Consider the following 144,179-nt stretch of genomic DNA (forward strand, 5'->3'; position numbering starts at 1 on the left):
AGATTCTAAGCAACCTTTCAATTGGTATTCTTTTTTTTTCTTTTAGTTTTTGTTACTTATTTGCCTTTTTCTTCTGACTCTTACCAGCTTTAAAATGGGGAGTATGGCACAAACTTAAAATCAAATGAAATGAATGTAGCATTTTGTAGACATATTGTACTTTGAAAAAAAATGTAGGCAATTCTCTGGGTGGTATTGCCTTCAGGGTGCATGTCCACAATTATTTTATTCAGTGCCAACTAAAAGTACTGTTTGGTATGGTCTTTTATTGGATGTTGATGGTAGAATTCTCAGCTGTAAGTATTGTTTATAGATTCTTGGCAAGCCGAGGTATGTTTCCTATTGCCATTTTGTTGGAATATTACTGTGCTGCAATACGGTTTATTTCATTTGTGCTGGCTGCCTCTATCCAGGGTCTTGTTTTTTTCTCTACTTGTTCTGTGTTACAGGGTGTTCAACATAACAATAAAAATGTGTATTCTACTAAACGCTGCATATTATTAAGATAAATAACAATAGATTATGTTGACTAAAATTATATAGCAATTATAGGGAGCTCTATTCAAATGTGTTTCAGAGCAGTGTAGTTAATATCTGACTAAATACAATTTAAACATCTGGCATCAGGACTGCTGTAGTAGCCACTATAAAAGTAATAAGAAAGGGAGAGACTGAGATCTTTTCTGGATCATGTTTACTAAATCCCCATATGTTATACCATATGCAGAAAGGCTTTAGGGAAATGTATCCCTGGATTATGGCCTGTAAAATGTACAATTGAAAGCCTGGACTCACGCATATAAAAACTGCAGGCATTCATATTCTAGGCATACTGTATTCTAAAGAAAATAATGCCCCTTGTTTTGCATGACAGACAAGAAAGTTATTTTATAGCTTTGGCATTGTAGAACATGAGAGGCAGATGATTTTATAGATCACCCACTTCCTGTTGCTATGTGCTGCGCTCTGAATATCTTGTCACAGATAAAGTGCCATTGTTTTGCTTCTGTTGTCCAAAGACTCTGTGCTGCTTATGTTCTTACAGATGAATTTTCTGGCAAACAGTTTGCAGATTGTTCTGTTGTGTGCTATAGTGTTTATTACCTGAAGGAAAATGCAGTTTATTGTGAACCGTGTAAGGAATCAGGCCAATTCAGCATTTGCAGCTTTTCTTACAATATATATTGTTTACTGATATTATTATTTATTATTGCTTGCAACACATTTCCAGAGCCAACGTATTCTACAGAGCTGCTTAATTATACTGCAGAGATGTAGTGATTTTGCTATTAAATTCTTACAATATATATTGTTTAATGATATTATTTATTATTACTAGCAACACATTCCCAGAGCCAACATATTCCACAGACACAACAGAAGAGGTGATATATATTTATATATATTTACTAACATACACTCTACTAACATACACTCAACACACATTCAGAGTATACATTGGCATAAAACACTGCTTGAGAAATATTGATAGTTTTATAGATGATAGCTGTGTATGAAGCTCAGGGTAATTTCCCTAGCTGTTAAAGATCTGTATAATTACATAATATTGTAATACTATGTTTGCACACCTTCAAAATTAACTTTTCATTTATTAAATGTTTTGAGCCAAGTCATGTTTTCTATATTTTGCATCACTTCTTGCACTTAGTGGTACTCTTTGCATTCCTAGAATAAAACATAAAAGGTTCATTCAGAATTGCCCACTCTGAGCCTGAAAAAGGCCCTAACTGCATGGGATATTGTGAAAATGGTAACAGTTAGGGGCACATTTACAAAGCTCGAGTGAAGGATTCGAATTAAAAAAAACTTCGAATTTCGAAGTGTTTTTTTGGCTACTTCGACCATCGAATGGGCTACTTCGACCTTCGACTATTACTTCGACTTCGAATCGAACGATTCAAACTAAAAATCGTTCGACTATTCGACCATTCGATAATCGAAGTACTGTCTCTTTAAGAAAAACTTCGACCCCCTACTTCGGCAGCTAAAAGCTACCGAAGTCAATGTTAGCCTATGGGGAAGGTCCCCATAGGCTTGCCAGCGTTTTTTTGATCGAAGGATATTCCTTCGATCGTTGGATTAAAATCCTTCGAATCGTTCGATTCGAAGGATTTAATCGTTCGATCGAACGAATAATCCTTCGATCGTTCGATCGTAGGATTAGCGCTAAATCGTTCGACTTCGATATTCGAAGTCGAACGATTTTAGTTCCTAGTCGAATATCGAGGGTTAATTAACCCTCGATATTCGACCCTTAGTAAATCTGCCCCTTAGTGTCTGTGTTAGGCAGTGCTTTAAATGAAGTGGGGGGAGGCACATAAGTGTAAGACCTGATCAAGTATTAGCCTGTTATATTAGCGTTATCTGTGGGAAAAATCTCAGAAATTATTTAAGAGTGTTAGAGACTGATGCTTGGCATTAGAAATAACACCAGAAAGCCTCCAGAGTTGTTCACCAAACTAAGATCAAGTCACATTTTTTTCCATTCAAATATATGTTTTGACTATTATCAGGTTTACTAGTAGCACCAGAATTTGAATAGCCATACCAGAGAGTAGCTACCGGCATGTAAAATAATTTCACAAATTGTCTAATGGGTGAAATGTGATGTCAGTGTCCATTATAAAGCCTAATAATGAAACATTGATACGGTACATATACATTTATTTTTGGTGAAAGAATTGAGAATATAAAATGAAAATAACTGCTATTAATTGGCTATAATTAATTTAAAATATACTGAGTTATTGTTTGTAAGCAGTCTATTAATACAATGTATTCATATTATACATAGATAAACTAATCATTAGTGTTGTCTTCTAAATTGACACACAAAAAAATCAGCAAAATTTCCTATATCCTGAAATCATTTCTCAACGTAAATATAAGGCTAGTGCTATTATACATGCTCATTCTTCTGTAACACAAATGGTACAAAAGGCATACAAGACCCCATACAGTTATGGTAAGGCTGTGAGGGAACTATGCTTCAGCAAACAACCTAGTAGTTAGGAGAACTGTTCTCCATGGAGAATATTAGAACAGATTATCCATGAGCGGCCCTGCATTGTGGATCTTTAGTTGTTTTACCTTAACTGGTGCATCATGAAGTTGTCTGGTCCCCCTATCATGAACCTTTTCCCACAGACCTTTTTAAACCTCCCATCCCAAAAAAAACCTGTGTAGAGCTCAAATAACAAACCAAGCATTTACCTCCTTTCAGCTCCAGAAATGAACATTTTCCTTGCCTTTAGAAAGACCTAAAAAGAACAAGGTCATCAGACCACTGTAAACAGTTAATAAACAATTTTCTTCATTATAAATTCAAAGCATCGGCTGGTATATTATCACACATACTGACACACTTCTGAGATTTAATAAATGTGTGAATCTGCAGTGCTGGAAACCTTAAGAGACCATCACAAAGCTTGTTAATGCAATCACTTATAATTATTTACATATAAAAGAGATGTTCAAGTAAGAGGGGTTACAAACATATCACAGATCACAGAGGATGATTCATATTTTGTAGGAGCCCTGGAGGTATCATACTGTTTAGCCTGCATTATTTAGCTAACTCTTTTTAAATAAATTGTTTTCTGTAAACTTGACTGACAGTTAAGACCTTAGAAGCTTTAAGCATAAAAAGAAAAAAAAAAAAAGAATGCTGCACACAAACTATATCTGTGTAAATATTTACATTTAAAATAAAGGGAGAAGGAAACTCTTAAATCACTGGAAGAGACCAAAGGTTCGTTTTTTGAATAATTTTTTTGGGTGACGGGTCCCTTTTAAGCTCTTTGTAAGTTTGTATGTTTAATTTTTGTATTGTATAGCATTGTGGAATATGTTGGCAATTTGTATGTGTTAGTACGTGTCTATAGTAATAATGATACTGTACGTGAAACCTAAAGTGCCTGTTAGTGTGCTCAATTTTATTGTACGTGTAAAATCTTAATAACCCAGTAATAATATGTTCTAATTTGTAAATGAACAATAAAATCCTGTTCAAAACCAGAGTAGCTTTTAATCCTCAAATAAATTTGTATTGTTTGAACAAACATACTAGTGTATACTAATATACTGCTATATTAAATACTGAATAGCAGCTAGAAGCTGTTGTTTTAAAACACACTTAAAGGAGAACTAAACCCTAACAATTAATATGGCTAAAAATGCCATATTTTATATAATGAACTTATTGCACCAGCCTAAAGTTTCAGCTTCTCAATAGCAGCAATGATCCAGGACTTCAAACTTGTCACAGGGGTCACCATCTTGGAATGTGTCTGTGACACTCACATGCTCAGTGGGCTCTGAGCAGCTGTTGAGACGCTAAGCTTATGGGTTGTACTAATTATCAAGCAGACTCAAGGCTAAATATTACATTCTATTGCTAGTTGCACTGGTTTCTGTGTTGCCATGTAGTTATTATTATCTGAATTAATTACTAATCAGCCTGATATTGTGACATTTATATTCTGTGTGTACTGTATATTTTGAGTTGATCCCTAAGTTCAGTAAGTGACAGCAGCACAGAGCATGTGCAGTGAATCAGCAGAAAAGACGATATGGAGCTACTGGGGCATCTGGAGGGATAGATCTTCCCTGCTAAAGGACTGTGGTTGCCTTGGACTGGTACAGAAGCCTAAAACATAATTTACATTTACCTAACACACCAAATTGCAAATTGTGTTTTCTGGAGAAAATTTGTCAAAAACGACAATTCACAGCAAATCCAATTTACTAAAAGGCAAATAAGACAATTCACTAGAATAAAAGCTCAGCGCTTGAGAACTATCGTGTCGTTTCGCAAGGTGAATTTTCATTCAGGAAAATGATCATTAATCCACAAAGTATAAACTTTTCAATACGTTACCTTATTTGCCAGAGCTGAAAAATGCTTTTTCAACTCTGAATGGCTGCACCCTTAGCAGCCATTCAGAGCTGAAAAGGCACAGGATACACAGCAGATAACAGATAAGCTCTGTAGTATACAATAGAATTCTTAAGAATGTATCTGTTATCTTCTGTCTGTGTGGCCTATACTTGAATGGCTGCCCCCATGGGTACACAGCAGCTTGTTTATATAAACTTTAGTTGTTTTTCTGAAGCAAACACACCAGTTTTGTGCAGTGGACTAGAACATTATATTGTCTTTCCTTTACAACACTTTAAGTTGCTATTGTCCATTTAAGAAATCACTATTACTATCTTTAGAAGAAGTAGTTTCATTTTGTCTCAAACAGAAACCTCTCTCACCCTTCATACTACAATACATCCCTGAGAAATTGTTTTAGCATGTACAGTTATACCTCAGCTGCAAAAAAGATGCCGGTGACCATCTTTAAATTCTGCGTTTCTCATTTCTCAGATGAGGGTAGATACTGAACGTAGAAGACTTACTACATGTTTACTGACCTTTAAGAGGCTGGCTTTCCTTGGAAGCAAAAAATCCCAGCAAGCCCCAACCTTTATAATGCCACTTGAAACAAAAAATGTGTGAGAGGACCACCTCTACTGAGCGATAAGTTCTAGAAAGCACTGTACGAGGCTGACTCAACTCTAAGCTCTAGAAAGCACTGTACCGGGCTGACTCAACTCATAAACCATAAATTGTATTTTTCTCAGCCTTTAAAAAAACCATACAGTACATTCATAACAATGCCTCCAACAGGAGAGATTTACCTAGACTGTCCCACAAATAATCCATGTGTAGCCAAGTCACAGAATCGTGTAACAGTCCTTGATATTGTTGTTACTCTAGTTTACAGAAATCTAGTGTACTAATCAGGGATGTAACGCTAAAGAAAACAGACCCTGTTGCTGCAGGGGGAACCAGGAGTTGTAGGGGCCCCATGAGGCCCTAATTTATATACAAATTCAATAAATATTGGTAGAACATTTTGGGGTCCTGAAAAATTATTTGCTATGGGGCCCAGTACTATCTAGTTATGTCATTGGTGCTGATTGTTCCTTCACAGTCTAAAGCAAAGCCGGAACTATGGGTAGGCAAAAGAAGCACGTGACTAGGGCGCAATGAATTGGGGGCGCAAAGCACTTACCTATCTTTTGCCTACCCATGATCCAGACCCTTGTTCCTCCACCAGCACTTATCTCCAGCATGCCCCTAACCCTCCTCCCACCCCCCAGGAGCATTGTTACATTGTGCACGTGTATTCATGCATGCGCTGAGGAGGAGACAAAGTGGCTGGCTGGGTTACCTTGGACCTTGGCCTGGGCCTAGCTTGAAGGGCATAAATGGGAGGAATGATGGTCTCTTAGTCTCCCTTAAAAAGTGATTTAAAAAAAAATACAAAATGTTGCTGTGGATTTATCCAGGAGCAATTACACTGTAATTCTGATAAAAAGGATTGAACTGGGGAGAAGAGCATGATGAATTGTGCATATATTTTTTACTGTTAACACTTTCCCCTAGCAGTAATCGAGTCCCCTCCTCATATATGCAATATTATATACTGAAAGTATTCTTTGTCCAAATTACCAGTATATAATGCAATGATGCATTTCCCATCCATGGTATTGTTGATACTTAAACACTTTAAAGTCATCTTTTTAAAGGCAAATTCCAGCCAAAATTCATAATAATTAAAAATGTGCAATTAAGTCAGTCAATTATAAATGTAATTGCTACTGCAAGAAGTATTTATCTGTATCTTTATATTTTCTGCATTATTGGTTCTAACTCTTCAGACAAGGTAGTAAAATTCCGCTGATTAACAAGCCCATAATGAATTGTTTAAGGCATTGTGAGCATTGCAATCTTGGCTGGAGGAGATCTGCCTTTTGCTAAATTGTCAACTAGAAGGACTTGTTGTGGAACAGGAGACAACTTGAGGTGAAAAGATAAATAATATTTGACACAAGCGCCATGGATTCTGAACTCACAAAGAGTCAAAGGACAGAGTTTGTATGTGCATAAAAAGGTTTACCATTGCGAGAGCATACAGATATCTCTTCACAGCACAGAAAAACAAAGAAATACTCAAATAACCAATGAGATGGTTCTTTCTTAAGCTCCAGAACAGAATATATCCAAGGCAGGGGGGCTCCCGGGGGAATCTGAATACACAGATTTTTTCATTCTGAGACTAGAGGACTAGTCAGAAAATAATCAACAAAATTGGGAACACCACAGGCCTGTGGGATTACATTTATGTACTAATTACCACGCTACAAGATAGATGCTTAGGCAGAGCTGATTTGTTGTTTGGGGAGGCTAAATTTGGCCATACACAGGCTAACTTTCAGCTAATCAGATATAGGGGATTTGCACTGATATAATAATCAACCACCAAGCTACCTCCCGCATTTCCCACTGACTTCAGTGGGGACTGTGCAGAAGTGCAAGTGGGAGTAGGGTTGCCACCTCGCTGGTATTTTACCTGACTGACCAGTAAAAATGATGGTTGATTCCAATGTTATTAATAGGCAAAAAAGATAAATATATAGGAAGGCTGGTATTTTTTTTCCAGAGAAGGTGGCAACCCTAGGTGGAAGTGTTTTTGAATTGGAATCTATATCCTTCCTAGTGTATCCAATTCTAGACAATCTTAAAATATTTTGGGTACTTTTTTGCCCCTCTGCAGATAACAACAACATATCCATGGTATGGTATTATGGTGGAAGAAGCTGCAAATCCATAAGCATATAAATCGCAAGGGATGTGTGAGGTCTAATGTCAACCCTCCAGCTGATCCAATGCCCCAGCAGTGGTACCAAACCCACAGAGCAGAGTTTTTTGTGCTTTCCTCCCCGTTTTTTTTTTTTAAATCTTATGTCAGGTTTGGGGAGGCTGCCTGCCATGGTGCTTTCAGACACGTTAAAAAAAAAATAATGATTTTTAGATTCACCCATCCTGACTATATTAATTAACCCATTCCCCTTTGTTTATACAGATATTTCTTTATTTCTTTAAGGGTTTTAATTTTAGCAATGAAGTAAGACTCCCTATTTGCATCATGTTCACGCTTTAATCTTAATATTCAACTGCAAATTCCCGAGGAGAGCGAATCCTTTGTGAAATAAAAATGTTTTCTTCGTGTGACCGCCAATATGAATATTTAAGGTAGAGCTGCACATGAATACAATTCCGTTAATTCCCCACACTTTAGCCCGACCTTGAATCAATATACAATTTCTCTTCAGTTCTTTGTGTTTTGAAAAAGACCCGCAGCCGTTCGTACGTTCTTATTTCATATTTCCATTTCACCCCCAGCTCCCCTCTTGCCCTGGGTAAATAGAGCGGTGCGTCAGAGAGGAAAATGGAAGCAATATACAACTACGGCTGCTGCTAGGTCTGAAAGAATCATTCTTAACACATCCAACAACCTGTCTCTAATAAACTGCATTTGGATTCTTAGAGGCGTCTCCGCTCAAACCATCTCTATTCCACCCAGTCTCCCCCTGCCACGAGGGGGTGTTTGGTATAGACCAAGAACTGTGCAGCAGATTCCTTCTACTGCCTGTGTCTGTATCTGGGCATTTTTTTCTGCTGCAAGTGCAGGGGCTCAGCCGGTCTCTGTGCCTCAGAAGGATTGCGTTGGGCTGCTCTATACCCGACATTTCAGTCTAATGTGATTGCACATGAGACAAGTGCAGAAGCAGCGCCCGGGAGATCTTGCTGTGCTGCCTGTGCTCGAGATCTGGGATCTTATCTGCGTATAGATGCAGGAACACAAAGGATGCTGTGATCAGACGTGAATTGTGCTCTGTTCCCAGAGCAGGAAGGATTATAGAATGAATGGAAAGCAACGCTCAGAGCAGGGAATGAAGCATGTCTTCTTTCAACAATGAGGTACAGAAATCTTTAGGGGGAAACCAGGGATTTTCACATGGGATTCACATTACATGTCTGGTAGACACTGTTACAGTGTAACTTCCATGCCATATGTACCCAAAAGTAACAGTGGGACTTCAATGCCATATGTACCTAAAACTATTACAGGTTTATAGACTGTACTCATATTTCACACAATGCATAAACACATTTTTAATCAAACCTCACATAATTCAGAGATTTAGACCTGCAACCCCTCAGATGTTGTTGAACCTCAACTCCAGAAGCTCCAGCCAGGTTGTCACTGTTATATGTAGGCGCGGGGCTGCAGTTTGGACATCCCTCATGTAAATACATCTAGTATTCTTATCTGACCTGGAAACAAGTAAATCCTAAGTGTGCCTTGAACACATACTGTATTTGTGCTACAATAACATATCTCTAATTATAAATTTGTAGTTCCATCTGTCTATGAGTTCCACTATCCCTGTCGTTGTATGTTTCTCACAGTTTTTGTTGGTCAGAAGCAGTAGTGGTGGGGATGGCCCAAAATAAGTTTTGCCTCATCCACAAAGTGCTGTAGTTTTATTTTTACCTGGATTGACACCAAACCACAGTTTCTTAACTAGCCACAAACTGCATACTAGCCCTATTAATAAGTAGTCTCTTTGCAGTAATCTGTACATAACATTTAATTTGCTTTGGGATGTGACAGTTCTGGATTTCCAAAGGCTTCTTATATGATTTTCCTATGCCCATTTGCATAGTGTATAGAGTGTTTTATGGTTAATCTTCAAGCACAGACCCTTAATGTTATTATTGCACCCAAGCATCATTAGTGTAAATGCTATGGGTACATAAATATTACTTGTTAGCTATGGGATGGCAGTATTATTATACCTAATATGTACAGAGTACAAGTCATGTATCATCTAAATCAAAACAAGTAGGAATATAATTGCCTAAAACTATAGGGGTCATTTACATTAACCAGGACTTAAGTGCTAGAGAAGGGCACGCCCCTTTGTGCTCTAGAAAGCACTTTCATCCCACTGTAAGCTGCACTCTGCTCTTTGACCTGGATTTTAATTAAATCTGGAGCAGATTGCGGCATCAGGTAATGCAGTTAATCCCTGTCCTTAAGGATAGGACCCCATTGTGGGCTGCAGTTTCCTGACTTACACAATTAAGGGGACAAGTAAGAGACATCAGAAGGGGCATCTACGTGTCTCCCCCTGCCCAAACCTTCACCAATACCATGCTGACAAACACAGTCCGCAGGTCTTTGTACTCCATTTTTGCAATACAGGAAAGGAGAACTCAGTGTGCAAAAGAATGGCTGAGTGTATTTTTCTTTTTTCCCTATTAATAACTTTGGGATCAACCATCAGTTTTATAGACAGGCCGGTAAAATACTGGCCAGTTGCAACCCTAGAGTGTGGACTTTTTTTAACGTTACACATTGCATTCTTTATTGAAAATTACTCCTAATATGTTGGCTGATACAAAACCTTTTTGTGAATGATCAAAATATTTCACTGCTTTGCTTTTTTTGCAAAATGGGCCTCATAAGCATAAGAGAAGGTATGAACCTCCACAAGTGGCCTATAAACAAATTAAAGTCCACGGAAGCTATTGCATGTAACAATTGCTTTATAGCTCATTGTTGTTATACAAACTGGACTGAATATTTTATAGATATTGAAGCTACGATTTCTGAGGAGGGTACCCTAAAATATAAATACACGTGCCTAAGGCTGTGGCAGGCCTCTAGAACAGAGTAGATTGCTGGGAGATGATCACAAATATATCATAAATGTGTTTCTACTTGTTTCTGTTGTTTAACTCGTTTTTTAATGGTGAACACATGGGTTCATTGAATAATTGTGTGGCTGACAAACTTAGTGCAAAACGCACCACTTTGCCTTCTATTGTTACCAAATGGCAAGTTTTATGTGACTGATTTTATTTATCAGTATAGAAATGTTTAAGCGTCCTCCAAAAGATAAACCCATATTCGCATATTAAAAACAGTTGCAAAAACTGAAAAAAATAGGTTGCCTTCATTTGCCCAGTGCTATCAATTCATGTGGCTTTATTGTTTAGATGCAGTTTAGCCTTAAATTAAACTGAATCCCTACTTTGCAGTTCAACATTTGGTCTTGCCCCCTACTTTAATGTATAAGAAAACATGACCAGAACAGTAATTCTTATAGAGTTCCAGGAATATTAAAGACAGAAAATGAAAATGCTGGAGCACTGTACTTCTAGGAACAGAGATTGTTGTGCATAACATATGGCAAATCAACTCTTTTTTTCTCATCTGTAGCCAATACTAATGTGTTAAACATGAAGTGTCTGCGTGATTTTGCAGGGTTGGTGCACAGGGCCCAGTGTGAGGTACACCACTGCTGGTTTGCTCTGTAATGAGAAAGAAAGCTGAATAGCTGATGATGTAGAGTTATATAACAGCCTGGCATATTCCATACAGAGCACTGTAATCACACATACTGGACAATGATTGTCCTGGCATGTGGGCTATAAACAGTAATACAGAGAGAATGAGACTCAGCAATCGTATGTTGAAAGATTAAAAAGATCTATGCATGGAGAGCAGTGTGTAATACTGATTACCGAATACTGATAAAGTTGTGATACTCCTAAACATGTCAACCAACTGTTCATTGCCAAAGGATAATGCAATGCAGTACATATTTCAGGTCTGTTCAGTTTAATACATAGGGTTAAAGTGAATGAAACAATATGTGAATTACACCTAATATATTTCTCATTATTCCCATAAATAGATTGTTTCAGTCTCCTCCGGTCCTAAACACAAGCAAGGATGAAATGTCTGTAATTTCTATGCAGTTATATACTGTATAATATGTAAAGATATTAAAGCAGTACAGTAAAGAGCAAAACAAGTGAATATTCTGGTCAAAGCTGACCCTCACCGAAGTATAACCACAATCACAAGCAAGAGCCCATCAGATTGCTTAAGTATCAGTGAAAAATGCTGTTAGACACACATTCATTTTCTTGATTGTCTTGCTTGATACTTCATCAAGTCTAAAATGCATGTTAATCAACTTATTCATTCATTCAATCAGTAATAATTGTTAGAGAATTAAAAAATCACTTGGCAGACCAATGTGACATGGGGGAAATGGTGGTCAGGGAAGCAACAGTTGCATCAGTAAAATTATATCTGCATTCAGGGGCTGAGTGACTGTTCTTTTTTATTGAGGATTAAAAAGGTTGCTGTGTATATTGTGTCACCAATACCTCTTCCCTTCCTGATATTTGTATTGTGATGCTAAAATCTACCAGCTAATACAACCATGTGTTTTGTTGAGAAGTAATCTGGTGGAATGCACTGAACTGTTCTTTTATCTATGTTCTATTCAACAAAAAAGCATATGAACAACAAATTGCATATGTTACAAGACATTCTGCTGCAACCGCAAATATACTAGATTGTATTAGTCTCTGAGTTTGATTCAGCTCTCAATACATTTAAGTCCATAATAAGACCAAAACCACCTATCTCAGTTTTTCCAACAGATATCTCCTAAATGGTCAATTAACATACACTGTTAATAAATGAGGGAGTCATATGAGAGCACACAGAGGGCACGGCAGATAATATCATAAAGTATTTGAGGAAGTCAATGATTGCTGCTGCATAAAATCAGATAATCTTTTTAGAGATTATTACAAAGGGACAGCTAAATCTTACCCCTAAATTAAGTTAATAAGGGGTGTCTATCCTTTTCCTGCATTGCCAGACACTTTAAGGAGAAGGAGGTACACAATCTAGTGAGATTAATGAGCTAGCGCTCAGAAAATAATTAACTTCTCTCCCAACAATTAAGACACATGATCACAGTGTAGTTCCCACTGTATATACATTTGCAAGGTTTCTGAAAGAGGTAGCCAAAATGACTGCAACATTTACTTAATCAGCAGGAATATCATTTATTGCAAAGTGTGCTGCAGGATACAATGTCTGTAAGCTTAGGGAAAGCATTTTTGCATTTCTCATTATTATTCCCAATGATAATGCTTTCTGTACATCCCATGTGTTCTTGAGTAGTATAATTAAAATGGCAAAAATCATCAGCTAGTACCATTGTTTGGGATGGATATTTTGTACCTCCTAGAAGAAACCATAATGAAGTATAAGTAATAAAATGAAAAGCTGCAGCATTGCTAAGATTCAGTGGTTGTTTCTCCTCTTTACTCCTCCCTGCAAATATATAAACACTCTGCTTTGAAATAGGCAAATAGTTTCTCTTTATAAAAAAATGGGCCATCTTGCATTTAGGAATTAATGTAAAGATATATTACCTCTAATTCATTGTTCATGTACATAACATTTGTATTTGAGTAATAGATGAGTAATTTCAGTAATAGAGAACCATATATATAGGGCAACTGCTTTGTGGTTGCCCGTAGTGGTGGGGAATATTTGCATGTTGTTTTAGTGGTCTCAGAATAAAGCATGAAGGAGGGGGTTGGGGCTGTTATGTGGCATGATAGATAATAATGCTGACTGTCTCTCTCAGCACGTTTGACATTAACCTCTAAAATAAGAGCATAGCGAGGAATAGTGCAGAAAGCAGTGGAAGGAGGTCAGGGAATGGACTGGGGCCAATTGGAGACAGAATACTGTTTAATTGATGCTTCCCATGTCAACTAAAGTGATAAAGCAGCAATAGATGTCTTCATTTTTGATCGTGATGATAAAGCTAGAATGTGAGCCTTTCAATGAACACCTTCACTATTTACAAGTGTTGCTGCTAAGTGATTCTGAAACAAATACAGATCTGATTCTTTACACACTACTAAGCACTTAAAGGAGCAGTACAATTCAAAGCATGTTGCTAATTTTTTTCGTTTGCTATGAAATGGTATGGTACATCTACTATATATTAATGACAGTTTAGTTAATTTCAAGGAATCTTACATAAGAATTAATTAATTTTGTCAATTTTTTACAGCATGGATTATTCTTACTGCATCTATGGGTTTTACAGTAGTAAATTATTACAAAATAATTCTCAAAAAATATATACTGTGTATTAGGAGTAATGAAATGAGAAATGATTCAATTTCTGCATCTCACTTGAAAAAGGACCCAAAATCTAGTGCTTTATTGATATTCCTCTATACCTATTCTATTAACCAGAGACGTGCAAGATTTATGTGTCCTGTAAATGTTTCTGTCAAACCTTCCTTTATTTCTAGGTGGCACTGGGCATGATAATAACCCTTATGCCCTTGTAGTGCGCAGTCAAGATCAACTCAAAATACCTGAAATCACATAACACTTCCCATAGCAAACTATGGGAAATTCTCTGTCGAAAAGCTAGAAGTGACAGGTGACCTTGGTGTTTGCTTTGAAACACCACAGAATTTTTGGAGGTCGCCAAAAACACAAATTGGTGTCATGGTCAAAGAGGTTCTTGCTTGCAATGGGAAACAGTGACAATTTCATTCTCACTGCTCTCCACAACAGATCAAAGACTTAAATCTGAATGTAGACCTTTTTTGAGGGCATAAACTAGGATTTGAGCACATATTGTAAATTGTTCTTGTTTTGTGTATGTTCTCTGTGGTCGGCAGAAAACAATTGATTATGAAATAAAAACCTTTAATAGATTTGTTGCTGTTGCTTTTGGAGTTGATACTTGATAATGTGGTACTAATACTCTTATTGACTGCTGGGCAGAAAAAGAAAGTTGATTTGCATTGCTATTCATATATATGCACAGTCAACCAAAAAGCATGAACCATTAATCATGCAGTGAATTTTAAGGAAATACTTTAAAACATTATTGTAAGAAGGCAAAAAGTATGTTCAAAGTGTACAGTGAATCAAAGGGATACAAAACAAATCGTAAGGGGTTTATGTCAGCTCACTTATGCTAAAATATTAAAGAGTTGTACTATCCATGTCCTGGCTAGAAAGGCAATCTCTCCATGTTCAGTGATAAGAAAATAAGTACATCTGAGATGAGAAACATCTTGTGGTTGTGCAGTGCTGGGGTTGGTGGCCCAATCCTCCATAAATTCATCTCTGGGACATTGGAATTTCTGTGTATGGGGTGGTGATATTAAAAAAAAATCCAAGCTACTTTTCTTAAAAACAAATGAATGATAAATGGTGGCATTATGACAAAACAGAAGCTTTATCTCTGTGTAACACCTCTAATAATGTTCCTACTCCATGTATCATCAGCACTTAGTTTTAATCACTCTTCTACTAGTTAAGTACTAGCATTACTGTGAAAGCATAGATGGATAACAATTCGCCGGGTTCAAAATGGGCGCCGGTGTTAATGTCAATGGGTGTCCGTTTATCGCCGCCGGCATCTAAATTGCCAAAAAACCTTTGATGCCGTTGTCTCGATTTCAAATTTTTGCCAGTGAACTTTCTCGCCAAATTCGTGAATTTATTAGCTGGCGGCAAAACGGGCAAATTCGCTGCGAATTCGCACCTGGCATATAAATTTGCCCATCACTAACTAATAATAAAAAGCAGAACTATTCCCTTTGTAGTTCTCCTCTCTGCTGTTTTCAGTTCCCCCCACATACAGTAAGAAAAGAACAATAACCGCATAAAGGTGTTCTGTAGTTTTTTACCTTAGCCTGTATTAGCATTAGAGTAGAGTAAGTATGAGTAATGTAATATTTCTTGACTTTTTTATTATAAGTAAGTACTGCTTGTTCAGATTGTTATGTTTTTGCTATGAAAAAGCATGAGCAGTGTTTTCGCATGTTGCTATACGGCAGTGTCCAACTTCTGTGGTACCGAGGGCCAAAATTGTACTGCCTATGTGGTGGAGGGTTTATAATGGAAGTCAGTGTTGGTCACTTCCCCTTTTAAACCACACCCACGGTAAACCACACCCATATTACCACAAGAACTTTTAAGATCATATTCACATTAACGGTGGTAGCACACCAAAAAACCAAATGGTTGGTGATCACTGCAGGGAAATCACTCATATGTGAAAAATTTAAGTTATGTTAAAAACATACCCTTAAATCTGTATAATTCATCCTCCCCTGTGGATAATACAGCAATCCCCAACACATGATTAAACACCTTAGGGGCCCTTAACAACAATTTCCAAATGCTAACAAACCTAAAGAACAAACCCCTTACAGGCTTATATTCCACAGGTAGCGTAGGGCAAGCAGAAAATGGCACACACAAGCAGCACTGGGCAAGCAGAGAATGGCACACACAAGCAGCACTGGGTAAGCAGAGAATGGCACACACAGGCAGCACTGGGCAAGCAGAGAATGGCACACACAAGCAGCACTGGGTAAGCAGAGAATGGCACACACAAGCAGCACTGGGCAAGCAGAGAATGGCACACACAAGCAGCACTGGGCAAGCAGAGAATGGCACACACAATCAGCACTGGGCAAGCAGAGAATGGCACACAAAATCAGCACTGGGCAAGCAGAGAATGGCATACACAAGCAGTACTGGGCAAGAAGAGAATGGCCCACACAAGCAGCACTGGGCAAGCAGAGAATGGCACACACAAGCAGCACTGAGCAAGCAGAGAATGGCACAGACAAGCAGCACTGGGCAAGCAGAGAATGGCACACACAGAGAGAGAAGGCAGAACAGAGCAGGAGACAGGGAAACCTATCATTCTAATATGTACTACATCGCAGTGACACAGTGCTGGTGTCCATTAGCATTTTGAATAAGGTGTGAACAGGTGAAAAATGTGGGCAATTTCAGTCTGGATCTCAGGTGTGAACAGTACAGGGTTTTAGGATATAAACAATAGAGGTGTCAGAAGTGTGAACAATACAGGTTGATCACAGGTGTGAACAATACAGGCGATTAGAGTATGAATTTGAGGTTTAAACAATGCAGGGGACAGATAAATCTCTGTAGTAATACCTTTTAAAGTTTACATATGGTAAACAGACACAGCATATGGGGGGCCACAGAAGGGTCCAATTTCCAAAAACCCACCAGCACACCCTGACCTCTCAAAACACAGTTGGTCCGATGCTCAGTTGAAAGGGATCAGCAGCCCTTGATTAACACTGTTAGAAAAGAAAAGTCTGGCACTTAGGACTCCATGCAAATGGGCCATGCCCTGCATGTTTAATGAAACATAACGTTTCACTGGCGTGCCCCTTCGTCAGACAGCCACAGAAGGGGCCTGCGGGCCGCCAGTTGGTCAGCCCTGCTTTAACGTATTTGTAGACTTTAACAGCAAACCAATTTGAGAATCCTCAGTCTTATAACTTCTTGCATTTACATTCAAACAAACAATTATTTACCCATTGCTTTCAACAGGGCTTGGCTGTGATGCCAGAAAAGGGGTGGGGCCTGCTCAAGTATATTAAAAGGCATGCGCAGAGGCAGAAGTAGGGCAGAAGAAGGCTGTGGGCAGGGAGAATCGTGGCTAAAGTTCAGCCCAAACCCACCCGAGGACGTACTGGAAAGTCTGCCCGTGCCAGCCTATTCAGCTGGCATCAGGCTGTCCTGCACATCACTACCTGTTTTTAGATCTCAATTTTTTTGTTGAAAAAACTCCAGCCCTTTGACCTTTGATAAATTGATCACCAATCAAAAGCATGTAAAAAGGATTAAATCGTAACATATTTTTACCAATAAATACATTTAATGTTTTAATGATAATTTATACAGTATGTTACCATTCTTAGGTTAGGTTTGGGTTAGGTGACATCTTGCATTGCTTTGTGTATTTTGTGTGTTCAGATGGCTGATTATAAAGTATCAATCATATTGCTGCTTTCCACCTGATATAGTATTAGTAATAGGAACCTTTCTGTGGCACTTGGTTTCCAATTATATGCATGTACAGGAAGATGCAACCAATTTAAGTATATATACTGAGGGTTTTGGACTTATGATTATTTTAGTTTGTCTCAACAACCAAAAATGCAGCTCCTGTTATACAATTAAATACTGTATTGTGGGCCTAAGACTCAGATTGGAAATACGTGAATAGTTGAAATTAATGGGAATGGGAAATCAATTTACAAAATCTTTGCCTCTTGTTCAGAATGTTTTTTTCCAATCGTTTTACCAAACAGTTACACACAAACAAAAAAGGTAACCCTGTGATAAGCATACTTTCTTGTTGGTGATTAGGCTGTCATATCTGCCTAAAAGAGCACCTTTTTGATTAAAAAAAACAGATTGTTGTGTAAGTCTATGTTTAAAGGAACAGTAACACCATACAATGAAAATGTTTTAAAGAAATGACAATATACAGTATTGTACTGTTACCTGGCACAGGTAAAAGTGGTGCATTTGCTTCAGAATCGCTATTATAGTTTATATAAACTGCTGTGTAGTCATGGGGGCAGCCATTCAAGCACAGAATACACAGTAGATAACAGATACTTTCTGAAGAATCCCAATGTATACTACAGAAATTATCTGGTATCTGCTGTGTATCCTGTGTCTTTTCTCCTTTTTCATCTTTTGAATGACTGGCTACATAGCAGTTTGTTTATATAAGCTATTGTAGTGTTACTAAAGCAAGCCCACTGGTTGTACCAGTGCAGCGTAATCAGTACATCACATTTTCATTACCTTAACACACTTTCATTTTTGGTGTTCCTGTTCTTTCAAAAGCTTGAATGAACATGAGACTGGAAAAGTAATTGTTTTCCTTTAAAACTCACAGGTTTGCCCTTCACGAGCTTAAACACTTTAGTCTGCTCTTTTAAGATCTATGAATCACTGAAAGAACTATGTAGCCAAATATTGCAGACAGAACACCAATAATCTATACTGCTTGTTGATGATTTTCTGTTTTACATCTCAACAGCACAATTTTTTTTTTTGCATTTGTCTGCAGCATGAATCATCTAAACCAGCGGTTTCTCAACAACCAGTTTATAAATCTTTGTTTATACTCAACAGTCTAATGAGTATCTGCACTCCAAGGCAGTTTTTCATATATAGCTGGGGTGCACAGTTATAATATATGTATATCCACGAATATCAGACAACCGGCATACTTAGTTGAGCCTCCTTTTGCACATTTAAGAGCCTCTAGACGCCTCCTATAGCCTTTGATGATTATCTGGATTATGGATGGTGGTATTTTTGACCATTCGTTCATATATAATCTCTCCAGTTCATTTAAATTTGATGGCTGCTGAGCATGGACAGCCTGCTTCAAATCATCACATAGAGTTTCGATAATATTCAAGTTGGGGGACTGCGACGGCCATTCCAGAATATTGTACTTCTCCCTCTCCATAAATGCCTATGCTATATTAAAGTGTCTTCCTACTGGAGTGTGTGTATTCTTTTCCGCCTGGTTGTACGATCCTATGGAACGCTTATGTTCACCTATCCATGTTTTAACATTGCGGGATGTTTGGCCTACATAGACCATGCCACAAGGGCATTTCACGGCGTTAACAACCCAGTCAGTATAACATGTGAAGCATTGTTTTACTGGTATCTTGTAACCACTATGTGGATGTGTCATGTAATCCCCTTTAATGATAGAGTTGCAACTGACACAATTTAAGCAAGGGAAGGTGCCATTTTTAGGGCTACTCAGGAATCTGGTGGTGATTTTCTTTTTTTCAACATCTGCCCTCACCAAGTAATTGGAAATGTTTTTACCTCTTTTATACAAGAAGAGTGGCTTGTCACAAAATAATTTGTCAAATGTATTGTCTTGTCCGATAATGGACCAATGTTTTCTGATTATCTTTTCAATTTGTTTACAGCAAGACCCATATTCTGTCAGAAAGGGTATTCTTTTGTCACATTTATTACATTTCTTTTTACTAAGTATTGTTACCCTGCGTACAGACAGAACCTCATCTCTTAATTCATACAGCGTATCTTTTTTATAGCCCCTAGCTACAAATTTATCAATTCATTTGTTTGAGGCTTCCAGATATTTTATATCATCTGAGGCTATTCTTCTAACGGGCGCATGGAAACTATCTGGGCATAGTATAGTATTCCTTTTGGATGGTTTACTGTATAGATTGTCCTTAACCTCAAGTCAAGTTGTCTCTCATCTGAATGCAAGAGAAATGCCAGGGAAATATTTGAGACTTGCCTATCTTAAATAGTTAAAATTGTTTCTTTGCTCATCTTAAATTGTTACAAATGTATCGAAGCACAGTGACTCGGTGTTCTATGCTCTCTGCCAAAAAGCCTCTTATTTTTTTTAAGTTTCAGAAACTATGTATCTTTTTCTGGTGTCAGTGTAGGCGATTAAAGAAAAACTCTGAACATTTCAGTAAGAAATGTGGGCTGAGCTGTCAAAATCAGGACTGTCCTACAGAAAACGGGACAGTTGGAAGGTATGGTTTTTTGGCGCATGCGCAGTTAGAGCCGGTGTAACGTAGGTTCTGCCAAACTCAGAAGACTCATTCGCAGCTTACCCTTCTGCCTATAACAGCCATTTGGCTTCAGGACTAGCCGTCAGCTACTCGGATGCCGCCAGGTCTTAAAGCGAGAGGCCCAAGGAAAGTGTTGTGAGCAAGCAAGGATGGGGTAATGGAACAGGCAACAAGGAACCTAGTCCAGGGCCATATTTATATATAGGCCCCCGAGGTCCTGTGCTTAGGGTGGCATGGGGTGCCTATTTTTTTAAAAAAAAAACCCTCCCCCCCCTCCACAATGGATTTCCATGTCCGTGGTTAGGGGGTCCAAGGAAGACTGCGGAACTGAAGTGCTCTGACATCACTTCCACTGAATGCATTTCGTGACGTCAGCGTGCAATGCGTAAGGCCTCTTCGGACCTAAATACAGCCCTGACATAGTTGAAAGCCAGGGCAGGTTGGTAACAGCCAGACAAAGCGGTACAGATTCAGGAGACAAAGGAGTAGTCAGGGTAACAGGCCAGGTCAAACACACCAAAATCGTGGTACAAAACAGGATCCAAGAGAGTAGTTGAAAACAAGGTAGGACAGGCAGCAAACTAGACATAATCAGGAACAGGCAGGGTCAGTAACAGAACAGTAGTACAGAAGAATCACACCCAATAACTATAAAATTTACCTAACATTGGGCAATAAGTAAAATATTCAAATCTCGCAGAAAACTCAATGATGATTTTCTTAGAACGCACATTAGTGCGCAGGAAGGAGGATGTGGCGAGCGTCCCCACCATGGGTGCGACTGTCGTCCCCGATGCACCCCCACTAGCCCACCAGAGTAAGTCCTTACATTATCCCCCCCTCTAGAGGGGGCCACCGGACCCCTAGGTTTGTCAGGAAACTTTGCATGAAACTGCTATTTGAGATGGTCCGCATGAACATTAGAGGCTTGAACCCAAGACCTCTCCTCAGGATTGTAGCCCTTCCAATGTACTAAGTACTGCAGCTTACCCCTAGAAATACGTGAATCTACCAATTTTTGGACCAAATACTCCAACTGCCCTTCAACAGACACTGGAGGAGGCAGAGAAGACTGTCATAAAGCTCTAGCTGGTTTTAACAATGAAACATGAAAAGAATTAGAGACTCCTGCACCTGCAGGAGAGGAGGAAGGCCTTATAAACCCTTTCTCCAGGTTCACCTGAATATACTGCTCGATGGCCTGGGCTCATGGAAGTGAAATAGGATATGTTCTGCCCTTTGGAGGAGAGGAACCTGGTAACAAATCAATAGCACAGTCATAGGGCATGTGCGGTGGTAGGGTCTTGGCCGCCTTTTTAGTAGGGATGCACCGAATCCACTATTTTGGATTCGGCCGAACCCCCGAATCCTTTGTGAAAGATTCAACCGAATACCGAATCCGAACCCTAATGGAAATTAGGGGTCGGAAGGGGAAAACATTTTTTACTTCCTTGTTTTCTGACAAATATTAGAGCAATTTCTCTCCCGCCCCTAATTTGCATATGCAAATTAGGATTCGGATTTGGTTCGGCTGGGCAGAAGGATTCGGCTGAATCCGAATCCTGCTGAAAAAGGCAGAATCCTGGCCGAATCCCGAACCGAATCCTGGATTCGGTGCATCCCTACTTTTTAGTTAAGACATCCACAAAGGAGGCATAACAAGGGGGTAAGCCTTCTAGAGAAGTTGCAGCCAGAGTATGAAAAGATTTTAGACAGGAAAACTTACATGCTGTGCTCCACTGTAGTATCTTACTCACGAGCCAATCAACCTGGGGATTGTGTTGTTGCAACCAGGGAAGACCCAAAATTATAAGCATCTACAGGCACACAATGACATAGAAGGAATTACTTTCTACATGATTATCTATGGTCATAGTGATATATTCAGACATAGAGGTTACCAGGAACTCCCTAGGGATGGAACTAGGGCTTTAATGAGTATACCAAGTTTACATGCAAATCCAACATCCAAACAATTCCCGCCTGCCCCAGAATCCAAGAAAGCAGGGCTCTGTATGCAACCCTTATCCCAATTTAAGAAGCCCGGGATCAAAACTTGAGAAGAAGAGACACGTTGGGAAGTTGAAATGGCATGACCCAAACAGGACTCCCCAGACCTGTTTAGGTTCTGCCATTTCCCGGCCTCTTGGGACAGGTTGTGAAAGTGCCATTTGTCACCAAAATATAAACATAACCAATTAGCCCGCCTACAACCCTTCTCTTCAGGAGACAGAAGGGTAGTATCCAATTGCATGGGCTCCTCAGATGGCATAAGGGCAGAAAGAAGGGGTTTAGGTGCCATATCAGGAGAATTACTAGAAGGAGCGACCAATGCCAAATCCTCTTGGCGTCTCTCCCTATGCCTCCTATCTGGACGGCAAGGTGCATGAAGGAGTCTAGGGAGGATTACTTTCTTAGAACGCACATCGGCCCACAGGAAGGAAGACACGGCAGGAGTCTCCACTAGCCCACCAGGGTAAGTCCTTACAGCCGGAAAGCTCTATAAATTAATGAAAAGATAAAAGAGTATACGGAAGATACCGGAGCTGTCGAACATAGCGCCCCTGAGCTCCACTGCGCTATTCTGCATATATGGGTCAGTGTTTCTGGTAGGGACACTTATACTAATAGAACACCATGCGGGGAGGAAGCAGGGAGAGGGGGCCAGTGGAGGGTGGTGAAAGGGAGATTTTAGCTGTAGAGGGTTTACTTCTCCTTTAAGTACTAAAAGCCATCCTTTGGCTTGTATTATTCTGTGTTCATACACAAACCAAGGGCAAACATACATACTAGATTAATTTATCCATTGAATGAACAGTACCCTGTCTAGTACTAGTAGTTCATTTTGTGTGATCTCTGAGGGAGCACACAGACCACAACAACATGGTGAATCAAGGTGAAATATGTAAAAGGGCAATGCTTCTTGATCTGTATATGTGCCAATTTAGTAAGACTCTTTATTAGACACTTTATATCATTTGGTTGAATACTGAAGATACAGTTTTCCTTTAATAAAACCAAGATTTTATTGATGCCAAAAAAGATGCAACTGTATGTATCCTAATGAACATAATTCAAAACAGGGTTGGTTAATTTTGAAATAAATTCATGAATAAAGGTGAAAAAACATGCTGTTTATCTAAGGTACGTGGGTAATTTTTTTGCATAGCATATTATACCTATTATCAGCTAAAACAGTACTAAAAAATTTACCCAAAAATAGAGGTTAATAGAAATTCTCTGTTCGTTTGTATCTCTTTTTCCTTAGATCCATAGTTTTTTTACCATTTATTGTTATTAGTAATTATTTTTTTATAGTCAGCAGTGTAGACTTTGTTCTGGCAGAAAGAAATTGATAGCCATTTGGTATAATAATTCTCTTGTTAATTCAAGATATTGACTTTTTACAGCTAAGGCAGACAAATGTGTATGATGCAGTCAGGAGAGCATGAAATGTACATGCATTATTTTGTGAGAGGGAACCAGATATTTATGCCTCTTACAATACAAGAAAACAATATGAGAAATAACTTGGGGATTCCTAATGAGATTGGACTAGAATAAATAGTTGTGTACATGAAGTTAGGTAGTAAGGGTTACCTAGTTTTGCAAGAATCGAATATAGAGGAGATTAAGTAAATGTAAATATTCTTTTATTTTAAAGAAGAGGACATTGTTGCTGTTTTATTATTTCACCTTCTAGGGCTTTTAAACATGATATATATATATATATATATATATATATATATATATATATATATATATATATATATATATATATATATATATATATATATATATATATATATATATATAATTTATTCATTTTAACTAATGTTTAATTTTATTGTTCTGTGAACAGTCTGACCTGCAAAGATGCCCATGTTGTGCTTTACTGTGTGTTCTTATTAAATAGAAACATTCTACATACTAGAGCATAACATGAAGATATGCTGTGATTATACAGATGCAAGATACACTTAATGGGTGTAAGTGAATGCCAACTGTGTTGAACTGTATAAATATAACCCCTTCACTGCCAGATAAGAGTTCAGATACGGTAAATATTACAGACATTCTGGAAAAAGGCCTCAAAGTAATTTGAAACATGTTCTAAGAAATTGTGAATTAATGAGGAATAGATACAAATATTAAAAATGTAGTATAGGTATGGAACATGTTATCCAAAAATGCTTCTAGATAAATGATCGCCTTACCTTATATCAATTAAAAGATCATTTAAACATTAAATAAACCCAATAACATTGTTTTGCCTCTAATAAAGATCAAAGATTAATAAAGATTAATAAAGTTCTGTTTTATTAGTACAGAGAAAACAGAAATCATTTTTTAAAATTAGAATTATTTGTGACGGTATTCCTGTAATACAGAGCTGTTTTTATTAGCCCAGCATAACATTATAGTTTTGAACAATCACATTTTCCATTTGAGGTAGCAAGTGATCAGAAAGCCATGAATGGCAAAGCCAAAGGATGGCATTTACATGTACATCCTCCAATATTTCTCCTCAGCTACTGCTCTGATATCGCACTAAGGCTTATGATCATCACCTTCCATTTTAACAGAGCAACCTCATTCTGCCCGCAGTCTCTGACTTTCATACTTTCTTCTCCAGCCTGCATGCCATTAACTGCGCAGTACATATTTTCTGCAATTACTTTCCCTTACCAGTTAGCCACTTATGTTTCTTGACTTAAACAATCCGTCCATCTTATACACTTCCATTATTTTCCTCCATGAAGTTAAATAATACTAGCTTCACAAACCCCCCAGTACTGCAACACTATGAAAAAAATCCTCTTAGTGAAATTTACAGTATCTTTGAGAAATAGTCCTGTTTTTACATTTCAGATGGACCCAATCCAGAGATATCTGAATTTTAAAGGGGGGGGGGGCTGTTTCAAATGATTATACCAGTTAACCTGTTTCATAAGGTCTACCGTTTTCTAAACATGGTTACTTTGCGCATTGGTAGTCTCTACTGAGTACTTTAGGAGAGAAGTTGGAAATTTGTCAAAGTATTCATAAGTGTAAGGAATGAGTAGTGGATACGTAAAGTTTGCTATCAAACTGCTTTATTCACTACATTAAAGGAAAACTATACCCCCAAAATGAATACTTCAGAAACAGATCAAATTAAGTGGCATATTAAATAATCTTATCAAATTCAAATTTTCAATTTTTTTTATGGTCAAAACTGTCATATTCAACTATGGTATTATCCAAACTTGATTAGAGTTTTTTAAAAAAATTCTAATTCGATTTTCAAAATTTATCATACTCTGGCCCTAAAACCTGCCGAATTACTGTATAAGTCAGTGGGAGAGGTGCAACTTGGAGTTGTTTGTAGCATTCCTGACATTTCAGTTTTTTTCAGAGAAAAAATTTGAATCAAGTTTGGTAAAATTTGATTCGAGTTTTCAAATCGGTAAAATTTGTCCGAGTTTAAGATATTTGACTATTTTCTTAACCCCCCAGTTGAATTTCAAATATATTCGAATTTAAGGGAGTTTAAAAAACTCTCATGAATTTGACCGTTGATAAATGTGAGTCTCAATGTACAATGTTATCAAAAGTCTGTTTCAAACACACTAAATGGATATTCTTGCAAGTTTCTATTTGTGATTTTTCACCAGAATTTTTGTTTTAATTTTCTTAGTTTCAAAAATGTCATTCTTTGTGATTAATCTGTCAACTAATATATAGATTGATTATTTGACATTTAATTCCATTTAAAATACTGTAAGTATGCATTACTTTTTGTGATATTTGGGTAATTCATTTTTAAATATGCTACAATACATCTACAGATTTGTCAATGGCTGTTAAGAAAATCCAAATTGGGACTTTGCAAACAAACTGGTTTACATGCAAATATATTTATATGTATTGTTGCTTCACCAAACAAATGAAATATATTTATTTACAATTTTTTAACGAGACCTTTCAATGATGCATGCTTTCCTACATGTGGAGACCCAATTGTATGTGTGTGGTTTTTAAACCATGAAAAAAACATGTATTTAAAAAAAAAATACCTATCTTATTTATTAAAGGGCAAGACTACCCCAAAATAAAAATTTGCCTAATAAAAGAAAACCTTATTTCTAAGCAACTTTCCAAACTTCACACGATAGTCAGTGAGTGTATGGCGGGAGATGAGCCAAGCGATGTCGGCAGAAAACTTGGATATTGTTCAGCTCTACGTTCAGGACTGGAAAAATTTGAAAATTTTGATTGGGCGCCTTTGAAGACACCCGAACGCCGGCCACTAGTAGTGCTGAATAGTCAGATACAGGTAGAATTCTATTGTTTCTGCTTGTATATCTGACGATCCAGCTGTATCATGTTTGTATTGAAAACTAACGGTCTGTCCTGCGACCACTGTCGCATCTACAGCCACCTTTAGTTCCCCATTAAAGGCAGGTCTGTTGTTTAGAATTATGTTTTCTTTTATTAGGGAAATTTTTATTTTGCGGTTGACTTGTCTTTAAAGGATCCTAAAATAAAAAGCATGAACAAATAAAAACAGAAAACATATCCGAATAATAATCCAAAAACCTAAAAATCCTTGTTTTTCTAACAGTTTTCATGCAATTACAAGTGGAAAAAACCCCCAAAACCTCTAAAAACTCAAAGCAGAAACATTTTACAATTGATAAAGAACAAGTCCCATTGACTTCTACAAGTAGTTTTTACAAACATTTTCATTAAAAAATACAATTTGGCAAAACAAAAAAAATTCAAACATTAGTAAATTGGCCCCTTAGTATATACAGTTAGGTTCATAAATATTTGGACAGAGACAACTTTTTTCTAATTTTGGTTCTGTACATTACCACAATGAATTTTAAATGAAACAACTCAGACGCAGTTGCTCTTTAATTCAGTGGGTTGAACAAAAAGATTGCATAAAAATGTGAGGGGCTCAAAAGCAATTGGACAATTTATTCAAAGGCTATTTCATGCACAGGTGTGGGCAATTCCTTTATTATGTCATTATCAATGAAGCAGATAAAAGCCCTGGAGTTGAATTGAGGGGGGTACTTGTATGTGAAAGATTTTGATATGCTGTCAAAGGAGCTCTCCATGCAGGTGAAACAAGCTGCAGAAAACCCCATCTGAGAAATTGCTACAATATTAGGAGTGGCAAAATCTAAAGTTTGATACATCCTGAGAAAGAAAGAAAGCACTCAGCAACGCAAAAAGACCTGGACGTCCATGGAAGACAGTGGTGGATGATAGCAGAATCATTTCCACGGTGAAGAGAAACAACACTCTCCAGAAGGTAGGTGTATCGATATCCAAGTCTACCATAAAGAGAAGACTGCATGAAAGTAAATACAGAGGTTGCACTGCAAGGTACAAGCCACTCAAAAGCATCTAGAATAGAAAGGCTAGATGGGACTTTCCTAAAAAGCATCTAAAAAAGCCAGCACAGTTCTGGAAAACATTCTTTGGACAGATGAAACCAAGAACAACCTCTACCAGAATGGCAAGAAAAAAGTATGGAGAAGGCGTGGAACAGCTCATGATCCAAAGTATACCACATCATCTATAAAACATGGCGGGGGCAGTGTGATGGCTTGGACGTGCATGGCTGCCAGTGGCAGTGTGACACTAGTGTTTATGTTTATTGATGATGTGACACAGGACAGAGGCAGCCAAATAAAGCTAAATTGAGCATGCATTTCACTTGTTGACTAAACTTCGGACAGAAAGGCCCACAAACAAACAGCAACTGAAAGCCGCTGCAGTAAAGGCCTGGCAGAGCATTAAAAAGAAGGAAACCCAGAATCTGGTGATTTCCATGAGTTCAAGACTTCAGACTGTCATTGCCAGCAAAGTATTAGAAATTAACATTTTATTTTCAGTTTTTTAATTTGTCCAATTACTTTTGAGCCCCTGAAATTAAGTGATTGTGTTTAAAAAAAAGTCTTCAGTTCTTCGCATTTTTATGCAATCTTTTGTTCAACCCACTGAATTAAAGCGGAAAGTCTGCAGTTCAACTGCATCTGAGTTGTTTCATTTAAAATTCATTGTGGTAATGTACAGAACCAAAATTAGAAAAAAAAGTTGTCTCTGTCCAAATATTTATTGGCCTAACTGTGTGATTAATCCGTCCGTTTTTTTTTGCCGCCGGCGAATTTTTTCGGTTTTGCCTGCGGCAAATTGGAGCGGGAATTCACCGCAAATTCACGCCTGGCGAATAAATTCGTCCATCACTAATAGTAAACCATATGCTTCACTTGGAGCTACAGAACTACAGAGCATGCTTCACTCTTTGTAATGGAAAGAGACGGTTCTGTGCAATTGCTTAGTGAGCTCTCCTGACTTCTCAAGGGACAGTATAACCCTAAAAACACTTTGCTAAAAAATTAGCACAATAAATATAACTTGTGTTGAACATACATTCTGACTACTCATTACTAATTTTTATTTTTTTTAAAAAAGCCTTCTGGAGAAGGCTGGTCTATTTTCACTGACTTTACCCATACTCTTCCTTTATTAACAGAGCAATTTGAGTTGTATACAAACAAACCACCTCTCCTTGTCTAAGCAATAGCCTTTGAGCAGCTTATTATCAGAGGCTATTCAGTGGACCCTTAATTAGTTGTATCAGATCCTCCATTCTCTGCACTTTCCTCTGACACAGCAGGAAGGAGATTCCAGTCCCAAAGAGCTTTCGACCAGTTGTTTCTGCAATTTTTGATTAAAGATTACTTTAATCTCATATGTAAAACAATAATTGAATAAACAGAAACATATGGGTAACATGTGAAATTTTGGTTACCCATATTTAGATTACATGGAGTCGGTTTCATTGACATGAGCATAATGCAAAAATGCTAAATAAAAGGAAACTTTTGAAGCTTGTGAAGCTTTTTTTTGTTACACTAGTCAAAGAAGAGATTATAAAATGTTTACACATTCTCATTTAAACTGGATATTCAAAAAAATCTGACATTACTTCCATACAGTTTATTGATTTTTTTTTAATGGATGTTGGATGCTTATCAACCCCCAGTGTTTTAATGAGCACTGCCCTGATGGCATTTATCTTCACATTACAGTGCACAGTATCTCCCTGCTAATTAGATCTACTGTAGGTTACTTTGTTAATGAGTTTTTAATGTGTAATATCTTGACATCCACGCCTGGATGTTCATTTATGTGATGGAACTTTTTTGGCAACTTTGAGCATAAAGCTTACAATGGAAATTAAGTACAAATCAACTGCACAAGAATCCAAAGAGATTTTTTATGTATGAAATGGAGCTTCCGTGTCATTGGTAACATTTTTATCTACAGTTGCTATAATAGAACTAATAGTACCTTAAACATAGAGCCACTCTCCACTATATGCCCTTGTCAGGGGACTCTGTCATATTAATATTTCATACTAGGTTATAAATGCACATGTCAAAAGAGACTCCTGGAATTATTGAATTCAATGGCCTACATTGCCAGGGCTGAGAACAATGGTCATACATTATTTTTTGGATATTTTTCAATTTTGAATCTGTGTGGATCCTTAACATTAAATTAGATTAAATGACTCTGGAGAGAATAATTGGCTAATGTGGCTCTTTCTCTTCAGGTTCCTTAATGGTTTACCAGAATAAATAGTGTTTTTGTTTCTGGACATTTTCTTTTTCAACAGAAACAAAACATAATTGCTGTTTATTCTTGGGTATTCGAAAGAGTGACTTTTATTCTTGTTTTTTTTTCATGCTAGTTTGCACATAACAAAAGTTTCAGCTGTGAGGAGTATGTTTTACAGAACCCTAGTTACTCTTATGTTAGCATATTGCAGCAGTTCTCTGGTTGCTTCTTATTTGGTGCGTAAGGAGTTCCAGTGGAATGGAGTCCTGTTTAACACTGCATTGACCAGACAGTAAGTACAAGGCTCCCTTGCATGCTTCAAGTAGCAGTGTCTGTGCTATATAAATAAAGGACAGCAAAAAGATATTTGTGCCTCTAGTACGCGTGTGCGCCCTTGTGCGATGGGGTGGAGGTGCAGGTTGTGCTGGGATGGGGATAGAGGGGGCTCTAGAGGCTGGAGTGAACAGATGCCTAATAAAACAGCCAGAATCCAACTTCCTGCTTTTCAGCTCTATAACTCTGAATTAGTCAGCTATTTGAAGGGGGGCCACATGGTACATTTCTGTTCAGTGAGTTTACAATTGATCCTCAGCATTCAGCTCAGATTCAAAAGCAACAAATATGACCCATGTGACCCCCCCCTCAAGTCTCTGATTGGTTACTGCCTGGTAACCACGGTAACCAGTCAGTGTAAACCAAGAGAGCTGAAAAGCAGGAAGTAGTGTTCTGACTGACTTGTTATACATCAAATCACTCCAGCCTTTATACATTACATTTTTGGCTAACTAACTATATTAGAAACATTTTTTGAATTTGCACAGCCTATCTAATTACCCAGTTTTTATTTTTACACTGAAAAATTCCTTTAAATCTGATTTGGTTATTTTCAGTGCTTATTAGGAGTCTGACTCCAACTCCAGATACCCAAAATTGCTTCCAACTCTGTGTCATTGATGCATTTTCTCTGCCAATGGAGAAAAAACACTGATGCTGCCTACTATTGTCAATGTGACCTGCCTGTCACTGAACATAGTGGACAAATTTTATCCTTAAAGCACTCGTGTCTAAGTGGAATATGCCCAATGTATAAAGTAATCGGCAGATTGCATTCATAAAAAGTAAAACCCATAGAGCAGAGCAAACCCGTAGTGTGATTGTGTAAAATAATTGTAATAAAATCAAGGTAAAATTGTACTGACAAATATGTCAGACAATAAAATCATCTCAGAATTCTACCATCTCTGGTTCTGTATTGCTTTTAAGGCTGCAGGTCCTTGTATGGTCTTTATGACTGGTCCATTAAGAAGATGATATAAACCAACTTGTTTCATCAGTTACAGTGACAGGTTCACATAATTGTGCAAATGCAGCTCTCATGTCTGCATTTCAGGGATCTGTGTTTTTCGAAGCTTGAACGTCTTTAAATTATGTGAGATCTTTGTTAATGGTTTTCCTAACACACTTGAGAGTTGCTTGCATTCTCTTAAAAAACAAAGATTAGATCGGTGTTTTAGAGGTTGTGGGTATACACAGAAGTGCATTATAAAATAAAGGACCAACAATACCATCTTAATATTCAATCACTTTGAACTATTTGGGTGGGTGACATTCATCTTGCACCTGATGCATGTTTCTGTGGGTTTACTGAAAAATCCTTTTAGTATGACATGTATGAGAAGATGTGGTTTCAGATTTTTATATGTATATACAGTATGTATAAGTTTATTTAAATAATGTCACACGGCCCTGCCTAGTAGAGCTTACAATCTAGGTTGAAAAGATAAATTACATGGGCTTTTTTGATAGTTGTCTTTTAAAACCATATACCGTTCATACATTAATAACAGCAGAATTATATTTACTTAATAATTGCATCCCATTGTTTCCTAGAAGTCATCTTGTTGGTTATGCTGCTTAAAGGGATGTTGAGAGTTCTAAACAAATAAAGTACATACACACACAATCAAAGGATAGGGTGAGTTTTTAAAAGTGGATGTTGTTAGCAGCAATTTAAAGTAGATTAGGGGTGCTTTCCAAAATATCTGATCAAATTAAAATAAAAAAGGTTGTGACTTTACGGGAGAAGGAACTGCCAACCGTTATAGAATCAAATATTAACACATGATACAGATATAGAAGGCAATCATTTTAGGTTTTTTTTCATGAAATTATTTTCTTTTTCTCTGTAATAATAAAACAGTATGTTGTACTTGATTTTAACTAAGCTGCATAAATTTATATTTGCAGCATGTTTAAATGATCTTATTAGGAAACTTAGTCCCAAGCATTCTGGGTAATAAATCCTATACCTGTATTAAATTTTAAATCATATCGCATTTTATCTTCCATCATGCCATTCTATTCAAATAGATAAAAACAACATTTTCATTGAAACATATGTTGTGGTTTGCTATGCCTCGATGTGTCACAGGGGGCACGTGATGTCAAAACAAACGTTGTTAAATCCATACTATGAGTTGTCTCTAAATACAATGCTGAAATACTGTATCAATAAGGGAAAATAAAGACCATTACTATAATTTAGATATTTTCATTTTGAGCAATATTGTTAATGTAAAAAATAGCTCAAAAACTATTTTAGACCAGCAAAAATACATTTTCATTGATTTTATAGTTATTTCTTACACCATTTATGTATGCAAATGTACCCTTTGGCCCCTGTATAACAATGGCAAGACAATAAAACATAAGGTAATGCTTTAAATGAAGCATTAAAGCTATTCCCCTGGGGTGATTTTCCTAATGCTAAGCTATTGATGTTGCTTTCAAGCTGATTTATACTGTCTGAGACATGTAAGTCACGTAGAAGTCATGCATTCTGGGTCACTGTTTTGTCCTGAAACTGTCTATAAAGCATTCAATATGAAAAGAAGCATAATTTTTAGTTTGACCTGAAACAAGATGTGTTGTGTCCTAAATCTAAACCAGCCTTCCTCTTATTTTAGTAAATGTCTCTAAGCCAGACAAATGTACAACAAATAATGGAGCATGTATATTTGAAAGTTAATATTCTAACACAATATTTTAAAGAATCATGAAATATATAAAGAAAAATACAAACATTTAGATGCTATGTTAGTCCTTGAAAATGCAAGTTGCTTGTAAAGCTGAAGATATTATATTTTAATAAAGCAACACAAAATAATGCACCTTCTTTGACACAAGCGCAGTTTAGTGAGTAATAGGCAAGTGAACCAATATATTTTGGATAGCTCAGTCACACTTTTTATTTAATAGTGCAGAACAAGATTATAAACAGCCTCACTCAGTCAAGCTATTATATGAGACAAAAGCAGATTACCTACAATTATGCATTTTTTTTACTATCTTATTCCATCTGCCCATTAGGACATTGAGTTGATAAATTAAATGTGTTATTCTGAGACCGAAATTTTATAGAAAGAACTCCATGCTCTAGGCTTCACACCTTGATATCATGCAACAGACAGTTAAAAGAGAACATTGACAGCTGCTGTGACCATACGTTATGTCAGGATATTCTTGGCCAAAAGTACAGAATTACAGTATGCCCAACAACTCAACAGCCAAAAGAACAGCTTGTCGGTGCTAGTGAAATATAGACTATAACAACCAGCACAGTAGATTCAGCTATAGGGTAGTACGGTAGCATGGTGCTTAGCACTGCTGCCTTTCAGCAATCCAAAAAACATACACAAAGATTAATAGATAACATAGACTGTAGAGTTACTAAATAACTGTAGTAGAGCATCCAGTCTTTCATCTTGTCTCTAAGATATTTACAATGTTTTAATGTTGAGTGTAGCACAACAAAAGACTACAAAGTATGCCATGAAAAGAGAGAATATATTTGGAAAGAGGTAAAAGTGAAATTAAAGGGATACTGTCATGGGAAAAAACATTTTTTTCAAAATGAATTAGTTAATAGTGCTGCTCCAGCAGAATTCTGCACTGAAATCCATTTCTCAAAAGAGCAAACAGATTTTTTTATATTCAATTTTGAAATCTGACATGGGGCTAGACATATTGTCAATTTCCCAGCTGCCCCAAGTCATGTGACTTGTGCTCTGATAAACTTCAATCACTCTTTACTGCTGTACTGCAAGTTGGAGTGATATCACCCCCTCCCTTTTCCCCCCAGTAGCCAAACAAAAGAACATTGGCAAGGTAACCAGATAGCAGCTCCCTAACAAAAGATAACAGCTGCCTGGTAGATCTAAGAACAACACTCAATAGTAAAAACCCATGTTCCACTGAGACACATTCAGTTACATTGAGAAGGAAAAACAGCAGCCTGCCAGAAAGCATGTCTCTCCTAAAGTGCAGGCACAAGTCACATGACCAGGGGCAGCTGGGAAATTGACAAAATGTCTAGCCCCATGTCAGCTTTCAAAATTGAATATAAAAAAATCTGTTTGCTCTTTTGAGAAATGGATTTCAGTGCAGAATTCTACTGGAGCAGCGCTATTAACTGATTCATTTTTTCCATGACAGTATCCCTTTAAGTGAAGTTGCATTAATAGCCACAAACATTTCAATTGGCCTTCATTAAATTATTTGCTTTTATCTTGCTTTCCAATTGGAGTCACTGACCCAGGCAGCCAAAAGACTGCTACTCATGGAAGCTACAGTTTTAATGTTATTGCTACTTTTTATTAATTCCTTTTATGTATATTCCAGTCTCTCATTCAAATCTCTGCCAGGTTGCAACGGTTAATTGAACCCTAGCAACAAGATAACAGGCCTGCTGAATATAAAGCTAAATAAAAAAAAAAACACATAAAAGGCAAATTGTTTGAATATATTAAAGTTTATTTAATGGTGAGCTACTACTTTAATGCTGCCTTGGTGAATAAATGTATTGATTTCTGTCAAAAACATCTCTGGGTAAATCCAAATTTTTGAACACTAGTGTACATGGGACAGGAGAAAATGGCTTCTCCCCACCTATTCACTTATTTCCATCCTTATGGGTGTGTGGAACTGGTTTTAGTTTTATACATTGCTTTATTAATACAGAGATACTGTATAAGGGGTATTAAACAAATGCAGGTGCAATGTGCAAAGTTAAATTTCAAGCACAAACCACTATGTTTTCTTACCCATAATGGTGCATTTTCTCTTGTAATTACAGTGGTTTAACTAGGGTGCAGGCCCAGACACCCCCCAGACTCATGAATGGCCACACACGTAAACACCTTTAAAGATCAATGGCAGCCCCCAGTAGTTATAGCTCTGTATCTGAGTTGTGGCCACCACAACTGCACCTAATGCATCACAAGTGCAATTCGTATTTTGATGCAAATCAGAAGCAAGTTCAATCTAGAATTTTCATTGCAGCGTTGCATCCTTGTGTGCAATAAGGTGTTTTCCTCTGATTCAATGGCCTAATGACACTTTGCACTGCCTACCCCAGAATTATTCAGTGTCTAGGTGGTAATAGCTCCAGGGTTTACAAACATCAATAGACGCAGTTTCACGCCATTTACCCGGCAGGATAGGAGCATTGGCAACCACAGGAGTAATTTACAAAGGAACCAAAAAGTGTGGATGCTCTAAAATGGACTAAATGGAGAGTGGCTAATGATATAATTAGTTAAGGTACTTGTGTCCAAACATACGTCTTCACCTTCACATAGTTGTCAATACATCCACTCAGAATTATGTGAATTATGTGAGAAGAGCTGCATTGTGGATAAAAAGCATGGTGATTTGCATCTGAAATTGCATTTTGCACACTGCAAGTGTGGAAGTGCAAAAGCAGGTCAATATGTGCTCTATTTAGTCTATTTTAGAGCTCCCACACTTATTACCCTATGGTCTCTGAGAGTGAAACCAAACCATCAAACCTTTACATTGAAGGATTAATGGTATTTGTATCTGTAAACAACTTCATATAAAATTGGATTTAAAGAAGACAGCGTTTTAGCATTAGCTTTTAAGGTTAACTTGCTGCTTTCATAAATAATACATGTTCCAAAGGAATGGTTAAAAATGTTGTTGAATAAAGATAATACAGAGACAAAAACACATATTGATTTCACTTCAGAGACAAGAACTGTAAGGAACAAAAGCAAATGGCTAGTTGGGGTGCTACAATAAAATTTGGCAACATATTTGTGCATATGTCTATTTTTATTGATACATAAAGAAATATTTCTGTGTAATTAATATTTGTGAACATGTAATATCTTCAAAAATGTCCTGAATATAAAAGTCACATAAAATGCTAGAGGAAACCATGTATACTTCCCTTTTAGCATGTGATCATTTTATCCTTTTAAGCTACCAGGAGGCTGGACTTCAATTTAGTGGTAATGTCAATGTATGATACATATTTGAAGTATATTTACTGAAGTACATTTGTTGCAGTGTAATTTATCTGTAAAGTGTGAAGAAGCTTCTTAAAGAGTTTGTTCACCTTCCAAACACTTTTTACAGTTGAGAAATAAATACTTTTTTTCAGTTGCTTTCCATCTTTTATTTTTGAACTTTTTTTTCCCAAAGTTTAAAGGCGAATGTTCCTGTCTCTGGTGTTTCAGTCTGCCAGCTCAGTAATCCAGGTTATCTGAACTGCTACAATTTGCTACATGTATCAATTTAAAACAGTTATAGAGTTGGTGACCCCCTGCCCAGAGCTGCTTTAGAAAGTCATTGGTGAGCTTATTTTTATCAAAAAATTAATTTGTGAGGTTTTTTCTAATGCGAATAAACTCACAATTTAGGAAAACTTGAATGTCAGCCTTACTGATGAAAAAATCTAATAAAATCATGAAAAAAATGTTTTTTTGTTTATAGGCTTAAAAAATCAAATCTTTAAAATCTTAATTTTAAAAAGGTAAAGCTTGAAAACTCAATTTAAAAAATGGCTTGAATTTAACCTAGGACAACTACCATGGACTATTACATAAACTTGCCAGCTTTTAGATGCTGATTTTTACATCAGTTTAATAAATACCAGACATTTGAGTTGTTGAAAATATAATTCAAACTTTTTATGCAAAGTGAGGCAACTTTGGGCGACTATAGAAAACGCATCGCCGTGTGTGCATTAGCGCAGGCGACTTTTCATTGTAGCCTATGGGGAAAAACCCTGAGGCAGTTCGGGGAGATAGTCGATCAAAAGACGAGGCGATCCACATACAAGCACCCTCCCCCCCTCAAATCAACTCCAGGGCTATTATCTACTACATTGATAATGACATAACAAAGGAATTGCCCACACCTGCCCATGAAATAGCTTTGAATCAATGGTCCAATTACTTTTGAGTCCCTGAAATGATGTGATTGTGTTAAAAAAGGCTTTAGTTCCTCACATTTTTATGCAATCTTTTTGTTCAATGTAAAATGAGGGATATGGGGAGCACTACTTACACTCTTCAGGTGTTGTTGGATACGGTGGTGCTATTCTTTAGATGCATGGCCATGTCAACACTTAGCAATATATTCGCAGGAAAGGCAAGCACTACACCTCTTCTTGCTGTGCAATAAATCCTTTATTTTAAGCCAATTTTGCCATTTCAAGTGCCGAACAACGTTTCGGGGGGTTTGCACCTCCCTTCGTCAGGTTACATAAGTGAGCCAAATTAGTCCTTAAATTCACCTCAACACCCAACCCCTATGACATCATTCATGTGGGTGTGTCCAATCCAATTATTGTCCATTTAAAGTCCACATATATTTGTATATACATTGCATAGAGTTATAGTTCAGTCACATACTGCTCACATGGTGAAAAATTTTATAAAAAGCTACACATTACCAACTGGGTAAATTATCATTACTCGTACATGTATATATTCCTAGCTGGTTATCTGTGAATAAAGTTAAAAGTATTAGATCATTGTTTCAAAATCAAATGCATTGTTACTCTTTGCATATTACAGAAAGCAACTTAAATGTCACTGTTCATTAAGACCACATGGATACACTGTTTACAACCTCAAAATCCAATAATTCTCTCTTTGCAACAGTAATTTTTGTTTTTTATTATGATTCGCTGCCTCCACTGTTTCCAAAACTTGCCACCTAATCTGGCTGACAGTATGTCTCTGTTCATAGAAATGTTTTGTTAATATTGTCTCCTTTTTGTATCTTTTTCCTTCTACTATTTCTCTTTTTTGTTCTTGTTCCGGTTTGTAATTTGTAATTGTACTCTTGTGTTCATTGAGTCTAATTTTAATTTTCGTTGATGTTTGCCCCACTAATTCAAGGCCACAAGGGCATTTGAGGCAATACACAACATTTTCTGTTTAGTGAGTTTTAGTGAGTCACACACACACACACACACAAATAAATCAAGAACTGTATATTAACATCACCGGGGAATGCAATAAACAGAGTCTTGAAAGCCTCATTTGTGAGAAATATGTGTACATTGGTTGTGTGTATAAAAGGTCAGTTCTGGATAATGTAACAGAGTTAATGTAAGCTCTTGCAGTGACAATTTTAATATGTATATATTTTTCTAGCGATAATAAGAACTGTAAAAGTTTCTCAACTTATCTGTATAGAATGTAACTTGATCATCAACCCAAAACATTTTCTGACATACAGTTATTCGTTGGCAATGTGAGAACCAAGCCATACACTTAAAACCTCACAGAAATAGAGTTTCAGATTTGCCCAAATAGCTTAATGTTTACTACATGTGATTTGCAATTGTTAACTGTATTTTCCTTGTATCTTCCAGTTTAATTGCCCAACAGTAGGGATGTAGCGAACTGCCGATTTGGTGTTCGCGAACGCCGTTCGCGAACACCGGCAAAAAATGCGAACGTTCGCGAACTTCGAACACCGCTAAAATCGTTCGATTCGAACGATCGAAGGATTTTAATCGTTCGATCGAAGGATTTTCATTCGAATCGAACGATCGAAGCCATTCGATCGAATGCTTTTCATTGGATCGAATGCTTACAATCGTTCGAACGAATGGAAATCGTTCGATTTTTAGCGGTCGAAGGAATTCGAATGGTCGAACGATCGAACCCGAACTCAAACTGCGAACGTTCCCGAACGTTCCCAAACGTTTGCGAACATTCGGCGGACGCGAACGGTCGAAGTTCGCGCGAACTAGTTCGCGGGCGAACAGTTCGCTACATCCCTACCCAACAGTAACAGTATAATGATATACTGATATTGTATCTTTAGTTCACTGCCAAATTGTCCTGTACATCTATATGCTACCCTTCAAAGAGGAGCAGTGAGTCCCTCTTTTGTACTACCTCCACGCTCACCTTTTCAGAATCGGAGGGGGTCCAAGGGGGTCCACATCACTAATACAGAGAGATCAGTTGCATTCTCTGCACTAGAAGAGCTGAATTTCCAGTTTGATAAAATTACCTGGAGCAGATTTTTAACGCCCTTGTAACTTGTAGGGCACTGCCATCTGAGGTGAGTTTCTCAACTCACCTAATTGCAGCAGCACTCCTGCCTTCGGATCATCAGTCCTGTTGTCTAACACTATTAACTTCATATACATAGGATTTAACACAAACTCCCTTACCTTATAGTTTCAATGAAGCTATCATATCCTCTTTAAAGTTTGATCACAGATTCATGGTTACAATATATACAGTCTGCTGATTGTAGCTAATTTAATGTGGTAAATGTGCACCTGAATATGTTTTGCACATGTGCCTAAAATGAGACTAAAGAAAGTTTGGAGCTGCCGAGGAACTTCTTGATGTGTGTTTGTTATTCAGTTTTACACTCATTTTATTCGGTCTTACCTTTTTGTTTTATGCTTGTTGTTGGTCCTGCTTGGTCTGCTTACATTTGCCTGAGATGATGCGAGGAGGATCTAAATATTAGTATTTGCATTGTATCGCCTATTAAGAACAAATCATTTTGGCCCTACCAATCCTCATATTAATAGTATTAACATCATATCAACATTAATCATTTTATTTTTTTCAGCATGGACTGTGTGCATAATCATACATATACATGTTTATGGACTTTTCAATTAGTGCCCCTGTCATTGTTCTGATCTCATTGAAAGCATTGTTCTATCAGACATGGAGAATGTATAGTACAATAGAGAAGTCAATAAGCTCACTAAACGTCCTCCTATGTCAACAGATCCACAACCACCTCTTGGTGTTTTTGTAAGTGTAGTGTTTAGGTACTGGTTTCTTTAGCCACTATGTATTGTCTAAGATTGATTCAAAGAGACCGGTGCTGATAGGTTTAATAATGGAAAAAGGAAAAGTTGTGAGAGCACTCCATGGCTTAATAAAAATTTACTAAAGTACATTGGAAGTGCTACTGATCTGGCCAAATTAACTACAGACATAGAAAAAAAGAAGTTTAATAATGGGAGACTACATTTGTGTTTAGATTTTTATATCATTAATAATTTTGCAATGAGCAACTGTCAATTTTTAAAACCAGGGCAAATTATTGTTTATGTTTATTATCCCCCTTTTTGTACAGCTCAGCTGAATATTCTGGCACATTTTTACAAATCACAAGCCAGAGTAAAAACCTCTGTAGGAGAAGTGATGCAGCTGTTTAGTGCTTGCAAATGTGTGCATATAATAAAAGAAAATATTCATAGGCATGGTGGAAAGATACAGGAAGAACACCTTTCAGACAAATACAATTCATTTGTGCATAAGAAACAATATATTTTGATGTCCACATCTGATTGGTAGATAATAAAGGTTTTGAAAATAAGATTTTCTGTTGTATGAGACAACTGAATATGGTGGGTGAGTAATAAAGGCTGTACTCTATAGTACATGCAGAAGGTTCTGGGCAGTAGCATTTCGTTGTCATGCTGTGCAATTTGTTATTATTACAGAACCTTGCAGTGGTTTTAGTTTCTTGGTATCAGGCCATCAGTGCAGTGTATCTGAATTCCATGACTTAAACCTGACTTTGTAGCATTAGTTGAAGACGTTGGTATTTAGCTCCAAGGTGATCCTAGCAGGACAACAGAATGGTGAAATAAGCAGCCCCAGAATGCTTTTTGAGATGTCTTTATTTTTAATGATTTTACCACGTTATTTGCTCTTGAGGAAAATGTTTTTATAAATAACATAGATAGAATGTAATATATAATATAACTATATAGTTGTAATAGAAGGATACACAGTGCTGCACATCCTGCCCCTTTCAGCTTACAATCAAAGTGATACAATTCATCAGCACAGAGAGACTAAGAGGAGCATTAAGCAATATAGTTTGAGATAACACCACATGAACAGAGTATTTATATGTACAAGAAACAATTTTTATGATTTTATGCTGTGTAAGAAGGGATGCTTTCATCAGTAGCATAAAAGCATCACTACTGCCATCTAGTGTTTAATGTTTTTTTTTTTTTTCCCCACAGGTTTCCCTCTCTCCAACACTTCATAAGGTCCTGGGAAGTGAGGGGCTTTGGCCCTGAAACTCTTTGACCTCCCTCTCCCTTCCGGGCAACTCCTGGGATCCCCAGCCTGCTGCAATGGGTGGGTTATAATCACTGGTAAGAGGTGATTGTGTGAGCTGTTCTGTGTCTCCTGCACCTCTTTGTCTGTATACTGATCTCTCTCCTGTCTGCTTTGCTGTTCTCTGTGCTATCGGGGTGCCCTCCTCAGGTAATGAGGAGCACTGGGGTCAGCCCACCCTGGAGATGCTGAAAAGAAGGGACATTCTGGCTATTGTGCTGATCGTTCTGCCCTGGACTTTACTCATCACAGTGTGGCACCACAGCACTCTGTCCCCGCTGCTCACTGCACACAAGGGTGAGGAGATTCTGCTTCCCCTACTCCCATCTGCATTCACAATCACATCATGCCACTGCCATTTATTTTATACCCCATCAGTCTGTGGTTCAATCCTATATCACTGACCACAACTTCAACCTTACTCATACTCACCAGCTTGCCCCGTATTTTATTTATGTTATTCAACCTACATATAGTAAGTGGACTAGGAGTATTGATGCATATTGTCAATAAGATAGAAGGAATAGGATATATCTTGTTTTATACATAAGGAAATTCAACAAGCATAACTTGTAAACTCAATATATAAACTAAAGAATAAGGCTAAGGATGTCAAAAAAGGGAAAAGAAACAATTGTATATTATTGTCCTTGAAATAAATAAAATGAAAAAATACAGGAAAAGTCCTTTGTTAGCTATGACTCGATAACCACTTACATTATCCATTCATCTTTTTGTTTTGCTTACAAGTCACTGTGCTGCATATTAACATACTATTGCTTCCAAGCCCATTTAAGTTTTTCTGTTTTGGAACCATTATAACTACAATTATGCCGAATAATCATAAACAACTTATTCACTGATTTGCCCTTCTGAACATTAAAGTTTGGCATTTCTTTCTCCATGCTCAGCCTAATATTTTCCCCTTATCTCTATTTCTGCAAAATATTGTAGCCACCAGCCTCTTCTTTATTGCAGGGTTTTGGCTTTAGAGTCTGTTCAATTCAAGCAATACTTCTATTCACTAGCAAACACGTACACATACTAAAAAGGGCAAGGGGCGGGTTTATCAGTGGAAGGATAATGATTGTTAGGTACCCCCATGTGATTTAACAGAAAAATAATACTTTGTACTTGTCATTTTTCCCAAATTGTATTAAATCGTAGTGAAGTGTCAGGAATTAGACTGATTGAATGCTGTTCATGTAAAAATACCAAAGAAGCCAAAGGAAGTCAATAGAAGGCTAACTTAAATAGTTTAATTAAAAAACAATTACATTTTTAGTTTATATAGACAATTAAATGCGGCTGTTGCAGTGGGAACTGTACAGTATATTATTTCATTGATTAAAGACATGGGTCAGTTTAACAATTCATGCAGAAGAATCCACTGCGAATGAATCCTGCAGTGATTGGTAGAGGAATTGCATGACTCTCTGGCATGTTAATGGAATAGTATTATATGGCTGATAGTGTCACAAATGTAGTTTGCTCAGCTGCAAACTCTTTGTTCTGGGTGAAACTGAAAAAACACTTTTGAGTAAATTACAGCAAATATAATTAGACAGTTAGCGTAGCTTTTTATAACAGTTTGATACGAGTAATTATAAAAATAGCCATTAGAAAATAAAATCATCCTAGTACATATTAGCAGTGTAGAATGAACAGTGAAATGTTCATCTGTCTCTGTGCCTTTTCATAAAAAGTAACTTCCATGGTTATAAGAATGGTATTTCTCACATTAGGTATGACTCTGACTCTGCTTTATTCATTACAGAAGACGGGAGTGAGAGTCGGAGGGATGTGAGCCAAGGCTCTGATTCCAGGGAATATTGTTCCTCTGATCAGGATATTGTGGAGGTTGTGAGGACAGAATATGTGTATACACGGCCCCCACCATGGATGGGGAACCTGCCTATTATCCATGTCATTACCCCAACATACAGCAGACCAGTGCAGAAAGCCGAGCTGACACGCCTATCAAACACCTTACTGCATGTACCCAACCTGCACTGGATCCTGGTGGAGGATTCCCAAAGACGCACTCCTCTAGTCACCAGATTACTTCAGGATTCTGGCCTCAACTATACACATCTCAATGTAGAGACACCACGTAATTACAAACTAAGAGGTGATACACGTGACCCACGTATACCTCGTGGGACAATGCAAAGGAATCTAGCCCTGCGCTGGCTCAGGGAGACCTTTAATAGAAACAACAGCTTACCCGGGGTTGTTTATTTTGCTGATGATGATAACACATACAGCCTTGACTTGTTTGAGGAGGTGAGTATGGAGGTATAATTCTAACCTTTAACTACCCTAGCGATCAGTACTAATATCACTAGACAAGTCCTTGCAAATAAAATTTACCTGCTTCTATTTTTCACCTGGACTAGTGTACCAGATGAAAGGTTTTCATTAGATATTTTGTATCAAAAAATATACTGCCCAGTAACTTTAACATCATTGCCTGATACAAACCAAATTCAGGATGATACCAGCTGAGGTGAAACTTGTTTGCTGTATTCGTCTTTCATTACATGCTTTATTTATGTCTTCAAGGTTTCTCCAAGGCTGCACCCCACCTGTGGAATTCAGTTTGGCTTTCTTGTAGTTATTTAACACTCCTTCAAAACATCTTCTCATAAAACTGTATTGCCTACCCCCAAAGCCATTCTAAATTGTACTTTTCTTTATTCCAGCTCTTCTACCATTTTCTTCTTTCTGTTATTTAATATTAATATTTTGAGCTTTTTGTAACTGCTTGATACTTCATAAACAGTTGTTTGCTGAACTATGCTGTACATTGTTGAAAGTTTGAGGTGTCTTTATGGAGCATATACATACCATTTATAAATGGTTGCCATGTTTTAAACAAGAGTACAATGCTGTCCAACTGGTGGCCCACGACCCCCCCCCCCGTATGGCCTTTCAACATTACATCAAGCTAGATGTTTGATGCTGTTGTTTGGTTTATTTATTATATAATGTATAGAGCAGTTCCTTGCAAAAAGGTGTACAGCATCATATAGTTTAATCACTCTCTGGACCATGTTAGAATACCACACCGACACGCTTGTGTGGTTCCCACATGAAAGTGTCTTCCTGCTGTGTCTGCTAAACTTGTATGCTCTTTAAAGGGTATCAGTACTGAGATTAAGGTGATATCTTTATTGGCTAACCAACATGATAATCACAGCAAGCTTTCAGAATATTTCTGTTCCTTCTTCAAAGCTGTTTACCTTTGCTTCATATCAAAAGTTCTACCCTATAACGTGTTTCCAATATTCATCTGAAAATGCTCTCTGGCTGTTGGGAGTCAACAATCCCTGCAACTAAAAACAAACCATTTGTGAATTTTATCCTAATTCTTAATTTTTGATTATCTTCCTTTTCAGATCCTCTACAATTCATCTTCCATTTTAACTTCCAAACTGCTGTTTGTTTGCTAGGGTCATCATGTAGCAAAAAGAGTAACCACCTTGGAATTTGACAGTTTAAGCAGAAACAATTAGCTGTAAAGCAGTGTTCTTCATGTTATTTTATGATTCAAATGTAGCACAACAACATCATTCGCCTATAAAATATACATGAAGCTCCATATATGGCAAATATTGAGTACAATATCATCATAATTCATCCTCTTTCATTGATCCCATATATCCTCAAGTTTTAGAAATAGTTTTCAAGGAAAAAATATAAAACTTTTGATGACGCACATGGCACATGTTGCTCATGTGACATGCCTTTAACTGTAATCTCGCCAAAATGACACACTGTGTATAATTGTTTTAATTATTGAGAAGGCATTTTGGCTGCTTTTTTGAATGAGGGAATTTTACAGATGTCATACTGACATACAGCAAGCCAACATAAATATGGGGCCTTATGTTAACAATATAATGGATTAAAACATTTATTAGTGGTTCAAATCCTTAGGTTCTGAGAACTACTGGGAAGCCTATTGGTGATGCCCATACTGAATTGGACTATAAACACAAAAACGCTAAAATAAAATTAAAACAAAATTCTATAGCTTTAGGTCTATCATAATTTTATAAATTACATACATTAATAACAATAGCTGGCCAGCCTACTCACTGTATATAAAACAGTCATCAGTATTTACATTAGCGATTTATATTCATTAATAACAGTAGAATAATTTTACAGAGAGGGCCCTACTCGGAACAGCTTACACCCTAAAGGGTTAGGGAACATTTGAAACATAAGGGATATGAAAAGAATTTGAGGTTTATGATATGTTAAACAGAGAGTATTTGGAAGGAAGAGGGGTGAAATAGCTCATGGCAAAGAGCTCTATAAACAGGCAGAACCCTGAAAGAAGAATTGCTGTCTGGATTGAGACCAAGCTATGAGAAGAGAAAAGAGGAGATAGTCAGAAGCAGAGCAAGGTTGCATGAAAGAGTTTATTTTGAGATCAGAACTGAGCTATAGGGAGGGTCTTCTGGGTTAAGGGCTTTCTATGTGAATATTAGTCTTTTGAATTGGATTCAAGAGCCGATTGGGAGCCGATAATGGGATATGCATAGCGTAGTAGCTGGTTGATGAGATGAATGAGTCTAGAACCAGCTTTTAGAACAGACTGGATTTGTAAAAGGTGATATGTTGGAAAACCTGCAAGAATAAGTTGCAGTAGTCAAGGGGGAAATAATAAGAGACTGAATAAGTATTTTAGTTGTATCTGAGCAGAGGTAAGGGCAATGTTTCATAGATGAATATGACAAGATTCCTAGGCATATACCTCTGTCTATGTGGTTTATTGAATGGTAATGTTATTGACTGTGTGTGAAATCTGAGGTACGGGGGAATATATTGGAGGAAATATGATGAATTATTTTTTAAAGAGATTCTGTTTTAGGTGACTTGAAGGAGGAAGGAGAAAGGTCAGGAATAGACAGATACAGTTGGGTTTCATCAGCATAAATGGGGTTCTAAAGTCCAAATTACCTTGCCTTAATGAATAAATTTGCCTAGAGACGTTTTACAGAGTGGGAACAGCAGAGGGCCTTAGACAGAGCCTTGTGGAACATCAACAGAGGTATAGAAATTGGTAGTGTTATAAAAAGAAAAGATAAGATACAGAAAGATAAGATTTCAAGCAATAAAAATCAGTCCAGTCACAAATACCTGCTGTCTAGAGGAGTGGTTGGGTGAAGGCTGCAAAGAGATCAAGAAGAATGAGTAGGGAATAGTGACCTTTAGACTGCCAGGAGAGGATGAGAAGCCAGATCACAGGGGGTCTAGAATGGATTTGTGAGTAAGATGCTGGACTAGGCAGCTGTAAACAAGAATCACCAACAATCCAACAAGTATGGAAACTGAACTGGATCTTCTGAGGTACCAAGTTCAGCTAGTAAGCCAAGCAGTAGTCAAATGCTGGGTCAAATGCATTATGATTTCTGTATGTGTGGTTGGAGAGAGATGGTTGTAATAGAATAGTTGAAAATGTTATCTGAAAGGAAAGTAATTGATGGTCTGATATTGGAAAAGGGTAGTTAGTGAGGTTGGAATGTTGGCAAGAATGGCAGCATTTAATACCAAGAGCATGACCCTCATTGGTGAGTCAGTTTACAGAGAGAGGCCAAATGAAGTTGTTCTATGCAGTCCTTTTAATTTTTCAATAAATGTATATACATTTCCATCTCATGATCTAAACCCTATATTTCTTTTGGAAACTGTTTTATTTACCTTTGAAAAGGAGTTTATTTTCAAACAGGCTAGGAAGAGTAATACTCTTGAGCAGGCATTTTCAGAATATCTTGTTTTTTGTGTTACTACCAGTGTACATCATTTGGAAATTATTGCTCGTTAAAGCACTATTTTGGTTCACTGGATACTTCGAGATTTGTCATCTGGAATGGTTAACCCATTCTTCACAAAGGCACTTCAGAGGGGTGATCATTGTCAGCAGAATAGCCCATAGAAGTGGGTTTCTGCCAGTATTGATGGTAATTATCTGCTTATACTGGCTGCTAGATATCTCATGCAATATGGACCATTAACAAATTTCTCTCCTTCCACATTGTAAATGACACTGCAACACAGCATGGGAACTGTTGACCTGCTAACATTGATAAACCTGTTGGGATGTACAGTTACATTGATTGAATTGAAGAGCTAACTGGCCAAAAGAATATTGTCTTAATTCTAATCAAATGTTTTGTCTCTAGATGAGAAATACACGGAAGGTATCAGTGTGGCCTGTGGCTTTTGTAGGAGGTCTGCGATATGAATCTCCAAAAGTTAATGCTGCTGGAAAAGTTTTTGGATGGAAGACTGTGTTTGACCCACATAGACCATTCGCCATAGACATGGCTGGCTTTGCTATTAATCTTCGGCTCATCCTTCAGCGGCCACAAGCTTATTTTAAATTACGCGGGGTTAAAGGAGGTTATCAAGAAAGCAGCCTGTTGAGAGAGCTGGTGACTCTAAATGACCTGGAACCCAAAGCTGACAATTGCACTAAGGTATGAATAACCAGACGATCATCGGAACCCAATCCAAAAATGGATATACAGAAATCTGTTTGGGGTGTTGCAGAGGGAAGAATGAGTCTTCATCCATTATCTCTGTTGAGTAGGAGCTAATATTGACTATGAGCTGCAGTGAATGCTCTTTTCAGCCCAGTCTACTTTCAGAGTAACATGACCTGTATTGTAAAGTCTTTGGGGAATTTTTACAAAAGTGAAAATTATTTGCTAAAAAACACTAGGGGAATAACACCATAAAGGAATGAGGCATGAAGGAAATGACAATAATGAGATGCTAAAGCAGTTGCTGTATCTTTGTAAAGGTTGTTTGCCTCAGGACCTGGCAAAATTTCTTATGGCAGCAAAGATATTGGTGCTTCTGATAAATTGATATATTTTCAAAGTTAGTACACTAACATTTGTTGTATTTACATTTTAACAAGCTGTAAAGTGGTGAAGCCATTTTTAATCTTGGGGCAAAGTTTATTAAATCTGACATTAGGAAATATGTTCCTGAGTAAAGGCACATTTCAGCATTAATGGGGAACATTCTGTACTGCCTCACTTTGTTTAATGGCATTAGCTAAAAGAGTTTAATTATTCAATTTAATTTTTTGGTAGTTAATCTTTAAACTAAGCTACTTTCAAATACATTTTCATTTTCAGTGCAGTTTTGGTCTCCAATGCTCAAAAAGGATATTTCTGAAACAGAGAAAGTCCAAAGAAGAGCAACTAAGCTGGTTAAAGGGGTTGTTCGCCTTCCAAACAGTTTTTTCTGTTTAATTGTGTTCAGATTATTATTATTAACATGTATTTCTATAGTGCCAACATATTTTGCAGCAAGTTGTTCACCAGAAATTTTTGATATTTTTCCAATAATATGTTTAAAGTTGAAAGTTCCTGCCTTTGGTTTTTCAGTCTGGCAGTTCAGCAATCCATGTGCAGAGTCTGAACTGTTACAAATTGCTGCAGTAGTTGATATATTTCTCAGCAGCATCTGTGGAATATTAGCAACTATTGTATCTATCAGCTGCCTTTAATGAAACTCAAGGATTTAGTTCAACAGGTCCAAAGATAAGCAATATATCCACTAAATGCATACATTTACAACACTTTTTCAGAGTGAGGGACTCCCCCCCTCCTAGAGTTGCTTAAAAAGACATAAGAATACTAGAAAAACAGTAAAGAGAAAAAGGAAAGTAAATGAAAAACAGATAAACAATCTGAAAACAACTGAACTGAAAAAAAGTGTTGAAAGGTGAACAGCTCCTTTAAGTGAATGTAAAGTCTCACTTATGAGAAAAGGTTGGCCAAGTTTAAATTATTTACATTGCGGAAGAGGTGGTTAAGGGAGGATATAATTATTGTTTGTGTGGGGGGGGGTTCTTACAGTGAGTGAAAGCTATACAGTTGTGGAAATATACTGGCAGATTTATTAGAAAGGTTTTATCCAAGGACTGATCCAGTTGGCATCTTGGAGTCAGAAAGAAATCCCTCTGTGAGAATACATGTGGTCTAGTGGGGTGGTAGGGACACCTGCCTCCTCCTCTTCTGTACCGTGTGTCTGACGTCATCATGCTTGGTTCAAAATTCTACTATTTAAAGGCAACCTAATTCCATTTGCCAACGTAAGTCTATTTTCTGATAGTTCCTGGGAGTGATTCAAGCCTGATTATCTTTTCTTTGATCCTTGCCTGTCCCTGACCTCTGCTAGTTCGCTGCTTGTACCAACCTTGTCTTGTTACTGACCATTCTATCGGATCCTGACTTTGTACTGTGTTACTGATTGGCTTTGTCCCTGATCTGTGTCCTCGACTACATGCCTGGCTCATGTTTCCGTACTGCACTCTCCGATTGGTATTGACCTCAGCATGTCCCTCGACTACGCTTACTGTTCCTCATTCCTCCTGTCATGTTACGATTCCCTTGTCTGCCTAGAACTCTTGCCTTGGTTCTCTCACTCTAAGACCTGGTGGCATCCAAGTAGCAGAGGGCTCCTCCAGAAGCAAAAGGTGGTGGTTATAGTCAGACGGGTGAGCCACAATCAGAACCTTGACATCTGTTCTGGTGTTTTAGGATACCATACATTACATCCCCCTCCCCCAAGGCAAATTGAAGATGCTTCAGATGGAGTTTTCATTTTCCTCTGTATCAACTAGTAGTTGACATGTTTCATTTAGACAAAAATGAATATTTTTCAAAACTAAATTACTATGTATGTATATTGTTATTTGTAAATGCTATTGAAAACAGTTTCTGTTTGCCTGCTTATATTCTTTAAATGGTGACCCTGGCCCACCAGCACATCCTGGCCTCAAAAGCTAGTCCGGTGCACGGTAAGAGGGATCGGCACCCTCCTAATTCACCAGGAAAAAGAAAAAATTACTGTCAATTTAACTAGAATTTTTGTCTATAAGCCAAAGTCCATCTGCTCCGATAGACAATATTGTCAGGCTTCTCTTTAGGTGCTGGTCAAGTGCAAGAACTTAAATTACTCACTGCTCAGTCAGGAGAGAATTCCATTATGCCATCTGCCCAAAAGATTTTATCGCCAGGTTCCACTTTTACACACTAAAGAGGCATTATTTAAAGCCCACTGGGATGCACCGGAGGTGCTGGTCTAGTTTAAAGATAAGCCCATCTCCAGAGACTCTTCAAATAATGTATTCTATGTTAGTACCTCCTCACTTCCCCTACCAAAGAAATACTTGGATTTCTACCATCTTGACCATCTCAGCGTAATATAGTTGTAAGTAATTGGTGCTACTATGCACACAAAATATTCGGGCCTTGGGACAAGAATTTGATTAATTCTCCTACAGTACCAGAAGACAGAACCCCCATAATTCACACTCCATTATGGGAATAAGTCATTTAATTTCCCACAGTACAGCGCAAATGTCCAATTCTTTTACTATTCTGTTTTGTTTTAAATGATTTTAATTTTTTTTCCAAGTTAAACAAGCAGAAACTTTGACAAAAGATGAAGGCTGAACAGTGAAGCTCATTCAGTTATAAAACAGTAGATGGAGCCATCTTGATTGTTCAAGAGATTAAGACACATGGGTTACACCAATCATACAACCAAACTACTTAACTACCTAACCTTAAAGTAACTGTCACGGCCGGCACCCAATACCAAAACAGGTGCTAAGTACCCTGGTCTCGGCTCGGCTTCACCAGTAGTGTGACCACTGTTGGGCTTCGGGAGGAGCCCTCAGCTTACTTGGGTGCCACCTGGACTTAACGAGGGGTACAAAGCTAGATGTTCTGGCTAGCAGAGGGGCACGGCAGGTAGAGAGTCTTTTGGGCCGAAGGTCACGGTACAAATGGAGCAGGCAAGAGAATCGTCAGACAAGCAGAGTCGAGGCAGGCGGATATCAGAATCGTCAGGCAGGCAAGGGTCAAACCGGGTTGTCAATCAAGGGGTTAAGCAGGAAGAGTTGTCGTAGGCAGGCAAGGGTCAGGATACAGATTTCAGAATAGTCAGGATACAGGCAAGGTCAAACACGGATAATCAGACAGACGAGATTCAGATCAGATGCACAAGGCTCAGGAAACCACTAGAAACAAGTTCTATCACGGGCCCTGGCTGGGAGTATGAATGGGCCTTAAATACTTTCGAATTTCGCGCCAAAACGTGCGCCAATGCGCGCTGGCGTAATCACGCCAGCGCGCCTGTACCTTTAAGAGGCGCGCCGCACGCGCCCTAGGAGACCAAGATGGCGCCGGCGCTGGAGACAGGAGAAGGAGTGCGGCGGCGTGGCGGCCGTCCACGCCGCCGCACCACTAGACCACCAGGTAATTTTATTACAGTAACACTCAGCGAATATTACAAAATTCTAAAATAGTACACTTGTAATAAAAGTAATAGAAATAAAGAATACAAAGACATTTTCATTGAACCTTTATGGATTATCTTAATATTGTAGCAAGTCCAAAGTATGTGATTTGGAGCTAGTGTCAATTTGATCCCAGAATATTGACCACATTTCAGTAAATGATCTTTTAAGGTGTGGTTGTGCTGATTTTATCCTTATTGCTTCTTGCCAACAAAGTTGGTTTAGAAGAGATAGAATATCAGTCTTTGAAGGAGTGGACTCGGACAGCCAATTTAAGAACAATAGTTTTTTTGTAGCAGCTGTAAACAGCAAAATTAGGTTTGACAATAAATCCTTCTGGGAATTAGGCTGCCTCTTCAGACCTGGTCTTAGAAAGTCTAGATGTAATAGTGCAGATTTTGGGCATAATTTAATTTTAAGCTTTAGTTTTAGAGACAAAAACTTTTCCAAGGATAACCATACCTTGTTCACTTTTGGACAGTCCCATAAGTAGTGAACTAAGTTCTATTCTGTTTTGTACAGATTTGTTCTTTACCTACGTATTCCCCCTTCCTTGCATATTTATTACTCACTATGTATTGCAGTATATTTTTTAACTTCTGTGTAAACATACCAGTGGGATTTGTTTTAGTCAATATCAAAGCACAACAATATATTTATATAATGCTTGTTGATTTTCTCTTAATAAATGTCAACATGCTTAGTAATCCATATACTGCATTCAATACGCTCAAAGCTGATGTGACATTCATACATTCCTAATTAGTTCACAGATTGATTTCACACACATATTGAAGACTACACAGATCCTAATTACAGATGTACAGTATTTTTTTAACATATAGTATTGAGAAGGACTCTTGTTCATTCTTTAGAGTGATTAAACTGACACACACAAGTAAAATGAACATGGGAGATTTATTGATACTTAGCACTGTAGCTGAGTGACTCCTCCATAAAATGGCTCAGTAGCAATTCCAACATAACCAGGCACTCTGAAGTCCAGGACGAAGTCAAAGAGCCTCTCCTCAAACAAAGCTTTATATATGTTTTCCCCACTCAGAATACAAGAAGAGTAAAGTACTTATCAGCTGATATGGTAAAATACATCATTATTGAGTAAATATTATCAGTTAACATACTATATGTAGTCAAAATCAAGCATTAAATAGTGTCACATTCCTTGAATTGCTAAAAGCTCTAAGTGCCATCTTTAAGATGTTGCTCTGTTCTCTCAATCTTCTGCTCTGTGAATCACTAATTTTCCTTAGTCTTAATCAGAAAGTAGGCACCCTGGTAAATATGTGTACACTCAACAAAGGCAAATCTACACATTCAAAACAAGTTCTCCATAAGCTAACCACTCCTAAGCAGGGGCACTTACTTTTAAGAGGTGATTTTAATACAGTTTTAAAATTCTTGAAAAATAACATTTAGGGGCAGTGTGAATTTAGAACTCATCAGAGAAAAACTCACTCACTTTCTATTCATTCCTATGAGATTTTTAAAAGCATATTTATCAAATGGTGAACTCCATTGATAAATATGATTCTAAAAATCCCATAGGAATGAATAGAAAGTGAGTGAGTTTTTCTGTGGTGAGTTCTAATCTCACATTTTGATAATTCTGCCCCTTAAAGAGGGTTTCAATAGTACTGATGTGCCAGTACAGTAAACTCTATTGAAACCTTCAGCCCTAAAGAAGTATGAGAGAGCAGCGCATCAATATGTGCCAGTATGTGTCTATTTCTAACACCTTCAGAACACAGGCAGCAGTATAGACCAAGTGGCAGATCATTTCATTAATGACTAATGTGCCCAAATATTACGGCTACTCGATTCCTTGTTTAAATGAGTTACATGATGTGGGTCAAAGAATGTCAGGCTGAATGGTCAGCCCCCACACATTTTCACCTCACCAAATCTGGCTCTCGTTATAAAAAGTTTGGACACCCCTGTGCTAGACTGAAACACCAAAGACAGTTACATTGAACTTTAGAGAGTCAAGACTCAAGAGTGAGTTTATTGTCATTTCATCCATTTACGTTTGTACAGTACACAGTGAAACAAAACAACATTCCTCTAGGACCATGGTGCTACACAACACAATATACAGTAGATGTACCGGACAACAGACAAAAAGTGCAAGTGCAAAAATATGAAACTTCTGCAAGACAGGTCAGCACAGTGCAGGGACAGGACAAGACAGTGCACACTCAGCAGATGTAATATGTTAAGTAAATAATGCTAAACGTCAGACATGATGGGTGTATCATTGTGATATGATAGTGATAGTGATATGATAGTAGCAAGAACATGATAAAGAACATGACAAAGTGCAGATGCGCTCATAGAGAACATCTGTATCCAATGGCTATTCATCCATACAATGGCGTACAGTGGGTATATAGTAAGGTCAGATGGAGTGTGTGTGTGTGAGAGAGATCTGTCCGGTCCCTGAGTATTCAGGAGCCTTATGGCTTGGGGGAAGAAACTGTTACACAGTCTGGTAGTGAGGGCCCTAATGCTTCGGTACTTTTTTCCAGATGGCAGAAGTGTGAACAGTGAGGGTGAGGGGTGTGTTGGATCCGCCACTATGCTGGTGGCTTCACGGATGCAGCGAGTGGTGTATATGTCCGTGATGGAAGGAAGAGAGACAGCAATGATCTTCTCTGCTGTCTTCACTATCCTCTGTAGGGTCTTGCGCTCCATGACACATTAGAGCCGTTGATGTACAGTGGCAGGTGGTCACTCCTAATCTTCCTAAAGTCAACAACCATCTCCTTTGTTTTGTCTACATTGAGAGACAGGTTGTTGGCTCTGCACCAGTCTGTTAACCACTGCACCTTCTCTCTGTATGGTGACTCGTCATTATTGCTGATGAGAATTGAAAAAAGTCTTTGTTTATAGTTAGCAATCTGAAAACAACTCAAGTGACAAAAGTGTTTGGAAGGTGAACAACCCCTTTAAACAGGAAATAACACGTCAAAAAACCCATACCACACCAAAGGTTGCTACACATAATTGCAGTATATGACACTTGGGAGCATATGTATCAAGGGTCGAATTTGAATTGAAACCGAAATGAAGTCTACATTTTTGTTGGTTGAATAGGTTCGTTTTCGACCGAATAGGTCTGTATTCGAATCATACAAATCGAAGGAATGACACATTCGATCAAATTCGATTTGTAGTTTTTCCCAAAAAAACTTCTATTTTTAAAAGTCCACCAATTGACTCCAAATAGATTCTAGGAGGTCCCCCATAGGCTAAAACAGCAATTCGGCAGGTTTAAGATGGCGTATGAAATGGCGTAGGAAATAAGCTACAGCAAATAGGCATATAAATTGTTTTCAGCTATTATGTCAGACTGATGTGCTTACTAACCAGATTTGCTTTGCGGTCCCCAGCCACTACTCTGGCTCCTGTCACCTTGTACAATGTTTTGTATCGTTTTTTGTTTCGTTATGATCGAGTATGATAGGACCTTCTGTGTGTTATTTTAAACTGAGCTGGTATTTCAATATATTGAAATACATTTGTATTTAAAGACACAAATGTTGTCTACAAAGAATGCAGTCAGACCATTGTGTCATCTGGTGCAAACATTTTATTCCTATTTTAACCAAATTCCTCTTAATGTCACTTTGTACGTTTCCCCAAATGTTACCATAGTAAGAGCTAAAAGCACCTGCAAACATTTTGCACTGCAATATAGCTCTCTGCAATTTGCACAAATACTGTGCTCCCAGCTTCTACAGTTTCTAGCTTCTTTAAGAGCTCTGATTTGTTATACAAAATAAACAAAATACCGTGCAATCCCCTTGCTTGAAGTCTTCCTAACATCAGAAACCTGCGTGAATTTGTAAGCACAGGGACACAGACTGTTATAAATACTTTATAGCAAGAAAAAATTACCACAATACAAGGGCAGAAAGTGATCATTGGCTCTTTTAACTCGATGTATAATGTAATGGTTTTCGGGTGAGGTGGAGAAGGATGGCTACCCAAATGTGTGAACACCATAAATGCTTTCATAAATACTGGTGGCCAGTCAAATATGGGCAAAAGGCTAAAAAAATTTATTATTATTATTATTATTAGCATGTATTTTTAGAGCAATGGTACATGCTAGGATCTGATTATTTTACCTTATGATCTTTGAAATGTATTGTTTGGGACCAGTAAATGATTAATATTTGGGGTATTTTTAGATTCTGGTGTGGCACACTCGGACGGAGAAGCCAGTGCTTGTAAATGAAGGGAAAAAAGGTTTCACGGACCCCAATGTGGAGATCTGAGAAAAGTCAAGAGCAGGTAGGAGAACGAAGGGGCTTTATATCTAATCTAATAACTGCACTGTTGAAATTTGTTACATATTAGTACTACCGTATATACTCGAGTATAAGCCGAGTTTTTCAGCATCCAAAATGTGCTGAAAAAGTCTACCTTGGCTTATACTCGAGTCAGTGGGCAGTAGCTGAGATTGCAGTCACTTTTAATCATTCCTATACCAACAGTTCGCTTGGGGAGAGACTGCAATATCACACAGCGCCCTCTGTTGGTTATATGAAAGAATAACAGTGCGCCCTCTGTTGGTTATATGAAAGAATAACAGTGACTGCAATATCACACAGCGCCCTCTGTTGGTTATATGAAGGAACAGTGATGGCAATATCACACAGCACCCTCGGCACATTGTAGTTGGACAATGGGACAATGCATACAGTAATGGCAATTCTCTGTCACCATCAACTTTGCAAAGAAGTCCGGTTGATCGCTGGGGGGGGTCGCTTTGGCGGAATGTGCGCTGCTGGGAGACAGGGCTGTAGTTGTGTCTAGGCTTTTACTCGAGTCAATACGTTTTCCCAATTTTCGTAGGTAAAATTAGGTACCTCGGCTTATACTCGAGTATATATGGTAACTTAATTAAGACAAAGCATTTGCATAATTTCTATTGCAGTCCATGCTACACTGTATAACACACTATATAAAAGCATGCATATTTATAAAGCTTTGTAATAAATGTATGTAAATGTTTACCCAAGTGTGAATTTCTGACACACTATGACAGGTGTTAGTTTGGAAAAAAGCCACATAAGACTGCATTCAATGCTCCAGAAACTCTTTAGTGCCTGATTTTGTCATTGCTGAATTCTATGAGTTAAAGTCTATGAGTAAAGTTTAAGGCCATGTAAATAACTGTGTAATTTTCAGCAATAGGATAAAAAATACACATCTTAATAAATGCAATCATTAGCTCTTTATATAAGATTGTTTTCAAGACATTTGATTACAGTCACATGAATGCAACTAGAGAAATTTTAATGTAAAAAGGAAATGTTGTAACTGGGTTCCTGTTAATAAATAAAGATACTGTTATGGTTATTATGCAGTGTAAAACGAAATTCACCACAAAAAAGGTGTAAAGAGCTGTGTAAAATAAATGGCTAATTTATCAAGGTGTGTGTAATTTTACACCATACGAACACCAGATTTGACACCGTTATTTTACATTGATTCTGGGGGAAGTCACATAAAAAAAAAAAATTAAAAAAAAGTTTTTACACCTTGTTTTACACCGCGAGGTGTGGCGATTATTATTTTTACTCAGTTTGAATGCAGTTTTTTACACTGCGAGGTGTGGCTCCATTATATTACTGCGCCATTTTTTACACAGCATAATAAACATGCCCCATAGGGGGAAATTCACTAAAGGGCGAAGTGTCTAACGGTAGTGAAAATTCGCCATTTCTGGCTTCGCCAATTTACTAACTGGCGCAGGCATAACTTCACTAGCGAAGGAGATAGACTCTAGCGATACTTTGCACTCTTACGCCAGGCAAAGTTTTGCTCTGGCGAAAGAGCGTTACTTGCAGATTCACTAAGATGCACCTTTTACTCAACGTTACCTGTTCCGCAAACTTGCCTTCGGCAGCTCAGACCAGGCGAAGTGCAATAGAATGTATAGGGCTTCTTCAATTTCTAGTTGAAAAATTTTCTAAGTCCCAAAAAACGCTGGCGTCTTACTTTTTCAGGATGATAGGCTGCAAAAAAACGTAAAATTTTTTTTGGGTACCCGGGCTCACCCATACATTTCCTAACATATGGCACATAAACTATACACTGGACTCATGTTATTTTATTAACCTTTATTAAAGTTTCCCGGGCTTGTGTAGTGTAATGTATTTGCTGCAACATATACGTCCATTCAACTTTAACTTCCCGCCATATGCAAATTCGCCAATGTTAGCACAACTTTGTTTTGGTTGACGCAGTAACGCTAGCGCAACTTCGCCAGAGTACAGCGCCCTGGAGGCAACTTCAGATTTTAGTGAATTAGCGTTGTCCTGGCGAATCTATGCCTGGCAAAGTGTTTGGATGTGAGCGAAGCCGGCGCTGGCGAATTTCCGCAGGTTAGTGAATTTGCCACTTAGGGGCAAATTCAGTAAGATGCGAAGTTGCGCCAGGCGCAACTTCGCCGCACTTCGCCAGGCGTAGTTTCGCCAGGGCTCCGCAAATTCACTAAAATCCGAAGTTGCGCACAGGGGTAGCGTAAGGTTGCGAAGTTGCGCTAGCGTTGATTCGCTATATAAAGCAAAGTTACACTAGCGAAGGCTAATTTGCATACGGCGCGAAATTCAAATTTCAATGGAGGAACACGTATCTGCACTACAAATGCCTAGAAAACCTTCAAATCATCAAATAAAAATTTTATTTTGCCCTACACATGTGCCCACTGTCTAGGTAAGTTGCCATGAGTCAGGAAATGTAGGGGGAGGAAGGGGAGCCCCAAAAAATTTTCGATCTTTTTCAGCCTATCAGCCATCATGTAGAAAACACGCCAGCGTTTTTTTGGGACTTAGAAAAAAAATTGACTTTTTTTAAACAATCCCTATCTACTCTATTGCGCTTCGCCAGGTCTGAGGTGGCGAAGAAGTCTAGCGTAAAAGGTAGCGTTCAGTACACTGCGCAAGTTAGTGAATTTGCGTAGTTTCATCGCTAGCGAAGATTCGCCTGGCGTAAGGTTGCGAAGTAACACTAGCGAAACTACGCCAGCGTTCGTTAGTGAATTTGCGCGTTCGGCGCTTCGCGGCTTAGTGAATTTGCCCCTTAAGTGTTTAGTAAGACAAATTAGTGGCAATTTAAAGCAAGTCTGTCAGAAGTGTGGCTATGCCTAGCTCCATGCGCTAGTTAAAATCTGGCATGAATACAGTGCTACCGCATTACAGCAGTGATGTATTTATTACAGAGTACATATATGTCCAATTTGGGGTGCAGAGACTTGCAGCAATTCTTCTATATTCAGGGGGAGGCACAAGGGGAAAAAAATATGGTTTATTGTGCCCCATTATACAAATAGTACATGACCTCTGTTATGGTGTTTGGAACTGGGTCAGGGTGCCCAGGGTATTGTTAGATGCTATTTTTTAGGGGCAGACTCCATTACATGGGCACTGAAAAATGTCATACTTTGGAAAATGTTCTGGTAGGTGAAGATACATTTATGGTTAATTTAAAATAATTTTATATACAGGAAGTGTGTATGTACCTATATTATTACTTTGAGTTTATCAATATAACTGGTAAGCATATTCTGTCATGGGCTAACTCTTTAAAAGGGAACTATCGCAAAAATGAAACTGTAATATAAGCTTCAGCATACTGAAATAAGAAACTTTCTAAATACAGTAAATTAAAAAGTTTGTACTGTTTCTGAAATAATCAAGTTTATCTTCACTATTCCTCTCTCAGCATCTGTTTCTCTTAATTCTGACAGTTAGACCCAATATTCGTATAGGGGGCTCCTTTTGCCTAGAAGATGTATTAGAGTGCACTCTATAAAAATCACCAGACATCTTGTCTCTCTACATGCAGGATTCGTGCAAAAGTCAGTTGTTTGATTAGATTTTGTTTGTACTGGAATCAGTTATTTAAATGAGCTCTAATTCATCTACTAGGAAAGGAAGCCCCCCTATAAGATAAATTAGATCTAACTGTCAATGACTGTCTGACACCCAACTGCTGCATGAAGAGAGAATGAAATGAAAAAAGTGCTGCCAGAGGGATAGTAATCATAAACGATGCAGAATATTTAATTGATGATATTTACAGAATTTCTTATTTCAGTATGATGAAGCTTATATAATATTTTCATTTTCGCAATAGTTCCCTTTTAAGTGCCATACATAGCAGTGAATCCACTATTCTGTGATTGAACTGAATCCCAAAAAATTCATGAAGGATTTGTTTGAACCCTAATTTCCATATGCATAGAATGCAGGTAAAACACAAAAGCACTGGATGGAGATGTCCATTCATACTACAGCAATGTCTTTTCTATTATTTTCTTACATTTGAACACTAGATGTCGCCATTGCAACATATATTTTTTATTGCTTCTCTAGGGGTAACATTCTTACTTTTCAGATAATGGATCTTTCTGTAATTTGGATCTTTATACCTAAGTCTACTAGAGAAACAGATAAACATTAAATAAACCAAATAGACTGGTTTTACTTCCAACAAGGATTAGTTATATCTTATTTTGGATCATGTACACGGTATTGAATTATTTGGATGAAATGGAATCTATGGGAGACAGCTTTTCCATAAGTTGGAGCTTTCCAGATAACCAATCCCATTCCTGTATATGAAACAAACCATTTACAGTTGATCCTTACAGTGTCTATACTATACAATCTGCATACCAAGACATTTCATTAATTCAGATTTAAATGACAATAGCAATGATGTATAATGTCATAATATCATGCCATAAAACACTGGTTTGTTAGTCACCCTTACAGTATGAGAATAAGGTTTCTGACTTTTATTATGCATAAGAATAAGCAAAAAAGCAAACAATTATGTGCCAAACATTAGGCTGTAACAGCAACAGAAAAGACATTAAACAGTTATGCTGGAAACTTCCTAGACCTTGGTACATTCTGGTGGTTATTAAAAATTTCAAGTAAAATGTAAATTCTTCTGGGGCAATGCTTACACTTATGGAATCCCTAATGTAGAAGCCCATTAAGAACTCTCATTTGAAGCAATGTAGGTGGTTCTTCACAGTCAGGACAGTGAGGTTGTAGAATGCACTGCCGGGTGATGTTGTGATGGCTGATTCAGTTAATGCCTTTAAGAGTGGCTTGGATGATTTTTTGGACAGACATAATATCAAAGGCTATTGTGATACTAAGCTCTATTGTTAGTATAGGTATGGGTATATAGAATTTAATTAAAAGTAGGGATGGGTGTGTGTATGGATGGTTGGTTTTTATTTGGAGGGGTTGAACTTGATTTTCTATTCTCTGTAATAACAAGCACACTTAAGGTATTTTAACCAAAATTATGAAAATATTCCTTATCTGGAAAATCACAAATCACAAGCAATCTGAATAATAGATCCCATACCTGTTTCTGTGTACATATGTAACTATGTGTACAGAAACTGGTATGGGAGCTAAGCATTTTGGATAATATACCCCATACCTGTTTCTGTGTATTTAGTACCTTTTTTTTAGAAATGAAACATTTATGCCTGATTTTCACTCTTTTTCTTTCTGGTATATTCTTTTTGTAGGGACTGCTTGCAGGCATGGTACTTTCCATTCTTTGGGCCTATTCTCAGCCTGGTGGATCAAGAGAGTGCTTTTGGAAGCATTCCGCCCCACCTCCCCCTGCCCCGCAGCTTGCAAGGGACTCCATGTGTATGTAATTTTATCCAAGAAGCACAGCACATGTGATGGAGGGAATGATGAAGATGGCAAGGAATGAAGAGCCCTGTTTTATAGTACCACAGCTTAATCCATGGTGTTCTTCAATGCTACTCAAATGATATATAAATAGAGTAAAACACAGGGAAGCCAGAGGTCTAGTGATCTATCTTCCACCTGCAGGAAGGTGTAAGTGAATGCCCCCACTGTAGTGTACACACTTTTGCAGACCTTCAGTACAACAATAGGATCTAATGCAGAAAGTGGATTATAAGGCTCTGCTTCACATGTTCCACTGCAGAGAGCCTGGTAGTATATAGGATGCATCAAAACTGCACAATGCCATGTATCGCTGTAGTTTGCATGCTCACTGAAAATAAAGAGCAGAGGACTTTCTAGTAATTATTGCCACACAGGTTTAGATTTTTGTTATTTTGACTGATATTTTAAATGTCTTTTTACAAAAAATGGATATATGGAAAAGCCTTTTGGTCTATATAAACAACCAAACTTGGTAACATAAATAAGCACTCTGTCTAGGCATATTCTATTTCAATTAGTAAAGTAGCAAAGTCATGTTTGTACCTGATACAAATAACTAAGCACAGTTCAGATGTTAACTTATATACATATACCCAACAATGAAGGTACTGTACAATAAACATAGAAATATCTGCTCCAAATCAGTTTGGGCTTTTCTGCAAACCTGGGATATATATAGGGTGGCCTTTTAAAAATACCCTATTTAAAAATCAATTGACTCTATAGGCCAGAATTTCCAGTTCAATCTTTCATAAATCAGCCCCTTAACTTTGTGATAATGTTGCTGCTAATCTTGCCAGCTGTACAGTATATTTGCAATTTAAGGACCCTCAACAAGCTTCTAAGCCACAAGACAATACTTAAAAAAACCTCGTAAGATTTAGCCTTCTTCATTAAATACACAAATGTTATCAGTTACTTTCCAGTAATCTCCTTAATCACAACATAAAAGCTTGACCCAACATGCACCAAAATGTTGCACTAAACCGAGCCTTATTAGGAAGTACAACATTGTGTGTGTATGTCAAAGATTAACACAGAAATAAAATGAGATTGTCTTTATGGCATAAGCCCATTATAGCTAGCAATTTATTAATAATTGAAATAAATCGTAAACATATTATGTAATATGTACAGTATATGAGCAGAAACATTGAAAATATGGTGAGTAAAATAAACCTGCATGAAAAACACTAAACAATAGATAAGCATTAGTTACTTAACAAATTTAAAAAAAGACTGGTAGCAATAATATGAGAAACAATTTATCACTATACACAAATAATTTCCATGGTAAATCTTGTGCATATTGAGTAAATTAGTGTTTCCTGAATCCAAATGCAAACCTTGAATGTGATACAGTTTCAAAGCTCTGAAAACCCTAAATGTGATATTTTAAAAGCTCTGCAGACAAAATGTCTTCTTTTTTAATATGATGCAAATTTTTGTACATTGCTCTGTAGAAGTATAAAAGCCTTATTAATAGAATGGGTGGATTTTCCCTTACATTTGCAAGTAGTACAAGTGCATATAACATTCCTTCTGTCTGTATCTGCCAAATCACAACAATGCGCATTGTAAGAAGAATTGAATCCTATAGAGAATGCCTATTTTCCAGGCAGTAGCAACATTAGTTTATATTGTATGTAAGAGATACAGTCCATCCAGATGTTAACAATACAACCTTTCACAAAATTCATGATAACAACCACAAGCAATCATTTTTAAAGGAACAGTAAAACCAAATCTTAATTATATAAAGTTAAACAATAGTAGTGTTTCTGTAGCAAACACAGCAGTTTTACCAGTGCAGAGCAGCACTGCATTATATTTTAATTAAATTTTTTTGATGTTACTGTTCCTTTAAACTGGTAAAGTGTCACCGTAAGTTATTGACCAGACTTGATTCTCCAGCAATATTTCAGTAACTTAATATAATAATCCCACCAAGGAGGCATTTGTGCCTACCTCTCTCTAAATCCCCTGAATTAGGTCCTTGGCATAACTATCACGTGTGCATGCATGGCCCCTACTCCAATATTGATCGGCAGAGAAAGAATATTCTATGCCTTTAAATAGATGACAAACAACTACTTGCAAACAGGAAATATTTTACTTTCAACTAGGCAAGGGTTAGAAAGAAAGCAATATCACAGTGCCTCGCAGTATAGAAGTTAAAAATTAAAACGCTTGATTAAAATCAAACAGGAAGGGGTCGATTCACAAAGGGTCGAATATCGAGGGTTAATTAACCCTCGATATTCGACTGGGAATTAAAATCCTTCGACTTCGAATATCGAAGTCGAAGGATTTTAGCGCAAATAGTGATTATTCCTTCGATCGAACGATAAAATCCTTCAAATCGAAACGATTCGAAGGATTTTAATCCAACGATCGAAGGAATATCCTTCGATCAAAAAAACTTAGGAAAGCCTATGGGGACCTTCCCCATAGGCTAACATTGAGTTCGGTAGCTTTTAGATGGCGAACTAGGGGGTCGAAGTTTTTTCTTAAAGAGACAGTACTTCGACTATCGAATGGTCGAATAGTCAAACGATTTTTAGTTCGAATCCTTCGATTCGAAGTCGTAGTCGAAGGTCGAAGTAGCCCATTCGATGGTTGAAGTAGCCCAAAAAACACTTCGAAATTCGAAGTTTTTTTACTTCGAATCCTTCACTCGAAGTTAGTGAATCGGCCCTGAATACTTCAAAATGAAATATATTATAACAGTCCATAGAAAGGAAGCTTTGTTGTTAAGCAATACATCCAAGAATATACATATTTTTGTGTAAAAATTACACAAAAAAGGATGTGGTGAAAGATTGCACTGGTTACAAGAATTCCATCTGACAGATGTTGTGTTAAAGGATAATGAAAGCCTAAAAATAAATAAGAAAAGCTGAATTTTATATACTGAACTGTGCCAGCTGAGAGGTTCAGCGGCCCTCAAACTGTAATGATACATACCTTCAAAGCTGTCCACAAAAGCGCACCATTTATGCCTTTGTTAATCTGTTATGTACAAAAATTACTATGCTCAGTGTGCTGTGCTGTTTTGTTATCAGAGCATGGGGGCCCTCTCCCCTTCATAGGGCTAATGAAGCACTCTCTGGCTGCTGAACACTTAGGGGCAGATGTATTAAGGGTCGAATATCGAGGGTTAATTAACCCTCGATATTCGACTGGCGAATTAAAATCCTTCTACTTCGAATATTGAAGTCGAAGGATTTTGCGAAATTCGTTTGATCGAACAATCGAAGGAATAATCGTTCGATCGAAGGATTTTAATCCATCGATCGAAGGATTTTAATCCATTTTTTCCAAGAAAAAACTTGGAAAGCCTATGGGCTAACATTGACTTCGGTAGCTTTTAGGTGCTTTTTTTCTTAAAGAGACAGTACTTTCGACAATCGATTAGTCGAATAGTCAAACGATTTTTAGTTTGAATCGTTCGATTCGAAGGTCGTAGTCGAAGGTCGAAGTAGCCAATTCAATGGTCGAAGTAGCCAAAAAAAACATTCGAAAATCTAACTATTTTTCCTCTATTCCTTCACTCGAACTTAGTGGATGGGCCCCTTAAAAAACAGAAATAGACATATAATGATGTGCTGTACACAGTGCATCAGAAGAACAAAAAAACCGAAGACAGATGCTTTAGCCACCATTTCATGACATACTATGGTCCTAAGTATTGCACAACAGTGGGGCGCCATTTTGTGATCACTGCAGAAATGGCATTGTAAGGTCCCTTCAGACCCCGTGGGGTTGGCGGGTTAATTTAAACTAATGTTGCTCTCGGCAGCTGTTGTGAATTAGACCCTAAGCTCAGCCAACAGATAGCACCCCAGAGCATGTGCTAAATATCAGCAGAAAAGAAGATGAAGAGATACTGGGGCACAAATCTTCACTGCTAAAGGGCTTTGACCACCATGGGCTAAATTGCTAAAAACATAAGAGGAGTCATTTACTACAGGGAAGGCATTGTGTGAAGTGCAAAATATGGCCACGATGAGCACCTTTTTGCACTTTGCACACTGCTTCCCTTATACAGAGCATTTCTGCAGGTATCTGAATTCTGTTTTGGTCCTCCTTACTCATGTCATTTAGACATGCAAGTTAGGGAGTGGCAGGTAAGGAGGACACAAGCTGCAATGGGGCCCTATGCTTCAACCTGCCATAGGACAAGGCTGTGAACCTCACCTCAGCATTTCTGCCAAGGGAAAAGTAAATGACCACTATTGTGTAGTATTTGTCACCTATGTATTTGTATAGCTGCAGGTCTCCTTTAAAGCGTATATTTACAGCAGCTAGCCTCTTAAAGGAGAACTAAAGCTTATCTAAAGAAGTAGGCTATAAACATTGTACATTATGTTTTAGGCTTCTGTACCAGCCCAAGGCAATCACAGCCCTTTAGCAGGGAATATCTATGCCTCCAAAGATGCCCCAGTAGCTCCCCATCTTCTGCTGATTCACAGCACATGCTTTGTGCTGCTCTCACTTACTGAGCTTAAGATATAATTTACTGTACAGTATATACAGAATAGGCAGGTAACAATATAAGGGTGATTAGTACTTGATACAGATAATTGCAACGTCAGCTCAGAAACCATTGCAATTAGCATCAGAATTTAATAACAGCCTTGTAGCATCAGCTTATATTACAGACAAACCTAATTTTTTGCTTGTAAATTGCCAATGACCCCTAAGCGTAGCTTCTTAACAGCTGCTCAGAGCCCACTGAGCATGCGAGTGTCACTTTCCAAGATGGTGACCCCCTGTGACAACTTTGAAGTCCTGGATCATTGTTGCTATTGAGAAACTGAACAGTTAGGCTGGTTCAATATGTTCAGTATGTGAAACATGGCATTATTTACCATATTCATTTTTAGGGTTTAGTTCTCCTTAAACTACTTTATTTGGTATACATACCATTCAAACTGCAAGTGTGGAAAAGGTATTTAGACTTTGGACTCATAGTCCCTGAAGTATTACGAAAGAGGATTTTATATAGAATATTTTAGGATCTGTTTACTTTCAGTTGGCATGTAAACATTGTGCTTCCTGGCAAAGTGATGGGTACAAAAAACATTTTGATATATACAGTATATATGTATTGCATACTGTATATATATATATATATATATATATATATATATATATATATATATATATATATATATATATATATATATATAAAATAAAGGATCCGCACTCTCCTTTTCTGTTCCAAAATATAACAATTTTTATTTTTCACATCACAATCCTAAAAAAATAAAAATTGTTATATTTTGGAACAGAAAAGGAGAGTGCGGATCCTTTATTCTCTATACCTCAAACATTGATCGAGCACCTCCAACTAACTAGCGTCAGAGGTGCGGGCACTCCAGGAAAAGTATATATATCTATATATATATATATATATATATATACAGTATATGTATATATATATATATATATATATATATTTACACAGACTTCAGCAGAGTTTTTTTCCAAGCAGAGGGTACCTGTAAGGTAATGGGTGGTGCAACACAATGCTGAGTTCCTGCCAGTAGGTTATTTTGCAACAAACAAATAAATAAAATATAATAAAATAAACAAAGAGAATATAATAATACAAAGAATGAGCAATACCGTGGAGTACAAGGTTCAAATTGATAATAAAACAGGGGGCCCAGCCCACAATACATTACCTTCCATGCGCTACTTCTGCAGACACAACAAGCTGCTGTTTTTAACAATTACAGTATGTTGTCTTCTGAAACAATATTTGTTTTAGTTTTTTTTCTTTCTTTTTGCATATTTAAAATTGAAAAAAAATAAATGTTTGTGAAAAAAAGTGTCTATAAAACAACCTGGTTGAGTAAGTGTCATTTTTATAAAAACATTTACAATTTTGCCATTTTATTTTAAAGCATCACAGTTGTGGCTTTACAGTCTGTAGAACCATATGCCAAGAAAGGTTAACTACAGTTTGAATTATTGATCTCGCTGTAGGAAATGAATACAGATTCCTGCAAGAAAAATGGTTGCACCACAATCAGAGTTGGATGTACAGGATAACACATTCTTGAAAGCCCCTTGGTTTCCACTGTTAACCAGTCCAATGATAAAACTACAAGATCACTTTCATATTAGTCATTTTATTATGAAGTATATAAAGCACAGACATAATACATATGGTTATACAATAGGAGTAAGGCACATATAAATACAAATACATTCTAATAGAACAGGTACACAGGGCTCTTCATCTACAGAGAAAGGGAGACAACAGATGTGCAGAATGGAATCTATTACCCTACATTTTTGAAAATTAAACATGAAGGGACAGTTTAAATTAAAATGATTTATTAATACGATGTAGGCAGTTATATTCTAAGACAAATGTATTATTATATGTAATGTATGGGATCCGTTATCCAGAAACCCATTTTCGAAGGCCATCTCCCATAGACTCCATTTTAAAAATGATTTACTTTTTATCGTTAATATTTAAAAACTCCCTTCTGCTTGGTCCCAGCTAAGAAATAATTAATCCTTATTCGAGGCAAACAACCCTTTTGGGTTTAATTAATGTTTAAATCCTTTTTTTAGTAACCTTAAGGTATGGAGATCACAATTACAGAGAAACTCCATATACAAAAACCCCCAGTTCCGGAGCATTCTGGACAACATACCTGTATTTTGGTTACTAGAGTTCCATTTAGCAGGCAGAGGTTTGAATGAAAGGCTAACAATAACAGTGAGATTAAAGTATCACAGTACAATACATTTTGGTTGCCAAGTTAGTGACCTCAATGAGCTTTTTAAATTTCAAGGTGGAAAGAAGCAAAAAGTTATAGTCAAAAATAGTAATAGTTAAAACAAACTATGATAAATAAATATCAAGACCTTTTGAAAAGTTATTTAGAAAAAGCCAATCTATGACTTTGCAAGTCACAATTGTAATTTAGAGATACTCCGTAGATGGAACCGCTTGATTTCGTTAGGGACTGAGCTTGAGGAGTGAAAGTAGATGCAGAATCAAAGATAACTAATTTAGCAGGTTTGATGGGTTGATGACTCAAGGCACTATACTGTTAATATTTGCAAATGGTATTAAAGATTACTGGAATAGTCTGCATGATTGGGAATTTAGTAGTGCCATTCTGGTTTTAATAACTTTGCATAAAATATTCCATGTGGAGATGGTCGAGACCTGAATTAACTGAGCTTTGTTGATATGGAAAAGCAATGAATATATTTACACATTGCACACAGATGAAACACTCATCTATACAATTAAAATTAAATATATCTAAGTAACTTCATTTTTACAAGTAATAAATTAAAGGTGTCTTTACCTAGCCCTGAGTAAATTCACTGTCACTGCCCTCAGCAGTGCTTGTTTTAAAAAATAACTTTGGTGTTAAACACACATTAGGCAGTTCTTGGAATAATGTTTCAAGCATCCATTCAAGTTTTTTTAAAGAAATTTGTAAGGCTAATGTAGGAAGACTGATCACTTGGAAGACATAAAGATGGTCACATTCCATAAACCTGACTACTAAAACCAAGAGCACCCAATCCAGATGCCTGTCCAGTGCTAAATCCAGAAAACTGGTGATGGAGAAGAGAGAGCAACATTCAGACATACAGAACATTTCACTTAATTATTTTGTTGTCTGTTTAAAATAGTTCACCTAACTTTGGTTGCCGTGAAATCCTGAGTTGGGTGGTGAAATATCACACAGGTATTTATAAATTGATCAAAAACATAAAAATAATTTATATTGCCACAATGTAATGGTGGTTCCCCACTTCTTGAGAAAAATCCAAACAAAAATGAGTTCTTTGCCATAATTTTGTTTTTGTTTTGAGCGTCAGCTTGAAGTGCTCCATAATAAAAAGTAATCTCAGGCATTCTGAATAGGAAGCCTCAGTACTGCAAGCTGATGTTGGATGATTTTAGGCAGGAATGACAATAGCCGTTATTCCACATATTGCATTTTTCCAAGTATTGGTGTATCCACAGTGAACAATGTCTGCCCAGCCTCATATTCCTCAAATAATGTAATCTGCAAAGAAATAAAAGATATTCAATTGGAAGCAGAACGCTTTAGGCATGTACAGATATGTGCCTTCCCTCTAAATGATTTTTGGAACATCTAAACCAGAATTCAGCATGTAGACTTATGCAATACAAAGTTATTGGGAGTAGGTACATGTCAAACTCTGGTGCTTGCGTTTCCTGCAGGCTAAACATTGCTGGGTTCATATATCAACACTAGGCATAATTGCACCTCAATATAAAGTAAATTTTACAAAATGGGATATCTATGGCCAGTCAAAAAGGACCATCATTTATGGGAAACAGCCCCCAGTACCAATGGCGAGTAGAGCAACAAAATAAAAAGTATCCTGTAACAAAATCCTTCCATTAAAACGTCTTTATTTCAAAATTCATATTAAATTCATATTAAAAGAGTATATAGACCCCAAGGTGTTTTGCCATGTTTGCACCTCAAACAATAACCCTTGGCAACCAATCAAATGTTTGTTTTCATTCTTATTTGTGCAGCTATGCAGCAGGCGGTAAAAAAGATATTGATTGATTTCTATGCATTAGTCCCCAAGTGCAAACTTGCACAGTGTTGCTAAATGAGCCCAGCTTTGAAGTGGTTGATACATAATATTCATTATTCACCCCAAATAATTAGGGGCAGATTTACTAAGGTTCAAATGTGAATTCGAATTTTCAAACTGTTTTTTGGTCAAAACTCACAATTTCTAATTTAAAACCACCAACTCGAATTTGAATTCAAAAGTGAGATTTATTACACATTGACCATGGAAGCAGTTCTAATTCCATACTTTGTCACCTAAAACCTGCCGAATTCATGAAGAAGTCAATGACAGAGGTCCGTTGAACCACTTGAAGATGTTAGCCTACCTGACATTCGAGTTTTTTTGGAGGAAAACTCGATTTGAATTCTATTCAAATTCTATTTGGATTTTCGGCTTGTTCCTATTCGATTGAATATTAGACGTTTTTTATTAACCTCCCATTCGAGTTGTGAGTACATTCAAATTTAAAAAAAAATTCACATAACTTCGAAATTCGACCTTCAGAATAACTCGTTACACTTCAGTAAATTGTGCTTAGTGGGAAACAACTTACTTCATTGACCCCTGGCCATAACCAGGGTCCAGGAATAAAAAGAGTCTCTTGAGGTCCAATATCCCAGTAACGTCCCAAGTTTTTGCTATTTACAAACACAACTCCCTTTTTCCAGCCCTATAAAAAGAACATAACACATTATTTCTTACTAAAGGGCAATGCGTACCATAACATTTGAACCTAGAATGATGCTACCAACTTCAGAGATGTGACCATGAGATGAAGTACAATGAAATGTATTCCCTCAAAAAACATGGCAGCATAGGCATGCACATTTTGTCATGCTCTTCATCTGCACAATCCTGATATATATGATATGAGCTACAGAACTACATGGTATTCTTAAGGTTCTAGACACTCAAGATAGGGTGGATCTCCATTAAGAAATGCTATTGCCAGGCTGGAGTTGAACCAGCTTGGTTGAAACATGATGGTGCAGGCCTGACTCACCAGTCCCGCCAATCCCATGCCCTTAGATCTGATGTTCAACCTATTAAACTGCCATATATATATATATATATATATATATATATATATATATATATATATATATATATATATTTATATACATTCCCCTCAATCACAGCACTCACGTTTAGAAGTATCTTGTTGGCCTGGGTGCATGTATCCAATGTTGTTTGTAATCCTCCAAAGTAGAAACCGCACTCACAGGGCTTACAAAAATATAAAATATTTTATTGTGGAAAACTAACGTTTCGGCTGCGTTCCAGCGGCTGGAACGCAGCCGAAACGTTAGTTTTCCACAATAAAATATTTTATATTTTTGTAAGCCCTGTGAGTGCGGTTTCTACTTTGGAGGATTATATATATATATATATATATATATATATATATATATATATATATATATATATATATATATATATATATATATATATATATATATATATATATATATATATATATATATATATATATATATATATATATAGAAAAAATAAAAAATTGACACAGCACTCCAAGTTTTGTATGCAAAAAAAGATATATATTGTAGAAAAACATACCAAAGCCCATATCTTTTTTTGCATACAAAACTTGGAGTGCTGTGTCAGTTTTTATTTTTTCTATGATATTGGCTACTTTGGCAGTGCCTTTTTGACTACTTGCACCCAGAAACCAAGAGGGTTGTGCGGCAATATCTCTTTTTATATAGTATATATATATATATATATATATATATATATATATATATATATATATATATATATATATATATATATATACACACTTGAAAAAAGACTGGTCCACACAGGGACCTTCCTCATGGCCATGCCGTCGCCATGAGGAAGGTCCCTGTGTGGACCGAAACGTCACGTCGGCTATTCATGCACGAAATGAATACACTTTGATTTTGATACACAAAGATCCCGGTGTTGCTGGTCTTTTTTCAAAATAATAAAAAAAAGTTTATCTGCTATACAAACAAATAAAAATGGGGCAAATTTACTTACCTTCGAGCCGCACTTCGCCAGGCGAGTTTTCGCCAGGGCGCCGCTAATGCACAAAAATCCGAAGTTGCGCTCAGGGAGGCGAAAGTTAGCAAAGTTGCGCAACCGTTAATTCGTCAAGCAAAGTTACGCTAGCGATGCATAATTTGCATACGGCTCCAAGTTAAAGTATAATGGACGTATATGTAGCAGCAAATACATTACACTACACAAGCCTGGAAAATAGTTATTTTGCCCTATACATGTGCCCACTGTATAGTTTAGGTGCCATATGTTAGGAAATGTAGGGGGGGGAAGGGGGGTACCCTCAAAAAAAGTTACAATCTTTTTCAGCCTAACACCTGTAGAAAAGTAAAAGACGCCAGCGTTTTTTGGGAACTTTTTTTGAAGCAAGCCCTATCTACTGTATTGCACTTCGCCTGGTCTGAGGTGGCGAAGGCAAGTCTGGCGCAAGAGGTAACGTTCAATAAAATGCGCAAGTTAGTGAATTAGCGTAGTTACGTCCCTTCGCAATAGCGCAACTTTGTCTGGCCTAAGGGTGCGAAGTAGCACTACAGTAGGTCTACTTTGCTAGTGAATTTACACCAGCACCTGTTAGTAAATTGGCGAAGTAACGAAATGACGTCACGCTGGCGAATTTTCGCTAGCGTTAGCCACTTCCCCCTTTAGTAAATTTGCACCATGTCTTAGACAAAACTGCAAAATTTTGAAGAACTTTGATCCCTAAAACTGGTCACAACTTTATAGAAGTCAGTTGAGGATGAATCTGAAGCATTTAAAGGAAAACTTTACCCCGATATAAAGTTAACAAACTAGTATATATTTTAATGTAAATATTGCCTTTTTACATCTCTTGCCTTGAACCACCATTTTGTGATGGTCTGTGTGCTACTTCAAAGATCACCTGACCAGATAATAATGCAACTCTAACTTTAACAGGAAGAAGTGTGGAAGCAAAAGACAGAACTCATGTGGTTCATGTGACCTAACATGTATGGTTTGTTTGGTTGCACCGTGAATCCTATGATCCCAGGGGGCGGACCTTATTTTTTAAAAGTTAGTAATTATCCAATAGCACATACTAAAAAAAATTATTATTAAAGTTTATTTGAGTGAAGCAGGGTTTTACACATGAGCTGCTTTATGAAATATATTTTTATAGAGACCTACATTGTTTGGGGGGTATAGTTTTCCTTTAAGGAAGCTGAAAGACAATGCAATAAACATTATTTCTCTGTCTTACCTTCATCCTAAGAAAGGTGTCCGTTGGTGAACCGACAACATTTAATGCCCCTTGGTAGAATGTAGGTCCAGTTTTGCAGTCCGATAGGTCAGACCAGTGGACTTCGTTAATACTGGAAATGAAAAACAAATACCTTCATAAAATAGTCTAACAAAGGAGAAATTAATGTGAGCATTAGCCATTCAAAAAACATAATTCATTTTAAAAATGTTTGTGATGCAGGGGAACAGTGGATCTGGCTGATACCTTAGGCATAAGAATAGCATACTGCAACTACTGCCTGTACTCTGACAGGCTGTCATGTATAAAGCCAGACAATATATCTCAAGCAACCAAGGTACTCCCAAAAACAAAGCAAATGGGGAAAAACAGAATAAAAAAAGTGCAGCATTTTGGTTAATCAAATATTCACTTATGCAACTAGTGAGCTAATGTTATATACGTTATTGATATAAAAAATACAAACATACCAAAAACACATGGAGGCACATTTATCAAGGGTCAAATTTGAATTCATGTGAGTTTTTTACAACTCCCATAAACTCAAAATTGGTCCAATCAAAATGTATTAATACAATTTAATTTTCTCAGCTTGGACAAATTAAATTGATCCAAAAACTTGAATCTAATTTGATTCAAATAAGAAAAACTTGAATAGTATAATAATAAAAAAGGATTTATAAAAACTTAATCGAGTTTTTTTCTCCGATAAAACTAGAATGTCAGGAAGGCTGCATACATCACCAAATTGATCCCTGGACTGCTCCCATTGACTTATGCAGCAATTTAGCAGGTTTAACTTCGACCCTTAATAAATCTGCCCCATGAAGTCATGTCATCTTTCCAAATGCTCCAAAATGAAGTCAAGCTATTTTATTCACAGATGTTTTAAAGAAATCTAATTATTAACAAATTTAGGCTTTGCAGTAACGGCATAATAGGCCAACTTAGATGCAAAGCATCTCCTGTTGCTTATAAGACATCGCATGTGCAATAACATTTTTTATTTTAATGGCACCAAATAAAAACACAAGTTTAAAAAATACAATGCACTTATCACTAAAAGAGTATCCGCGATGTGTGTAAAAAATGCTCTCTATGGCATTCATGAAGCTTCAGCTTTACCCTAACCTTAGCCTGCATGTGGCTCTTTATATCACTGCTGATGTGTTTCACCTATTCTTGGCTTATTCCCAAGATCACTGATTTCTCTAGCTCGCCATCATAATTGAAATTTAACATGTTATTGTCTGTAACATTCACTGCAAAGACTTTCTAGAATAGGTTACATGTACATGAATTTTTATTTTTTTTGTACTTTATTGTATACAGTATTAATCTTTGGGTTTCATGAATGATAGGTTTGAGTGCATTGCAGAGCATGTTAGAAAAGTATCTATTATGTACCCTTGCCTATTGCTTATATAAATCTCTTACTCAAAATAGGCAAAAAGTAAGTTCAACACAAGCACTATTCAATGAGCTCATGTTGAAAAGAGGTGTATACTATCCCTTTAATACCACCTGTTATGTACCCTTGCCTTTTGTTTATACAACAATTTGAACTCCACCTCAGTGCTTGCACATAACTTTATGAATGTCAGATACAACAAAGACTTTAAACTTTATCATGTTTATTTGAACACTAAATTCACGTTTTGTTTAGGGCATTACACAACAGTGAATTCATTTTACAATTGGATACTTCTAAAATGTTAGCAATATAGTTGTATATTTGAGCACTGGTAAGTCAAAGACAGAGAATGGTTATTATTTTAAACATTACCATAGCTTTGAATGTTAAATTATGAAGGCCTTCATTTACAGATCTGGAGCTGTTAGACCACATGCTTATATATATATATATAGCATGTGAATAGTAATTCAAATTCAAATTTTCAAATATTTTTTGTGACAAAACTCACAAATTTGAATTTAAAAGCACTAACTCGAATGGAGTTCATGTACAAGTCAATGGCACCATTTGACAATTTGTCAATGGCACCAGGATGACCATTTTGTACATTGATTTTGTCATTCAAAGAAAACTTTTTTTTTTTTTTATATATACCTCTTAAAAAATGTGACTCATGGACATTTGACTATGTTAATTGCTGACACTTGTGTTTTCTTTCAGAGGAAAAATAACCCCCCATAAAGTAACAAAAAAGTACTGCACTCAACAGGCTCAGTTAGAGTAAGTGATTTTAATAAACAAACAAGAGTATTTCCAATGTTTCTATCGCATCATCGTGATCTTCCTGACGACGCTGCAATTTCTTTTGTTTGCATTTTGAAATTACTTACTCTAACTGAGCCTGTTGAGTGCGTTACTTTTTTGTTACTTGCACCCAGGCATGCTGTGCTGTTGTTTGATGAGTGATCCTCAATGTTCTATAAGTGTTAAAGGACGGTTTACAATTTTGTGGAATGCAATTATCTCACCTGCTGATGAAAGTTGAATTCATCTCCAAACTGTAAGTCTTAAAATTCCTTAAAGGTTTGTTTCTCAGATATACGTCGCCAACAAGACCTTTAGGGAGAGAAAAGCAAACAATCATCATAAAAAGCACATCTCCCAGAGTTGTTTTTATATATTTGTTCCATAAATACTTTTCTGCTTGTGTTTCCCCTTATATCTTTATTATTTTTCGTACAGATCCACATGCCAAGATCCAGTCAGCTCTTGTTTTGCTTCTCTGAATAGCCATGAAGGCGCATAAAGGGGATGTATGCACCTAGAACTGCCTTTGCTAAAAAAAAGCATATAAACAGAACTCTTTAAAAATACCTCTTTAAAAATAAAAACATAAAGAATAGACAGTATTGTAATACATCTAGATACAAGAGTTTGTAAAAGACCACCTATGCTAAGTTTAAGGGGTATCAATCATGTTTACACTTACCCCCTAGCAAAAAGGGGCAAACGTATATACAGATGTAAGAGAATTCACTTTCTCAGTACAGGATGCCGACCGGATTCTATTCACTGAATCACCTTCTGACATAACAGTAGACAATACACCTCTTGACATTTATCACAATTTATTGAACCTTAAAAAAAGGGAGATCGACCTCCAACTACATGGGGTGTACCTATCCAACTACCATAGGCAAAAACTTATTCCGCGAGGATTTAGAGTCACCAATATCCCCACCTTAGGTAGAAACAACCCGGAATTTTGTAGCAAATGGTGTGGGATATTAAACTGTTGTTCTTTTGACCTAATATTACTGGTAGTGGAGCAGGTGGGGAAAGAACTAGCCTTAGTCAAGCAAGACATAAAACACACAGAGGAACAATATCTGGATTGCCTCAAGGATGACAGTACATCTGACTGGCTAAACAAAATCAATTCACTCCTAGATAAACATAAACAGGACCTAGCCAGTTTCAAACAAAACAAACTCAGAAAAGTATCAGAAGACTACAAAAATAAACGATTCTATGGCTGGTTAATGGGTATAAATAACACCCACCGCAGAGGCCCCTTTGTACGGAGAAAACAGGTTCCCAAATCCTTACAAACCATTGACAGTTCCGACCAGTCTACTGACTCAGATTCAGGTGCAGACCCCAAGGGCCCAGAGTCTTTTTTAGAAGTGTCTACCCGCTCCAAGAAAGACACTGGCATAAGAAAAGACGGCGCAGGCACATCAGACGGGGGGGGGAGGAAACCCAAAAGGCAAGCCACCCCGAGCCAGGAGACTGTAATCTTCAACTTAAGCCAACACGTGCTCACGCCTGGCGAGATAGCCCTCCTTAATAAAGGACTTTCTTACATCCCACAACACAAACCGGATACTTTTGAACTACTTGTCGACATACATAGATTTCAAAGAAAACTTAAGCTTAAAGAGCATTTCCGTGATACCCCTGACAGGACCATGCCCCTCTTTAAAGGGAAAAGTACCTTTGACCCCCCCCAATACACCGGCGGCCATTCGTACTTTTAGCAAAGTACTGAACAAAGAGACTAGTTCCATGACACAACAATGCCATATGACTCCTAATCTCACACGCGCCGAACGGGAAGCCATTGGTACTCTAAAGGGAGACAAAGGGGGATCCATTGTGTTACTTGACTATGCATATTACCGTACTGAAATTCTTTCACAATTAGCCGATCCCTTAACCTACCAACCCTTGATAGGTGACCCTACACCCAAATATAAAAAAGAATTGGACAGTTTTCTCACTATGGGACACAGAGCAGGGTGGATCAGTGACGATGAACTGAACTACATGACGACGGAATACCCAAGTACCCCCATCATTTACACTTTACCCAAGATCCACAAGTCCCAATCAGCCCCTCCGGGCAGACCCATAATATCTGCGGTAGGGTCCCTGTACCAACCAGCATCCACTTACATAGACCATTTTTTACAACCTCATGTAATGTCTATGCCGTCATATACTCCACACATGTCATTAAAAAATTACAATCATTGGATGTAATCCCTACAAACTGCCTCCTGGTCACTATGGATGTGAAAAGTCTATACACTGTCATCCCAAATAGCCAGGGAATCTCTGCATGTAGAAGTGCCTTATCTAATAATACCGACTGTCACACCCCGTGTGAATTCATATTACAGCTACTGGAGCTGATTCTCACAAGAATTTTTTTTCGTTTTGAAAACTCCTTCTACCTGCAAACATCGGGCACAGCCATGGGCAGTGCCCTCGCTCCATCATATGCCAATTTATACATGTTAGCATTCGAAACTACATACATCTCACCCTGGATAGGTCGGTCAATTTTACTATACTTTCGTTACATTGACGATCTGTTCATGATTTGGACAGCCAGCGAGCAAGCTTTATTAGAATTCCATCAAGGTCTGAATGACCTAAACACTCCCATCAAACTAACCTTGGCCTATCATACCCAAGAAATTGACTTTCTCGACCTCAACATATACAAACACCAAGGGGGCTTGGGCACCAGGTTGTTTCGGAAACAGATGGATCGAAACTCGATACTACATGCGGCCAGTAGCCACCCACCCGCCACTATCAGGGGCATTCCGTACTCCCAGTTCATAAGGGTCATTAGGAACAACAGCGATCCACAATCGGCTGACGCTCAGCTCCGTACAATGTTCGACAGATTCCTTAATAGGGGTTACGATTACCACTTATTAGAGACCCAATTACAAAGAGCAAAGCAGCACACACAGGGCTCCCTACTACAGAAGAAGCCATTACCCCCAAAGGGCCCCACCCCTCTGATCTTTACCACCACCTATACAACTGTTACCAGACAACTAGCTACGACAATAAAATCCAACTGGCCCATGATCAACATGGATGAATCTCTTTTGTTATGTGGGGCACCTAACCCCATGATGGGGTACAAAAGGGGCAAAAACTTAAAAGACATCCTAATGGTCACTGACTTTAAGGGACAATGCACAAACTCGACCAACTGGTTAACCAAACTTACCAAGTTGGGGTGCTACAGGTGCCCAGACTGTACCACCTGCCACTGTCTACTGAGCGGGCCTGACTTTCCACATCCCCACTCCGGAAAAAGACTTAAAATACTTCACAGACTTACCTGCACCTTAACATATGTGGTCTATATCATCACCTGCCCTTGTGGTCTGTATTATGTTGGAAAAACAATTACCACGCTCAGGGAACGCATCAGCAACCACAGGTCCTCTATTAGTAGGGCCCTTAAGGAAGGACATTCTTTACAACCGGTCGCGAGACATTTTCTCACCAAAGCCCATGGACTACCTACTTTTAAGTGCATGGCGATCGGCCACCAGCCACCCCTGTCCAGGGGGGGTGACCGTGACCTTGCCCGTTGGATCCATAGACTGAACACTCTGTCACCTAGGGGACTAAATGAGTCCCTACCATTGGGTTGCTTCTACTGACGCTTCTTATAGGCCTGGTTCTGTGGACTGTGATATGACCTAATGGCTCTGATATATGATGTTTGCATTTGCTCTGGTTCACTAGCAGTTTACTTATTGTTTTTAAATTAAGTCTACACTCTACTTCTCCATATGCACATTGACTGGTCTCGGACACATGTAAGCGGTCTCCGGTAAAGATGCTAGGACTAGGCACTCAATGCATGTAATACACTCACAATGACGTTTCTGGGTGTGGTTGTTTCATTCGTAATAGTGGGTACTGTTATGTGGCTAGTGGTAGACGGCACTAATACTTTATTCCAAACCCCAATACCCCTTGATGGGCCACTTAGAGCGCACACAGGCCAAACTTGGCATTGTGGACTCAGGTGTTGCTGGTCCATGTTTGGCCCTTAGCTTTTGCGAGGGCAGGCATTGGACGCTCAGCACCCACTTAGGACAGTGGCCAAGGGGCAGACAGATGGGATGCGCATGGTGGATGTCTAATATGCATCTGCGGTGGACACGCAGACAGCGAATTAAGACAGAGTATACTGCCTATACCCGTGGCTAATTCGTAAGATTGGCCCACCCACCAATACAGTACCAAGGCTTGGCACAGCGTTGCAGCCCATACACTATCTTGAACAGGAGACACGATTCCAAGAACCCACCAGATGGTCTGCTTGGGGTTTTTGGACTTGATGCTTGAGTGGGCCTATTATTAAGGTCGCATACCATGAGGCCCGTTGTTATGACCAGTGTGCATGTTTTTTGTTTTCTATTTGTTCTGCTCATGTTCTCTTTATTCCTGTATATGTATATACACCTATACACTTTCTTTAGTTTATATGGACTTGTTACACTTGGATTCTACCACTAATGGGGGTGGGGTGGAGTCAGGGGTTGCCTAGCAACTGTTTTGGCGCCTTTTTGGGTATTTAAACTGTCACTTCCTGTTCAGCACTGTTTGTCCTTGAGAAAGGTTCCTGTGGGGAACCGAAACGTCGGATTTAATAAACCTTTTTCCTTTATTTCAATATATCGAATGTTTGAGTTTTTCATGCAAACCCTGTGAGTGCCGGCACCACGTGCAATTTCAGATGTAAGAGGATATATGTTAGTTATATGTTGAATATCAACATTCCATCAACTCTCCTATTAATATATTTAAACATCAGGAGAGCTAACATACAGCATTTAATGGGTCCAATTCTGGGAAAAATTTGCTTACTCTTTCCAGGCTAATTATATAAACAAAAGGACAGGAATCTGGGTTTAGCAAGAACAGGTATAATTCACATAAAAAACCCACCTGCATTAAGTGCCAGGACTGCTGGCCCGGGAGCCTGGGAGAGGTTCATCAAACAGTACTGCTTAATAATTCATGTTGTTGAATAAAGCTCTAAGCATGTAACCATTGATAATATGTCAGGGAACCCTGCTTTGAGGAGTTCAAAACCCCTTTCGGAACTGTGATTGTGCAACCGATTTGATGCAAACTGCAACAAGCAACTACACAACACAATAATCCGTGAACATATCCACATTCCACATGCCAGTAATGCTCTTATAAACTGAAGGGAGAACATTCTTTTGGGGAACATTATCAGATACTTTGCTGCATGGAAGTAAAAGCTTGTTACTTAGAATGAAGGTTCATAACAATATTAATGGGTGGTTAGTGAATGGAAGAATCCATACATTAGTCTAAATGCAACACCGATATGTCTGGTTTACAAAGGAAAACGCAAGAGGTTAAACAATAACCACAAAGATACTTGTGCCCATATATATATTATTAATAATAATAAATAATAATACTGGTGCCTTTGTATGGAACACTACTGTTCATTTATAATAAATGTTATAGAAAAATCAAGAAATAGTGCTTCTTTACATTGATGTGTGCCTGAAAGACTTGACATTACCCTACACAAATAAATATACATCTCATTAGAACACATAGAACATGCAGCACATACCTTTGTGTTGCTTATCTATCATGGGTCCATAATTCACTCTTCCACAGTTCTCTACCAGTATTGCCAGTTTTCTGTACGCCTATACATTAAAATGGCCATTTATTTAATATATATATATATATATATATATATATATATATATATATATATATATATATATATATATATATATATATATATATATTCCAGAAAAATACTTTAAGTTTTATATTTGTGCATGAAACTGAATTGAAGGTCAATTAATGTACATTTCTAAGTCAATACACCTACCAAACTGGGTCACCAGCCATCTTGGATTGTCTGACTTTTCCTATCAACTGTGGTGTAATTGAATCACAGTTGTATTGGGCAGATCAACTAATGTTGATACAGTTTAATTGAAAAAATATAATTGTGATCTATCTGTATGCATTACATTTACAATGTAGGTTTATTTAGGTACAATCATCATGTACAAAAAGACAATATGAAAACCAATTAAATCAAGTAAATGTATTATATGCAAACGAAAATATAAAAATCTTACCGGAATCTCAGGAATATGCAGATTTTCCTTTTTATAATCTACTGTACCAAAAGACTGGCTGCTTGCAAATACCTGCAAATTAAGTCAATGGTGAATAGGAAATTACATAGATATGCATTTTCCTAAAAAAACGAATTTAATCAAAATAAAGTGAAATGTAAGTTCAATGTGCAAAGTACAATTTCGTATGCATCATTTTTTTTTTTACCAATTAAGCGTTAATTGGGCACATGTTGCTATTAAAACTTTCATAGTGGGGAATGCTTTACTTCTGGTGTTTAGTGATAAAATGTCATTATCATGTGATTCTTTTGGCAAAGATCTTTTGTACCTACTGAAATAGCCCTCTGTTGAACCCTGAAATTACCTCCATGTTCAAGGTAATGGCAGCTCCAGAGTTCCCTTGTGTCAATGAACACACTTCAGCAAGAACTAAAGTGCAGGAGCTCAATGCTATAATGTTAGGAGCATGTTTGGACAAAATCACCTTTAATGAATAGAGTCTATACAAACATTCATAATGAGCCATCAGGCATCATAGTTGATTTCTTCATCTGGTATTACATTACCTGGGCTCTGTCACGAACATTTCCCTTGGAGTGGAATTGTCCTCCTCCATAAATAATGGTTTCATATAAGGTATATCCATATGATTGGCCATTTCCATCGTTCACTGGTAGGTTTTCCATATTTACTGGTTCTGCTGATTTAAATGGCTGGCGAAAATAATATAAAGAATTAAACTAGTAAAGCAAGACTTAATTTCCCCTCATCAAATAAATAAATCAAACAAATAAACACAGTGAATTTATGCTCCATTTTGTGCACACACGCAAATACATTTGTGTTACATTGCCCATAAAAGATTCTTTTTGCGCATTTATGCGCATGTCGCAAATATAAGGCAATTATGTAGCAAGTAATGGGGGGGCTCTCATGGGGGCTTGGCTGTGGGTCTGCTACAGTGCGCAAGTTTTGCGGGAATTAAGCAATTTGCATGGACATGTGTGCAAATGTGCACCTACATGGTAGTTTCTGGCGTACTTCTAACGCAGTTGTAGCCAGTAGCGCTAGTATGTGCGCCTCATTTATTACAAGTCTTGCAACAGAAAATGCAAAGTTTCCTGCGACATAAATGTAAGCATCCCAAATAGCATTTGTGCACTTCATTATTAAATATACACATTCACTGTTCAACAGTTTAACCTGTGCAACCTTTTCAGCTTTGCGTACCAGAGTTTAAAGACTAACAAGGCAGATAAGCTATTTTTAAAAGAAGCCCCCCCCCTAGAACCATATCAATCTCATAGAGTATGACAGCTTCTTTATTGGGGGGATTTATTTATATTAAAAAACACTTCAGTATATAGGTGCCCATTATACTTATAAATTTAAATACAATACAAGTAAAATGATGCAATATGAGCAATACAGCCAGTAGATTTATTTTTTTCCAGTTCAATTCTTTATAGACAGAACACCATAAATAATGACTTTTTTAACTTCATTCTAGTTTTTTGTTACCATTTTTCTATTTCCATGTAATAGAATTACAGTATGTTTACATATTCTTATAGGCATGAACATAGGTAAGTTTTATTAGGGGCTGTATGTTATTACATTGCACCGTTTTGCAGAACATTATGATAAAATGTTCTTGTTTTATCAAGAAACTAAATTATTAATCCAAGGAGGAACCAAGGAGGTATGTCCCTGGATACATTACTCAGGTAAGTAAGTAGTAACTTTCCTCTCAAGTCTTACTCTTACCATATAAAGAAATTGAAACAGATAAATAATGATTTTAAAGTTAATCCTCTAAAAGAATTAAATTTCTACGTAGGTAATTTCCTACTAGGTTTAGTCATGCAAAAAGAGACAAAATATATTGTATGGGATCTATTGTTCAGAATGCTTGGGACATGGGGTTCTTCTATAATTTGGATTCTGTTCCTACAAAACAAAAAAATTTAAAGGGCAAGTCAACCCCAAAAAAATGTTTTGCCTAGTAAAGAAAATACAATTATCAGCAACTTTCCAATATGAATCTTTTGGTCAGTTATTTGTAAATGTAATTGTTACAGAAAGCTGCATTTGCTTAACTCCTGGTTGTTACTTTTTAAATAATGTTGCAAAAGTCAGTCTCCTCCAGCAAGTCAGGTCTGTCAATCCGTTGCTTTATGTTACATTGTTTCAAAAGCCATAGCCACCAAGGCAGATAATAGAAGGGGACAGATAAAAACTGCTTTCAGTAGCAAAACTATTACAAAACTATTACAAATAAAAACCATAGAAAATTTTAATGAATATATATTTCAAAGTTGCTTAGAATTATGTTTTAAAAAATTTTTTTGGGGTATTTGCTTCACCATCACCTTACCTCTCCCACAAGGTGCAAAACTTCCCACAAAGGCAAACAGCGTTTCAGTTCTACAGCACCATATGAAGTCTTTAAGGTAAGGCTTGGAACTGGCGGAAGAGGTTTCTCCGCTAAGTGAGAATGACACGTGATTTATTATTTATTTATGCTCACGATTTTTTAAAGTATGCAATTAATATTCCAAGAGGATATATAGCACTGGAAAAGAAAATGAGGAGAAGAAGATGGACAAGAAACTAGAAGATCAGGCAAAATATATTACATCATTACCATTGTAATCTCCAAAAAGTTCTCTCAGCTTAAAATATTTTGATGTATAATCACCAGCCTCTGTAAGTGGGGCATCATAATCTACAACGAAGCACACACATCTTGTTAAAGTGGACCTGTCATTCAGACATAAAAAGCTGTATAATAAAAGTCCTTTTCAAAATAAACATGAAATCAAAATAATTTTTTCATTAAAGTGTTCATAGCTGTTCTAAACTCATTTAAAAATCCTAGCTGTCAATCAAATATTGTTGGCCCCTCCTCTATGCCTTAAAGGGGTTGTTCACCTTTAAGATAACTTTTAGTATGACGTAGAGGGTGATATCCTGAGACAATTTGTAATTGGTTTTCATGTTTTATTATTAAAGGTTTTTGAGTTATTTAACTTTTTATTCAGCAGCTCTTCAATTTGCATTTTTAGCAATCTTGTAGCCAGGGACCAAATTACCCTAGCAACCATGTACTGATGTGAATAAGAGACTGGAATATGAATAGGAGAGGCCTGAAAAGAAAGATGAGTAATAAAAAGTATCAATAACAATACATTTGTAGCCTTACAGAGCATTTGTTTTATAGGAGGGGTCAGCGAAGCCCATTTGAAAGCTGCAAAGAGTCAGAAGAAAAAGGCAAATAACTATAAAACTATAAAAAATAGATAATGTAGACCAATTGAAGAGCTGCTTAGATTTGGCCACTCTATAACATAATAAAAGTTACCTTAAAGGTGAACCACCCCTTTAAGCATAGAGGCAGGGCAAGCAATTACTTTCACTTTCCATCCAGCACTTCCTAGATGTCTCTGCTCTTCCCACATTCCCCCAGTTCTCTTAACCATTTAATTGTGTAACTAATGCTTGGGAATGGACATTAGGTCCCACATTCTGGTGCACAAACACAATTCTGAGATGATGCAAGGCTTGTCTTAATAACATTGTCCACAAAATGGCTCCTGCCTGCTTGCTATAATTATGAGTTCCCAGACTAAAGGAAACAAGATTCAAATAATTTATACATTGTAAGTAAAGTTTATTTTGCTTGACTAACATGATAAAATAGGATTTGGAATAGTTTTTTTGGGTGATGGGTCCCCTTTAATAAATGTTTGTAAACAGTCCAAAACCTGCTATATTTTTGGTATCAAAGCTACAGATTCTAGTTCTAATTTACAAGGCACAAATTTTGCTTCAGTGCATTTATACAGTGGATATTGGTTACTGCACTGGTTAAAATGACACCTGTGTTAGGCCCAACTCTAACATACAAAAGCAGAACACAGGCATACCTGGATCAATTTGTTAGTGTCTTATCATAAACTAGTCTTGAAAGTACTCTGTGATGGAATGTATGGCTGTTTATTGAAAGCTAAACACACCCAAATATAAGTATCACCTCATAAAAGTAATTTATTTGGATACCAAATATGTTTTATATGGAATAATGTGCCATCTACTATTAAGTAGGAGGACATTAGAAGTAAATTGTGACCTGTACATATAAATATGATCTGCCTGCCCTTGTTCCTAAATAATTAACAAAGAAAATATTTCTTATATATTTTGATTATCAATACATAATCCAGCACTTATAGGAACTTACCATAGCTGGTAATATCTGGGCGATATTCATGGAAGTGTAGAGCTCCATTCATGAATCCAAAGTTAGTGCCACCATGGAACATGTACAAATTAATGGAGGCTCCACGATTAAGAACTTCTGATACAGTAGATATCATCTCTGCATGATCAGAGAAAAATTAACTCTGTTTATTATGATTAAAGGACAGTCTGGGGAATAACAAATGCTTCTGATAAGATAATAAAATGATAAATGAGAATAAAAGTAATACTTACCATCAACATCAAAAATATGGTGTTTCCCTCCCCAGTAGTCAAACCAGCCTGTCCAAAATTCCATCACCATAACAGGTTTGTTACTCTAGAGGAATAAGAAGTATGCAAAATTAGTAATAACTCAAGCTGTAGGCATTCATTCCATAAGCAGAACTATTATTAATCTATACTAAATTAATTTCAGTATTTAAGACTAGACTACTATACTCTGCAAATCAAAATTTGAAAGGAGCTGAATTACATTGACTTTAATGCATTTGGACAAAATAGTCACGCATATAAAAATTGACAATCGTCTCAAAAATTTTGAGTGTCAAATTTATTTTGACGCACATTGACTTAAATTTTCGCCCATCACTAATCACAAGAGTTTGATTTTTTAGAAACATAAAGGGAGTTCTTTGTAATATGCAGTTAAAAGACCTCTCTACCAAGCCTTTATTTTTTTTTTTTGCAATGTATATCTTTGAAATAAAATATATTACAAGTTTAATGTATAAAATGGTTTGTGCATATGTGTGAAATTTTAACTTTCAACTGACAAGTAGCTACAGTATATTAATAAACAGAACAATCACATTGATTGCCATAAAGCCCACACAATGTAGTTCCCATTGTAAACTTAATCATACTAACATATACAATTCGTTTTTTAAGCACACCTAAGCAGTCTGACCTCCTTTCTTGATGTACTCTGAGATACCTAGATACCTATGTGCCTCCTTTTGCCCACCCCTCATGAATACGGTGTTACTGAATAGAGGTGGACACACGTCCTTTAACTCCATTCTGCAGTGTAAGGACCTGTGCCCACAGTTGCTCGCTGACGGGAGAGTAGTCTATGATCACCACAGACACTCGCACTTTTGCATTTTGTGCCCTGCTCTGTCATTAGTTAAGGATCAATAAATGAGTATTGTTTCACTTTACCTGGATAGAGTTCAGATATGAGAAGAGAACTGGTTCAATCTTCTGGAAATTAACCGTGGCCAGTACTGCAATGTAAAGAAAGCACTAAATAGACATAAACTTAAAAAATGTAAGAAAAAATCCATACCCTTCAATCAAAAACCAATTAATTAAATATGTGCTGTGATTTATGTGATTTGTCAAGAATTTATATTACCATTTTCCAGACTTCCAGAGCTTAATCCGTCTTTGTTATCAGATGTAAGTAGGAGTTCCACAATTCCTTTCTCAACAAGAGCCTGGTTCACACAGAAATAGCAGAGAAATCACTGACCTTTTTACAAAGTTCCAGACAGCAGTGAGAATAACAAACAATAATGCAAAGGGCCCCTTAAACTATTTGCAACAACATAGTTATCCCTCAATCAAATTTGTATGCTTTGGCTATTCAGCTATAATCTTACACCAGAGAATTTTATTAAGAATTCCCTCTATGAACCAATGCTGTTATTGCCATAATCATTCCACGAAGAAGAAAAAAACATTCTAATTGAATATTCTGTAGAAAGACAGAAAAACTGATAGATTAATGGATACACACTTACTTATTTCCTCCAAGATCTTCTCCTTCAGATTTCACCCACAGTTAACAACACCACCATTCAATCAACCTCACAGGCCTGCTGCCTAGGAATTTTCTTAGGCTCTTGTCTGTCTTTTTGACCACACATCCAAACACTTGCCAAATCTTGTCATATTCAGCTGTGCAACATTTCCTGAATATGACTGTATCTCAGTTCATATACGTCCAAAACACTTATCCCATGTCTTATTGTCTCCCACCTTAACTACTGCAACTTACTCCTTGCAGATGTTACAACAAGTCACATTTCACAACTCCACTCTGTTCTAAATGCTGCCAAAAACAATTTCAAACTACTAACACTCACATTCAAGACATTAAACAATGAAGCTCCTCCCTAAATCTCAAAATACACTTCTTCATGCAACATTCACTCTGCTTGTGACCTTCGCCTCTCTTCTCCTCTCATGACTTTAGTCAATTCCCATCTACAAGTCTTCTCTCGGGCTTCTGCCTTTCTCTGGGACTATCTGCCTCGAGCTGTCAAACTCCCTCCTTCCTTCCAAACTTTTAAATACTTCCTAAAGACCCATCATTTTAGGGAAGCGTAGTCAAGGTATCTTAATTAGATATATTATAAATCTATTTTAAGTGACAAATTTATTTCTATAACCCTTATCTGAATTGTACCCTAACCCTTTTGTTTGTAACCTCTTGCAAGTAGGGCCCTCTAATCTTATCATACTCTGTAAACCCTTGTTTATTATTTGTTGTTTTGTTCCCTGTTTGTTATAAAGTAAGGTAAAGCACTACGTAACTTGTCGGTACAATATATATATATATATATATATATATATATATATATATAACAATGATACAAAAAGAGGTAATTAAGGACTGAGAAAGATGTGCCCATTGTGTGGTACTTACATTCTTTATAAACTCCATGTAGTTTGCATCCTTGGCATATGAACCATACTCGTTTTCCACCTGAACTGCAATGATTGGTCCACCATTTGAATACTGAGGAGGTAACAGTAGATGTAAGTCTTTAGACACCTCAGCATAAACATATTCTTTATCTAGATCTTTCAGAAGATCTGTAGAAGTTACATTACCTGATACTTGGCTATCCTTGGGATGAGTTCATCTAAATAGGCCTCTGTTGCCTCAGTGAAACCTCTGTAGGTTGTGCGCAACTTCATATCTTTGTCACGGAGTAGCCAACTGAATAAGAAATGCAAAACTAAATCAGTGTTACACCAGTTTGCTTTAAAGGAGAACTAAAGCTTAACTAAAGATGTAGGCTAGAAATGATGTATATTATGTTTTGGGCTTCTGTTCCTGCCCAAGGCAACCACAGCCCTTTAGTGGTAAAGATCTGTGCCTCTGTAAATGCCCCAGTAGCTCCCCATCTTCTTTTCTGCAGATTCACTGCACATGCTCTGTGCTGCTGTCACTTACTGAGCTTAGGGACTGATTTAAGATATACATTACACATAGAATATAAATATCACAATATAAGGATGGTTAGTGATTAATACAGATAATTACTACATGGCAGCACAGAAACTAGTGTAACTAGCATCAGAATTTAAAAATCAGCCTTGTAGCATCAGCTTATATTACAGACAAACCTTATTTTCTGCTTGATAACTTGTGATGATCCCTAAGCTTAGTTTCTCAACAGCTGCTCAGAACCCACTGAGCATGTTAGTGCCGCAGACACTTTCCAAGATGGTGACCCCCTGTGACAAATTTGAACTCATGGATAATTGCTGCTATTGAGAAGCTGAAACTTTAGGCTAGTGCAATAAGTTCATTATATAAAATCTGGCATTTTCAGCCATATTCATTTTTAGGGTTTAGTTCTCCTTAAAAGAATGCCAAGTATAATGCAGCAGAAATAGCTTACTACAATTAAATGGGATTTTTCACCAACAATATAAGGAAATATCTTAGGGCAATATAAGGAAATCTTATCTAAGAGCACAATGAGATGCTATGTCCAGTGATTATTTGTAGGTAAAGCCAAGACAATATTCTGTTGTTTTTCAGGTTAGTTTGGTTTATGGAGTTTCTGTAATATTCTGCATGTTAAATAAAATGTGGTAGATCCGTTATATCAGTTGTAACCTATAGGTTATCTTTCATGCATGCAGTAGCAACACAGTAGCAAAAACCAGGAATCTCAGTAGTCTAATACCTTGGAATTTAAAATTGGTGGTAGCACACTGGTAAGTCTTTAACAAGTTCATAAAGTGGCAACCAGAATCTTACAGTACATTACTCAAGTGAACTTGAGATTTGGTAACTTCAAAATAGATGCCATAGGGCCTCTTGATGGAACTGTTTAAACAGCTACAATTTTTGGGTGCCATCTTGTGGTTGTAATCCTTCTGCCTTCAGGTCTCTCAATTTAAATGAAATCCAAATGTGTTTTCTAACACAAGTGTTGCTGGCACATGTAAGAGAGACACACTGTCATTTAAATGCACATTGAAATCACTTCCTTTTATCACTTTTAAATGTAAACTGTTTGACTGGTACAGGCACAGAAGTGTATGTCCAATTATATATATATATATATATATATATATATATATATATATATATATATATATATATATATAGATATATATAGATATATATAGATATATATAGATATATATAGATATATATAGATATATATAGATATAGATATATATATATAACTACACAACTACATAGTAATAAAATAATAAATAATAAAAGGCAAAAAAATTGTCTCAAACATTTCTGGGTACAGGATAACATGGATAGCAGTATCTTACCTAGGTAAACCTCCAAGGTCCCATTCTGCGCATATGTATGGACCAGGGCGCAATATAACCCATAATCCCATTTCACTCGCTATAGCTAAAAACTCGCTGAAAGGTAAACAGAATGATATAAAAGGGAAAGTTAGTACGGCCGTTTCAAATAAGCTTCAAAAAGATAAATCATGGAAAACTATTTCAGAAGTTGTTTCAAAAAACAAATGACAAATCATATTAATAGTTAATTTTAAACAAATCTAATGTTTTTTTGCTGTCTACAAATACAATTATATTGTAATATAAAATTATGGAATGAGTCCCCCAATACAGACATGCCTAGCCTGGGACAATTTAGCAAACTGTGCGTTCATTCTTGCTTACACATGTTGGCTCAATGTGCCATCTTTCCACAGCAATATATAGCAAATATATATATACACACACACACAGAGTTTTCCATATTCTAAATGGGACTTATTTCCTCCTGCTTTTCCTACCTGGTTTAACAAGCATTTTTACAAAAAACTATACTTCTAATAATTTTATTGAATATTACCTTATGTCGAGATCCTTACTGAAGTCAAATTTGCCTTTTCTTGGCTCATGCAAATTCCATGGCACATATCTAGGAACAAGAATGAAAGATTATAATGACAAATGCGGTTCTGTAATCAGTTATTGCTAAACTATTTTTTAAATCAATAACCGGAGAAAAAAATAAAAGAATCAGCTAACAACATGGGTGTAAAGGTGTGGGATCCATTATCCAGAAACCCGTTATCCAGAAAGCTCAGAATTACAGAAGGGCCATCTCCCATATACTCAATTTTATCAAAATAATCCAAATTTTTATGATTTCCCTTTTCTCTGTAATACTAAAACAGTAACTTGCACTTGATCCAAACAAAGATATGATTAATCCCTATTGGAAGTAAAACTAGCCTATTGGGTTTAATTAATGATTACATAATTTTCTAGTAGACTTAAGGTATAAAGACAGAAAGATCCGTTATCCGGAAAACCCCAGGTTCTGAGCATTCTGAATAACAGGTCCCATACCTGTATTAGCAAATCACTTTAGATATTAGCAGTTTACATGAGACATGTTTCTCCTTCAATGAAGAGTCCTAGTTTTACTCCAAAACTATTTTGAGATCAGGTGACAGATCCCATAATTACTTTCACCTAGAGATTCACATTCACTATTGCATAACTGCATATCTACAGGGGACCGCTTGCCTGCTCACCCAGATGTCATGCTGCAAGTAGGCCTGAAAGTAAGAATAAAGGTCCCCATAGACGCAAAGATTTCTCTTGCCGAAGCCCGATTTTAGCGAAGTCCGACCAATCCTTCGAAATTATCGTGCAGTTATTTTCATCATTTTATATCTAAAACCACCTTAGGAGATAGATTTTTGCAATACTATTCCCTTCTCAGTCCAGCGCCTTGCAAAAGGTTGTATGTCACATGTTTTCACAGGCTGTGGCCTGTGGGCAATGTTCTGAGTGTGACAGACATGGCAAAATAGTAGCACACATATTACTTTAGGTTACTTTACAGAAGTTGATTTCTAATGTGAGTGGGATTGATAACATCATGGTGATTAAGTGTGAGTTTGTTTTATGTTTATCAGTTCAAAGAGCATAATACATACGTGGTGAGGGTATTAATTCCACAGGCCTTCATCTTCTTCATACGGTCCCTCCAATATGGCATCGGTACTCTAAAATAATGCATAGAACCACCCAGAATTCTATAAGGTATACCATTTAACAAAAAGTGGGAATCTTCAGCCAACAAGCCACTGTTTGGTGAGAGCATCATAAAAGAGTTTTGATGTGATGGGAGAGATAATCTGCAGGAAAGAAAATAAATAATTACTGAGCCATTTAATTTCTCTTAAAGTCACCAGGAGTGGCTCTTTGCAGAGCACATTTCTTAGATAGCCCAGTAATAAAGTGTCACAAGCTTTGGGCATAATACCCAGGACATTTCAGTAATACAGGGCACTGGACTTTTGTACAGTATATTCCATGAGACAGGTTGCTAATGCAGTGCAGTGGATATCATCCATTGTCATCCTGTCACAATCACTCATATACACAAATTTCACAGTCAGCACCCTCACCTCCAAATTGCTATAATCCGATGCACGTCCAACAGTTTCCAGCTTCAATCCATTCAATCAGACCACATATAGTAATTGACGGCACCAGTCAGCAATTTATTATCTTAAAATACCTTTATTGGGACATACTGTAGGCTGTGACCCCAAACACCCGGCAATGTTTCAGACCACTCTCAGTCTTTTCTCAAGCTTGAGAAAAGACCGAGAGTGGTCTGAAACGTTGCCGGGTGTTTGGGGTCAGAGCCTATGTCCCAATAAAGGCATTTTAAGATAATAAATCGCTGACTGGTGCCGTCAATTACTATATACAATCACCCATATATACACACAGACATAAAAAAAATCACAGTTGGGTTAATTTAAGCAGTTAACCTGTCAATAAGCTTTGGACTATGTGAAAAACACAGGCAAACATTCGGAGAACATATACTGTATGTAGCTGTAACAAGTATTGCTCTTACCCCATTCATTAGAGATTTTTGCATCCAAACCCGCTCCTTGCACATGCCAAGCACCATTTTATCTGTCCTACCTCCTCAGCTGAATCATGCTCAAGTTTGCCTATTATGGCTGTGGAAACCTAAAGCTATTGCCACCTTGACTATTGTTATAGCCAACTGTAGATCAGATTTGTCATTTGCAAGTACAAGTCTTATTTAGGTACCCATTTTTGTAATTCAGTATTTGAGGCACTAAAAATTACTGGGATTGATTTGTCAGACAGAAGTAGGCAGAAATACAAAACTAAAATTTATATTTTAGGGTTTCGCAGGATAGATATTAAATTCTTATTTAGATTTTTTTGTCTTTGTATCCAAGAGCTAGTGGGACAATTTCTTTTTTTATTTTTTAGTAGATTTCAGAGATTTCATAGAAACTAATTCTAACAATTAAGATATGAACATTTATTTTTAACGTTTCATTTGATACATTTAGTTACATTTGTTATCTTTGTCCCTGCTCAGAAGAATCCCCAAGCTTCATTAAAGGCAGCTATTAGAATTGATACTATAGTTGCTAATTATCCACATATACTGCTAAAAGATGTATTCACTAAATGTAACAATTAAATGTAGAATATTGTAACAGTTCAGTATTAGTGATGGACAAAAAAATTTGCCAGGCGGGAATTTGCTCAGACTTTTCAAGTTTCGTCACCGGCGAAACTGTGGAGAAAATATGCCGGCAAAAAATTTGCTGCATCAAAAAAATTTGCCCGCACGTCAATATGCCCAAATGCATTTGGACAAAATTCGCAATTTTTTCAGCAAACCAAAATGGGACAAATTCTCCCATCACTATTCAGAATGCTTCAAAATCACTGTGCTGCCAGACTGAAACCCCAGAGACAGGATCATTCAACTTTAAACTTCAATTTTGGGAAAAATGGTAGAAAATAAAAGATGGAAAGCAAGTGAAAAAAGTATTTGTTTATGGTGAACAATCTGAAAACAACTTAACTGAAAAAAGTTTTTGGAAGGCGAACAACCCGTTTAATATAAGGCCACACTGCTGCCTTTTTGTGCTAGCAGGAATCACCAACTGTATAAAGGGAAAACTATACCCCTCAAACAATGTAGGTCTCTATAAAAATATATTGCATTAAACAGCTGATGTGTAAAAACCTGCTTCATGTAAATAAATAATTTTCATAGTAATATACTTTTTAGTAGTACGTGCCTTTGGGTAATCATAAATATTTTGAAAAATAAGGGACGCCCCCTGGGATCATACGATTCTTGGTGCAAACAAACAAACCATACATGTTAGGTCACATGCGCCAATTAACAAACATAGTTCAGTCTTTTGCTTCCACACTTCTTCCTGTTACAGTTAGAGTTGTAGTATTTCAGGTGATCTCTGAGGCCATCACAAAATGGTGGTTCAAGGCAAGACATGTAAAAGGGCAATATTTACTTAAATACATATTCCAGTTTGGTAAGATTCTTTAAAATGCCACTGAATTTGATATAAACTATCTGTTGCTCAAGTGTTCATTTTGGGAGTATAGTTTTCCTTTAACTGTTTAACAGCCAGGAATCCAATATCAATAATTTCCATTACACTGATCGTAGATGGCAAGCAAACAACTGTACAGTATAACATCATCCTTAACAAAGGACTTATTACAAGGCACTAGAAAAATAGTATCCCTAAAAAATGACTCACATTTTAATGGACAAGACCAACTACAATTCCTCTTACTTCTCCAATGGTCTATGAACACAAAGGTGATCTTGTTTGTGGTTAACTTAGTCAAAAATAACAAACAGCCAAAATGTATCCCTTATTTATCCTGTTAATTTTCTATGATAGAACTGGTACAAAATCCCCATAGGAAAAGGTTCAGCACTTAATGAAATTGGAATGGGGACATGAACAGTGTGATAACTACCAGGGGAGCAGGGACAGTCACTGCTGCATGTGTATCTGATAAGTGTGTGTCTGGAGGCAAGGGATGCAGGAGGCCTGGTTGCACATCCTGCACCAAGGCAGACCAGGGATCATTCTGTTACTGATTGTTAATAATAAATGTTGGTATCATCAAAAACAAATAAACATTAAAGGGATACTGTCATGGGAAAATGTTTTTTTTCCAAAACACATCAGTTAATAGTGCTACTCCAGCAGAATTCTACACTGAAATCCATTTTTCAAAAGAGCAAACCGATTTTGTTATATTCAGTTTTGAAATCTGACATGGGGCTAGACATATTGTCAACTTCCCAGTTGCCCCCAGTCTGTGCAGCAGTAATCTGTTAACTCAATGACAGCTTGAGAGGGGACAATTAGTTTAGTGACCCTTGTTGATAAAATTATACAGGTATGGGACCTGTTATCCAGAATGCTCTGGACCTGGGGTTTTCCGGATAACAGATCTTTCCGTAATTTGGGTCTTCATGCCTTAAGTCTACTAGAAATTCATTTAAACATTAAATAAACCCAATAGGCTGGTTTTGCTTCCAATAAGGATTAATTATATCTTAATTGAGATCAAGTACAAGCTACTGTTTTATTATTACAGAGAAAAAGGAAATAATTTTTAAAAAATTGGATTATTTGGATAAATGGAGTCTATGGGAGACAGCCATTTCGTAATTCAGAGCTTTCTGGATAGCGGATTTCCGGATAAGGGATCCTATACCTGTAGTAAAAACTGACTTGTTCGGCTTATCTAGAAGGTAATGTAATAAATAGTCATTTTTACTTGTCTATTATTTCATATCAGTCAATCAGCTGATAGCATTTATTGGTTAGCTGTTTGTAAATGATTGCTATGGGTTACTAGATGTAACCAAATATAAGATTTTGTATTACGACTCCAGTATACTAGAGTAGCCTTGTTTTGCCTAGCAAGAAATTAAACATAAATACAGGTATGGGATCCATTATCTGGAAACCCATTATGAAGAAAGCTCCAAATTACAGAAATGCTGTCTCCCATAGACCCCATTTTATCTAAATAATCAAAAATCTTTAAAATTATTTTAATTTTCTCTGGAATAATAAAACAGTACCTTGTACTTTATCCAAACTAAGATATAATTAATTATTTTTGGCATTTGGAAGCCTATAGGATTTATTTAATGTTTACATGATTTTCAGCATCAACAACAATCAGATTGTAGCCCTTGCCAGCCATCCCCTTGTGTATCTAGAAAGCAGTCCGGGCCCCATGTTTAGAAGAAATTGGCAACATGGGAGCAATTTTTGCTATAAAGAACAGATGTAGCATAGTGAAAAGGAGCTTTTGTAACAAGGCTAGGCAATGTATATGTTATTAACACCATAAAAACACCATATCTGCAATAAAAGTCTACTTTCCCATTCACTCCAATGCATTTTGGCAGGATTTGTCCTTTTCAGTCATCACTACACTCATAACTATACACAACACATAAACAAGCACGATAGTGTGCATATAACAGCTACACATTTACAGCACAAATACCGCAGGGAGGTGGTAGAAATGCTTAGAATTTAATGAGCACCAGATTAGGCCTTTTGGGACTGTTACCGTGGAAGCAGAATATGCGTGCTTGATCTGTACTTTGTACATCCCTGTCTTATAAGAAAAGCAAGATAAATCAGTTTAAATCATACTTTTGGAGCAGCATTATTTGCAATATATATATGTGTGTGTGTGAATGTCAGCTTTGATTATTGGTTGCATGTGGGTTGAGTAGAGTAGAAAGTAGAAAGTGCACATACCATGCAGAATGAAAAATGTAGATTGATGACACCACTTTTTTTAAAATAATCGTGAACCAGATTTTACATTATGCTGAAAGATATATTTTAACAAAGAATGGATGGAAACACAATTAAAGAAAAGACTGTTATACGGGGGGGGGGAAGAGATATTTGGTTTGAAGCATGTTTTGTATCACTGAGAAATTCTAGAGGGGAATGTATACTGTCATCTAATTATGCTGAGAAGTAAATCATATTCTGATCTGAATGTACTGTAACCTGGAATGTTACCGTGTCATTGGTAGAAAAATGGAAACCAATTATTACATTTAGCTGCCGTCAATTTTGTTTGACAATGCATTTAACAAGTTAGTCGCTGGCAACCACAGCAAGAGTCACTTCAAGATTTTGAGCAACAAATACACATAACACATTAACAACTGACTCAAAACACAATTCCCACATAGAAGGTCAATCCCAAGCATGAAAATAGGTGCCATGTGATGCACACCCACAAGCAGTATTATATGGAATATTAGAGGAGGATAATTATGAGACCTAAAGTTTAAATATTACAAAAACCCTATATACCTGTTTTCTGGACATTTGTGATATTGCTGCATGTAATCTAAGCTTTTAACTCCCCTTGGAGAAAGTACATCATAAACAGTACTTTAACTATATTATTAACGGCACAAGGCCAAGCAGTAAATGCTTACACTATATAGCATCATGGCCCTGACAGTGGCTCCACAGCATCAGCGATTATCTAGTTTAGTATAAAAGTAAAGAAAAGCATAGTATTGGTTTCTATGGGCATTGTTACCCAAGGGGTGGCACTTGCTCCCCTTAAAGGGGACCTGTCACCCAGACACAAAAATTTGTATAATAAAAGTTCTTTTCAAATTAAACATAAAATCCAATTTCTATTATTTATTAAAGCATTCATAAGCATTCATAAGCACATTTAAAAATCTCAGCTGTCAATCACAATCAAATATTGTCTGCACTCCCCACATTCCCCCGTTCTCTTTACCATTTAATTGTGTAACCAGGGCATGGGGATGGACATTGGGTCCCCCATTCTGGTGCACAAACAAGATTCTGAGATGATGCAAGGCTTTTTTTAATAACAGTGTCCACAAAATGTCTCCTGCCTGCTTGCTGTAATTATTAATTCCCAGACTGAAGGAAACACGGTTAAAATAATTTATATAGTGTAATTGAAGTTCATTTTGCTTGACTAATGTCATAGAATAAGATTTTGAATATTTTTTTTGGGTGACGGGTCCCCTTTAAAGGAGAACTTAAATCTATAAATAAATATTGCTAAAAATGCCTTATTTTAAATACTGAAATTATTGCACCAGCGTAAAGTTTCAAAGTTGCAGCTTCTCAATAGCAGCAATGATCCAGGACTTAAAACTTGTCACAGGGGGTCACCATCTTGGAAAGTGTCTGCAACACTTACATGCTAAGTGTACTCAGAGTAGCTGTTGAGAAGCTAAGCTTAGGTGTCATCGCAAATTATCAAGCAGAAAATGAGGTTGGCCTATAATATAAGCTTATGCTATAAGACTGATTATTACATTCTGACGCTGATTGTACTGATTTCTTGTGGTAATTATCTGTATTAATTTCTAATCCACCTTATATTATGACATTTATTTTCTTTGTTTACTGTATATTTGAAGTGGTCCCTAAGCTCAGTAAGTGACAGCAGCACAGAACATGTGCAGTCAATCAACAGAAAAGAAGATGGGGCGCTACTGGGCATCTTTGGAGGCACAGATGTTTACTGCTAAAGGGCTATGGTTGCCCTGGGCTGGTACAGAAGCCCAAAAAATAATGTGCAGAATTTCTAGCATACTTCTTTAGTTTAGCTTTAGTTCTCCTTTAATGCTTCCCCTAAAGCAGGGCATGGTCATGTTGAATGCATTATTGAAGGAAAAAACAAAAAGACGGGTACAGGGTGCAGATTTTAACTCCATTCCTACTCCTTATTCATCCCCAAACAAAGGCAATATTTGACCCTGATTGCTCCATAGCATCAGCAATTATCTAGTATGTTATAACAGTACAGAAAAGCATAGTATTGGTTTCTATGGGCATTGATACTCAAGGGGTGGCACTTGCGCCCCTTAAGGCTTCTCCTAAAGCAGGGCAAGGCCATGTTGCATGCACTATTGAAGGAAAACTAATAAAAAGGCAAGAATGGAGCTCTTATGCATTCCATCACAAGTGAATTCATGAGTTAACACAGGCCAGTATTTCCTGTAATTGGACTCAGTTTGCCACAGCAAGTGCAGAATACAGTTGTGTTTATGACAGGCAAACCTAATTGTCTGCTTGATGATTTGCGATGACCCCTAAACTTAGCTTCTCAACAGTTGCTCAAAGCAAATTGAGCATGTGCGTGTCACAGACACTCCTAACAAAATCTAAGATGGGAAACTCCTGTGACAACTTTGAAGGCCTGGATCATTACCACTATAAAGATGCTGAACAGGCTGGTTTAAAAAGATCAGGATTTTGGCATTTCCCAAAAGAGTGACAAAAGCTTACACTTGTTCTAACACTTGTTTGTTACCTGTTCCATGGGTTGAACCAGTAACCTATAAGCATCTTGAAAAGTAAATAGAAATTAATTTAATTTCTCATCCTAATTGAATGGGCCACCCATCTAATATGTTGGGTTCCCCTCTGGGACAGTGGTGCATGATATTATAGTCCCACTTGGGACATTTTTGTCGTGGGGTTCCCTAAAGCTAAAATTGCATACAGTATATAATAATCTACCTCTAACTGCTGAACTTTTTATTTCTTATCAAAGCAGTCACCACACCAATTTCTGGCCTCCTTTCTTCTGGTAAAACAGCTTCCAGCTATATTTTACACTAAAGTATTGCTCTAGGTATAGAGGGTTAAACGTTAAGTGTTGTTTATCCTAAAGTGGGAGTTTAGTTATATTCTGTAGCAGGAATGTACATTGAATGCATCAGAAAATTCTGTCTGTAGATATATGCTGGCCCATTATGAGCATGCAAATATGTATTTGTATCGCAAACAAAAATACATGCAAACTGCCATTTAGTCGCATGATTGCATCAATGATCTCTATTTGTCTGTAAGCAGTCATTTTCCATATTTGTGTGTCCTTATCCTTTATCATCCACTAATTTTAACAACGGCCATCCCCACAGACACCTGTTTATTCAAGCTTAAGTTGGAAGTCAACTTGCAAGTAAAGCCCACAATCAGGGTCGAACTGGGCCGGCAGGACACTAGGAAAAAAACAGATGGGACCTGCCGGCCCAGCCCTGATCCCTGAGCTTCGAATCATAGAAAGGCCATCTCGCATAGCTCCATTATAATTAAATAATAAAAAATTATTTCCTATTTCTCTGTAATAATAAAACAGTACCTTGTACTCGTTTCCATCTAAGATATAATTAATCTTTGTCGGTAGCAAAACCAACTGATTGGGTTTATTTAATGTTTACATGATTTTCTAGGAGACTTAATGTATGAAGATCCAAATTTACAGGAAAGATCCATTATCCTGAAAACCCCAGGTCCCGAGCATTCTGGATAACAGGTTCCATACCAATATGTGTGTGTGTGTGTGTGTGTGTGTGTGTGTGTATATATATATATATATATATATATATATATATATATATATATATATATATATAATTTACAAAAATGCTGTTGCACTCTAGGGACTATTTAAAGTAAAAAAAAAACTTTATTAGAATCGATGTTTCGACCCTCAATGGGGTCTTTATCAAGATAGAAAATAAGACAAAATAACAAATTTATAAACTCATAAATTCACTCCCCCCAGACAGGTGCTACCATCAGGTGTCAGTATATACACACACATATAATGAAAATTAGATGATTATATCAGTAGTATTAAATGGTTGGTAACTTAGTCAGACATTATAAAGACATATATAATATACATATACTCTCTCTCCCCTTGTGCAAATATTTACCCAATGGCATGAGCTTTCCTTAGAGAAATACACAAGGCTGTGTGGCCAGGTGTTAGCACATTTGCCACGGTAAGTTACCTGTACATTAGGAAGGCTGCAATAAACAGCAGGATCAGGACCATCATTCGCCGGCGCTGCAAGTCTCTCCTCATGTCTCCAGTTGTGCCTCACTCTCCTGAGTTCTCAGCTGGTGGCGGCTGCTGCAGCCGCTCTCAGATCCGTGGGCCGATTTGCAAGTTGCTAAGGCAACCCCAAGCTTTAGCATCAGCCTATTGCGCCGCTGCCTCAGCTCATGCCCAAAATGCTCATCGCAGAGATTTCATTCTGTGCCAAGTGAGTGAATGGAACAGCCGCAGGGAAAAAGTGCGACCTCATGACTCAGTCAATCATCTTGTGCATTACCGAGGCATGCCATCACGAGTTATTCTAACAAATAGTACAGGGCAAAGAGCACCCTTTCCCTACCATAGACTTCAGTTGAGTTGGGACGCGCAGTGTGACACAAACAAAACCTCCCGCAGAACCTGTTCAACGACCGACCTTCTAATTAGCAAACCATAATTGCTGTTCAGTAAATCTCAAGGGTTGTTAAGTCAATTGTCATCGTCTCTGCCAGTTTGTGGGAAGTAATGGGACACAAAGGCAGATATTAGTCAGTTGTCAAGCAAGGGACAGGCAACTATATAGCACAGTGACATTATTCACTATTACAAACATACATACGTACAGACATACAGACACATGCCATATTTCACATGTGCATGCCACACTTACACACTGGTACAGGTCCATACAGTACACATACACACACTTTGATTAATGGCAATGGACATGAAAGTTGTGTGTAATGTATATGTGCTGCATGAACCTCCATTTATTCTCCCCTCTAAACAAGGGTGCCAATCAGTTGAGTTAGTGGTGGGCACAAAAAAGGGTGCTGCAAGTTCAGAAACTCCCCTCAGGCGGCAGCAGCAGCCCACAGATTACCAGGGGCAGCAAACAGCAGCTCCATGTAATTTAAAGAGCTGAAATTCTGATTTTTTCATCAGAATTTTGGCTCTTGCACTCTCTGTACTAGCGATGCAGCCCCCTCCCTTGAACCACTACAGCACACAGAAAGGTAAGCAAAATATGTGGGAGGTGGTATCTGAAAGGCCACCTAGGGTGGCAATAAGCCTAAGAACACCCCTGGGCACAGCCCAGCTGACATGGCAAGGGTGAAAAGAGGCAAAAAATCTAACACAGTTGCTGATATAGTGGAGTTTTTAAAGGACAAGGAAAGTTAAACTAAAGAAGTAATTAGAAATGTTGTACATTATGTTTTGTGCTTCTGTACCAGCCCAAGGCAACCACAGCCCTTTAGCAGTAAAAATCTGTGTCTCCAAAGATGCCCCAGTAGCTCCCCATCTTCTTTTCTGCTGATTCACTGCACATGCTCTGTGCTGATGTCACTTACTGAGCTTAGGGACCCACTCACAGTATACAGTACACAAAGAATATAAATGTCACAATATAAGACTGATTAGCAATTAATACAGATAATTACAACATGACAGCACAGAAACCAGTGCAACTAGCATCAGAATTTAATAATCAGCCCTGTAGCATCAGCTTATATTACAGACCAACTTCATTTTCTGTTTGATAATTTGTGATGACCCCCTAAGTTTAGCTTCTCAACAGCCGCTCAGAGCCCACTGAGCATGTGAGTGTCACAGACACTTTCCAAGATGGTGACATCCTGTGAAAAGTTTGAAGTCCAGGATCATTGCTGCTATTGACAAGCTGAAACTTTAGGCTGGTGCAATAAGTTCACTATATAAAACATGGCATTTTTAGTCCTATTCATTTTTAGGGTTTCCTTCTCCTTTAACATATTGGGGCAGATTTACTAAAGGGTGAAGTGGCCGTTGCTAGGAAAAATTTGCCAGAAATCTCATCTGCAGGGTCATCGCCAATTTACTAACAGGCGTAGACAGCAATTCGCTAGTGAAAGAGACCGATGCTAGTGCAGTTTCACCCCCTATTGCCAGGCGAATTTTCGCTCACCATCTTAGTCCAGGCAAACTGAAAAGATAAAGCTACATCCTCTTATGTCAGTGACATCACATCCTGTTTGCCGGAAAGTCATAAAAGTTGTAAAAATGCTGGCGTTTTTTTTTTTCATTTTTTAAAGCAGAATTGCCCTCAAAAGTTCGAACTATTAAATATTTTCTTTCACAACCATTTGAGGGGCATGCCACATTTGTTTTAGGGTGGGCTCATGTCTAGGGCATTAGAGGATCTATTTTGTCTTTATTTTGCTTCCTTGGACACTTGCAATAAAAAGTGGCCACTTCAAGCATTTGCACCAACATCTCTAATAAGACATCTATAAGACAGAGCTATATGTACCCGCCCTATTTAAATTGACCTAAATGTAAGAGTACTGTAGTGAACTGTACAAAGAGAACTAACGAAGTTTCGCTAGGCAGAAATAAATGCTAGCAAAAGTTCGCTAGAAAATGATTGTGTTGACAACTAAATTAGTTAGAGGGATGGAAGACTTAAATTATGAGTGTAGACTTTCAAGGTTGGGGTTGTTTTCTCTGGAAAAAAGGCACTTGCGAGGGGACATGATTACACTTTACAAGTGCATTAGAGGACATTATAGACAAATAGCATACCCATTACCCATAAAGTGGATCACCGTACCAGAGGCCACCCCTTTAGACTAGAAGAAAAAACTTTCATTTGAAGCAACGTAGGGGGTTCTTCACAGTGAGGACAGTGAGGTTGTAGAATGCACTGCCGGGTGATGTTGTGATGGCTGATTCAGTTAATGCCTTTAAGAGTGGCTTGGATGATTTTTTGGACAGACATAATATCAAAGGCTATTGTGATACTGAACTCTATAGTTAGTATAGGTATATAGAATTTAATTAAAAGTAGGGAGGGGTGTGTGTATGGATGCTGGGTTTTCATTTGGAGGGGTTGAACTTGATGGACTTTGTCTTTTGTCAACCCAATTTAACTATGTAACTATGTAACTAACTATAACTATGTAACAAATTAATGCTAGTGAAACTTTGCCACCATTCTGCTACAGAGACGCAACTTCGCATTTTAGTGAATTAGCAAAGTGGTAACCAATTTACGTCTGGCGAAGTGGCGCGAAGTGTGGTGGCGCATTCGCTGGCAAAAATTCGCCCTTTATGGAATTTGACCCATAGTTTGAAATTTAATCCATCCCCCTTTTCCCAAAATAGTGGAATCTTGTAAGGGCCACTTAGCTAAAGATTCATTTTCTGACTGATGAAAAAGCAGGTTCTAAGAGAACAGGCAGAACAGGATAGACTGGTTTTGAGATAGAGGCTTAGATCACAAACAGGACTGGAAAGGTAGGAGCAGGCAAAACAGGCAGGGTAGGCAAGGCAGATACTACTGTAAATGAATACCAGGCTACAAGGCATTCAAGGCACAGTCCAGGCAAGGTACTCATCTTACCTTGCCCAGGTATCCCTAGCACAGACAGACTTGCCCCTAAGTAGAATAAATTCTAAAATACTACTTTGCTGCCCATGCAAGAGTCTAAAGCTAGCCATATACTAAAAGATCAACTCATGTATATGACCACATCAATGGAAAAGGGAAGATGAAGTCACTGGGGGGGGGGTTGCCAAATATTAGGCAACAAGAGTTCAAGAATAAAGCAAGAATTACCAAACAGGGAACCATCAATAATAACATTTACCCCAAATTCACACCAAATTGATGTCCTCAGTGTAAAACTCTTCTGGGTTCACACAGGCACCAAAAGAGGTGCATCCTAACACACCCCATACAGGTTCCTTTGCTGTATACTTCTATTTCCAGCTGTACCTCTTGCAAGCACACACAAAGGCACACATACAGGTAACAGTAAAAACATAGACACCGATACACATAAATGCATATAGTCAGAGATATTTAAAGGGGTTGCTCACCTTTGAGCTTACTTTTAGTATGATGTAGAAAGTGATATTCTGAGACACTTTGCAATTGGTTTTCATTTATTATTATTTGTGGTTCTTGAGTTATTTATCTTATTACTCAGCAGCTCTTCAATTTGCAATCTGGTAACTAGGGACCAAATTACCCTAGCAACCATTCAATGATTTGAATAAGAGACTGGAATATAAATAGGAGAGGACCTTACTAGAAAGATGAGAAATAAAAAGTAGCAATAACAATACATTTGTAGCCTTACAGAGCATTTGCTTTTTAGATGGGGTCAGCGACGCCCATTTGAAAGCTGCAAAGAGTCAGAAGAAAAAGGCAAATACTTATAAAACTATAGAAAATAAATAATGAAGACCAATTGACAAGTTGCTTAGAATTAGCCATTCTATACAGGTAACATACTAACAGTTAACTTAAAGGTGAACTATCCCTTTAAGTACTTTGCAAACAGGTGTAAGCATGTGCGTCCTAGTAGTAGATATAAATACATAAACATGCAGAAACACTTATTTAGACATAGGCAGACTTCATACACACTTGCACAAAACTACCTCAGTACTGCCTTACATATTAGTATACATACAGTATATGCTCCTGCACATAGGCTTTTATACAACAGGACATTTTTCAACCCCCCCACACACATGAAGACACAAACCCTGCCAGAAACAAGAGCCACAGGTTCATCATAGTATCATAGTATTTAGTCCTCTACCTACCCTACCAATGATTTAGAATTCACACAGTTCTGCCACTGTCTAACAGGCCTATAAACTTATTTTCAAGGTCGGGCGAAAAACTGCAAAAAAAAAATCCAAACTTCCAGTTTGCAACTTTTTTTCTAAAAAAAAAAATCTAATTTTTACAATGAATTAGGAAAATAGATTAATACATTGTAATTTTAATAATAAATTATTAGAGATTGACATTGATTTCTATTGAACAGCTTCTACTTGTTGAGTCTTTCTGTCGATTTTTTGTATTTTTTCTTTAACAAATACCAAGTATTCAAAGTTCAGAAGAATATTCTCTATGCATTCTTTACATGTGTTTTTTCACCACAGTTTTTCTCAAATTGTGAATAAAAACAAACTCAAATTTTGACTTGTGCTTGTATTTGTAAAGACAAATGCTTAACACCTGCAGTGCATGAATTGGAAAAAGTATATTACACAACCTTTCAAGTAAGTTCAAATGATTTTTTTATCTACTGCTTCAGGAGAAGGTTGTCAATTTACTGTTCAAAAAGTTACTTCTAAAATGTTTATGTTAAATGGTAGATTGCCAGTTAAAACAGTTGTGTACTAAATGCTTGCATAGTTTCCTATATATTCTACAGCATATCTATCTTCATTTTCATTCATCCCTGGCTGTTATTGTCTACATAAATCTCGTTTGTGACAGACCCATGTGTATGTGTATTACATCTCTGTAACTAAATTGCTCTATTTATTTTATCTGGGCACTCATTAACCTGTATAGTGATCCACCTACAAATTTAACTTTATTTAATTCAGTTTTAAAGAACTCTTTCCTGCTTCCTTCTATTACTCAATCAGTTTTATACAAATAAACACTATCACATTGTCATAGTTTCATGTAGCAATCTCTTATGTAGAACTGAACTAAAAGCTTTTGTTAAATTTATCACAGCAACTGCATTGCCCAGATCAGTTTACTACCTTGGCATAAAATCTGTTCACATTTCTTTTGCGTAAGAAAAAACAATCCTTCATTAAACAGTCCTTCACTAAACAGGCATCTGCATGCCTGGGTCGTGGGCATGAAATACACATCATATTTAAAATACTTAGAGGTTAAGTTGCAGGAGTTTTTTTACCCAATGGTAGTACACTCCTTAAGAGGATTTGGGATGACGCCTCTGTTGCTGGAGATGCCTTGGGAACATGGGCTTTTAGTTAAATATTTTTTATACTGAATAATTAAACATACATATTGCTGTTTCAACTAAATTGGCTCATATCTACTGTAAGTTCTTCTCCAATAGAACCTTTCCTCCAAAGTGCAGGGGAAATGCTAAAACTGCCAGGGGCAGAACAAGATTGTACCGGGCCCAATAAAGGAGGGCCCAGCGCACATAAGCACTGCTGCATGCTACCCCAGTGATCCCTATTCTTACTCACCAATGCCTCATCTTTCCTTCTATTTATTATTGATAATTGACACCCAGACATGCCCAGAGCACCACATTATACAATGCTGTGTCATTTACAGTTTTGCTGTTAATGCATGTACCCATATAAGCAGATAAACAAAAATGGGCCATGCGGCACTCAAGGGAATCCAAAGAGCCAATAATATAGAAGAAAACGCAACATTTATTGGTATAGTTTAAAAATATACATCTACATAGTCCCAATGAGTTTTGTGACCACTGAATCCATTTGCTGAGCTATTTACTTTGGTTATCGTTATCTTCCTTCTTTTTATGCCTGTACCCATGTTAATGCTTTATCTCTGTACTACCTGTTCTGTAAGCTAAGCATAATTAAAGAAAAATATATATCAGTATACCTTTTGTACATGGTCAACTTAAATTATGGTTTTAATACATTTTTGATGTATTCTTGCATAATGAAACAAATTAATATACATTAACTAAACATGATATGTGTAAATAAATTTGCAATTAAAAGTTGTTTCTGTCTCTTACAATTTCCCATCTCTCCTTTGCATAATTACTAATACGATTGTAACACTGTATTTATAGTCATCTCAGCCAAGATTCAAATTGCTACAATAGTTTGCATGTTCTTCGTTAACAGACAAAGCTGCAAAGAAGGAAAATTACAGAAGCCTGCAAGATATTTTGGGAACAAGTGTCTTAGTTGTAGGATCTTTTCTGTTACATTGTTTCTGTTGAAAATTAATTTGCAAATAACAAAATTGATCTTTTAATAATGATTATGTATTGGAAAGTTAAGTTAGTGACATTCTCATGAAAAACTTTGCCCTACCTGTCGTTTCCTCGTTATGAAATACTGCGATGGGTTAATGATTTCTGAAACAACATTACAATGATCATAAATCACAATCAATAACCTCTCCCCAACTTTGCAGCCTTTAAATGCAAATTGTACAAGGCCTGTGTGGCAAGTCTGGCTTATACTGCCAAATTGTTGTACAGGTATAGGACCTGTTATCCAGAATGCTTTGGACCTGGGGTTTTCTGGATAACGGCTCTTTCTGTAATTTGGATCATCTTACTTTAAATCTAATAGAAAATCAGGTAAACATTAAAAGCCCGGGTGTAGGGAGGCAAGATTTTCAGGACGGCATGCTGTCCAGCCGCAACCTACAGAGTGCTGAGGATGCGTAGATCTATAATCCCCAGCACTACAACGCAAGGTACTGTTCAATTACTATAGAGAAAAAGGAAATAATTTTTAGAAATTTGGATTATTTGGATGTAAACGAGTCTATGGGAGATTTCCATTAATTCAGTGTTTTCTTGATAATGGGTTTCTGGATAATGGATCCCATACCTGTACCAACTATCTTGTATTTGCTGGCAGTAGTCACTTAAAAATAAGTTGATAGTAGTAGTCTAGATCAGTGCTGTCCAATTTATATGGTACAGAGGGCCGATAATGGAAATCAGTGTTAGTCACTCCCTGTTTTAGACCACACCCACTTTAAACCACACCCATGTTACCGCAAGACCATGTCAGCATTAATAGCACACCAAAAAAACAGATGGTTGGTGCTCACTGCAGGGATCAGGACCGGAATTAGGGGTAGGCAGAGTAGGCAGCCGTCTAGGACGCCATCATTGAGGGGCGCACTTTTAATGGGGGTTTTTTTTCCCTTTTTTTCAAGCGTTTATTTAATCATTTGTTTCAGTAATCATGGTCACTCAGTCGGTTGGATCAGATTTATTTTTGGCTGCTGTTGGCACAGGTAAAGATTGGGAGCAATATGATGGCTGCTGGAGGGCTGTATGATGGATGGCTGCTGAGCTTGCTGGTACAGGTATGGGGGGGCAGTATGGTGGATGGCTGCTGGGCTTGCTGGTACAGGGGGCAGTAATATAAATGAAATTGTTGTACATTTTCTTGCTTTCTTTATTTAAAAACCATCATGGTAAGGAGGCAAACTACCTTTGCCCGGCACCGGCAGGGATATCACTCAGGGCAGGGGGACAGGGGGGAGAGTTGTAGGGGGCCCAGAGGGTAAGAGGGGCCCGGCCACGCGGCACTTTCTTGATTATCCGGGCCCCCCTGCTTTCTGAGAGCTGCTGACTTCGGGAAGGCGGGGCGGGAGCAGAAGGGGAGGTATATTCTGTCCATTACTTCCCCTTATTGGTCACTGAGTTTAAGTCCCGGTTGAGCTGCTCAGGGATTGGATAGCTGAGGTTTGAACTTCTCCTCCAGTTCAACCAATCACCATGCAGCTTTACCAGGACTTAAAATTCAGTGACCAATAAGGGTGGGCCACACTAATGAAGTGTAACATGGTAGGGCCCCCCTAAAGGTAACCCTTTGTGGTCCCTGTTGTGTGGTGGGACACTGGGCACCAATTTTCTTATAACGTGGGGTGGGGGACCTGGCCACCAATTTTTTCCCCATGTGGGGTCCAAGCCACCAATATTTTTTAATGGGGGGCCCTGACCACAAATGTTTTTTTTTAATGGAGGGGCCCTGACCACAAATGCTTTTTTCAATGGGGGGCCCTGACCACCAATATTTTTTTTTTAACATGTGGGAACCATAGCCAAAAATGTTTGTTTTTTTTAGTGTGTGGTGGGGGGTGGACCTGTGGGGTGGGTGGACCTGTAGGTGGGGCTTGTGGTGGCCGCAGCCCAGGGGGCCCAGAATTTTTTTTCGTATAGGGCCCTGTGATTTCTGATGGCGGCCCTGATATCACTCATATGTGAAAAAGTTAAGTCAGTCATATTAAGGCATACCCTTAAATCCATATGCCTCCTCCTCCCTTGTGTATAATACAGTATGCCAGCATATGATTAAACACCTTAGGGGCCCCTTACAACAATTTTTAAATGCTAAAAAACCCCCAGAACAAATACACATGTGTGAATTTGAGGTTTAAACAATGCAGGGGCCAGTTAATCTCTGTAGTGATTCCTTTTAAAGTTTACAAATGGTAAACAGACACAGCAGGCAGACTTTGATATGGAGGGCCACATAAGGGGGGCCCCGCGGGCCGCCAGTTGGACAGCCCTGGTCTAGATAATAAATATTGGGATCCACTGTGAAGGGTATGCCCTGATCCCCAGCCCCATGAGCTGCACCTTGAAGTTCAGGGTGTCTGGTAGAACATCAGGATCACCAAAGGTTGTTATAAATTAATAGTAACACCAAAACATTAGTTCATTGTTATATCTTAGTTGATAAGGCAAGATTCATGAGTTACTTTGGAGCAGCATTACTTATAAAAAAAAATCATCTGGCTAAGTCCAGCTATTGTTATTAATATGCATTTAGCACCTACAGATTTGTGAATAAAATACAGTGTTTGAAAATGTGGCTGCCTATTGTTATTCCAGGAGTAAACAACAAACTTCAGTAGGCAATTCTCAAAACTACTCATACCCAAACTGTAACCCAAATTTATTGAAAGCAGTAGAACTATCCTGAAAATGTGCACTAAAACTGCAAAATGAATAGAGATGGTGGTGAGAAACAATTGGTCTCTTTGAGTCCTGTTTGCCCTCAGGCTCATGCTAGTATCAGCAACTGGTTGTTCCAGATAATAACTGATTAAGGGACATGTAAGTTGTGAATTCCCTTGCCTAATAAACTGATTGTAGCTATTATATATAGCATAAATCCTAAATTGTGTAAGGCTCTCATATGGAACATTGCATTGTATAGCAATGTTATTTATGTTACATGTGATTTTTTTAGGCACTGTACTAGGAATGAACACTGCAGGATAACTATAATTTGTATTTATAACCTTGCTTTGAAACTAATATCTCTGATACGACTGCCACAGTTACTACTAAAATTGAAGAGATACAAGTGTTTTATCTCTCCTGCATCATTACGTGCAGAACCTGCGAGAAAGGACAACAGAAGCTGAACCTCACATAGGAACCTCACAGAAGGCACAGAATGCCAACATGTTGCTGCCAATATTGAAATATGGCTGAAAGATACCCTGGGTGCAGGTACATTCTCCCCATACTTTGCAGTAAAGAGAGTTCATGGTGTCCCACACTTACCACCACCTGAGCCCCTCCAAGATCACTAGTTCTCAAACTACTCAGTTTTAAAGACAGAGATGCCACACTTAAAGCAGGAGAACTTAAAGGGGACATACACTATGAAAATGCTAAAATGTCTTTATATCCTGTTTTTTTCCACTGCAATACAAACACAGTATGGCACCTTCACTGATAGCAATATGCTAAAACAGCCATGCTGTTTCCAGCTAAACTACGGGTCATAGACAGAGACTCTTCATTATTTTTCAAGAAACCTGAATTGGCCATTCAGTGTTGGAAACCCCAACAAAACTGTTGCAGTCCTTTTAGATCACCACAGAGACCCAGAGACGGAACTAGGTGGGGACGGGCCCTGGTGCAGGCCGTGCAGCCGGGCCCCGCCCCCACCCTCTTCCGTGCGCCACAGCAGCCGCTGCAGTTGGCGCGTGACTGCCGGGGGGCCCTGCGGGGGTGCGGGCCCTGGCCCAATTGCACCCCCTGCTCCCCTGGTAGTTACGCCACTGCAGAGACCCTATTTCTACATCCTATTCTCAAGTTCCTGCTAATTATCCCTCCCTCTCTGGAAAGGTATACTATCTTATTTGATATGCAGTAAACTTTGTGGAGTCAACTCTTCAAAACTGCTTATGAACTCCCTTTGCAAGACTGATCGACGGTACATTCAGGGGATTCAAAATCCAAGTTTTTCAGATTTTCTAAATAAAAAAAGTCAGACCAAACTAGAATACACAATTTGACCTTATTTGTTATTAAAAAAAAGCTCACTTTAATTGGTTCAGGTAAAAACTCTATAAAATCTAGCAAAAACCTGAATTGTATAGTTTTTTTTTGAGTTTTTTTCCAAATCGCAACAGAAACTTTAAAATAGCATAGGGACTTCTGCCATAGACTTATACACAACCTCGGCAGTCTGAGATGGTGGATTTTCGTACAAAATATAATACAAATATTTTGTACAGGTCATCCTACTGGTAGAAATTATTTAGTAGAAATTATATTTCTACATGGCAAATAATTTACTAGTAGCTGTAGTAAAGTATTAGAAAACAAACGAACCCAACAGTCATGATATGCATGCTGCTGATTCTGTGTAATTAAATCACTAATTGAGGAAAATAATAGCAGTATTAAAACAATAATAGCTTGTTTCAATAGGTATGATTCTGAACACAACTGTATGTCTCAACAACACAACCCAGTTTTAAGAGCTTAACCTTGATCCATTAATTTATATTTTCTCCCTTACAACCACCACTTGGCAGAGACTCCTTCTTTCCCTTTGAGGTAGAATTACTTTATTTAAAATTAATTTCCTCCCAAAATATTTGTACCTTTACCGAAGTTCCCCTGGTCCTATCCCTAAATCTCTTTTGCTAAAATTAATAATATTTATATATTATATATATATTTATAATATTTAGTATAAAGAAATGTATAATAAATGTTTATTTTCACAATAGTTCCTGCTGCCCGTTTTAAGCTGGCTGGCATCTATAAAAGCTATCTGGCAAACTGGGCAAATGTGCAATGCAACGATTGCCTTGGTAGGGCATGTCACTCATTGGTTCTACGTTCTGTCTGAGGCTGGCTGTCTAGCAAACTGGACAAGAGCACATTTTCTTGGAAGGACCTCTTACTTAAGGGTCCTACTTACTGCGGTCTGCAGAAGCTGGAGAGACACCATAGTCTTACCAGCAGCAATTTTTAAAATGCTTAATTTCTACACTGGGATGGCCTGCCTGCAGTGCTCTAAACTCATGCTGCGTGTTCTCTCATCACTATTCAACATAGAATAAATGTATTTCAACTTTTCCTTAAAGGGATACTGTCATGGGAAATCATGTTTTTTTTTCAAAACGCATCAGTTAATAGTGCCACTCCAGCAGACTTTTGCACTGAAATCCGTTATTCAAAGAGCAAACTGATTTTTTTTATATTTAATTTTGAAATCTGACATGGGGCTAGACATATTGTCAGTTGCCAGCTGCTCCCAGTCCTGTGACTTGTGCTCTTAAAAACTTCAGTCACTCTTTACTGTTGTACTGCAAGTTGGTGTGATATCACCCCTCCCCCCCCCAGCAGCCTAACAACAGAACAATGGGAAGGTAACCAGATAACAGCTTCCTTACACAAGATAACAGCTGCCTGGTAGATCTAAGAACAGCACTTAATAGTAAAAATCCAGGTCCCACTGAGACACATTGTTACATTGAGTAGGAGAAACAACAGTCTGCAGAAAGCAGTTCCATCCTAAAGTGCTGGCAGGCAAATTGACCTGAGGTGGCTGCCTACACACCAATATTACAACTAAATATAAATATATATTGTGGTAGAGTGACCAGGAAAGGAGGGAAAAGGTCACTCTAGCCTTTAATTTCTCCCCAGGGACGGAGGTAGGCTCCAGTGAGGGGGTTGTTAAACAGAGAATCCTTTCTCTGTTTAAAAACCTTAGTAGCCAGGTACTCCACTCTGCAGATCCAGTCCTTCCACAGGAAGGCTGTCATGTGGAACGGCTATTCAAAGTTAATTAGAATGTTGTGTCTCTCAGCAGGTAGGAGACCTGGCTGTGTGAGGAGCTGAGAGTGCGCCTGCTACTGCACGAAGCAGAGGGAGCCCGTGACAAGGTTGTGACTCTGACAGACAGAGCCGCTCCTGCCATGAGGCAAGGTGAGAACGTTGCCTCAGATGGCACGGAGCGGGCAGTTACCAGGGGTAAGAGCTGAATTTCTGTGCACTAGTGATGCAGGCCCCCCTTGACCCACTCTGACGTTAGAAGCACGGAGCATGAGGAGGGGCAGCATCGGGGCTGATGTCTCAGGTGGCAGCAGTCACTGAAACGCCCCTGCTGACAGAGAGTATTACTAAGAGAGTGAAGAAGTCAGGAGGCTGAACATTATCTGGGAGAAAGTCCTGTGAGTACAGGGGTGTGCCAATATTGCTTTGTTTGTGCTCGTCCACAAGGGGCCCAGTCTAGTTAGGTACTTCTTCAACTGTGTGAAGGTAGTTTCAGTGGGCAAAGTTTTTATTTAATGATCTATGTTTCTTTGCTACAATGGTCACCCCTGTGCTTGATTGACTGTGTTCATGAAAACTTGGGAAAAATAAACCTGTGCTGTGTTTCTTTGAAGAGCTGAGTGTCACTGTCCTATTGCTCCTTTGTCCTATGCTGCCTGACTACTATTGACTAATTCCCCAAAAGTATGTTTGCAACCAGCCAGCTTCCCACAATATGCTGTTCAACAGGTTTTAAAAACGGGTTTGATGCAAACATTCTTTTGTTTCACTATTTGACTGTTTAATATAAAAAAAAAACACAAAATCTAAACATGCATTATTTCTTATTTAAAATAATTGTTAAATATATGGTACACATGCCCTGTTCACTTAACTCACTGAACTATTAAGCTGGTTATGAGACTCCTTTAAGACAGCCAGAACTGCATGACCCCAGTGGCATACAGTACAACATAATGTTAAAAAAAAGGAAGATGTCTTTACTGTCTGAGGTGGAAAACTGAATGTGTAATTGAAAAAAACAAATTACATACAAGCATAGTTAGCATTATAACCTAGCTTTACAGTCAAGCCCCTACTGTATAAACAATGAAGGATCTGTGCAAAGGAGCTGATCTTGCAAAGCATAGCATCTGACATTTAATGCTACATACTACTGTCTACGGAATTTAAATTTTCATTTTCTGTACCCACAAAAATAATAATTCAGTTGAAACACGACAATATACTGTATTTAAAACTGTCTAATTTATCATTGTACATTAATCATAATGTTTAATATAAATAAATCAGCAAAGACAGCAGGTGCAAAATATAAATATGAATAAGAATACACCTATACCAATAGGCTTTTATTTGTAAGTAACAGAAAGTTTGAAGGAGTACTAGCAGCATTGCTTTCCAGGAAAAGCAGTAGTTATGCAGCCATAACATCTGCTTCAGGTCAATCAGTCTGCTTCCTTAGTCCGTATCTTGGGCAAATTACTTCTCTTATTATCTCTAAAGATGACCATTTCCTTGGGTGTGCTCGTGCCTCAAAACTCACTGATAATGGCCCATAAACAAAGAAAAACAAAGTTTCACTGATATCTGTTCGTACTGAGGTCTGTCAATGTTCCACTGCAGAATTAAGTCCTGGTCTGTAGCTATTCTTGTAAAAAATGTCTGGCTACAATCATCCTCATCACTTCATTAGTTCCTGTTTTGAAGACAAAAATGAAACCCTAAACTTTCTTTAGAGTAGGTTGTTATTCCTTAACCAGCAAAAACTTAATTAATTTCTAAACATAAACACACTCTTACAACCATCAATCCTACCTTTTAGAGTACTAGAGCATTACCTGCCAAGTCTTGGAATTATGCCCAAAGCTTTGTGCATTTTATCATATTTGCCCACATATACTTTAAGCTCTAATTCCTTCCTACTGTGTCTTTATCACAGGCCATGAAAAATTTTCGCTACCATTGACATACTGTATCTCCTAAAAAAGACTTTCGCCGCAAGTATAACCTATTACTTGTATCAATCTGGTTTAATCATAACAAATTGCCTCCCATTGCATTTTCTGTGGTTAAGGGGTTGTTCACCTTTGAATTAACTTTTAAGGCCTATTTTTCAACCTCACATTTTTCTGGAAAAAAACTCAAATTATTTTAGATTCATTATGCTCCTAAACTGCTAAAAATCCAAAAATACTTCAGCTAGAAGTAGAATTCAATATCAGATGGTACCTTAACAATTGGGAACATGTTTTCTCACAAATCTTCAGGATTCTAAATAGTTTCGGGCTGTTTGCGCTGGTTTTCGTTAGATAATCTGATAAATTTGAGTGTGTGTTTTCAGAGTGACAATTTGAAAAAGCCACACAATTCGAATTGACGATTTTGTTGCGACTATTTGTCGCACTGTTGTTATCAAGAATAATTATTGGTAAATTAAGGGAATTCGTGTGTGCGAGTTTGGTCAATTTTTTTTTAAAATAAAGTGTGAAATTGTTGTATTTTAGTAATAGTGTGATATAGAGAGTGATATTCTCCAAATTACCCTGGTAACCATGCACTTATTTGAAAAAGAGAATGGAATGTGTAGGAGAGGAGCACGAGTAATAAATAAGTAGCAATAACAATATATTTGGAGCCTTACAGAGCATTTGTTTTTCAGATGGGGTCACTGACTATACAAATTATAAAACTATAAAAATTAAAAAAATTGAAGACCAATTTAAAAGTTGCTTAGAATTAATAATTAATGAATTCATGAATACGTTTTATAATGTGATGTAAACAGAATTTTTCTGAGACCATTTATGTTGGGCTTCATTTTTAATGGTTTTTGAATTATTTAAGCTTTGTGTTCAGCAGCTCTCCAATTTCTAATTTCAGCAGATATCTTTAATAAATATATAAGTAATAAACAGTAACAATAATAATCAAAGTGAAGTCTAGTGGAGCAATGGTTTTTATTCACTATAATATTTGTTGTTCTTAGTATAACTTTCCTTATGCTGTAAATTTGCATAGGATTCATATCCTAGCAGTGCCTTATAAAGTGATACATACATACATACTTGAATTCCACTGTGAGACTGAGGGGCATATTTATCAAGGGTCGAATTTCGAATTTAAAAACTTCGAAATTCTAATTCAAAAAGACCAACCAAAATTAAATTGAAGTTTTTTTTGGTTGAATAGGTTGGTTTTAGATCGAATAGGTCTGTATTCAGCCAGATTCGAATAGTTCGAATCGAAGGAATAGCGAATTCGATCTACTGTAATTCTAAGTCCACCAATTGACTCCAAATAGGTTCTAGGAGGTCCCCCATAGGCTAAAACAGCAATTTGGCAGTTTTAAGATTGTGAATTTATGGTCAAAGTTGAATTTTTAAAGAGACAGTACACGATAAATTTCGATATTTGAATTTTTGGATTTTTTTCAAATTCTAATCGAATTTGGACTATTGCCTAGTCGAAGCCCTGATTTTCTTACCTTTTGTTTTTAATCTAAGGATTTTAAAGTTTTACGTAGATGAAATAAGTTCTCAATATAACAAACAGCAGATTATTTAATGAAAAAGAGCACTGACTACTTCATGGAAAGGTTCTGATGATACAATAAAAATTGTGACACTGTATAGGTAATAATTTCAAATGGATTAAAGGACCAGTAACATCAAAAAAAATGTTTAAAAATTTGTTAGTGCACAACGAAAAATAAACACCAAGACAAATGAAACTTTTAAAAAGCAAAGCCTTTATTAAAAAATAACTTACAGAAAATCCACTTCCTGTCTCAGGCTCTTCACTCCTTCCCCGTGCATCGGCTTCCCTACTCCGCTCACCTCCCTCTCTGTCTTCCCTTCTCCCCTACTCTCAGAGAGAGAGAGACATACGGCGCCTCATTACAACCTAGGCAGAACAGGAAGGCACACGTTATAGGCGTCCAGCAGTGTCAAAGGCTCTCCTCTTCACCGTGCATCGGCAGCAATAGGGTTAATCCCAGGCCACGTGGGAGGGGAGGGCTCAGGCAAGGATTGCTCACTGCTCAGTGAAGGAGAGGAGAGCCTGTAATGACTTTCTGGACGTTACACTTATATTGAATGAGGATGGTACTATTTCAACTGACTTGTTCCACAAAACCATAGCTACTAATTCCATCCTAGACTTTCAGAGTCACCATTCAATATCGACCAAAAGGGGCATCCCTGTAGGTGAATTTATCAAATTACGACGTAACTGTTCTGATCTAGCCACCTTTAAACAACGATCAAGAAATCCAAGGGCTCAGAAAATTATGAATCACAACCATTTAGTTTAATTGGAACTTATTGCAAACAATGGGCAATGATTAATTCAGTACTAAAATAGCATTGGTACATATTATTAATGGATCCAGTTCTGGTTGCATCACTTGGACCCTGTCCATTAACATGTTGCCACAGAGCATCGAATTTACGGGACAGTTTAATGAAAAGTCATTTCACAAAACAAGCCAACAGATCAGCACTTATGGGTACATTCCCATGTGGCAAATATAGAGCTTGCGGATATATGCACAACCAATCTTCGGTCGTTGATAGATTTAGCAAACACCATTATATAACCCACAGCTTTACGTGCACTACAGAATGTGTTATTTACATGCTTACTTGCCATTGTGCCAAAATTTACATTGGTAAGACTACCCGTGCTTTTAAGAAAATAATTTTAGAACATGTATCCAGCACTGATAATGCATTGGAATGGTTTAAATCAGAAAGGAAATTGCCTCCAGTCAGTAGACACTTTTTAGAACATCATAACAATTCTAGTAGAGCTATTGGGTTATCTAGAATAACCCTAGGAATTAGAGGGGGGGCTCGGAATCATCCCTTTTGGCAAAAGAAAGTGAATGGATTTTCAATATGAATGCTATGGGCATTCATAGAGAAAGGGCAAGACCAGGCCCGAAACGTTGCCTGTTACTGACCAATTGTAATAAATTTTCACAATTTGCATAAAGAGGTGCTGCAGTTTTTTTCTTCTGCTATGGGCCCTGATGGCCTAAATTAGAGAATCATTATGAATACCTTTATTTGAAATTCGCCATTTAAAGATTCTTAACTCAGTGATTAATGTTTCCATAATACCTATGTGATAAGAAAGGATACATCTTCCAAAGACTTTATCAATCTTATCTTTATCCCCTGAGAATTGATACTTGTTTCATTTCTTTAATCTTGATACATGGGTTGCCCATTATGTTACAATATATATATATATATATATCACTTTGCTGCTGACAGGAAGTAATTCACAACCCTGTCTGCCAGCTATTCTGAGAGAGATGTCAGTATGGCAATAGTGAATGAGCGTAACTAGCTCCTCCTTTTGCCCTCTCCTCAAGCATTGGCGGATTCAAATGTAACGATCAATGCGCACCTATTTATAGACGAGATCTTCCCCGCGCCGTATTACGCCTTTGATAAGCTCGCTTTGAAACGCGCATCAGGCGATGTTTTTTTTTAGATCAATTAGGCAGGGCAACTTGATTCAGTGCTAATAACAGCCGTGGGTAACTCGCGGGTGGTTTTGGGCTGGTCCGGGATCGCAGCTACAGCAGCATTGGCTCTTAAGGGTATACGAGGGGACACTAACCCTGCAGTTTAATCAGGTAGGGTGTCGGAACTCTCACCCATATTAACTCTAACCTGATCTCACCATCCTGTGAACAAACTCATGGGGGAGGTGGTGGATGTTTGTGGAGGGTTTGTGCTGGCTGCACTGATATTTATAGTGATTGCAGTTAGTCGGTCCTAGGGAAGATGCTTTCTACATAATCCGTTCAATACTGACAATTGTTAACCCTCAAGCACCCAGGCTATACTGCAAGACAAACCCCATACTGTGCTCCTCCCTAATTCTAATGTTAACCTTCACTACTACTCTGGACTATTTTAATATATTTATTAAACTTTAAGTTTTAATTTTGTTCATGGGACTTATTGAATACAGAATGGGGTGGTGAATTTTTGGAGGTCATTCTATACATTGTATTCTACTTGACCCTGTACACCAGGGGTCCCCAACCTTTTTTACCCGTGAGCAACATTCAAATGAAAAAAGAGTTGGGGAGCAACACAAGCATGAAAAAGTTCCTTGGGGTGCCAAATAAGGGCTGTGATTGGCTATTTGGTAGCCCCTATGTAGACTGGCAGCCTACAGGAGGCTCTGCTTGGCACTATACTTAGTTTTTATGCAATTAAAACTAACTTCCAAGCCTGGAATTCAAAAATAAGCACCTGGTTTGAGGACACTGAGAGCAACATCCAAGGGGTTGGAGAGCAACATGTTGCTCACGAGCTACTGGTTGGGGATCACTGCTGTACACCATTTATTTGTTTCTCATTGGTGGAAGGTGCTCCCAACTTTATAAACTTGCAAAATTATTCACAGACAATCCTAACTCGTTTCATGTGAACAAACACACACTTACTCATAGGCTCATAGATGCCTATGAGTACGTATCTGTGTGTTCACACAAAACGCATCAGGAGCATTGTCTGGTGAATAAAGATGTTTTTTCACACCTTGTCTGCTGTTCCGTTGAGTGTGCACTGAAAGTCTCCTGAAGCTGCAGGTTCGGGGCGCTGCACCCGGACCAGATACATGGAGCGGTGAGTGACCTGTCAACATCAAATGCCTACTGAACTGTGAAGTTGAATTTTAAGCAAAAGGTCTGGGGCAGCTGCACCTGACCCCACTCACTCACAGGGTGAGCGTTGCATGATTTATGCCTGTTTATCTTAAAGGGCTTGGAATGTAGTAGGGTTGGAGCACTAGTAGTAGTTGGTATATTAAATCCGCCCCTCACTCATGGGCAAGACTGAGCACATGACTTAAGTGTGAAAGGACACAAAATGCATTAAGTCTACATTGTACTTCAGTAAAGCTCTGCCTTCATTTTTTATATACCTTTTTTATATACACTGCTGACTGAGTGCCTGCTCTCACACATGCGGATAAAAAAATGTAAACTGTCTGACGTCTGTAAGCTGCTTCATATGACATATGTAGCTTTAAAGAGAGATAGACTTTTTTGAGACAAGCAAGCTTTTTCCCCAGAGATGAGAAAAAGAGAATTTTTTTTATGTCTATAAGCAACAATAAATCATTTCACCAATGCTTTTTTTTTTTTTAATTATTTGTCTTATACTACTGAGTCTTTTCCATCTTTCAAATGGGGTTCGCTGATCCCATCTAAAAACAAATGCTTTGTAAGGCTAAAAAACATATTTGTCATTCATACTTTTTATTGCTCATCTTTCTAATCAGGCTCTCTGCTGTTTACATTCCAGTCCCTTATTCCAATAACTGCATGGTTGCTAGCAATGTTCCCTTTAAGCCGTGTGCTTGTGCACACAGTTTTTGGGGCCAGCACACACAACAAATTGTTGAGAGCACAAAGAATGTTGTTAGTTAACTCAAAGGTGAACAACCTTTGAGGCTCAGGCTATAGGTTATTCTATGTAAATATAAATTTAAATGAGGATGTCTCCTCAAGCAAAATTCTTTAGTGTATTACATGTGTGTGGGGAGGGGGAGGAGCAAAGCAGTTGCCTCAGGTTTTTTCCTATTTATAAAGCTGGGCATTTATATGTAACTAGACATTAAGCCCGTTAAATTAACGGGCGCTAGAACATATGTAGAAAATTCGCCAGAGACGGTCCGTGGGGCACATGCGCAGTAGCGCAATCCCACGGACACAGGGACTGGTATTTTATATTGACTGAAAATGCTCCATGTTTAATGTGTTGTCTATTGCTCCATTTACATTTGAAAATCCCTATAACAGACAGCAAGGTCAGTGATCACACCGCTGCTTGTGGCAAATGGGCCGACTCCCTATTCTCCCACTCAACACACGTCCGACACCCCCGGCTCAGAATTGCTGACCACCTCAAAAAAATTGAAGTTCGCTGGGCGAATTGCTGCCTTTAGCAAGGAATCAGTATGTGGATAATCTCACGTGTCCCGGCCTCCCCTCCATTTGTACACAAACCTGCTGCTGCTGTCAGCTCTTGCTGTATGGAGCCCTGCCGGAACTCAAGTGATCTCTCCTACTCCGTATCTTGTTCCCGGTCCTGCCGGTCCTCCGCCTCCTCCGGCTGCCGCCATTCGCTTATTCACCAGGACCCTGTTCGTGTCACTCTTGTCCCGAGGTCCCCCCCGACTGCGCCCTCACTAACACGACTGTCTGCAAGAACTCCCGACAGGCACCGCTGAGCTGCACAGCGCTCTCCCGAGACTAAAGCAATTCACACTAACACGACTGTCTGCAAGAACTCCCGACAGGCACCGCTCAGCTGCATAGCGCTCTCCCGAGACTAAAGCGATTCCAGCGGAAGTGGGGAAAAACGCACGGTTAGCTTCCGTAACCCCCTTTCGGTCATTCTGGCCATTTTTTCAGTGCCGGGGAATTCATGTCAGCGCTGGGGCAGGAACCTGTGCCGTTCCCTGGTGCAGCAGCCACACTCAGACACTTGTTGGATTCACTGCGGGTAGCCAATGAGAATTCAGGGTACCAGTCCCTTATCTCTGTTCGGCGCCGGCTGGGCTGCAGCATATACGCAGCTCTCGCGAGACAGTTGGGAGGTATGCGCCAGAGACGGTCCGTGGGGCACATGCGCAGTAGCTCATTTCCACGGACACAGGGACGGACTGGACGCAGAGACACTTGGATTTTATTATATAGGATTGAAAATGGTAGTTGTCCCATATATTTCCATTTGCAATTTGCCTTCTTTCTAACTTTCAAAACAGGGTCATTGATCCCTAGCACCCAAAACGATTGCTCATAGAGGTTACAATTTTATTGTTATTATTATTTTTTTATGACTTATCTTTCTATTCAGCCCTCTACTATTCATATTCCAATTTTCGTTCAAAGCTCTGCTTGGTCACTAGTTGGACCATAGCAAGCAGATTCTTGTAGAACAAACTGGAGAGCTGCTGAACAAAAAACGAAATAATTAAAACCCACAGACAATAAAAAGTGAAGTCAAGTACAAACTGTCTCAGAATATCAATCTCTACATCATATTAAAAGTTAATTTTAAGGTGAATAACCCCAATGGACATGCCTACTCTTATGACAGACATCCTTATAGACTGTTTACACTGATTCTGTAAAATAATGCATATTCAACAACCTACCTTAAAGGGATCCTGTCATCAGAAAACATGTTTTTTCAAAACGCACCAGTTAATGGTGCTACTCCAACATAATTCTGCACTGAAATCCATTTCTCAAAAGAGCAAACAGATTTTTTTATATTCAATTTTGAAATCTGACATGGGGCTAGACATTTTGTCAATTTCCCAGCTGCCCCTGGTCATGTGACTTGTGCCTGGTGAGTGTTGTTCTTAGATCTAACAGGCAGTGGTTATATTGTGTTAGGGAGCTGCTATCTGGTTACCTAACCATTGTTCTTTTGTTTAGCTGCTGGGGGGGGGGAAGGGAGGGGGTGATATCACTCTAACTTGCAATACAGCAGTAAAGAGTGACTGAAGTTTATCAGAGCACAAGTCATATGACTTGGGGCAGCTGGGAAATTGACAATATGTCTAGCCCCATGTCAGATTTAAAAATTGAATATATAAAAATCTGTTTGCTCTTTTGAGAAATGGATTTCAGTGCAGAATTCTGCTGGAGCAGCACTATTAACTGATTCATTTTGAAAACATATTTTTCCCATGACAGTATGCCTTTAAAGGACAATGAAAGTTATAATTACTGAGGTGGGAGTGCCAAAATGTTAGGCATCCCTCAGAGATTATATTTGCTTACCTGAGACCTAGGGCTGGTGTTCGCTAAAAACACAAGCAATCTTTTTATGCTTCTTCTATCTTTGCTGCAGACACATTAGAACAGAGTGCAAAGCTGGCTTTTTGCTTCTCAGTTTACATTTCACTCTACTGAGCATGCACCCTTACTGTTATGTAGAGAAGATCAGGAAAGAAGATGGCAGTGTTAAACTAACAGGAGCACCTAAATTATTCATTCTGTTTAATATGTCATTGTATTAATCTTCTAATTCTGCATACTATTTGTTATCATATTGATTTTTATGGTTTATTGTGAAAACCAAATAAAATATTTCAAACCAAAACAGGAGCACCTGTCTATGATCTCATGTAAGTGGTTATAATAACTGAGGGGGCATCTTAAATTTTGGCACACCCCTCAATAATTTTGCTTTACTTTCTCCTTTGAGGACAGGAGCCCAGAACTGCAATGCATATTCAATGCAAGACCTTACCTGGGATCTATTAAAAGGCAAAATGACGTTTTCAACCATTGGGTTAATTATTTTGCAATATGGGTGCTTTAAGTAGAATAACATTGTTTGTAATCCACAAAAATCCATAAATACTAAGTTAAGGAGGTCCCAACACACTGCCCTTTAGTGTATAACTAGCATTGTTATTTTTAACAAACAATTATTTTCTAACAAAAATTTGTCAAATACTTGCAGACTATAATGGTTTTCTGTGTAACTATTCGCTGTGTAGAACACCAAATAGTTACACAGAATGCTACATGAATACTAAACCAACCACAATGATGCAACAATGGCGGAGCTCAGCCGGTACGTCCCGCCTCCACTCTGATTGCAGCTCTTGCGATAAACCAGCAACTTCTCCGCAACTGCAATATTACATACTCACTTGGTTCAGAGCGCTGATCCAATCTAGGAAGATGGTCAATTTAATAACAACTTGGCTTTATTAAGGTGCATATTTAGATTACATTCCAAAGTGACGGTGCAAAATTAATGTGTTTGTGCCTACATACTTGGCACTTTATCAAACTTGTTTCACAAGTACCAAGTATGTAGGCATGAAACACGTAAGGACACATGGTCGTTCTCATTCGGTTGCTTTTTTGTGTGTTTGACAGTAGAGAATGCAGGGGATAACCGGCTACTTTTGGAACGCAGGCAGGGCCAGGCCAAGCTGACCAGGCGCCATATGTGACCAGCCCAGCCATTACGCTACCCATGCCCCCACCAAGCGCACACGCAACATTGAATCTGCATGCATCTTCTGTAACGGGGGGGGGGGAGAGAGCGCAGAGGAAGGGGAGAGAGCGGCAGAGGGGAGGGAGGAGAGCGTGACAGATGGGATGGAAGAGTTAACAAATAACTGCCCAGCACCCCCCATCGTTGTGCCCTTAGCAGGTACCTCTTCTGCCTACCTCTAATTCCAGCCCTGGGGGCAGGGACTGTAAAAAAAATGCATAAAGAAATTACAGAATGCAACATGCAGTAAGAGCCTTTATTATTAGTAATTAGATCAGTTGTGCACTGCACAATTGCATAGAACGTCAGTTAAGTAGTTTGCAGCGATGCTAAAGCATAAAATACTATAATTATATTCCTCTAAATGACTAGGCTGTTGTTTAATGAATGCTAAAATATTGCACTTCTTTGTCTGTCTTTCCGTTTTTTGCAAATTTGCATTGCACATAAATTGAGACAGTTTGTGTGAAAAAATAGCGTTGACAGTCATTTCGCAATTTGCAAAAGTATTTTCTGAGGGCTGCTGAGGGTCTTACTGAAGGCAGCACGTGCGTGCGCAGGGAACCAGAAGCAGCGATCGTTCGGGGAATAAGCAGCACTACAGTCCCAGCCGCATGGGTAAGGGCGCAGACAGTGCCATGTTTGTTAAGGGACCCGCCTCACAAGAAGCGTGTCAAAGCCGGCACCTTCTTGTGAGTGCACAGGCTTGAAACTCAAGAGTACTGCCCCTTCAGACTCCGCGCTCCATTAGCTACCACAGGAGCTGCACATGCAACAACAGCAGCACTGACGCTTCTAGCTCACAGCACAGAAATGCATATTCCACACGCCTGCTTACTCCACAGCACCACTTTGGGCCATACAACTTTCGCAATCCCTGGCTTCCCTACAGGGACTTCCAGTTATTGTTGATAATCTGGGCAAGGTGTTATCCAAACTGAGCCACAAGCACACGGGCAAGCGCAAGAAAGCAGATGGCCCTAAGATTGATGCCTCCCCACATAACATTTAGAACGCATCATCAGCAGATCAAAACTCTTCCCAGTCAGAAGGGAAACTGCCTCAATCAGATGCATATTCAGAAGAGGAGGAGATCCAAGGGGGAGCAAAGATAAAGACGCACAACATGACATTGACGGCATTATTAAGGAAGTCCTTGATGTACTCAATATCACACAAAAACAGGAAGAGAAGAGCCAGACCACAGGCCTGTTCAAAAGGTAACACAAATCTACAGCATGTTTTCCAGCACGTGATCAGTTGCCTAATCTAATACAAGAGGGATGGAATTTTTCATTCTTTCAATCGTGGACGCATCAGTATATCTATGTGATGCAAGGTTAGATGCCCCCCAGGCCACAGCCAGGACATCACCAATCTCAATAGCAGCAAGGTGGACCCTGTGGCTCAAAAGTTGGTCAGCAGATATCGCTTACATCACTTCCATTCAAGGGACAATGGTTATTTGGTGAGGAATTAGAAAAAATTATTTCTCAAGCGACGGGGGGAAGAGCACCTTTCTCCCTCAATCAAAAAGTAGAACAACCACGACCTCCAGACGAGGAAAGTTTTTTTCTAGGCCAAAGCAGACATTTTCCTTGAAGAAAAAAACTCACCGCAAAGATGACACTTCGCTCCAAACCAAGTGACATAGCACGACCAACATGTAAGAATAACAAGCCCTGCAGCAAGCCTACAAATGAAAAATCGACAATTGCCTGAAGGGGCACTCCCCCGGTAATCAAGGGAACAAACAGGGAGCAAGTTACTGCAATTCCGGGAGGCATGGATCCGCCACTCTTCGGATGCCTGGGTCAAAGAGATAGTATTGGAGGGTTATCACATTGACCCCAACAAATTCTTCATGTCCAGAGTCCCCACCAACAGCATCAAGGCCAAAGCCTTCCTAGACTGCATCTCCAGCATGGAGGATTTAGGAGTAATAGTACCAGTACCCTCAGAAGAGAGATTCTCCTGATTCTTCTCAAATCTGTTCATAGTTCCAAAGAAATACGGGTCATTCAGACCAGTGCTGGATCTAAAACTCCTAAACAAATTTGTCAGATTGGTCAGATTCAAAATGGAAATCCTTCGATCGGTAATCAGTGGAATTGAACAAGGCCATCTATTGATGTTCCTGGACATAAAGGACGCTTATCTCCATGTTCCGATCTGGCCACCACATCACTGCATCCTTTGATTCACATTTGCAAACAAACATTACCAGTTTGTAGCGCTACCGTTCGGGCTATCTGCAGCTCCACGAGTGTTCACCAAACTGATGGCTGTATCGGCAGCAACGTTTCGTTTGCAAGGGATATTCGATCATGCCCTACCAGGACGACCTACTTATAAAAGCCAGAAAGGTGGAGAAAGTTAGTGACATCCTTGCTACAGAGTTTCGGATGGACCATAAACTGTACCAAGTCCAATTTAATTCCCATTCACCAGATATCATTCCTGGGACTAGAATTTAACACAATTACTCAGCTAGTATCTCTCCCGCATGAAAAGCAGAGAAGACTCAGAGGGGTAAATTTATCAAAGAGTGAAGTTCTGCCACTAGAGTGAAATTCCGCAGCTCTCAATTAATTTCTATGGCATATTCATCAATGGGTGAAAGTGAAAGTTCACCCTTTGATAAATACACCTATAAAAATCCCATAGAAATGAATGGAGAGTGGCGGAATTTCACTCTAGTGGCGGAACTTCACTATTAACTTCACTCTTTGATAAATATACCCCAGAGAGTCAAACAACTGCTTCACACTCAGAAAATGACAATACATGCGGCATTGAGAGTACTGGGAGTGATGGTCTCAGCAATCAGGGCAATACCGTTTGCACAGATGCACCTCCGTCGCCTTACAGGCGAACATACTGGCGGTTTTGAAAGGGGGACCCCTATCACAAGTTTTCTCACTATCTCAACTGACAAGAAATTCGGTCATCTGGTGGTTAAAACCCAGCAACCTAGTCAATCCTGTGCAACACCGGACTGGAATGTCATAGCCACATATGCCACCTCCGGGGAAAGGGGAGTGACATGGAACAACCTGTCAGAACAAGGACCATGGTCTCCAGAAGAAAACTTCTGATAAACATACTTGAACTAAGAACAGTAAACTTGGCACTCGATCAATGGTTGCAGCTGCTTCAAGCAAGACCAATACTGGTACAAAGCAACAACCATGGCGTACATAAATCGGCAGGGAGGAACCCGTAGCAAATCAACCCTAGCAGAAGCTCAACAAATACTGGGCGGGAAGCCAACAAGGTGAGATTGTCAGCAATGCCCATCCCTGGGGTATCCAACACAAAAGCAGATTAGCTCAGTCGAAATCGCTTAGACGCAGGAGAATGGGAGTTGCACCAGGAAATGTTTGCCGAACTAGTTCATCACTGGGGACAACCACAGATAGATCTGATGGTGTCCAGAACCAATTGAAAAGTCCCAAAGTATTTTGCCCAATGCCGAGATTCGAATGCATCAGGGAACAGATGCAATGACACAGAACTGGTGCTTTAACCTAGCATATGTCTTCCCACCTCTTCCTATGTTACCTCTGGTATTAAAAAGATCAGACAGTCACAGCTCACAATAATTGTGGTGGCACCATACTGGCCACGGTGGATATGGTTCTCAGATCTACAGGACATGTCATTAGATCTTCCGATGCGATTGACTCCCAGAGCAGACCTCCTCCTGCAAGGACCAATAGCCCACCCCAACCGGGTCTATTCCTTTTGACGGGTGGCTGTTGAAACAGCCATTTGGCAGAAATGGTCAGTACGACCATGATGAAAGCCCAAAAAACTGACATCGCCCAGATCCTACCTATGGCTTTCATACCAAAACTGGTGCATTGAAGGGATGTCTGCCCTTCTTAGAACTCAAAATCCCTAGGATACTGTCCTTTCTTTAGAGGGGACTTCAATTAAATCTAAAGCTCAGTTCCCAAAAGGTACAAATTTTAGCCTTATCTGTATTATTCCAGTCAAGACTGGTGCTAGATGATTCCAAACGGACATTCATTCAGGTAGTACAACATTTACAACCTCAGTTTCGTTCTCCAGTACAGGGTGGGACCTAAATCTCGTACTTGAAGCACTACTTAATCCCAGGGCCAATCCTGCAATGAGGCAGGGCAAGAACCTTGCCTCAGGCGGCAGCGAGCTGCCAGTTACAAGGGGCGGCAAACAGTCCCCTCTTGTAACTTTAAGAGCCGAATTTCCGGGTTTTAATCTGGAAATTTGGCTCCACTATTGCAAAGAGTGCAACTGCATTGAGTTGAGCACACTGTCATGTGATGCACCCTTCATAATTTTCCACAAGAACAAATTGGTACTACAAACTTTACCATCCTTCTTAGCTAAAGTTGTATCAGTTAAATCTCACATAAAATGTCACGTAAATCAGGAAATTTTAGTTCCAATATTGTGCCCTGATCTGAAGAACGTTGACTCCACAAGTTGGACTTAGTGCACTCCACTGGTATATAGAAAGATCCAAACACTTTCAACATTCCACTTCTCTGTTCCTGATACCACAAGCCCCAAAAAGGGTCAGGCAGCCTCCAAGACTACCATTGCAAGATGGATCAGAGAAACAATACAGGCATACCTATCCAAAGGGAAGACTCTACCAGTAAATGTGCAAGCTCACTCAACAAGAGCAGTAGGAGCTTCCTGGGCGTGGCACAACTCTGCCTTATTGGAGCAGATTTGCAAAGCGGCTACCTGGTCCTCAGTTCACACATTTACAAAATGTTACAACCTTGACACGTATTCCACAGCCAAGGTGGTGTTTGCCCTCAAGGTACTGCACTCTGTAGTGCAGTAAGTGTCAACACAATTCTAATCTTCCCATCCGTTGTTCTGGGGCTACTTAGTCAAGTCCCCTAAGATCCCTGTGTCCCCCAGAGACAACAGAGAAAACAAGATTTTTGATACTCACCATTAAATCTGTTTCTCTGTAGTCAATATGGGGACACAGGGCTTCCTGCCAACATGAGAATTGTTGACTATGTTGCTCTAAGTGGCAATATGTCTTCTATTATATGTTCTGCCATTGCCAAACTGATTGGAATAAGCACAGTGTGTGGGGTTAAGCTGGACTCCAGACACGCCCCTTTTGAATAATTAATAAGTGTCCCGCCTCCTGGAGGATGGAGCTTCACCCCTAAGGTCCATGTGTCCCCCTATCGACTACAGAGAAACAGATTTAATGGTAAGTATCAAAACTTTTGTTTTAATAGGCTACTCAATGTGTTTTCTTCACTATTTTAGAGAGTGATTTTAGATTATTGTTATCCTTTATTTGCATAGTGCAGTCAGAGATTCTTCAGATTTAACATAATTACCTGCCCAAGATCACACGGTTACTAATACCAGATTATGGTCATTAGTTGTGTATTAACTAGATTACTGAAAGATCTTTCCTGATCTTTCCTGATCCTATCAGCCTAAGAAACAATTCAAAATCCTATTTTGTTGTGCTAGTTGGACAAAAAATGTATTTACACAATATATTTATTTAAATATTGTTTCTTTTCTTCCTTTAGAATCAATAATCCTTTCTTTCTTTGGAATCCATAATCACAGCAAGAAAGCAACAGCCCCCCGGGAAATTTGAACAAAGAAGAAGCCGGAAGGCGATCGCTCTGTGGTTCTCGCTGGAATAACCCAGGCCGGTACAGTTTTCTCCTGATAGGTGCACCAGCCCAGGGTGTCAAGTAAGTAAATGCGATCACTTGGGGGTGCCTAATTTTTGGCACCTCCAAGTGTAAAAGGACTTTCCTTCTCCTTTAAGTTTCCATGTTCATAATTTGAAAGAGATGCAATCATACTAAGGTCAGATAAAGCATAAAAGTCGTTTCCAGAAGGTGCAATAACTGGGTTATGGTCATATGAGAAAAAAAGAACGTGTCTCCATTAACAGTGGATTTATAACAAGAATTATGAAGAATTATAGAACTTAAGCATGAACACCAAATCAGTTCTGCATTTGTTCTATATGTCCAAAGGACCACAATAAGCTGTACACTCCATAAAGCTGGGCTTTATGGAAGAGTGGCCAGAAAAAAGCCATTATTTATAGTTACAATGCACGTGAGCGACTCCCCAAATGTATGGATGAAGGTGCTCTGGTGAGATGAGACTAAAATGTAACTTTTCAGCCACCCAGGAAAATGCTATGACTGGCGCAAACCCAACATATCCCAGAACAAGTACAAAAAAGGAGGGGTGCACTCCTAAGGCCATATAAAAACATATTTAAGTACAATAATCCCCTGTCTGAATAATTCAATGAATATGCAAGTGCATGTATTTAAAAAAGAAAAACAGGGTTTTTTGTTACAAAGTTATGATCATAAAGTTCATAAGCCACCATACCACGTCAAGGTAAACCCCATACGGTGGTCCCTAACTTGTTTAACTGTAATCAAAATATAAAAGGTCATATACCTCTCTGATTAACAGCATTACTTGGAGTAAAAATCTCCTGAGTCTTGGTTTCAATCTGTGGACTAGATCCTCCCCCGCTTCCTGCATATGCGGCTTTTAAAAGGGAGACTTTTTTTAAAAAAAATGTGATAATGAAGAGACTATAATAAAGGCAAAGTAAAGTTGTATATATAGGTGCACTGTTGTGTGTATTTGTGTGTGAATATAAGCATAAGTACAGCTGAGGGTATAGATGTGCACTAATTCACATACACTACACCAACTACACTTCTTATTTAGTTCTTCCTTTTTCATTTTCTGTTCACATCTATACCCTCACCTGTACGTATGCTTATACTCACACACATGATACAAACTCACGTGCACACTCAGGCCCTTTCAGTCACGATCACGCTCGGTGCACAGCTCCTTAGGGAGACGGCCCTCCCAAAAATTACTGGTAAAGAAACAGAAGCAGGCTGGCACACACAGCTATTCAAACCGTGGTGCAACCCCTGGTACGTTTATTGCGTCACAACGTTTCGGGGGCGTGGACGATCACCTGACGAACGGGCCACGCCCCCGAAACGTTGTGACGCAATAAACGTACCAGGGGTTGCACCCCGGTTTGAATAGCTGTGTGTGCCAGCCTGCTTCTGTTTCTATACTCACACACATACACAAGTGCAAGTCTGTCAATAAAAAAAAAACTACTGTTACCTGCTGTATGAAAGTAGGATAGTTTCCCTGCAGAGCAGCTAGGGGCAGTCTAGTCCTATCTGCAGCAGTCAGAGCAAGTAAAACGATTGGGGAATTTCAATACATACAGTCAGGTTTCTTATAACAATTAAAGTATATTGGAGATATGTTTCTTTTTCATGAAAGAAAGTAAAAATGGGATTTTATATTTTTGCCTTTACATCCCGTTTAACACTGACTCATGTTTACTTTTATAATTAACAGCTAATAATTAATGCCCAATTAACTGGAATTTAGCTGCAAAACAATACTTTGTGCACGGTAAATTACCTGACAATATTATTAACATCAGTATATCTGCAGGAACAAAGTAACATTGCAGTACATTCATGAAATATAAAAAAATAAAGGTTGTCTAAAATTTGGTTTCCTGCTTAAGCAGTTATAGCCACATTCAATATGGAATATCTGTTTAATAAGACGGCTGTCTTCCTTTCTCTTGCAAAACAGCAGTATTATAAAACTTTGTGGAACAGATCCTAGCTGTCTTTATAAGCCCAATGTTCACATCATTGTTACAGAAGCTTCCTATTTCTGAATAGACTTACTGCCTGGACATAGTTCCAGGAAATGTAATAGGTTATTTTGTACTTTTGAGCTAGGCTTCAGAAAGCAAGGGACCGGATGCACAGGAATGTGCCAAGGGGTCTTATGATCACATAGACAAAATGTATGTTTTGCTGATACAGAGACAGAATTGCATTATAATCAAGGAATTGGCATGGAAATGGAATTTTGACTCTTCTAATTTTGGGAATGCAGCTTTGCTTCAGTCCAGAGCATTGTATTATTAATACAATCATTTATTGCATGTTTAGAAAGGTTTCTGTAAGTAAAGCACTGTGCCATTTGTATTGATTACAGCTGACTTTAAAAACCTTTAGCATCTGGTTCAATACAGTGTATTTCGTTTTTATGGCAGTATATAGTCTTATTTTTTGTTGGCGCACCGTTAGGTAATTTAATCTTAAAATAACTCTCTGTAGTGGCAGCATGAGTGTATTTTGGTGTGTGCTAGGTCGTTTTTGGGGTGTTTCTGACTAAAGGATTGGCTTGTGAAGGAGGTGACCAATTTTAGTCCTGAAGGAATAGTAACACTAAAAGATAAACATGTTTTAAAGAAATGACAATGTAATGTACTTTTTATGCCCTGCACTAGTACAACTGATGTGGTTGGTTTTAGAAACTCTACTATAGTTTATATAAAGAAGCTGCTGTGTAGCCATGGGGGCAGCCATTCAAAGCTAAAAAAGAAGAAAAGGATACACAGCAGATGACAGATAAGCTCTGTAGTATACAATATGATTCTTCAGAACTTATCCGTTATGTATTGTGTATCCTGTGCTTGAATGGCTGCCCTAATAGCTACACATCAGCTTGTTACATAAACTATAGTTGTGTTTGTGCAGCAAACACACCGGTTTTACCAGTGCATGGTAACAGTACATTACATTGTCATTCCTTTAAAACACTTTAGGTATTACTGTTTCTTTAAGCAAATCACGTGTGGAAGGATTTAACTGTAGATTTAACTGCATTTAAAAATGCCAACAAGGGGACATGATTATTGCCTACAAGTACATTAGAGGACATTTTAGACAGACCTAAAGACTCCTTTAGACTGTTGAAACAGAAGAAATTTGAAACGGTGTAGGTGGTTCTTTACAGTGACAGCAATGAGCTTGTGGAATGCCCTGCCATTTGACTTTATGATGGCAGATCCTATTAATGCCTTACTAGCCTTTTTTTTGTAAGTACAAAAGGGGGGTTGTAGGAGCACTCATAGGGCTAAAAAAATTTATTAAGTGCTACTGACAATTAATCAGTGCACATTCCCTGGTCCCCTGTCAAAGTAATTCAGTATATATGCAAGACAGGGGTTTTTAGTTACAAAATTATGATCATAAAGTTAATAAGACACCATTCCACGTCAAGGTAAACCCCACACCGTGGTCCCTAACTTGTTTACCTCTGGTCATAGTATAAAAGGTCTTGTACCTCTCTGCATAGTAGCATTAATTGAAGTAAATGTCTCCTGAACCTTGGTTTCAGTCGTGGGCTAGATCCTCCCCCGCCACTAGCCTGCGAGAGCGAGCTATAGCGAGATTGCCCAAACCAAAGGCCATTTTTAAAAAAAAAATGGAATAATGGAAAAACAGGTACACACTTGGAAAGTATTTATGTGTGTGGGTATAGGTGTGAGTATCGGTAAGAATATAGGTATAAGCAAAATAAGCAAAAAGACAAACTAAATTAGGTGTAGTAATAGGTGTAGTAAGTGTAAATAGATGCAAAAGTGTTACTTAATGGAGTTAAAAACATAGGGCCACCATTAGTTAAACGGGGTAGGTATGGGGTGCTACAAACCACATGATTTCTCACAACCCCCCTTTTTGTTTTTTAATAAGTAGCCTAGTTTAAAATAGGTGTATGTATATATGATCTTTGGGTTGTGTGTGTGTATACGTGTATATAATAAATATGTATTAAAGCTTCACAAGGTCCCCCACATAGCTTGTGAGAAAATGTGTCAGCAACTCAGAGGTCCTGTACATATCTGTATGATTTTAGTTCAGTTTTCCCTGAAACAGAGCCAAGGAACACAGGTTGTAGGTCTCTCACTTATGCTCTCACTAGAGTTTCTTTACCATTATAATTTACCCAGGCACGTAACGTCATGAGAGCAATGAAGATTGGGCAGCAGGCCTTTTTCTATCACAGTAACTGTAAAGAGCCAGGAATTGCTGGCATTGTGAAGGGGAGTTAACTGCTGGTTGATTAACGTCATCATAAAAACACTGTGTAAGAGTTACAGTATACTCATCCCTCACTTACTTTTGCATTAAATCACTGGCCTATTGTCTCTGCATTTGCAAATATTCCATCTATATGTGTGGTCAAATTGCAAAACTATCCAGCAGACTTGCCTATAGACCTATGGGTCATACATTCTAAAAGTCCATCCTTGTGTTGCTCATGCAGTTCAGACTGAAATTAAACTGCAATTTGCTTTCATGAACAAGTAAATATGTATATGATTCATAATTCATTTTTCTCCTGTTTGCTTTAAATAAATGGGTGGGATTAATCTGTATTAAAATTCATTCTGATAACATTTAGCTTGTAAAAGAAGCTTATGTGGACCATATGCAATTCGACCCAAAAAACCCACATTATGATGCTTCTAGCAGCCAGGAAAATCCTTAATGGTCTATGGTGAGTATAAGGTTATTTTATACTTTATATACAATTGCAGATATATGAGCTCTATTAGATATATTGCTATCATTTATGTGGTGCATGTAGTCCATACTGACTATTGATATGTATATATACTGTTGTGGAAGGAAAAGTCTTGCAGGCCCTAGATGGCCCCTCGCATTCCTAAGCCCCCCTCCAAGGTAGACTGAGCAGTTTCAAAGTGCCCATGGGGCCCTTCTATGAACTGTTTCAAGACTACCCAGGAGACAGTGTGCCATCTGAGAAGGTCCTTATCAGTAGTATGTTATGTTATCCTTTTGCTTCTAGCAGGTGCCCTGGCCTTGAAGCTCTCCCACTATGTTACTCCCTTCTCGTTCACATAGCTAGCTAACACTAGATAATTGTACACTGAGACACTATGATAGATACTTGGCAATACTCCCTTTTCTCCCTAGAGAGGCCTTTTCCCATTGAAGTTCCTCTCCTGAAGGGTATATAATGTGTGGTCAATCTTTTGTTTCTCAGTTCTGACCTACTTGTGTATCAGAACCCACGGAGCTCGTGTATGTTTATTATATAAATAATAAACTTGGATTATTCCTTTTACCTCGGTGATCTCCGGTCTTTGGATTATTCCCTAACAAATGGTGGAGATAATGCGGGCAGGCTCAAGACGCTGACTTCACCCATCCACAGTGAGGACCCGGAGAACTAACGGGACAGGAGTGGCCACACAGGGTAAGCATACCTTGTTCTGTCTCCTTTCTTCTCCGGTTCCAAACGGACAGGGTGTTGCTGTGCAAGCAGCCTGACCCAAGGTGATCACTCGAGGTATCTATGTTTGTCTTAACCATGTGTCCTGTATGAATGTGCATGTGATTGGGGACTAATTGCAAAGTGAAAAAGTTCTAACTTTTCTATACTCTTGCTGCTTATAAGAATTGTACTAACTTACCTGGTCAGACCCCAGTATACCCCAAGATAGTCTGCGTACTTGAGGGAAGAGGGCATTTTTTTAGTTGAGATGAAATAGGCTCACTAAGGCATTTGGCCAGAATGAGTGTAAGACTCCGTTAGGAGCATCTCGCCCTAGTGGGGAGGATTGTGAACAGAGGCTGATCACCTCTGCGCGTTCACCAAGGAGAGTGAGCGCAAGACAGTCGCTAGGCAGAGTGACTGTAGAGCATTCACCAGGTAGTGTGATTGCTGTTGAATATGGCAAAGATGTAGTGGCTTACTTGCCTAAGTGGAGTACACTTACAGAGAGTAAGTCATTTGCCATTCCTCCCAACGATACATGGGATCACCAGACAAGAGTACAAGCATTTAAGTACATACGCAGCACAGCAGTGATATATAGCCCCACAGACTTGAGTGGTTGTAACTCATAAGGCATACATAGAGCCGTCAGCCTCCCCACTCTATGATGGATTGTTTTCCCGTAATAGCTAAGAGCAAGAGAGAGGAACAAGAAAAGTTGATAGAAGAAGGGTTAAGTTAGATAATAGAGAACAGTGAAAAATTGACACCAAAAAGACAAACAGCTCAGAGATAAGTTCTCTGAAAGTTATAGCTCAGATACAGACGAGCAGGCTGTCCCCAGCCCCACAGCTAAGCTCTACCCCGCCCGTACAATACAAAGTAGAAAAAAGGGGGGCGACGGGGGACGCTGCAGAAGTGCGTCTAACTAAAAACACACAGATCTTAGAAGGATTTTTCAAGATGTTCCACAGCCCCATACTAATCCACACAAATTTGCACAGGAACTCTTGTGTGTCAATGGTGCTCATAAGCCTAATTAGACCAATATATTATTTGTACTCAAAGTGTGTGGTCCAGGGGATTACGAAATGTTAGACAAAATGTATTGAGATACTAACCCTGTTGACCCAGCCCAAGTCGGAGTCTGTTTACATGCTCTGAAAAGTACAGTAAGCACCATTTTTTTTTCTTTCAGAAGCTTCTTGGGAAATAGTTTTCAAATTTAACCAAGATGCCAAAGAATCTGCTGTCCAGTATGCTATTACCTTTGTGTTAGGACTACTAAATGATCCTCAAAGTAACCTCAGCATACATAGTCTTGCCTGGAAGCATAAGAAATTAGAAAAGATAATTGCCGTTCCCACAAGTTGAGAACTCCTGTCTTAAGCCCCAGCAGGTGTTACTCGTTCAGCAACAGTCTAACAACTTCCAGGATAATTCCCAAAACTCCAGAAACAATAACTAACAGACAGCAGAACAGGTCAGATAACCGTGACAAAAAGACAGTTGTTTGTGTTAATTGTAATAATCAAGGGCATTATGCATATAAGTGCATATCCCCAAAGAAAGCCCTTTCCCTGCAGGAGATGCAGCCCCTTCACATCCCAATGCATCCCTCACAAATCCTGCTTGAAGGTGCGACGCAGCCCCGGTACCAGTATTTCCAAACACTTCTAATCACCATCCAGACCTCCTAATTGAAGTGTTTATTAATTAAAAGACCCTAACTTTGTTTACTGAATACTGGTGCTGCCCTCTCAGTTTTAAAGACTCACTCAAACCTGCCATTATCTGGTAATGTAGTCACGGCAGTGTGAGTTGGAGGAAATCCTATCCCTATGGCCAGGGCCGGCCTTAGGCCAATTGGACCAATTGGGCCCAATTGGGCCCGCACCTCTGGGGGCCCCGCACCACAGGGCAGCACAGATAATCTTTCTATTTTGTGCCTGTATGCCCTTATTTTCCTAAATACTTGCTGTTTCAGTAGCCAGCAACACTTTGTCTAGGGGCCCCGCCAACATGGTCCCAATTGGGCCCCACATTTGATAGGACCAGCCCTGCCTATGGCAGAAACAAGCCCATCGGAAGTGTCCATTGGTCCTGTATCCACAAACGCTGCCATTCTTTTAAGTGCCTCCATCCCTGACAGTTTCATAGGTAGGGACATCCTTTCTAAACCAGTGTGCACCATATACTGTAATCCGGATGCAGTATTTGTGCCTGTCCTGCCTCCATAAGTGTCTGAGATGACCAATGCACTAGATACTGCTAATCTTCTGTCACTAAAGGAAATTTCTGAGGAGGAAGATTCTGTACCTCCTAAATTACAATGTGTTTCAAGTGATTTGTGGGCTTTATCACCAACAGATGTTGGGTTCATGTCATCCATCCCACCAGTGTCCATACAAGTAGACCCAAGGCCCCCCCCCGCCCAAAATCTCACAGTACCCACTGTCCAGGGCAAAGGTAGAGGGGATTCGCCCAGTCATTAAAGGGTTACTTGAAAAGGGAGTGCTAGTTCACATGATCAGCCCTGTTAATACTCCCATCTTGCCCATTAAAAAGCCCGGCAAGAATGAGTGGCGATTTGTTCAGGATCTCAGAGCAGTTAACAAAATTGTGATTGCATCCCACCCGGTAGTGCCAAATCCCACTACCATTTTTAGCCAAATTCCACCTGAGGCTACACACTTCACGATTTTAGATTTAGCTGCTGCATTTTACTCTGTGGAAATACATCCTGATAGTCAGTACCTTTTTGCCTTTACATATGATTCACGTCAGATTTCCTGGCGTCGCCTTCCCATGGGCTATAAATCTAGCCCCACGTTGTTCAGCTCTGCCCTCCGGCAACTGCTGGATTCCTGGAAGGCCCCCAAAGGTTCGGTCCTCGTACAGTATGTTGATGACCTAATGTTAGCCTCCACGTGCAGAGAGCATTGTGTAGAAGACACTGTGAGTCTGTTAACCTTTCTCCATACAGTTGGCTGTAAGGTTTCGCCAACCAAATTGCAGTTTGCCGCTCCTAAGGTCACCTATCTAGGGCACTGCATCTCACATGGCATACATCACATTACTACTGATCGCAGTGATACGGTGCAAACCACCCCGTAATCAAAGAGAACTCAGAGCTTTTTTGGGACTTGTGGGTTATTGCCGTCAGTGGATTCCTAACATGTCTGCATTCACAGCCCCATTATTTGACCTTACCAAGCACACAGCGCCCAATCTTGTCCAGTGGTCCCCTGAAGCGTTAGACTCTTTTAACGCTCTAAAGGAAGCCCTGGTGTCTGCACCAGCCTTGGCACTTCTAGACTACAAAAAGCCATTTTCCCTGTTTGTACATGAGAACACGGGCCACGCAGCGGGGGTGCTCACTCAGAGACACGGGGATAAACAGAAACCTTTAGGCTATTATGCTAGCCCTCTCGACCCCGTTGCAGCAGCACTTCCAGCATGTTTAAGAGCTGTAGCAGCCGCTGCTGTGTTAGTGGAAAAGACTGCACCCATTGTTATGGATTGCCCCCTCCTGTTGCTTGTGCCTCACGCTGTACATGCTCTCTTACATGGGAATCTTACAAAGCACCTCACGGCAGCTCGTCTTACAAGATATGAGCTTGCGCTGTTAACCCCTTCCAACCTAGTCCTAATGAGGTGCAATGTTCTCAATCCAGCTACACTGTTACCAATTTCTGAACAGATTGATCCAGAGGAGGTGCCACATGATTGTTCGCTCGTACTCGAGTCTGAACTTCACCCTTTCCCACACCTCTCTGACACCCCTTTGCAGAATCCAGATTTTGTGATGTATGTAGACGGCTCCCGCCTCTATGATGACGCTGGTCATCCACACACAGGGTTTGCCGTTGTATCTGACCATGATGTAATTGTTTCTGCAGCTCTGCCGTCCCATCTGTCTGCCCAAGCTGCCGAACTCATTGCACTTACCGTAGCTTGTCAACACGCTAGCGGGTGCACAGCGGATCTGTTTACGGACTCCCGGTACTCTTTTGGGGTGGCAAAAGAGAGGTTTCCTGACCTCTTCAAGTAACCCTATACAACACGGTCACCTCATAGCACAACTGCTACAGGCTATCCAACTGCCCAAACAGGTAGCTATTATCAAATGCCAAGCCCACACCGGGTCCGCTGACCCTGTATCACAAGGTAATGCCCGTGCTGATGCTGCAGCCAAGCAGGCAGCGTTATATGGTACTGTGTTGGAAGCATTTATTGTAAAAGAACCTTCTCTTCCTGTTCCCTCTAGCGCTGTATTAGCAGCCCTTCAGGACCAAGCAGAGCCTGAGGAGAAGGAACGTTGGCTTAAAGCCGGATGCACACAAACTCCAAGTGGTGATGTTTCTGTGTGGTGCTTAGGTGATCGCCCTGTGGCACCCCGTTCTCTCCTGCCATATTTGGCCGCTGCCTCACATGATCTCACCCACACTTTTTAAGGGGGGATATGTGATGTAGTGTCAGGAATGTGGTTTGCCCCCGGGTTCTCGTCTATTGCGGCCAAATATGTATAATTATGTTTTATTTGTTTGCAATATAATCTAGGTAAGACTATTCCAACACCTATCAAACACTGACCTAAACCAATGTAACAATTTCAGATATTGCAGATAGATTTCCTACAGTTACCTAAATGTTGTACCTATGGATATGTAATTGTTTGTGTTGACCAATTCCCTGGGTCCATTGTAAAAGCTTCAGATGAAGCTATAGCTAAAGAGTTAATTGCAGAGATTGTCTGCAGTTAGGGACTGCCTGAGGTATTATCCTCTGCTCAAGGTACACGTTTCACGGGACAGGTAATGTAATTAATCTGCACAAAGACATTGGGATTCATCAAATGTTACACACCATATCATCCCCAAGCTAGTGGGAAAGTCTAAAGGGTGTTATTAAAAGCAGGCTAAGTAAAGTATGTGCAGAGACTAAACTTGTGTGGCCGGATGCCCTTGATATAGTGCTTATGTCTGTCATGCACACTCCCCAAAGGCTAAGTAAACTCTCCCCATATGAAATATTGTTTGGGAGACAAGCACGCATGGCTCAGTACTTTCCTTCTACTCATCTTCTTTGCATGAACTAAGGAAGAATGACTGAATATGTTTCTCAGTTACATACGGAACTGACCAAATTGTGTTCTCGAGTTTATTCTTCATTACCAGATCCAGCGGATGTTCTGGAACCACATGCTCTCATTCCAGGAGATTGGATCCTCATAAGGAGACACAGTGCCAAAGATCTTCAACCACGCTGAAAATGACCATTCCAGGTACTCCTAGTCACAGAAACAGCTGTAAAGGTTGCAGGGAAACCGAAATCTCAACTTCCACCTGCGGTGTAAGTGGGGGGGAATGGTAGGACATAATAACGCCTCTTTCCCTCCACCACCTAAGTCCCAGGGACCCTAACGTGCAGTACTAAAGACGTTGGTCCCCATCGGGTGAAGATCTTTAGCAACACCATCATGTCTCTGTGGGCCAGATGCTTTGGCCCAAAGCCAGATAAAAGACTTATCATCTGTGTCTCCGTACTGCACATCATTATCTACGTTGCTGTGCTGACGATAGCACTCATAAAGCCTGCAGGCAACGACAACTCACAAGTAAAAGCCTCACCAACTTCAGAGGCTAATGTGTCGTCAACCGATCAGGTTAAGGTTGTCAAAAGAGACTTATATGCATAACTGTTTGAGCCTAATGATAATGCTTTTGTTAAAATGTATGTTATAGCAGCATCCACACTATTACTGATTGATGGATATGTACACATTCTCCTTTGTCAGCTCGCAGTATGACATACGTAGCAGAATCTCTATCCTGTCAGGATATAGTTAACAGGCCTTGAGGTCATTTGACACTTCTCCAGTTTCATAAAACGGTGTCGCCCAAGGATATTGGTAAGTTGGTACACTTATGTTCTGATGGCCTTTGTATCAGCAGTTCCGCTAATCATCTATACCTCCTTACACTTTACCTTCACCTTATTACTTTGTTTGTGGTAAATGTGCCTATCCGTGGCTACCAAAAGGCCCCCATGGTGTATGTATGATTGCTAAATTGCTTCATCCCACCTGGTATATGGAAGCTAAAGATATTAAGATAGCTCAGATTCCAGCACACTTCCTAATGAAGCGTGCATCTTTACCGGTAAGGCAAGAACTCTCTTTAACTTCCCTGAGGTAAATAGATGTTGCATTAACAAAGCCTTTAGCCTTATGTCTAGTATGTTGTTGCTTGATGACATTACTAATGAATATGACAACAGTTTGAAGATAGTAAGTCATGAACTCCAACAATTGAAGAAGGAAGTTCTGCCGCATTGTTTAGTGTTAGATTCTCTTCCAGCTAGTCAAGGAGGGTTAGGTACAGTTGTAATTACATTGATGACAAGCACCTGGTAAAGGTTTAGCAGAGGAAGGACACCTTTTTAACCAATCACAAGGAAAAATCCATCTTCCCCTGGTTGGACCTATCCACATGGTTCCAAGATATCAGTGCTAAGATTTTCCATACCATTCTGTATGTCCTCGTTTGTGTTGGTGTCATCCTCCTAGTCATCTATTGTCTACCTAACATCATTTGTTGCTGTTGTTCTTGCTGTACCTCATTATTGTCTCACTCTTTTCTAAAGGCAAGTTCTTCTAAACCTGTTCTGTTCTATCCTAAGAACACTAAAAGTCTAAAAATTGACTTCAATGAACCACCACAGTGTATGAACATTATATACCAGATGTATTCTCATATAGGTTGTATGCATAGCATTTATAAGGTATGCTATGTTTAATTGTTTGTTTTGTATTATGGTTGTCAGAAGAACTGACAAAACGGGGGATTGTGGAAGGAAAAGTCTTGCAGGCCCTAGATGGCCCCTCGCATTCCTAAGCCCCCCTCCAAGGTAGACTGAGCAGTTTCAAAGTGCCCATGGGGCCCTTCTATGAACTGTTTCAAGACTACCCAGGAGACAGTGTGCCATCTGAGAAGGTCCTTATCAGTAGTATGTTATGTTATGCTTTTGCTTCTAGCAGGTGCCCTGGCCTTGAAGCTCTCCCACTATGTTACTCCCTTCTCGTTCACATAGCTAGCTAACACTAGATAATTGTACACTGAGACACTATGATAGATACTTGGCAATACTCCCTTTTCTCCCTAGAGAGGCCTTTTCCCATTGAAGTTCCTCTCCTGAAGGGTATATAATGTGTGGTCAATCTTTTGTTTCTCAGTTCTGACCTACTTGTGTATCAGAACCCACGGAGCTCGTGTATGTTTATTATATAAATAATAAACTTGGATTATTCCTTTTACCTCGGTGATCTCCGGTCTTTGGATTATTCCCTAACACTGTTTATATACATATACAAAACGTTTGTGAAATGGGGAAAGGAGTTTCTGGGCCAGTCAGAATTTCAAAATTTCACTGTACTTGCCATCTAACCCAGGTCTTTGAAATCTTCAGTAAGTTATATGCAGGGAAAATGAACAATAAGGGAAGACCATGGGGAGAAAGAAAGTGAGGCATTGTCAAGTATTACCATGCTTACACACCCTGAGAATGAATGCCTGGTGCCTGGTGGAGAAGGCTTTGGTAACCTTCAAATTACGTAAGTGCAAATGATTTCACTGGCACTCAGGGCAGATCCAAGCAGGGACAAGCTCTTGTTAAGTTTATTTGCTGAGGTGCAATGTTTCTGGGAAAAGGGGTTTACCTTCGCAAATAAACTTAGCAAGGGCTTGTCCCTGCTTGGATCTGCCAGAGTGCCAGTGAAATCCTTTGCACTTGAGAGAGAAAGTGAGCCATTTACTGAAACAAAGAGTACATAAATATCAGGAAAATGAAAACTGATTATAGGTGGTCATAGACATGGAAATCTGCTCATTTGGCCCAGCATGCAGGTGGTCAGATCCAGTTGTTGGCCCGGGACCCAATAATTGGATTATACTGCAGGAGTATGGGGACCCATTGGCTGGTAGACACATTATCCAATTTCAGCTTGATGTCAGTTTGTCAGGCAGTCCAGAGCCGCTTGTTTTGGAGAATCCAATTCAGCAATTCTGATACTGACACTAGAAACTACTTCTTTTTTTTTTTAACAAATGTTTTTATTTATTTTCACAAAGTAAACAAACACAAATAATGAAACTACTTTTTAAAATATGAAAGTACATGACCTAGGTCATGTTTATAGTTTTTTTGCTGAGAGATTTGTTTTTGTAAGTAATTGTTAGTTGAAGTTCCTAAACTTGACTGTTTTGCCAACCTGACTGTCCCATCTCAGCCTGTCAGTTAATTTTCTAATGCTAACAGATTCCTGCTGCACAAACAAGCCCCCTTATACAGGAACATGGGACATCAGACAGGTAATGTAAAAGCATTGTGAAAGCCAATACTATGATAGATGTAAAAAAGATTAATTTCTGGTGTCAGTATCTCTTTAATTGCCTGTTTTTTTAACAGCTTAACAAATCCTTT

General features: G+C 38.3%; 2 protein-coding genes across 5 annotated transcripts; one reads left to right on the forward strand and one right to left on the reverse strand.

The window, feature by feature from the left end:
• Nucleotides 1-8,379: 8,379 nt before the first annotated feature.
• On the forward strand, nucleotides 8,380-62,871 carry b3gat1.S (beta-1,3-glucuronyltransferase 1 S homeolog). 3 transcript variants are annotated; one of them, XM_018227683.2, is made up of 7 exons: nucleotides 8,382-8,839; nucleotides 41,184-41,318; nucleotides 41,431-41,577; nucleotides 43,058-43,566; nucleotides 47,478-47,774; nucleotides 55,834-55,936; nucleotides 61,209-62,871. In XM_018227683.2, exons 3-6 carry the CDS (start codon nucleotides 41,466-41,468, stop codon nucleotides 55,918-55,920), a joined length of 1,005 nt encoding a protein of 334 aa, XP_018083172.1. In that variant the 5' UTR covers nucleotides 8,382-8,839; nucleotides 41,184-41,318; nucleotides 41,431-41,465; the 3' UTR covers nucleotides 55,921-55,936; nucleotides 61,209-62,871. The 3 variants fall into 3 exon arrangements, with proteins under 3 accessions (XP_041427215.1, XP_018083172.1, XP_041427214.1); XM_041571280.1 differs by having other exon boundaries at nucleotides 41,184-41,301; XM_041571281.1 differs by lacking the exon at nucleotides 41,431-41,577 and having other exon boundaries at nucleotides 8,380-8,839; nucleotides 41,184-41,301.
• Nucleotides 62,872-67,510: 4,639 nt separating this feature from the next.
• On the reverse strand, nucleotides 67,511-101,271 carry glb1l2.S (galactosidase beta 1 like 2 S homeolog). 2 transcript variants are annotated; one of them, NM_001086835.1, is made up of 19 exons: nucleotides 100,842-101,040; nucleotides 92,092-92,292; nucleotides 90,993-91,061; nucleotides 90,452-90,547; nucleotides 88,757-88,865; nucleotides 88,569-88,661; nucleotides 87,273-87,354; nucleotides 87,077-87,141; nucleotides 86,147-86,231; nucleotides 85,893-86,030; nucleotides 84,297-84,377; nucleotides 84,027-84,136; nucleotides 82,216-82,362; nucleotides 81,647-81,718; nucleotides 81,121-81,199; nucleotides 75,704-75,791; nucleotides 73,259-73,370; nucleotides 70,547-70,663; nucleotides 67,511-69,443 (listed from the first exon to the last, which is right to left on the reverse strand). In NM_001086835.1, exons 1-19 carry the CDS (start codon nucleotides 100,913-100,915, stop codon nucleotides 69,357-69,359), a joined length of 1,905 nt encoding a protein of 634 aa, NP_001080304.1. In that variant the 5' UTR covers nucleotides 100,916-101,040; the 3' UTR covers nucleotides 67,511-69,356. The 2 variants fall into 2 exon arrangements, 1 of the variants encoding a protein (NP_001080304.1); XR_005962756.1 differs by lacking the exons at nucleotides 67,511-69,443; nucleotides 70,547-70,663 and having other exon boundaries at nucleotides 73,309-73,370; nucleotides 75,704-76,011; nucleotides 100,842-101,271.
• Between the last annotated feature and the right edge of the window lie 42,908 nt (nucleotides 101,272-144,179).

Source organism: Xenopus laevis, chromosome 7S (genome assembly GCF_017654675.1).
Source record: "Xenopus laevis strain J_2021 chromosome 7S, Xenopus_laevis_v10.1, whole genome shotgun sequence".
Taxonomy (NCBI): Eukaryota; Metazoa; Chordata; class Amphibia; order Anura; family Pipidae; genus Xenopus; species Xenopus laevis.

What these genes read in the sequence shown, in the direction of transcription:
- b3gat1.S (XM_041571280.1), top strand. An exon ending in GCCTTGACTTGTTTGAGGAG is followed by an intron (nt 43,567 to 47,477) that starts GTGAGTATGGAG and finishes TTTTGTCTCTAG; the next exon opens with ATGAGAAATACACGGAAGGT. An exon ending in AAGCTGACAATTGCACTAAG is followed by an intron (nt 47,775 to 55,833) that starts GTATGAATAACC and finishes GGGTATTTTTAG; the next exon opens with ATTCTGGTGTGGCACACTCG.
- glb1l2.S (NM_001086835.1), bottom strand. Translation starts at nt 100,915, where the DNA reads ATGAGGAGAGACTTGCAGCGCCGGCGAATGATGGTCCTGATCCTGCTG. An exon ending in CATATCTGAACTCTATCCAG is followed by an intron (nt 86,232 to 87,076) that starts GTAAAGTGAAAC and finishes TTATTCCTCTAG; the next exon opens with AGTAACAAACCTGTTATGGT. An exon ending in TATGGCCAGGGGTCAATGAA is followed by an intron (nt 69,444 to 70,546) that starts GTAAGTTGTTTC and finishes ATTTCTTTGCAG; the next exon opens with ATTACATTATTTGAGGAATA.